The sequence below is a fragment of the Amphiura filiformis genome, chromosome 1 (genome assembly GCF_039555335.1).
Source record: "Amphiura filiformis chromosome 1, Afil_fr2py, whole genome shotgun sequence".
NCBI lineage: Eukaryota > Metazoa > Echinodermata > Ophiuroidea > Amphilepidida > Amphiuridae > Amphiura > Amphiura filiformis.
In genome coordinates, this window is record NC_092628.1 from 16,343,310 (window position 1) to 16,487,488 (window position 144,179).

Here is a 144,179-nt window from a genome sequence, read left to right on the forward strand (position 1 = left end):
TAGCACAATATAAAGGTAAGACTAATGATACCTTCTAACAAATAGATTTGGTACACAATATGGCACATATCCCGTAGCACTACATAATCCCGTAACACTACATAATATGGCACATGCCCAGTAGTGTTACCCACATATCCCGTAGTGTTACAGACAGTGTTACTTGGCACATGAAGTAACACTACACAATATGGCACATGTTCCATAGTGTTACCCACATGTCCCATAGCGTTATCCAGAGTGTACTTGGCACATGAAGTAACACTACATAATATGGCACATATCCCATAGTGTTACCCACATGTCCCGTAGCGTTACTCAAGAGTATTACTTGGCACATTAAGTAACGCTATACAATATGACACACGTCCAGTAGTGTTAATCTGAGTACATGAAGTAACACTACACAATATGGCACATGTTCCATAGTGTTACCCACATGTCCCATAGCGTTATCCAGAGTGTTACTTGGCACATGAAGTAACACTACACAATATGGCACATGTCCCGTAGTGTTACCCACATGTCCCGTAGTGTTACCCAGAGTGTTACTTGGAACATAAGTAACACTACACGATATGGCACATGTTCCATAGTGTTACCCACATGTCCCATAGCGTTATCCAGAGTATTACTTGGCACATAAAGTAACACTACACAATATGACACATGCCCGTAGTGTCATCCACATGTCCCGTAGTGTTACCGACAGTGTTAGTTGGTACAGGAAGTATAAGTTCTCTGGGACTGTGCCACTATTTCTTTGTACAGATACTCCAAAGTTACCCACATGTCCCGTAGTGTTACCCAGAGTGTTACTTGGCACATGAAGTAACACTACACAATATGGCACATGCCCCGTAGTGTTACCCACATGTCCCGTAGTGTTACCCAGAGTGTTACTTGGCACATGAAGTAACACTACACAATGTGCCCGTAGTGTTACCCACATGTCCCGTAGTGTTACCGACAGTGTTAATTGGTACAGGAAGTACAAGTTCTCTGGGACTGTGCCACTATTTCTATGCACAGATACTCCAAAGCTACAGAATTCTATGGATACTCATATGTGTGTAATGTACAACTTTGGACTGGTACCACTTAACGTATTATATAGAAGAATTTGGCTGTGGTACATGCCTCAAACAGCACTGGGAAGGTGCAGGACTATATACAGAAGTGTTTTTGTTCTGAACATATTTTTATTCCCAAGACTGTTTATCTGAACACACAATTCTATGGAAGTTATGAACTAGAAAAGCTTTTGTTCCAAGGGATCATTTGAATTTTTTTATATTCAAATAAACTTTCATACAAAAGCATGACTGGACAAACGACCCTTCCAAATACAAAAACGTTGGGACAAAAACATTTTGGTGTATCGCTCATCCCACCAAACAGCATTATTTGATGGAGTTGCTGCAAGTTATTAAGGCACTGGATGGAAATGATGCATTATGAACAAAGCTTTGTTTCTTGCTAGGATAGGTGGCAATGTCTAATGAACACAGGACATCCCATAAACTGCCTAGGGTTATGTTGCACAATCAAGTACATCACACCACAAGATGTACTTTATTCCAGATATGATGCATGACTCTAAAAAAAACACCCAATAATTCAAACAACTGTATGGAAAAATCATTTTGTCTTCATGGAACAATTTTGCAACTTATTTAACTTAGAAAATTGTGAATTTTTAATATATTTGATCTTATGGTGAAAGTTAAGTGTCTGTATACAAGTATTTTGCTGTGAAAATTACAAAGCAATTTAGGTACTTCCAACCTCGGCAGTAAAACATTCCCACACAGGAATACATTGAAAAAGACACGGTGGTATATCTACACAAAGGATGTTATGTACAATTAAGTGTATTCAATAGGTGGGGCCAAGTAGCCATGTTGGGGGACACTCTTCCCACAACCATTCGTACGATACCTACAGGCATTTTATTGGGATATACCAGTTGAGATCCGAGTCCATACACCCCTATGTAAGACACAACTTTGATCTTTCACAAAGGGATGTAGAATTCAAATGGAGCCACCCATTCAGGTAATGAAATGCTCCCTGTGTGAAAGATAAAGCTGAATTCTATAGGAGATGTGTGGATTTCAAATGGAAGAGCTCATTCTCAAGCAGATTACATTGACTTGTGCCTGTAGTTGAACTACAAGTAGTTCTATTTGAATATGTATCATGTTTGCAAATGATCTATCCACTTAAAGCAATATGATTTTTACAGCATTTTAATAAAATCTTGAAATAGCCAATCAGATTCAATCTGTGCGCTGGAATAAAATGGCAATGGTCTATTTCTGTTGAATTCCGTACACCCGCTATGGAACACATACATTTAATTTAACCTTCCACACAGGGAGTGTGAATTTCAAATATGGTAGATCCTGAATTGACAACTCCATTTGAAATTGACATACACAGTCTGGGACAGTAAAAGGACAAGTCTTCCATAGGGGGTGTATACATGCATTTAAAATGGTATAGCCCAATTTTCATTCCACCTCATTTTGTTTGGCTCAAAATTTAAAAGGGCACATATCTGATAGTGAAAAAAATATTTTGTGAAAAACAAAAAAAAATTTAGTTTTCAGAAATTTTACACTATTGCTATTAAAATTACAGGTTTACATTAAACCAGGGATATGAGACTGATTAAACAGATCCCATCATTTGCATGTAAATTTTTACAACAATATTTATGTAAATTTTTACTACAATATCTCTGTATTTGGCATTGTACAGATCACCCTGGCTATCTTTAAAACACATATTAAAGGGAACAGATAAACGAAGATGAAGAAGCAAAATAATCTATAACTTCGACTGTAAAGTGTTTGTCATCTGTCAGTACCATGCAATCATAAAAGGGCCTCAATATTATGAGCAATATTATCCCTATCCCACAATTCATGGTTCAACTCCCTTCATTCAGTAGCAGTAAAACCTTGACACTTGACCTTCTGGTGAGGCATATGAGTTATCATCTTCAGATACATATCAGGTTGTTCATCGGGCATACAGGCACATTGGGGTTCAAGAACTCTGTCCCTGGGAATTGGCATGTTTAAGATCTTATATCAGGTTTACAAAAATCTGCTTAAGAAATTCCTTTTTTATAGCTTTGTACATTCACAATTGCCTATTTAAGTGAAACTGTGTAATTTTTCTCTCTTCAAAAGACTTGAAACCATAGTAGTAGCACGCTGTTTGTTCTTGGATGATAGAAAGCATATTATTTGGCCCAAACTTCCAATACAGCTCCAGAATAGAATTTGTCTACCAAACAGAACCTTGACCAATGTAAACATTACATTATATACTGAAGCCAACTGCTGTGTGTTTTGCAGTATCAAATATCATCATTGGTTTAATTATCACACAAGGGACAGTCGCCTGTTGCATGCCAATCATACAGAATTACAGTTCGTTCGGCTTATAATTGGCGAAAAAATTATTGATACTCATAACATTGTGTATTGATAAAGAATGGCGTACACGCAGTATTAGGTAGCACTTGTGCTGGTTGCATGACTGGCGCACGCTTACATGAGCTTAAGTTGGAACTTTACTGATACGTGCAGTAACAAAAACCAAATAATTATCGCCAATTATAAACCGAACAAACTATATCATATACTTGATTTCGAATTAATAAACATACATACATTACGCGACATGTACAGGGTTTTGTGTGTGTACTAAAGAAAAATGTCATTTTTTCTTCTCTGAAAACGGGTTACTATACTATGAGCAGCTTGTAATAGGCAGGACTCGTAACGTTAACTTCATGGAGTGATATATATAGCGTGTACAGTGTACACAATATGCACAGCACCTACACAAAGTATTACATGACTGATGCATGTTTTTGTGGATTTAAAGTTAAGACTTAATTGGTGCATGCCGTAACAAAAACCAGAGTAATTTTTAACTATTAAGAGTTAAACAAAGTACATGTATACTGATTCTTAAGTACCATGACTGGCCTGTCAGTGTCATAAGTAAAGAGCAACCAATTGCTAGATTTAAAGCTTCTGCATCATGCATCCATGTGACGTGATCTAATTAATGTGCAATGATGCACCATATTGATGAAATTTATGTAGCTATAAATCATCAATTTCTAATCACAGTTGATATTCAATAAAGGATATACAATTTCTCAAATAAAATACATTATATACCAAGAGTTCAGATGCAGAACATGTTATACGGCATACTGTATTGAGTTAATTTTATTATGAATATTGCTAATTTTGCTAACATTACTTTTTAGCAGTGCGTCTTTATTTTAGTTCCATCCTGAATGGACATGTTCTCCACTGTCCCTACATGTATAAAAGACCCCTTCCATAATCAGGGATCGGAGAGGTATTGTACTACATAAAGTAACAATATTACGCTACAACCAAAATTACATTTCTGAATCTGAACTCAAAGGGGTGTAACCAAAACAACAGCCTCATCCCCCATTTTCAGAAGAAAGCTCATATTTTTCTTATTACCCTTGCAAAATTTAGCACCCGAAATATGTTTAGTTTAGATGGTGTGAACAAAAATGTGGTGAGTTATGATAACCACAAGCGGAAGTTTGTACTATCCTATGGGAAATTGTTATGCACGTTTTTTGCTTCTCATATCAAAACTGCTGGAGCGATACAACTCAAAATTTGGAATCATATTGTTTTAATGGTAGGCCTCAATTTAAGATAAAAAACAAATCATGAAAAAATTGGACCATGCCCCTTTAAATGCAAATATCAGTAAACTGGTAATTAACTGCCAACTTGTAGGGAGTTTTCGCACATGAATACCACACAGTATTCAAAAAGACAGCAGACATGACGAGCCTTATGTTGTTGTTGTTGGGAAGGGCTATCAAACTGATTATACAGTCTGACCTAACTTTATACTCAAAGACAGACAGATACTCATTTTTTTCACTGATATCCATGCCACTTTCCAGAGATATAAACACCTGCAGTCTGGACAATTAATAATTTATGAAATGCTACTGTTAAATATCATCATTAGTGTATGTTCTATACTGATTGTCTGAATCTCTACACCAGGCTATTCCAGTTGAAATCCATACACCTTCTATTCACTCGGTCGGACATCCGGGAACATTGTCCCCTTTGCACAAGTGCATAGCAACCAGCTCGAGAAAGGGGAACTGCACATGCGCACACTGGTTTTACAAGGCTATTTCCCCTTTGTGACGTCAGCCCGACCAAGAGAATGGAAAACATGGCCTTACTCTCCCACACAGGGAGTGTGAATTTTATATGGGATTACCTGAAAGGGTGACTCCATTCAAAATCTACACCCACTGTGTGGGAGGACATGTCTTCCATAGGGGGTGTACGGATTTCAACTGGAATAGCCCCATGTTACATACTTTTGATTAGACAAATATCAAGCAGTTCCATTTTTCCGGAACAATAGAGGTTAGATCAGGGTAGTCCTGAATCTGCATGACCCTGTGTGTTGGATTATTATGATGGAGACCAAACTATTGTTCTTCTGACATTTTTTTCCCAATTAAGGCTTGAAATTGGTAAGAATTTGTATTATTTTGCATGAGCATTACAAAGGCTTGCAATGCAACACTTATTACACTTAATCAGCACTATGCCTCGTTCAATACTCGTACATTGAAAATATGAGCACACATAAATCAGTTTGTCATGCAGATGGCAAAAACATGTGCAATATTTTCCTCCTTCCTCACCATGAGCAACACACAAATACAGCAGAGTTCACACTCCCCTAGTCCAACCTCCATGACCATGTATATCTGTTCACTTGACAAGTACCATGTAGGTTATTACAATGTATACTTCATCCTGGACCCATCTTTCTCTAATCACTACCCATATGAAGAGCATCAGCAGCCTGATTAGACTTTGTTTTACCTTGAGTTTGATAGTGATGTAGGTGCAGATTTCAGTGGTCGCAATATCCAATAGTGTGCTAACCTAATCTTGCAGATAGCATATCAACATGCATACAAAGGCAGTTTGCTGGCACCCCTGCAGCACAACCATGTAAAAACACTAACATCACTAGCAAACAGAAGGGGAAACAGAACTATAGTTGTCTTCGGAAGTATATCCATAACACTCAATTAGATCCACAGGAACGTACAATGTCCTTGTTTTGTTTGATATTATGAAGATAACATTGAAATATTGATCATATTCTTTGATCATATTCTTTGATAATTTAGGACCATGTTACCATGAAGCAAACATTATTGCCATTAATTTAGTTATTACGAACTTTGTGTATCCCCGCTTTTCGCAATTTTCTCTGAAATTATCAGTTTACAACTGATTGATGCAATATAGTTTTGCTTCATAACAACTTGAATGGCATCAATAATAATTCACCATTATTACCACTTATACCAATGACTCTTTTGCAGATCCACACTGGCGTTCATCTCATCACTGAATATGGTGTTCCTCAAGGATCCGATCTAGGGCCATGTAGCTCCACTATTGTAACTATATCACTGAAGTACAAAACGTTTCATGGTTTGTAGCGCTGAGGCGACATCAACAGCAGTAACATTGTATATTCTACTTGCGAAGTATGCAGTATCCACAACATGTATGCAGCAGTTCCCTTGATTCCCAGCACTGTAGTGGTTCCTTTAGCAGCAGCAATATTATTGTTTCTGGCTGATGAGGGCTAGAAGTTGGTGGTGTCCATCCAGCATGGTTATACCACAGTCCCTCCGGTTCCCAGCACTGCAGTGGCTCCTACAGCAGCAGTATTATGTTGGGCCATTCCCTGCAACCAACCAATGTGCATATAGAGACACAAAGGATTTAACTTGTAACCTGTCACCGAGAAAGAATTAAAAATAAACACAAACAGAGAGAAACAAACAAACAAGACAAACAGAGAATTAGTGCCATGCTTTGGATGAGATAAACTACAATGTACACAACAAACTGATGCAGTACCAAGCTAGTTCAACTGGCACATCCCTTTTATTTTTTGCCATCTATGTACTCCGCGTGATATGAAAATGGAACCACAAAACACTGAATCAGCCAAGAGATGTGGCTTTGCACATAAAGGTTCCTTCTGTTTTATGTTGGGTACATGATTGCATTACAAAAATTAAACGGGACCTGCTTGTTGAACTACACCAAGCCACGCTGATGATGAGTATATGAACTTATTATGGAAAGTTAAAAATAAAAACGTTCCATGAAGTTTATGGTGCTACCTACATTTATTACAAGAAGTTCCATGCGACCTGGATTCAAGCACACTCTAGTTCCCTACAGTAGCATTGAACATTCATTGCAAATACACAACTTTTTGTTCAGCTGGATGCCCACAGAACTGTGATTTAAATGCAAATGCAGATTGCTACAATGTATTTAAAAATGCATAGGATTTCTTCCAAAAAACAAGTAGAATATACTGTCTGTTCCGCGTGTATATTTCAACATGATGCCGTCCTAGTGCAAAAAACTTCCATGAATCTTATCATTCCATGTACCTTTTAAACTACTCAAGATCATTAATTAATATAACAAATGAGGACCCAGATCACTTTCAGAAAATTTGGGTTTCATTTTTCTCAGATGTGAAGCTAAATTGCTGTCTGCTTGTTCTGTTCATATTAAAACATTGTATGTTATGTAAAATGACTTCATGACTAATCTGAGAAAATTAAGAGCGGGAATTCTGAATAACTGATAGAATATTAAGAATTATGTTTATTTTATCCATGTAACAAGCCATAGCAGAAAACCAGAATTAACTGAAGCAAGCAAAATTGGATGCAACTGATATGTAATTTATAAAATATACATGAAATGAAGCAAAACACTCTTATGCAACCCCTATCCTATATGTAATCTAAAAACATAAATAAATGAACAACAAAATAATCAGTCAGTCAGTCACTAAAAACAGAACATTGTAAAGTATAAGTCACACACGCATGTATGAAAATTTCACAAAAGGAACAGATTTGCACAATTTTCAAGCATGTAAGCCCTACCTAATTTTGCTTGCAACAAGACAAAGTATAAATTGCCCAAAAAATTAATTGTGCAATAAGTGTTTTCTTACCCAACTGCAAAAGTTTCCTCATATACCTACACAATGTGTAGTACACATACCTAGACCCGATTGTGCAGTATGCCCATTTTAAATACACCCTCACTTGTAAAAGTATAACATCCTCCCTTGTAAGAGCATACAAGTCAGCATTCAAAGCAAAGAAATACCCTTTATGCTATATTTACCCCTGACCTTATCCCATCCCCTCCCTTCCCAACCCCAACAATGATTAGAAACGCTTTCTCTTTTCTCCTTGGCCCTATTAAGTAACATAGCCGAGTAAATTGAAATCTAAACAGCTCTTGTTAATTTCGAAATACACCTGTTCGGAATAATTGAGAATCTGCAGCCTTGAGACATGTGTAATGTTGGGCCATGTACAGGTACATAATAGGAAACACATTCAGATGATAACATGCTTTATCAAAATGTTGCAGTCACATCGCTCTGAATAGTGAAGAGTATGCAAGTAAACATCTCTGGGGTGGGGAAGTCAGATCCATACCATCTTCTCTACAATCTTGAGAGTTATTGTGGGTATTTTGGCACCTATGGCCCTGCAGTTTAGGGAAAATATATTGAAACCCCGATTTCATGAAGAACTGTGACACATCAGAACTCAGTCTCTAACTCAGGGGCGACGCCAGGGTTGAATGTGCCGCCCCTGCTCTTAACTGGTTGTTACCAAACACAACAGTTGTGCAGGTATGGAATGGAGAATACATTTGGCTCTTCCTATGGAAGATGTGACCTTAATCTTACACACAGGGAGTGTAGATTTCAAATGGGGTTACTTGAATGCCCCTGTGTGGGAGATTAAGGTCATGTCTTTCACAGGGGTGTATGGGTTTCAACTGAAATAACCCATTTGGGCATTTTCTTTGCACTGCAAGCCTTTGCATAATCTGTCCCAAATTAAGTCCACCAGGGCAATTTGGGGTGAGCAAATCTTGCACTTTCTCAATAATTTATTTTTCCAATCGAGCTGGATTCTCACTTTTAAGTGTGCAACTGTGCCTTTAAAAAGCATGTTGAAAGTTGGAATCACATTTCTCATAATTCGTCTGTACCCAGTCCTGCTATTTTGTGCTTTCCATAAAAAAAATTTCAACAACAAAAAAGTTAGCAATTTTTAAATTTTTTCTGCTATTAGTGAACAATGACCAGTACTTCACAAGAGCATATTTTCATCAAAATATTCAATAGGTTAATTTTAACATTAATATTTAGTAGCCATTTAAAAACCCAGACTGATCACTTTCATTTGTCACAATGTAAATACAATAAATGTTAAGCTCACAAATTTGTACAAAAATTATTTGACTTATTTTAAAATTGTAAATGAAATCTTTAAAATAATACTGAAAGAAAAATCACTAACATGTTGTTATAGTCTTTTTTTGTCAATATTAATATTTTATTTGTGCACAGCCAGACTCCTCCTGTTCAGGACTACAGGGAAACGGGTATCAGATGGTATGCACCAGAGGTACCTTCTGTGTATCCATGGAATACCCCCGTGGTGACCAAAAGCATATTGGCACTAGTGAGGATAAGATGTAAGGTGTACCATACAACACACAGTACAAACTTTGTAAGTACAAAATTAGGTACAAATAGGGTTGTTTAGTCATTGGTTAATATCGGGCATTACACCAACCATGGCACCAGGGGGTACTCCACCTTTTGGGGAGGGGTTAAGGGCTGGGGTATGAGCGTTTGGACAGTATTTATTTTGGGACATTAGAGCACATCAGACATATCGAATTGCATTCTGAATACGAAGAATGTCATTCTGATATCAAATAATTTTGATTTTTGAAATTAGCAATTTAATACACATTTTATGGCAAATCATTAAAATTGATATTTTGATATTTAACAGTACTTGAAGTAAAATTTATAAATCTGATGATTTATACTTAAAGTGTATGTAGGTGGGATGAAAAGTCGACGATCAATTGAAAATGTTGACCTTTCGTGTTGAAGATATGGATTTTTTTTCCCAAAACACCAAAAAAAAATTAGGTCTTTTGGGAAAAAAATCCATATCTTCAATATGAAAGATCAAAATTTTCAATTGACCGTCGGCTTTTCCTTCCTGCTACATACACTTTAAGAATATATCATTAGATTTACATAATTTACTTCGAGGACTGTTATATATCAAAAATTTGAAAAATATCAAATTTTTATAATTTGTCATAAAATTTGTATTATATTGTGATTTAAAAAAATGAAAATTATTTGATATCAGAAAGACATGCTTCAGATTCAGAATGCAATTCGATAGGTCTGAGGTGCTCTCATGTCCCACAAAAATACTGTCGAAACGCATAATAAACGCCTCATTTTGGATCCCTTAAAAGATCTGCTCTTTGGGAATATGTGGGGCAAAGAGACCTGCTCTCAGGAGGAAATAGGAAGGGTAAAAAGATCTATACAATATTATATAGGCCCTATATACTACAATAGAAAGCAATGAGATCAGAGATAAAATTGACAAATTCTTTCTTTTCACATGTGCAAAATTTCCAGGAAGTTTGATGTAAAGAACCTCCAAAGTTGCCAAAAATAGTACGTTCATTCATTCCAAACTATTATCGTTATCTTTATTGCTTCAGACTATCAGGCTAAAAATACCATGAATCTCTCTCATAACCGCTTATGATTATACAAAAACAATATGATCTAGACCGTGCTACGGTAACCCCATGGTGTACGGATCCCCATACAGGAGTTATCTGGCTGTGTACTAGAGTGCTATATAAAAGATAACTTACTCAATCAGATGTACAGGTAATATATTGTACCCTGCTGTTAATGGTTCAAAAATTGATTGGAAAAACAGTTAAATAAAATCAAAATCATTGAGCGTAAAAGAATTGTCAGAATGAATTACATCCAGCCCCTCACCTTCTCAAATATGAACCTCAAAATCAGATGGAGAAGATGGAATTTGATTCTGGAAGTAAAAGTAGTAATTTTTGTGCTTCATTTATTTTTTAATTCTAGGCAGCAACCACGAAAATAAAACATTCAAATATTAGTCCGCTTATGTAATTGTAAAGGTCAATATAAGGAAAGGTTTAGTATCATGAATTTCAAAAACCAGTGAAATTTGCAAAGTGTGAACAATTAATGTGCAAAAATGTCCACTGCTACACAGTACATGTACTACTAGAGATTTTCAGCATTTCTTTCTCAAAAGATGTATAAAGAGGTCTTTAGAATTTCTATGGAATACTGTAGAACAACTTTTGCCTTTGGATGTTTTTTATGGTAATTTTTATGATGATTTTTTTTTTAAACGTGTAAAAAAAAGTAAATGTTTGATTTTCATAGGTTACAAATTGATCTTACCCATTCATAAATTTGTACTGTTTGTTGATAATCATTATAAATTTTATAACTTCAAACTTCAATCTATAAAAGTGCAAAACTGTTAAATATGAAAGCTTCAATTAATAAGAAATATTAAAACAGAAACAAGCAACTACATTTGAAATTGTTGCAGTGCAAAAACCAATTCCACAAAAACTACCACTTTTACAGTGGACTCTGAAAACATGTTGAAATGAAAATTGAATGTTTTGTCATCAATCAAATTCAATAGAGAAACCCACTTAAGGTACATGTAGCATGTAACTCATCATGCAGTATATGATGATGCAGTGTTATAAACAAATGATGAGAATAACAGATGCTAGGATGAAAATCATGTGACATGCATCACCGGGTGAAACCAACTTAAAACAACAAATAACAGAGAAATAGTATCACTAAACATTTTAAAAATCTAGCAAAAATTTCATGATTTTTTGCAAATATATTTTGAAAAAAATTTGTCCAAAAAATTGTCAGTCATAATCAATACATTTTGACCAAAATATGGCTGATTTCCTAAGAATTTAGCAACATAAAATTTTTAAAAAAATTATCCCATACTGTAACATCTGGGTTGGTCGAGCCCGTAAAACGTGTTTTTTTAATTGTATAGCCAGGATTTCTTTTCGGGTATTACATGTACCATGGCCCTTCATCTCTCTCAAGGCTCAGATATATTTTCAGGGATGCCAGTGGCCTGAAGTGACTTTGACTTATGACCATGGCATAATCAAGACTCTTCTTCTTCCAACCTCTTTTGAAGTGACATGTGCAGTTACAGCAATCCATAGACAAACAAGCCTGCTAACTAGTAATGGTTTTGAGCTAAATACTGCAAATTGCACAAAGAAGCAAACCAAAAACCCATCACACAATATCGACAGCCTGCTACGCTAATTGCCTAAGTCATTTTTTGTAATTTTCAGAACAAAGAACAAAATGTGGTTCAAGCATGCATCAGTAATGTAATCACCCTGATTATTTTGGATTATTCCCTTTCATTTGTATCATTATCATTTGTTCTTGTGCAAAGTTTAAATGCATACATGTACTTAAACCATATTTTGTACTTTGTTCTCAAAATTACAAAAAAAATGACTTGGGCAATTAGCGTAGCAGGCTGACAATATAATTTAAATATCAATTTTGAACACCAGTAAGAAATGGCATTATCCTTTCATAAGTTGTCATTTAAAGTGACATTATATTCCAGAATGAACCACAATTACAGACAGACATATTTATCTAAATCCCACAATGCACTATTCTGGGGTGGGGGATAACTTTGACGCAATAACATGGATCTGTCCCTAGGCCCCTAAATTTTGCACTTTATTCCATATTCAATCAAATGATAAAGATTTAGGTGCCTGACCCATGCCCAAATTCATGCAAACAGATGAGAAAACACAATTCCCAAGAGTAGTGCATGATGGAAATAGGCAAAAACATTATTTTTGTGGTGACAATTAGGCTCAACCCATTATCGGATCAGATATCGTATCAGCCTTCAGTTTTTGGCGAATTCAGAGAACCACTGGACCTATTCTGAAGTTGGAAAACCCATGCATTTATAATATGTAATAGATGAAGAGGTAAACATTAGTTTGTGGTTTGCATATTAAGGATAACAATCTGCAATTATTTCATATTTTTTTTCCAATTTTTTTTTCAAATTAACTGTGAATGATCCTAATGATCCTAGTACTTCAGAATAGATCCAGTGGTTCTCCAAAGTCACCGAAAATTGTTTTTTCACCAATATCGGATCGGATCGGATATCGGCCGATATTATAAAATCGATATCAGATATATCAGATCAGTAGACAAATGCCATATCGGTTGAGCCCTAGTGACAAAATTGCTTAAATGTCTTGCACAAGGTAATGCTAGCCTTACTTTATCAACTTATACCAGGATAATTACCATAGAAGTTTATATATATGTAAAATTTGTAAACTTATTCTCAAATTTACAACTTTTCCCCATCTATCTAGCCTAGGTGCTTACCACTTTTCCTGGCCTAGCCCAGGTGCTGATGAACCCTTCTTGACACGCCGTTACTATACAATCTTCTCTGAACACAAGCGACGTTAGTCTCTCTTGCGCTACTTTCTTTGCCACAAGCGGCTCCAACATTAACACATCGTCTAGTCTCGGACACATAGGGGTACCTATAGATTTGGTACCTTCCTCTATGATTTTCACGTGCATCTTATTCATACTCGAATGCACGCTGCTTTTGCTGGTTACGCTGTCTTTTTTGTGCTTCTCTTTATGTCTATCCGAGAGAGAAAGCGTTGAGAATCTACTGCTTAGACTGCCGTCTGAGTGACTAGTTGCATTGCCGATTGATTTGTGATTTGACGCTACATTATTGCACTGCGAGGTTGAAGTGTTCTGTACACTGCTTCCGCCGCTAAGCGACAGCTGTGTATTTGTCCTTGTTCGTGACGGTTGATATTGCTCCAAAGAATCTTCTATGAAGTCCCATAGACAGAACAATGTGTCCTGTCCTACTGAGCCAAACCTATACGACACGGGATTCACTCCCGTCGACGCGCCACTTTTCAGGGAAGTTCTTGAGTGGCTGCTGTATGTCCTTTCGCGATTATTCGACAAATCATTGTGCGTCGCCGTGAAATCATCGTCGCTCCCGCAAAAGTCTGCGCCGTTGTTCAACACGGCAGTTGTGAACGGATCAAACCCCACTACGCTCACCCACGAATTGTGACCTTTACCCCTCGCCACAACTCTCTTATCTTCGAAAGACCACACTGAGACTAAATCATCTTCGCCTCCAACCACGAGGTATCTTCCGTCGGGGCTCCAACACACACACAATAAACCACCAAAGTAACTCTTCATTGATCCATGTAAGTCCATAGTATCATAGTTAAACACTCTAAGGAAACCGTCCTGTGAAACAGTTGCTATATACTTCGAATCGGGCGAGAAGGCAAACTCGTTACACGCCCCTTCACCTATAACCCACCTAAACACAGGGTTCCTGGTGGTTTTACTTTTACATGTATACACTGCATAGCCTTCACCTTGTTTAAGGGTCTGATAGTGGGGTGGCGTGTTTAGCGGAGTTAGTCCCTCATTGTACAAGTACATTTGTCCGCTTATGGGATGCTAGAAACATGTGTTCGGTGCCGGGAACCCATCGTAGACACATCACCTTTGTCTTGTCTATAAACCTCTGTAAAAAGAAAATGAAATAAAAAGAGTGTTATAATTTTAATTAGCTTAAAAATCAAATTACATGTACTTAGTTTTTCTTTGGAAGACTAAGAGGATGGAAATAATAATTAAGTGAGGTTTACACACATTAAATCGGAATAAGTTCATATTTTCCATATCGGTATGGATCTCAGTTGATATTGGGGTTGTATGTTTCTCTTCTTTTGGTAAATAGAGATGATTGAATAAAATTCAGCATTAGAGCAAGTGGTAAGCGAACCAGCCACTTCTGGCACCACATGCAACCACTGCACTATGTTCCAACTCAAATAATATACTTTAGTAGAGAAAATAATAATAGAAACCAACAAAACGTTTGTACAGAAGCAGCACTGACTGGTTCAACTCTCTTATTGCAACATTTGGAAGTAAAACCCTAATGCCAAGGTGGTTTTAGTGGAGGTGCCCCTAAGAGTCTTTAAGAGCCCTGTTCCATTCCACAGATGGCACCCTGTGGGATTTTGTGAGATTTGCTAAACCTAGGGTTTAAAAAATAGATTAATATTTTGGTACCAACATAAACTGGAACATATAAGAAAAAGAAAACACTTCTCTTTCAATAGAGTTGTATATCTTGTAGTTTTTGAAGAAAATATACTACAAATTTCAGATTTCTTTTTCATGATCTGTATATTTTCAAACACATTACCAATTTATGTTTCATCCAACACCCTCCTGCAAAAACTTCAGACAAATTGCATTTGGCATATGCTACATTGTAATCATATAACTGGTAAAGTGATTATTATTTTTGCTCACAATTTTTTGCGCTTTGACAATTGTGAACTACTTTGCTTTTTTAAAACATTGTCCTTTCAGGGGGTTTTCATATAGACCTATACATACATGTAAGCAAACACATTTGTGATTATTTTTGCGGTAGCTGCATTGAGCGGAGCTGCGAACATTAACGAACCACGAAAATGTCCATTTTTACAGCATACAGCAGTATTAGTATAACCTGCCAAGTAATACACCATTGATTTTATTAACCCCCATTTTGGCAAGCTTCGTATACTCAATATGACATGGCTGTCTGCCTTGTTATCAAATAATACTAGTAATCATTACAGTATGAATCGAGTTCAAAGGTTCAAAGTATGAATTTTGTCTACATTATACTTATAGGTACCATTTTTGGGTTGCTTATTAAAATGATGAAATTGAAAGGCAAAATTGGGAATTTACACCCATGAACGTTAAAAATACAGTGGAAATGAAATCAAAATCATCAATATAATCTAAAGCCTGAAGGTATTTGTAATTTTGTGCAAGCATTGGACAAAACTGTGCTAGATGCAAGTGCATTGGACACCTAACCCTAACCAAACCCATGCTTTTTTTGCTATCGGAAGGGAAAGGAGAAATGAAAAAGGGGAGAAGATGAACAAAGAAGTCACTTGGTACACCCGGAATTTTAACCTTGGACCTCTCGCATGTCAATTGCCGACCTGTAGTCACGGGGGTTACGCTGGCCCAGCCAGTAATTCCCTGGGTATATACGACTTAGGCTGATTACGTCATCATGGCATCACATGGAATGCATGCATGCGAGGTGCTTTAATAACTGCTTTAATAGTGAGACTCAGTTAGGTTAGGGTTAATATTTCCATAAGGTAGGGGTGTTTATTAGGGGAGGACACTTATTACATACTATATGTAATAAACTTCAAACTGAAAAAACTTGTGTAGGCCTATACGCGCGAGAGTTAATTGCGCGTGCTAATTCCCCAATTACGCACAGGAAAGATACACTTCATCTTGTTTTGTTTTCATTACATTTGACTATCCCTGATGAGAGGAGGCAACAGCCTCCTCGAAACAAGTTTGTAGGATATGAATAAAATTTAATGAACTAATCCATCTGTATATTAATTTATTTATTTATCGCTCCTTTACACTTAAAGTTGAGCACTCTCTGAAGAAACTTTAGTTCATTAGTTTGTATATTATATTATATATAAAGTGTATCTTGTCACACTGACTCATAAGCCATAACCAACATTTAGGCCTAATGGGGTATGACACAAAAATATTAATATCCATGAAGACAATAGACCCACAAAACAAATTCCAAAATATTAGCCAGATGTTTCCAACATTTTGTATTGTTTTATCCATGAGTACGGGCTTTACGTGCTGAGTTACCTATGCACGAGATCCTGGAACCTATGATTAATTGCAGATATCAGTAACCGTTAATACTAAATACATCGAGGTTCAGCATGTACACAGGAAGTAAGGTAGGAAGAAATTGAGAATTCACAAATTATCAACCACATGGGTCAAACACATATAAGATCCAGAATCCAGAAATATTTATTTATAAATGCTTATTTGTGACACGACCTGCTCCATGGGGGCCAAAGGAGGCATTTTTGAAAATTGAGTTACTATAATTATTACCTTATAGAAACATTTAATAGGCTATCATATACTGAAAACACCAAAGGTCTGGCATACTTGGTTCTAAAGTTCTGAAGTTTTGTGATGTGTATTTTCTTATGTATTTTATTGTTTTTACTCCATACATGTATGTTAGCCTTTATCTCAATTTCAAATTTGCTGCCTTTGGCCTTCATGGACCAGATCATGTCACTTTAGATCCAGCATTCCCCCCAAAAATAATTATTTCTAAACAATGCTTATTTGCTTTGTTATATCCATCAGTTTCCCTCGCATATTTAGAAATAAACACTTTTTTTGCCAAATATATACATACATACATACATGTATTTGATTGATTGGAGGAGTAATTGCTGTAATTCCTGGAACAGATCAATTTGTGCACCAATATAAAGTGTCTTCTCAGTTGAACATTATGATATATGTACCAGGTCCAAAGGTTCATGAATAACTGTAACAACATACATGTAATGGTTCTCGGCTAGCTTTGAAGCTATCCTGAACATTCGGAAGGATATGACTTGTGACATCATGTTACATTCATCATTTGATCCGCTTCTGGAATGCACATACATATCCTTGAGCATATTACACTTGAACTTGCTAGTGCTACTTGTTTATAGATGAGTATGTTCATTTAAAAACTATAGGAAATAGGATATAGTTTTTGTGGTTTGATTAATATTTTATTGTTTGTCCCTGAAGTTATCTGCTTGAAACATCTGTCGGTTTTTTTTTGGTCAATTTGGTTTAAAACCTCTGTGGGCTCTGGACAGGGCCGTAGCAAGTGAGAAATGTGGGGCGGCCATCAAACTGTGGAGCGGCCATCAAAATGTGGAGCGGCCATCAAAATGTGGAGCGGCCAAAATACAAATATACGCCAAAACTGGAATACAGCTATAAAGAAGAACATTAAACAAATTAAATTTCTCAAAAGGTGGGGCAGCCATAGTCTCCCCGGCCACCCTGCTTGCTATGACCCTGACTCTGGAATTGGTCATTTTGGCCATCAAACTTGATCTACTTCTGTACAGGTTTACATAATTGTTATTCAATGTCATTATTTGGTTAGTTTTTGTGCCTATGTGCATAGTGATTCTCATTACTTGCTCCAGTGATCTTTTGTAAATGTATTCCTGTTCGTCCCTGTTGTTTTTGCACTTGCTTTTAAAACAAAAAGTGTTGAAACACTTCTGTGGGCAGTGGGATTGGTCATTTTTGGCTATCAAACTTTACCTACTTCTGTGCCTACATTTGTTGTTTGTTGTCCAGTCCAAGCTGCATAACTATGTGTGTTTTACTTGTTTCCCCACATCAAGTTGGTGTACCTTGCTCTCTTTTCAGTCATATTATATTGTTTTATACAGTACTAATCACAAAAATCTTTTATGAAAAGATCTACATGTAGCTCTACAACTTGGAAAATCACTCACAAAAATCCAGGTCACTCTCCCGCAACACTGCACACGTTATGTTTACTCTCTACTGACAGCCCAGCAGCCAAAACTGAATTCAGTCAATTTTCCACCCCATGCACTCGCCATTATCTTCAACATGTCATCGTATGACAGAATATGTGAATGCAAACATCAGGGGAAAACCCTGAATGTTCTCAAAGTGAACATGAGGAGTTTAACACTGATTAACAGTAACACAAGAAAAACACCTGAAGATAAATACTGATGCATGTTCACGTGAACATAAAACCCTATGATTAAATAATCTTGGGATTTATAAGCACCTGTACTGATCTTCAGGGGGAAGGGGACCCTGGGCAGTTACTGACTAGGGGGTATCATTATTTTTTCACTATCAGGCCTTATACGATCAAATCACGTTTTGTGAATTGGGGTCAAAACACAGAAATTTGCAAAAAAAGGTAACTTTTAGTAGACTTTTACACAACAGATCACACATAAATTTGGGGCTACCCGCTAAACAGTTGAAAAGGGTTTTCTGGCTAAAAATTGTATTCTAATTATGTTTAAGGGTACGAAATCACACTTATTGAACTTGTTAAGGGTTGCATTTTCAATCCTCACAAATACTTGCTTAATGTGCTTTTTGAGACACCATGATACCCACCATTCCTGCCCCTATTGTCAATGACCAGTCCCCCCACCATGGCTGATCTTACAAAATTATATGTGACATGATCAAGGGGAATGAGTCACATGTCGGCAATTTTCAATTAAAATCATTTTCTGAGCAGTTTATGAATGCTACATTTTGATGCAAACAGCATCAAAATCGGACATCTCATCTGGTTACCGAGTTATGAGCAATTTATCAATGGCTGAAAACAATATAAAACAAAAGAATTTGAACACTGTTTTTGCCAATATCTCAAAAACAATATTAGCGACATCCGACTCATTCCTCTTGATTATGTCACATAATTTTGAATTAATTAGGGCAATGGATTATCCACCTGGTTTGGACTAAGTAGTCCATTCACACTAGATTTGTTTAATTAAGGTCCACTGTTATTGACATCATCAATCTTCATCAAGAAACTCAGTGCATGCATGTCATCTAGCTATGTTTGACAATCCTGACTGCAACTAACGCTGAACCACTGACCAAATCTACATTGTGGCTATAAAATGTGTTATTATTGTGTTAAGGGATCTGGAATAAGCGTTTTGACAGTATTTTTTGTGGGACATGGGAGCACATCAGACATATCGAATTGCATTCTGAATACGAAGAATGTCTTTCTGATATGAAATAATTTTAATTTTTTTTAATTCCCGATATAATACAAATTTTATGACAAATAACATTTACATTCCAAGTCAGAGTACAAGTTTATAAATTTGACACAAGTACAACAGAAGACATTTGAGTACAAATGTAGGTACAGTGAATGCTGCCAGCAAAATGCTATTTTTGAGTAATGTAAAAAAGTTTGATTGTTGTTGTTGTTGTTTTGGGGTGGTTTTTTTTTTGGGGGGGTCAGGGGTAATTAGGCAAACCTGCAAACACATCTTTAGACTGCTACTGAAAAATGACTACCGGTACTTTTACATTTTAATTCTTCACATTCCATTTCAATCTTCTTCAATATTAAAACTACACTAACTTGCTCTTTCACTAGCTTTTTAGTCAGCTTTAATTATTTCTAGGAAAATATGCTGCCACAAGACCTGGTTTTGAGATTTCAACTGATGTGCTCTAGAAAGTTTTCCTGGTACAGCCTACAAAATCAACAACTTGAAATAAAACTGACCTTAAATAATTATCAATCTGCTGTTCAGTGTTGCATGCAATTTAAAATACCAATAATAGACCCAATACTTTTTTACTATAAAATTACATTAATTTGACAAATTGAGGGGCTAAAAATACTACTTTAATATAATGAAGTCAAACGACGCAGTCATCAATCATTCATCATTCACTCAGCTGAGAGTAATAGATGAATTGGTTGATTATCTCCATCTGAAAGCACACCGCTAATGCAGAAAACAGCAGGATTTCCCCAATCTAAATCGTAAAGTAAATTCTAATAATCCAGCCATGTCTTTAGGTGCAGGGTGGGTTTTCAGGGTATTATAGAGGTAACCCATGAAAGTGACCATTAACAGGCTATTTTTCAATAAGCCTACAACTATTAATAAACAGGACAATTTTACTGTGAAAATAAACCTCTACCAAAACCATTCTAAATTGAAATACCGTATTGTCTATATTAAATGCTCCCCCTCTAATAAACACCCCCCCCCCCCTCATATTTTGCAACCAAAAATGTTTTAAAAATGCAGAAATGTTCATGTTTCCTCGAATAAATAAGCTTACCAATCGTGATCAGATAGCCAAAAATAGCATTTAAGTACAACCAGAGGTCACCTGGCAATATTTCTTCATTTCCAGATAAAAATACGTATGGAGTTTGCCTATGTTTTATCGTTGAAAATTTGCCTCTAATAGATGCCCCCCCCCCCTTTGGAAAAATGCAACAGGGATATTTATTAGAGACAATATGGTATATACCTAATTGACAATATCAGGACTTACATTTTGGCCAATCCAGGGTCAGAAATCCGGCGAGAATCCGAGAATCCATTCTCGCAAAGATTCTCGTCAACAAAATTGCAAGAATCTAAATGGATTCTCGTAAATATTTCAATTTATCATACAAAGTTATATGGCGAGAATCCATGGATTCTTGCAAAATTCTGCTGGGAGAATCCAAAAGGATTCTCGCACTTGGTTGTGGATTTCTGACCCTGCAATCTATCCCTTTACATGATATGATACCCAGGTCTAAAATCATTAAGCCTGGTAAATCTGATAACCCTAGCAGGACTAAAAGTTAATGAGGGTCTGATACCTCTAGCAGTCCATGGACTGCGTCCACAAATGAAGTCCCATATTTCTCTTCTTCATCTAGCACGGGTACTATCTTTATGCTCTTTCTGGGAGTCCTGTCACAGGACAGAGGTAGGACAAAGCTAGGAATTCTCCCACATGAGGAAAACATGTGTAAGGATTCCTTTCACTCCGCTGTCTGTAAACAATGGATTCCATAATAATCATCTAGGATTTACCTATGCCATGAATAAAACATTCTTGACCCAACAAGGAGCAGTTCAGACTCAGTAAGTGACATATATCCCAATCCTCCAGCTAATCCTAACCCTAACCACAAAAAATTGAACCCTAACCTGAAACTCTTCAGGTAGAATTTCTTATTCATAAGTGTTGACCAGGGTAGCTCAATCGGTCAAAGCCATGTTTGATAATAATAATTGTCTATCAAATAAATTAGCTTCAGTTTCATTTTGTGAACCAAACAAGATGCATGACATCGAACAACCAAACACCTACCAGTCTGTACCCGGCCAATACATTCACAGTGCTATCAAAATGAGGACGTCTGAAACAATGTTTAATCGACATACCCAGGACCAAAATGAAGGCTTTTTTTGTGTGTATAGCTGTGTATGATACACAGTGTGGAATTTTAAAATGCACAATTGCAGACATATATCTCTAAAATGCATTTGGCATGCAATTGCGACCTACTGCAGACCTTAGCAAACAGAGGACAGTACTCAATTGCAGGTGGATCTACAATTTAAATGTGGAAAGTCTTTTGTGCATTCTCGCTTGCAGGAAGTACACCCCCCCCACCCCACCCTCCCTCTCCAAAATATTAAATGTATTCATTAACTGTCATATTTCCACCTCTTCTAAAAAGGTCTTCTACCCTCAACCAGCAGATTACCTCACGGAACCTGATTGCCACAATCATTGTGCAAGGCTCATCTTGGCAATGATTTGACGAGGGCATGTCAGCTACTTAATGAGACTCTCCCGCTGGGATGAACATATTGAAAGCATAGCAGCTAGATCAGCAGTCCATCTGTAACATGGTATTTTGTTAACATATTTTACCATTCAAGAGAGGCTGTTTATTACTTCCTGTGTGTGTATTTATGTATTGTACATACATGTATATATATTTGTATGAATTCATAGTTTGTCTATTGATATCAAAATCAAATCAACAAACCTAATATGATGACACAATGATGTCATAACCAGACCACACCCTCACAAAATAGGGAATAGATGATGCACAAAAAGTCATATTGAACCAAATTTATTGGATAATAAAAATTCCCTAAAGAGAAAGCCGGGCTCGATTGAGAAAGAATCTTGTTAGAATTTAAACTTTAATCTTTTAACTTTTATCACTTTTCTTTCAATCAAATCAACGTGTCAAAAATCTTACCATTTAGTATCCAAAAAATTGCACTGATATTTGCATTACCCTTTTTTATAATTTAATGGCAGATGCAGGCTGTATCAAAATAATTAGTAACACCCAACAACATGTAAAACTGTGACCTGAAAATGCAATCTTAGATCCACCTTCATGTATTTTGTAGTTATAAAACGGTAAATTCTGGTCATTTCCAGAATATCCGAAGTCAAATTAGAAGAATCAGGCTTTTCAATAAACATCAAAACTGATGGGTACCATTACCAATTATCTACCTTTTGATACATCCTGTAAATTTTATAAAGTCAGAATACAGAATTGAGAGCACATCTTGAGATTACACAGGCAGCACACCATCCTGCAACCACGCATACCGGTACACATGATCCTCCAGTGCTGTGGTGAAATGTAATTGCCCCAATCAATATAGCGTTCATCATCAACTAGCAATCTCATGATGATGAGGGCATCATCTCATCAGACAATCAAAAGACTCTCTGGTCTCATCGACCTATATGTGACCCAACAACGAAAAATAAGGATAATGTCGCCAATGTTATGTTCAAGTTACATTGTACGAGTCGGTTTTAGCATGTTCTGTTTTTATTTGAGTACGGTACCCTATGTTTTCAACTTTCTTTCTTGTGTCACATTTTGATCATGCCATTTACATGTATATCAAATTAAAGCTGATAAAAAGTTTTTTATCGCGATGGAAGAAACTGAAAATTGACTTTCCACAACTTTGTCCTCACTTTGCTTAATCGGGTCAAACATGCTGGTATCATACTTACTGTTTGCTGTTTAGTACGACAGCGTGCTGCAGCAACTACATGTACATTATCTGTCACAGATTATTCATCAATTTCATTTTTGTTCATTTTACTTACATTTTTTTCTCATTAAATTGAAGTGTAACATACATGTAGAACGGAAAACCACACAATTGCAACTGGTTCAGGACATTTTTGGCCAAATTGAACATTGCTATGAAATGATTACACATTATATGCACATGCACACACCACCAATATGTACTGTACCCTACCCCCTTCCCACACACACACATATAATACACTTAGCAAACAAATCACGCTTTTCTGATGAGTACATGCATCTTTTTCAACCACCCCTCGGAAAGCAAAGAGAAATAAACAACAGATAAGAGAAATCAGCTAAAGGTTAGCTACCCAAAGCAGGTAGAAAGTACAACATATGTATATGTAGCAGCTAAAAAAACACACCAAAAAAAAAAAAAAAGTAAAATAAATATAGCAGCTAAAAAAAGTATAAAAAAACCAAAGCAAAACAAAAAGATGTGGAATAAAGTTAGAAGTTAGCTGCCCACAATAACATCTAGAAGGTACTCAGCTAAGAAATGACATTTTGATTACCTCTTCATTATATATTTTGCTGATTTCTTTGCGGATAGGATCAATGAGCTGGACCTGTCCAGCTGAAAACCCAACTAGTAAGGAGACTCCCTGAGCACTTGCGGTCAGTTGGTTAAAATCATGACATGTTGGTAGAGTACCACCTTTATACGTTCTCTTGTCTAGAGGTTTGGTTAAGTCTGCCGCCTGCAATGATAAAATGGAGAAAAACAAAAACTTTACTCAAAGGCCCTTTCAGTGATTTGCTCATCCGGACAATCGTAAAAATTGAAAAAGTGATGGTTATGATCAAAGTTGATTTAACTTTGCATTCGGTTCAAACTTAGGTAAAATGTTTAAATTTTTCACTATAGGTGACCCCGGAGTGACGTCACAAGCCGTTGACCTCGTTGACAACAAATCCGATTCAGAAGTCAAATTTGTAGTTTTCTGTGGTTTGTCCCTTTTCAAATCGGCCAAAATACTACCATTTCTATAACTTCTACATGGCGCCTCCAGCCAACAACAAAATAAAGACTCTCCTCTACATGTTCATGTGTTCAGCTTCACATAAAATGCAATTTTCGCCAAGTATTTAACCCTTATTTTACCGAAATCGGCCCGAAATATGCTTGATTCGAGGTCAAAACAAAATGTCAACAAACTGAATCAGCCTCTGTTACAAGTCTTCAACTAGTCGCACTGCTCCACGGTCTATTGTGGGTTGAAAAGCGCAAGTGTAGGCACTGTAGCGTTATGTAAAATAAGTACCCGGATGGCCGGGGTCACCTATACCCTCCAAACAAATGATATACAGAACCTAATCTGTAAGTACATGTACAATTGTACATGTATACATACATCATACATGTACTAGGTTTTAGCTTAACATTTTTAAGTGTCCCCTTTCAATGCACTTTTAGTTTTACAGAAATGAAATGAGGGGAAAATGTTAATTATTTCACATTTAAAGTTTTCTGGTTGTTAAAATGATATTAACTATTGCAGTGAGCAAGAAATTTATTCAACAGAACTTCCCTGTTTCTATAATCTGAAATGCCCAATGTGACTTTCTAAAAATGCAAATACTGTATTCATTCCATTAACTGCCCAGGGTGCTTTATTCTTTGTTTTATATACGGCCGTGCGTTTTGAGCTGAGCCCACAAATAGGTGGTATTGTTTCATGTGTGCAACAATCATGGAAATTGACAAGGGTGTATAATTTTAAATTCATGTGCTACATAGTCAAATTTGGTACCAAATTGAAGGGAATATATATGTCAGCTACTTAAAAGTCAAAAAAATGCCTGTTGTTATCTTGTTTTTGAGTAATTGCTAAGTAATTAACCCCAAATAGCCATTTTTGGCACGGTGGTAGATGAGGGGGAGCAGGATGAGGGGGAGCAGGAAATATGGGAACATTATAAGAGAGTAAGCTATAGATCACAATACCCAAGAAATATTATTTTATTGAATCATTGAGTTATTCCTTAATTATAAACCAAGGTTGAAGACTTTTTTATTCTTAATTGGTACTTAATTTAATTAATTAATTAAATTTAATTAATCATGGAAGCAATGCCATTGAAATTCTAAAAGTTGCGCGCAAGATCGTGCTGGAAAATATGGAGTGAAATATTTGTGTCCACTACAAATTTAATATGCTCTGAGTAGAATTAAATAAAGTGCAGGCCAGTAAACATGTATAAAAAATGTAGGCTTAATTACAAGATCAAACCTATAGTTTTAATGAGAAAATTGGGGGGGGGGGGTTGCAGAACGTCCAGCCAGACCGATGAAGGTCCAAATCGGTATTTTATCATATGGCATCAGATGAGGGTTTTTTATGGCTACAAATGAATCCTCACTAACTAGATTTGTATTTAATCTAGAGGTAGTGTAGGAGATTGGGGTTAGTTGGAACACTGGGTAAGTTGAAACATTGTATTTTTTTCTGACACAAAAAATTAATTTGGTAAAATACTGGCACCTAGTAATAGGTATTACTAGGGTCATCCACCAAATTAGCAACAGCACTGATGCCCCACCAGTGTTGGCTTGGGAAAGGAATATCTGTTTTTTGACTTGCTGACTAATTTTTATACCCCTCAGAAAAGATGCGTTATCTCCATGTTGTTTGAAGATTCAGGGGATTATTTTTTGAGTATCATAAGCACTAGTAGTAAGTCCCAGAATAATGTTAAATAAAAGTTTTATTGTATTTCTTATTTTGTGTAATGAACTTTGAAATGTAAAAATAGGCATCGGGGTTAGTTGAAACTTTTGAGGTGGGGTTAGTTGAAACGTGAAAATCGCATAGAAAAATATGGTTAAAAATTTGACTAAATTAAAAAATTTGTAACATGTCTACCATTTCTTCAATATTGCTTTAATATGGTTAAAAAGCAATAATACAAGCAAAAAGTGCACACAGAAAGTACATTTTATAATATTTTAGGCTTCTCATATTTTTGTCCATGGTGACACTCGTCACCACCTTGTGTCCAAAGTATTGACCAGCGCTCCCACATATTTATTTATTAATTTTTTCACACTGATTGTATGTTAAAGGGTGTTTTCAAGGGAAGTATAACCCTAACAACACAATAATAATTATTTTGAAATTTTTACAAGCCATGTTTCAACTAACTCCCACCCTATGTTTCAACTTACCCCAGGGGTGGGGTTAGTTGAAACACTTTTTTTCAAATTTTCAAATTGGATTATATGAATAATCATAAGCAGGTCCAATAAAATTTAAGGCTGTATTTGTAGCATGTATGTATATGTTTATACTGATATGGTAAGTGTTTCTTGAATGTAATCGGTTTGCGTTAAAAAGACGATTTTGTGAAAAATGTTTCAACTAACCCCAATCTCCCCCTACCTATAAGACTATAAATGCATCAGAATCAGCCAAAGAGTCCGTTCAACACTGTCATAGCCTCCACTGTAAAAGGAAAGTCCTTTAAAAGAGAAACATGCGATTTGTTTTCACATTGAGAGAGTAATTTTCATATACACTGATTACACTCTTGGCAACAGCATTGTCAGTTCTCTCACATTCACCTTTCCATCACACCCTGCTGATTCAAGAGAATGGATTCTTGTATATTTATCCATTTGTTGTCTTTTAACATCTTTCTCAACATAAAAAACCTGCATGAACCCTGGACATTGGGGTATAATTTCATCCAATTTTTATGTTCTTCTTTTATTTAATTTATTTATTTATTTATAATCTATTAAGATGAGTCTAAACTGCATTTGTCAGTAAGTTGTTTTTGTGTTTTAGCTTTAAGGTTGTAAATATTGTTTAAATTCATGAAACTGTCCCAAACTATGTTTGCAAAGTTAATTTAGATATATTGCAAATATTTTGTTGGTTGGCTGGTATTTAAGCCATGATACGATACCCACCAGCACTTCTTATTTATTTATTAGTGTCTCTTATATTTGCAAATAAGTAGTTTGAATGTTTATAAAGGTTAAAGCAAATGTACTCTTCAACTTTTGAGATTATAGTGTGTGTATCAAAATCGCTGGAAATTTGCAACTCAAATTTTATCTGAAAAAATGATCGCACAAAATTATTTTACCAAACATAACACCTATCAAGTTATATATCATTGGAAAGGTCTAACTGAGGAGAATTGAAAAATGCAGGTTAAATTTCAATAGGGTGCATGGTTGTTTATTTACTGTAAATTTTAAAATATAACATTTTTTCTATTTTTTTCAACATATTTTGATCTCTAACTCTTTATGACTACACCCTATGCTTTTTTTAATTGTATTTTTGAACTCCTGAGACAATTTCCTGTTGAAAAATGTATACTTTTATGGGTGTAGGATGTCAAACATTAATAATATACTTCATTGAACCGAAAACGGCGCGATTTTTGGAAAAACAGTCGGTGAAACAGAAATGGGCCCACCTCAAAACGCATGGCCACACATGTATCTAGTACATTTTCAGCCTTGTGCTGCAATGTGCAATTTTAAAAATATTTAAATTGAAACTTAAATTTGTAAATACCATAAAATTATTGTGCAATTTACTTGTTCCAGGTCACCGAGTAAAAAATTGACACACTATGAAAACTAAAGTTGTTTAAAATTAACTTTGACACATACCAAATAATTTCAGGATCATTCAAGTGTGTGATTAAATGAGTAATCACTAAAGTATTTCATACATGGTACACTTTTAAAAAACAACCGGAATTCTGCGTGGTATTGTAGTGTGGAATAGACAACAACAAAACAACCCGTTTTACAGGTGGACAAATATTTCAACTTCGGGTCTGTCTTAGGGTTTTTTTTTATTTGTTTTTGAAATGCAAATGACCCTAAAATTTCAGTCACTTCTCTCACATTTTTAAGACAAAATTAAGACAAAATTAATCCCCTTTTGCCAAAACAAATAAATAAAAACCTGGTTTTACACACAGCATTAAAGCCATATTGTGACATTTGCTGAGGAGCACACCCTCATTGGCGCTGAGTAGTAAATTCCAATTTTCTTTGCTTTACCTCACTTGTTCGAAAAATATCTGGGACATATCTGACAGTAAAAGCTAACATTTTATGGAAAAGAAATACTTATATAGTCTATTTTTATAGAAATGTTACAATATAGCTTTAAGAAATCCCAAAAATGCACAATCTGAGTCAGTCTTGCCCATACATGTAGAACAGACCTATTGTCATTGTTTGTCTCATCATAAGAGCGATAGAAACTTTCCTGAATTAAAGCCTACTGAGTACTTCCGGTAAACATCATGTTTGTGTGGGTGCCGGGTAGGGGTACATTGTACAAAACATATGTGTGGAAGTTGCATTACAATGTGTGTGGTTGTCTGTCGGGGTGTTGTGTTGTGTGTATGACAGTTGGTATTTTGAACATTCTTGCAGTTCCATAAAAATGTGACACATTTTGTTGGTGTGTGGGAGATGTCTATTTCTGCCGGGATTTCTGCCTTTTGAATCTATAGTCTGAAAATATCAATAGCTGTGTCGCAGTCATACAGTGTATGCCCACTATATTAATCACATGTTGCCAACGCAATTTCATCAGTTGATAATCTACCTTTGTACTTTGACCTCTTACTTACAATCACATGTACAAGTCTGATTATAAACCACCAGGCTACTAAAAGCTACACAGCTAAAATGTATTGCCAATACAGAACTTATCAATATTTGATTCGATGATTATGCATCTAAGTAAACACAAAATAGAATGGAATGGCTTTTGAATGACCTGTTTGTTGGAATATGAAAAGCAAGTAGCAATGATTAAATACAACTTATTGCGTTTCACTTTGCAATGAACAGTGATTGGCCTCTTGTGCTTTTCTTTAGTTTTGTCAAAATAAAATATTAACTTGGAAACTATTTGTATACTGGAGTTGAGAAATCTCAATGATGATACATGAACATACATGTACAGTCAAGTAATTTAAACAAACAATCAGAACATTCAGAATTCAGTCATACATGTAATGTTTATACACTTTCATACCGTAAAAAAACTCAATAGTTAGCATATGTGCTACCTATCGAGCTTTTAAAACATGCAAACATGAATAGTCCCATCCACAAAAGTGTAAAGGGTTTTGAGCATTATGGCATTTTGATGGTAAAATTCTAGAGAAAGAAGGGGTCAATGGGTATAGGGGATAATCAGGTATGACTCTTAAAAAGGAGGGGGGGGTCATTGGGTATTAGTATTAGGGACATGGGGACCTGATGACTAAAGTCGAGTGCCCTCCCCTCCGCAATATGGATTCTAATCAAAATTATTTAACTACCAGTAGAGGACACTTACACAACTTCAGCGGGCTACCACCAAACTACTCACCATGTTTTAGTTCACATGGCAAAATATATTCCAGGCCTAAAATTTCACTGGAATAGGGTTATGATACAAAATATGAACTTTCACATAATACCAAAATCTGCATTAAATTAGGGGATGAGGCTGTCAAATCTGGTGAAGCACCTTTACCCCAACCACAAAAATCTTACAAGGAAAACCACTGCAAAATGCATGCATCCCACATGATGCCATGATGCAATCAGTATCACCCTATAGCTACATTGTAAGTCATATACGCAGTTTTGTTGGCCAGGCCAGCGAAACACCTGTGGCTACTGGTCAGTGATCTTGTGCTTGAAACGCTATTAAGGGTCTTAGGTTCAAATACTGATTTCTTTCTTTATTATTTCTCCTTTTTTTGTTCCTGCTTTTCTGTCCGATAGCCAAAAACCACTGGCTGTGTTTGGGTTTTAAATACCAAATTGCTATAATAAATTATTGTGATTTCATCAAGATTACAGTGTTGCTGATTGATCATACGGATATCAGGGTTAGTTCATCACTTCCTCCCAGGAACACTAAAAGTACAATACAGTGCAAATCATATCAGTACTACACGTAGTTGGATTGTCAATTCACATCAGCAATAGTTAAAGTCTATTGTTTCCAAAATTTTTGTTTAAAATTTTGTTAATTTGTTATGAATATCTCATAACATGTTACATTATTACATATTAATTTAGTTTTAGCATCTAGGGAAAATGTGTGATTTTGGAGATCAAAATGTGCGCGGTAGTTTTCGAACATGCGCAATTTGCAGGGTTTTTTTTCCAAAATACATGAATTTTCTCCCCAAAAAGTTTGTATTTGCAATATTAAAAAAAAAATTATTTTACTCTTTTTCTTCTATAATTTCTTGCAATTTTTTGCAACGGCCTATTTTCTATATTTTTTCAACATGGATTGTGTTGCAGAGATCATTATGGATGGATTCTTTGATATTAGTGAAAACTTGTTTTGGAAATTGTGGACTTGAAAAATGAGTACGGTACTTGAAAAATGTTTTTTTTTAGGAAAATCTTAAAATTTGCAGTCGGATCTATAATGCACGATTATACCCAAAATGCGCAAATGTTGGCGCTTTTTGCGCATCACACGAAAAAAAAATAAAAGGAAGGAAACATTTGTGTCACAGACGGACGAGATAGAAATATGTTCCCCTACTTTTCGGTACTTTTTCTTGTTTGCAAACTAATCAATCCTTACCAATTCTTTCCACGACAAATAGTAGGTAAGATACCTGGATTGTTTACCTAATACACAGATACTGGAAACAAGCTTTAACTTTTGCAGGAGAATGTGAACAAATTTGTCATGGGTGGACACAAATGCTAACCAGAGAAGTGACTTAAAAAAAAAGTTTCACTTCTTTACCCCTTATTTGAAGCAGCTCTACATGTAGTAAATGCATCGGAAAAATTATCTTGCAACTCCAAACTTCAAATATCCATTTTTGTCACAGAGGGACAGTATTTTTGTTACAAATGGACAGAATTTTATCATGGATGGACATATTTTCATTATAAATTTTAGTACAGTGTCCTATGTTTAACATTAATACTAGGACTCTAAACTTAGTTTACCTACATGTATCTTTGTGGTGACCAATTGTTTTTGAGTTGATCAACAAGGGACTCTTAATTCTTCGGATAGACCCCCCCCCCCTAAACTCCATATGGCCGAAGACTGTGTAAGGTGCTAAGTGAACTAATCTTTTGGTTTATACCAGTTAATGTTAGTTACTTAGTACAGATTGGGCATTCATACACTCTAAGATAGCGGGAACCAATCAGAGCAATCGTTAGAAAAATCCAAACCATGCATTGATTGTGTACATGTATATTGTGCACTACGCGTACTACGCGCAGTGTTTCGTGCGTGTTCGCGTCAAGCGTCACGTACTGTATGATTGATTCATTTTTCGGGCGGGTTGATGCATTTACATTGGTTTCTATTTTCCGACATTTTTAGTGATAATTCGTTATAAAAATAGGTTTTATGAACACGTATTACTTGTTGCTCGAGAAATTAGACCAAATAATGCACTTGCGCTGATGTTGATGCATCTAATGCACTCCCCCCTTCAGGGCTCGTGCATTAGACGCATCAACATCAGCGCGCATGTATTATTTTGTCTAATTTCTCTCCCAAACAAGTAATACGCTGTTCATTAACCTATAATAAAGAGATTGTTCATCTTTAAAATAGACCCCCTGAAATTGCTCCAAAATGACTGTGTACCCGGTTCAAAGAACACACTAGTGGTGACCACATTTGAAGCTAATCACTAAGGCCCGCAAAAAACGCAATCTCGCTTTTCACGCCGTGATTCTCGCTATTAACCAATTATCTCGCTTTTTTAAAAAGTTTCCAAGCAGTGCACTTACTATCAAAATGTTGCTTTATGCCATAAAGTTCGCCAAATTCCATTAAAATGCAGTTCCAACTTCGCCAAAGTGCAAAATTCAACAGCATTGCAAGCACAAGGTCGAGTGAAAAAGCCATCCTTTACTCAATAAAAACTGACATTTCATTTCAAATGAGTTCAAGTTTAGGCCAAATATCATTATATTTATTGAATTACTGGAATATTTTGACTATAAAACATAAATAATTCAAGGTCAAATTTTTGTCACTTTATTCTTCGACATCGGCCGGCCATCGGCAGGTTTGTTATTTACATCTAAACATTGTTGAACAATAGAGGGCAGCAAATTTTTTTTTTTTTTTTTTGATCTTTTTTTTTTTCGATCTAATCACAAACATGACATCAGTAAAAAACGATGTTGAAGTAATCGGCAGGGAGGATCATTTCTGGAACAGAAAGATCAGGGAAGCTATAGAGATAAAGACACTAAAACCTACACTCAAAAGGGACGCCGGATATGACCTGCCCGCCATCTACAATGATCTGCTGACACTTGACCACCTATCGGGTGGTCAGGTGACCAGAGGATTGTAAACACTTCGCTGAATGAAGACGCCGTGATGGTGTCGCAAGCTACGTCCTTGCTAACCACTTAGACTCTGAAAAGGGTAACTTTTTAAGCAAATTTTGACATCGGCCGATATTATACAATCGATATCAGATATCTGATCGGTAGACAAATGCCATCGGTTGAGCCCTAATCAAGATCCAAGAACTTTTGTCGCGTTTGGGTCACAGATTTTGCCGACGATTAGCCGTGAGTGAGTCTAAACGCGGCAGAAACGTCACTATACCTTACGTATCTGGACTGTCGGAGAAACTTCGCAGAATTTTCAAAGATCAAGGAATTCCAGTGTCGTTCAAACCAAAGAATACCTTGCGGCAAGCGCTGGGCCATCCCAAGGAAAACAACCAAAGGACAAGCAAAGCAACATTGTGTATGCAATTCAGTGCAAGGACAGTGGATGCGATGACCTTTACATAGGGGAGACCAAACAGACTCGAGCGAAGCGCATGTACCAGCATAGGAGAGCTAGCACTGGTTGCGGAGACTCTGCGATAAATACTTGCACTTAGACAGCACTAATCATTCATTTGACAACAAGGATGTCAAGATATTAGATCGTGAAAGCAGATGGTTTGAGAGAGGAGTCAAGGAAGCGATTTATGTCAAACGGGAGGAGCCTTCACTTAATAAGGGAGGCGGGCTACGGCACAACTTGGTAGGGGCCTATTGTTCAGCAATAAAGGAGATCCCTCAGAGGTTTGGCTCATCTTCAACCTGTGACGCAACATCCTCTTCACAGGTCAACAAACTTTTGCCGCTTTAACATCAGTTGGCCTGATGATGCATCTGAAATAGGATGTGTTATTGCCACTCACAAAAAAGTAAGTCCAGTAGATCAGATTATAACTCTAATTTCATAGTTATTTATACCTGGATGAATGATAATCTTCACAATTGTTGGTGATATTTACCAATTCTGCCACATTTTTGAAGGAAATTTTGGATGGTTGAACATTGGAAATGGAATATAAACTTTCAACAATGGTAATATGTAAAGCAACAGTTAATGATTCCCAAGGTTTTAACATTTCAAAATGTTCTGGCGTAATCTCAGCAGCTAACACACTGTACAGTATACACCCATTTTTTTACTTTTTTCATTTAATATCGGCAACTCTGATATATCGATTTTCTTCAGAAAGTGATATCGATATTATTGGATAGTCATTTTTTTAAATTATTATTGATACATCGACGGTCCTTATGCCTGAAGGATGATATCCATCACTCCAAATTTAAATTAACTTGATTATCATTACAATTTCTGGCAGAGAAGAACAGTGCTCAGCTCATTTTGAGAGCTTGCACAGCCTAAACAAGGAAATGGGGTTCTGATTGTAGACATAAGAAAAGGCAAACCTTTAGTTAGTCAGCCAAATTGGCCCAATCACAATACATATATTTTACATAGAAAATTCAAAGTAAAAAATAGTCAAGGGAAACCTACATTGTATGTTGGCTATTAACCCTAATCCTACTAAGATGAACAAAACCCAACAACCAGTCAATTTGTTCTGTTTTGTTCCTTTGAGAAGGACATCAACCTTATATGAAATTGTTCTGTTTTGAACCTATCAGAAGTTTACAGTCAAATTGGGTCTGTTCCTTTTTGATAGATTTAGAAGGTTAGCTATAATTGACAATCTAGGTCACTGTTCTTTTTTATTGAGTTTAGTAACTCTCTTGGGTTGGAACCTGTCATGGTTTGTTGTGTTCAGTAGATGTCTTGGCCAATTGCCCAAACTGTTCTGATCTATAGATCAGAACAGATCAAATGGTATCAAATGTCATGTTTGGCCAATCATAGACCCACTAGGGTCTGGGGAGGGTGGGGTGGGGGTGGGGTGGGGGTGGTCAATACACTGTTTGAAACAATTTATTCCACTTTCTCTCAACAAATTCAGTGTGCAAAAAGTAATTGATCATAGACTAAAGCTATTTCTATGAGTCTCTGGCCTTACCCAGGGTGTGCGTTATTTTCCTTACCCACAAGTTTATGGTATCATTATGCTCTCCATGGCATTGAACTTTATGTGTATCTTTCTCAAAAGTAAGAGGGTTGAATGACAATTTAATTGATCATTGATTATTGAACACTAAAAAGGTCATCCAACATGTCTCATTTTTGAGTGCTCAAAGATCACGAAATTCATTGTCCTTTTGAGCATATTTCTAGGTTTTTATTCTTAGCTTTTATCAATACAGATTATTGATATAGATATAGATATAGATTTAGATATTATTACTGGTGATCATAGCTTGACATTGAACTTCAAACCAAACTTCTTATTGCTGGGGAATCAACTGGTGTGAAGAGAAGGAATTTAGAGGACATACCTGGCTTGTTTCAAGGCACTGACCTAGTTCCAAAGAGAGGAGCTGCCAAGATTTTCTAGTGAGCAGGGACTGCTTAAAAGTAAGTTCAAAATTGAGGTCATGGTCTTTCAGTTGTCAAATTGTATCAAAAAATAGAATGGACTGTGCCATTTTACTTGGGATATTTAAAACAGTTCATGTAAATAATTACATAACATTTAAATAAGTACATGATGTTATCACTGAATTATGACATTTAAAATGAAGTTTCTGGATTATTTTCATGTATTGCAAAATTGTTAGGTATAATTTTGTTGGCTTTCAACTTGTACCTCTTACACAGCATTTCAACTTTTTGTATCTTACCCCGATGTAGTAAATATGACTACCGTGAAGTCCAGGCACTGCTAGTAGGCCTGCATAAGGATGAAAGGGCTGTGTTGACTGGAGAAGGGAGGAGAAGTACAGTGCAAGAAAGTATGGGAAAGAACAAAGGAAGTAAAAAGATGGATAGCAATGGGGAAGAAGAGAAACCGACTCCATCGGATATCGGTGTTAGTAAGAGCAAAGAGAAGACCAAGAAAAAGACTGAAATGGAGAGTGCTAAGAAAACAAAGAGTAGCCACAAAAAGAAGCGTAAGGATGACATGCCTGATCATGAGACACCACCAGCTAAGAAACCAAAGAAGAGTAGGCACAAGAAGAAAGATAAAGATGAGAAGCATGATGAGACTCAAGCCAAGAAGAAAAAACTGCAAGAAAGTATGGGAAAGAATAAAGGAAGTGATAAGATTAAGATAGATAGCAGTAGTGAAGAGACGCCTACAAAATGCACTACATCAATAATTGATGAAGTCATTAGGAAGAGCAAAGAGAAGAGAAAGGAGAGTGTACCACCAGCTAAGAAAACAAAGACTACTGAGAAGCAGCATAAAGACACAAAGAGTGGTGAGAAGCCTAAGGCCAAGAAAGAGAAAAAGAAGATCTTGTCTGATAGTGAAGATCATGAGAAGCCTGGCACCTCAGCAAAGAAAGAGAAAAAGAAGATCTTGTCTGATAGCGAAGATCATGAGAAGCCTGGCACCTCTGCCAAGAAAGAGAAAAAGAAGAAAAAGATGTTGTCTGATAGTGAAGATCATGAGAAGCCTGGCACCTCAGCCAAGAAAGAGAAAAAGATGATCTTGAGTGGTAGTGAAGATGATGCTAAGAAGAGAGTAAGTGGCAAGAAAAAGAAAGGAAAGAGGAATATGTCCAAGAGCGATCTGTTCAAACAGCATCAGAGAGATGAAGAATTGCGGGATCTCCAGGAAGCTGTGCGGAGATCGATGGCCGACATGAAGCGGCAACAGAAAGCTTTGAGGAAATTGAGAAAGGAGAGGTTTGGCGTCTCATCCAGCGAAAGCAGTGATGACTACGACACTCCCGACGCACACCTGACAGGGGATGAGAGCGATGAGGTTAGTAATGATGAATATGTTGAATCTGCACCAAGCACACACCAGTATTTGTTGGGGTAGAGGTTGAAACCTTAAGTAAAAGGAAACCGTTTATCCCAACCTTGGACATATCGACTACTGACGCACGAAAGGGGATGATGAAGGTGATGATGCTGGAGAAGAGCTGGTGCAGAAGAAGAAAAAGAAGAGGACAAAGAAGAGGGGTCCAAACCCACCTCACCCCCCGGATTCGGATGACGATCCTGAGCCGGGAAGGGCTTATCCACCAGATAGGTTTGGCTGGACCAGGTCAGTGAGCTCCGTGAAGAAGGAGAAATTTGATGGGCCGCAGCCATCGGGTCCAATCTTTGACCCCCCGACACCAACACTGACTGTGATTCGTCCGATCATAGCCCTCTTTTATTTCCTTCAATTTTTTTCTCAGCGGTTGTTTGCTCTTATAACAACATGGACAAATGTAAATCTCAGGGGAGCAGACAAAAAAGAGACAACAGTGGAGGAAATAAAGGCATGGTTCGGCATACGAGTGTTGATGGGTTTGGTCAGGCTGCCATGTACTGAGCACTACTGGTCTTCGCAGCCTGGGTTCAACAACGAACTTGTGTGTAGGACCATGACCAAGAACAGATTTGACGCAATCAGTCAACACATTGCTTGCGCAAATCCTGCAGATGACCCAGATCATATCAAAGAAGAGAAACACCGATATCTACACATGCGAGCTCATCCCCTGTACGCTCTGCAAGAGTTGTGGGATTCTGTGGTGAGGCGCTGCCAGAGAAAATACAACCTCAAGCAGCACCTCGCCATAGATGAAGCTATGATAAAGTACAAGGGGTTTAAGGCGTGCGTCAAGAAATTCTTCCTACCAATGAAGCCTATAAGATCTGGTTTTAAAATCTACGCAATGGCTGAGAGCAACACAGGCTACATGTGCAACTTCCTGGTGCACCAGTACGTTGAAGGGGTGTGAAGATGAAAGATATCACATTGCAAGTAGCCCAGCCATTCCTAGATCGGTATCACCATATATATACAGACAAACTGTACACCAGCATTCCCCTGGCTAAAGAACTCCTGGCTAAAAGGACATACTTAACTGGAGCCATCAAGACTGTCAGCAAAGAATGGCCGGTTGACCTGTCAGGCACCATTGCAAAGAACCCACATGGGTATGAGAAGATTAAGAAGATGCCAAAAACCCCAAGAGGTACCATGTACATAAGACAGAATGCTGATTTAACAGCTGTCCTCTGGAAGGATTCCAGGGTTGTCAGCATTCTGTCTTCTGCACATGATGGCTTCAGAGACAAGAGAACAGATAGAGTAACAAGAAAGGTCAAAGAAGAGGGGTCAAAGGTGGCGAAAGAAGAGGATATACCAGCGCCTACTCAAGTGATAGATTATATAAAGAATATGGGAGGAGTAGATAGAGCGGATCAACTGAGGGCTTACTACTCATGCTCCAGAAAGTCCCAGAAATGGTGGAGGAAGATCTTGTATTTCTTGGTGGACATTGCACGAGTCAATGCATGGATTTGTTTTAAACATCACTACATGCAAAAGGCTAAGGAGAGTAAGACAGATGAAGAGAGTGACGATCTGCCTACCCTTGTTGACTACGAGGATTCGGATTCCTCCAGTGAGGAAAGTGTGGAGAAGAAGACAAAAGGCCCAGAACATTCAGCCTTCACAATGGCACTGGCAGAGGGCTTGATCGGCGGCTACACCAAAGGAAAACCAAGGAAGCACTTGTTGGCTACTACAACACCTGTGCTGAAACAAAATGCACCAGACCATAGGTCTATCCGCATGGACGTAGTTCAGGCAAGGCAGTGCATGTGGTGCAGGAGAGAGGGGATAACAACGCCAAAGGGTTATGCTGTCCAGACAAGATATGGATGCGAGACATGTGATGTCTCCCTCTGCCGTGGAAGGTGCTTCATCAGGTACATGTAACTGCTGCCTTGGATCATGTGGTGAAGTGTTGCACTTTGTACAAGTGTTGCACCTCAATGCACATAACCATTAACAAAAAGTCACATTTACCACATCATAATATGCCTAATGTTTTGAATGCCATGTTTTAAAAACATTACTTCCCACTTTGTTTTCATACAGATTCCACAGCGATGCTGGCTTCGAGGTGGAAGACAGCGCCGAAGAAGACTAATGTGCTCGCTGCGATCTGCTGAGACTAAACCTTACTGATCTGAGGGATTTGCCTGCAACGGACGGGCGAATCTCCAGTGTTTGCGTGCTTGAGCAAAAAGAAAAATGAAAATGGAAAAAAAAGTATATACAAGTTGATGAAGAGATGTGAAAAGAAAAAAGAAAATGAAAAAAAAAAAGTATATACTAGTTGATGACAGAAAGAGATGTGAAAAGAAAAATGAAAATGAAAAAAAAAATATATATATGTACTAGTTGATGAAAGAAAGAGATGTGAAAAGAAAAATTAAAAAATGTGTACCCTGGTATACAAGAAAAAAACCAAAAAAAAAAAACAAAAAAAAAAAAAAAAAAAAAAAAAAAAAAAAAAAAAAAAAAAAAAAAAAAAAAAAAAAAGAAAGAAAAGAAAAAGAAAAAAAAAAAAAAGAAAAGAAAAGAGAAGAAAAGAAAAGAAAATGGCTATGATGAAAATCTTGGCAGATATTGTATACTATGAAGCCAATGAGATATTCTGAGCCATCACAAATAACACATCATATGTGTACAAACACCCCTACATGTAGGCCTACACACATACACCGACACACCCCGATACACATCCCTCACTACACATAACATGTGTATAAACATATAAAAAAACACATGCATGTACAAACACACATTTTAAACATGTAGGCCTAACACCCCGGCAACACACACACCCATAGTCATAGTTTTAAAGTCTCACTAAACTATAGTTTTGTTTATAATTTGGCATAAAAAATTGAACCTTTTTGACAGGTGCAGTTGTTGACAAACAAAACAAGTTTGTTGGGTTTTGTTCAGTTCAGAAGGTAACAACACATAAACCATGCCCTGTTTTATTGGGGGTAGTAGGTTACTGGGCCAATGAACCCTGAACCATTTTGTTAGGTTCAACCGCTACCATATGTTTGTAGTGAACAAGTCCTTTACAAGAAACCTACTAACATGAACAAAACAGATTGTACAGTTTTGTTCATCTTGGTGACTTGTTAGTTTGCACTTTGTTCAGGGTTGTTCAATGCAGTAGATGTTTACCAAAATGCAGAACCAGGGTTAGGGTTAATATACATGTACTTCACTTGGACCCAGTCCCGTACATGTATTAATTCAGTGCCGTACTATTACGCTGACTTTCGTATTCGGCGAGGAGGACGATTTCGACCTCCTGGTTTGTTTACAAACAGAGAGGTAGACAAAAGACCGCTCCGCTTGTCCAAACACTCAAGTATCAGAAGGATGGTCCACAATAGCGTGATTCACGTAACATGAATAGGGATTAAAAAGCTGTCACGTAGAACCATGTGCTTCTATTGTCCAATTTGCCATCAAGATTTCATATGGAAACAGTTCAGACCCAGTACACGATCATGTCAGAAATTAATATTTTGTTCTGGGTCTGATTATTCGGACTAGTATTAATTAAGGTTAGCATTCCAATTTTAAACTGTTGCAATTTGGTAGTTCGCAGCATCTTGCGAACGGTAGTGAGCTTTGGAAAAATTAACATTGGCCATTTCATAACGATTAGCGAGTGTGTAGAAGAATTCAAATATCACATAACACTTTTGAATGCAATTGTGGTTCTTTGAGTTATGTTGTAAAGAGGGCTGAAACAACAACACTTTTGTAAAACTTACATAAACAACAATAAATCAAGCAAGTTTTCAAAGTATATGATTTGTACAATGAACTTTTGCAAAACATCAAAGTGTTATTTTTCAACAATATATTGAGTTTGATAATGAAAATCAACTGATTGCTTCGGCCAACAATACATCGTGTACCCTTAAAGGTTTGGATATGGATTGTCTTTAAACTTACATGCATGAAATATCGTCCCCTTACATGCAGTGTTCGAAATAAGCACTTATCCTCTTGTCATCTTGTCCAAAAATCTCTGGGGACAACCATATATTGAAATATGTACTTATCCTCTGGACAACCACTATATTTTACCTCTTAAATATGACACATTTCGGGGACAACCAAAATGTTTTGAGGACAAGCAGAATTTATGCTTTAGTTGTCCTCGGGATAACCTCCATATTTTCCTTATTTCGGACACTGCTTACATGTACACTGTACATGTACATGTAGGCTTTATGCAGCTTTGTGAAAAACGCAAGTAGTGTCACTGTCAGCATAAATGTAGACAAATATAGCAAAATTCACAATCCAATACCTTGGTACAAGTGAATTGCATTCTGGGCAGGCAAACAACAACATATGCGGCCGTAATTCATGTTGTTGTGCATGTGCTTTAAGGGTACACGATGTATTGTTGGTCGAAGCAATCAGTTGATTTTCATTATCAAACTCAATATGGTTACATGGTTGCACTGACAACCAGTTTACCCCACTAGGTTTGCTCGAGAAGTCTAGCCAAGAATTTGCTCACCGATAGCTTCACATTCTAGGCTAGAGACCATTGCATTCAAAATCTAGTTGGATTCGCTAAAGCATGACACTGTGTAAAGCAATGGAAGTTCAGAAGTAAAAACAGCCAATCACGACAGGCGATTGCATCAAAAATGTTGCTAAAATTACACTTCAGCAAAATTTTAGACAGTCCAAAATAGGCACATCTTGCTCAAAAGATACAGTTGACTCATCAAAATAACTTTCATCCAAATTTCAACACAGAATAAACAACCTCCGGTGCAAAAAAATTGCACTGCTGTCCGACCGAAAAACCATAGCAAAGTACTCTCGCATCGAATGCGTAACTATCATGTGCAAATTCGAAGCTAGAGTTCTCGAGTAACACTGCATTTTGTACACGATGTTCATCATACTGCAAAAGTGGTAATTTTTGTGTGTGTAATTTTCCGCTTGGTCGATTTTGAACTACATGTTGTTTTTAATTTTCGCGATTTTGAGTTTCCTTACATAGACCTACATTTAAAAAAAGAACATAATTGCATCTTTTTATTTTCGCGGTAGGTAGCTGTGTTGCACGCAAAAAGCGGGAAAACTAATGTACAGCAAAAATTTCCACTTTTACAGTACCATACCGTACTAAGTTCAAGTTGTGACATTTTATACCACTCGTCCACTCCCCACAACCAGTTTTGAAGGGGTGTCATAACCAGGGAAGTGCCACTACATGTAGGTGTCATAACTGTGGCATTTTCCATATTCCTCTTTTGATAGATTTTTGTGTACATGTATCAATAGCTAAATGCCAATATTGAAAGCAAAACAGATGCCCTGTGATGATAGGCCTATGCTGCAATGTCCGTACCATGAAAAAAAAATGTTTTTCCAAGCTGTCTTTTTAGCTCTTTTTTGCACTCATGCTGTAACGATTCAGAAAAAAAGCAAACAAAATAAATTTTCCCTTCCAATATAAAAATTATGTTTCAAATGAAATTAAAAAGGTTTAGGTTAAAAATGGATCTATAGGAAAAAAACCCTACATGTACCACCGTCTGGGATTGAACCTAGTTCCAGTAACTGTAACTCGTCGTACCTAGAGTTACAGGGCACTCTATTCTTATCTTTTGCACAAATAAGAAACATCACAATATGTGGGCTCCTTTTGGGCTCTAAGGATGTAGCTGAGGAACTCTCTCAAGGACAGTTTGAGCATGCACTGATGATTTTAATCCCATTGTACCAGGGTTTGGGCGTGCCTGGATGATTTTAATCCAACTGTACTAGTCTATACTCACAAAGTTGAGGTGATTGATCTACATTGATCTCATCTTTTGGGTGAATTCAAAGTTGGCAAAACCTGCAATCTTCATGGGAGTAATTTACTTAGTGCAAAAGTGGTCAAAATATTGCTCTGAAAAATGTCTTGATTTTCATGATTTGGATTTATCATATTGAGCAGCATTCTACTTGTGATGTTTCTACACTGTGTAGAGAGGGTCTACAGCATCTCTGAGGTAAAACTGACAAATACAAGGTATATTTCTTGATGCTTGAAGTTTGGATTTCTTAAACGTACAGTGCATCCCTATGTACCGCTGCAAGACTTCAGGTCCGTATATGTCATTATGTTTATGATAAAGACTGAAGTCTTGCTGGCAGGACTAGGATTGAACCCGGACCTACATGTAGCGTTCAATACCGCAGCGCGCTAATTTAATCAATTGCGCCATGAAGTCAACTGTATTCACATCGGGAATCGGGAAGTCTCTTCAACAGTTAATGGTTCGCTCTTTCCACACAAACAATGTTTGTGTCAATGACGCGAAACTAGTTGTTGAGGAGACTGATTCATTGCCATTTCATTCATAATTAATTGACTGCCCAGAAGTCCGAAGTATTTATTAAGTGGTATACCACTATAGTGCAGTTTTGGCATGAATTCTCCAGAAATACATAGACTTGGAGCACTTAAATTTCAGGATAGTAATGAAAAAAATATGATCTATTATTCAATGTGTGATACCAAATAGTATACTCATCGAAAAAAAAAAAAAAAAATCGGGGGGATGATGTTGTCTATCGGGTTTCACCCAGAACACAATCATGTCAGTAAATGAATATTTATTTGTTCCATGGAGTGATTGGACCAAAGATATTATTTATTCTTGTGATGATGTGAGAATCGCATATTTTAGGGATTTTAAAACTGTAGTTCCATTGAAAAGCTGATCTAAGACTATGCTGTTTTGTTTTGCAAATTGGTACATCAAAACTTGATTGAACGTTTTACAAAGACGAAAGTCAATCTTTTACAATGTCAGTCAGATGAAAAGTTTTTTAAGGGCTTTAATTTGATATATAATAATGATGCGGTTTGATGACAATTTTAATTTGCCTTTTACAAATGTACACATGTATACATGTACTGTCCTGAACATGCTGAGTGATTGGCCAATTCAATCGTCTGACAATCGTAATAGAGCAATAACGATCTGATAGTGATTGGCCAATATATGCGTCAAGTTAAAATGTTGCTGCCGCCCAGAAACAGTTAACAGTGCTGTTGAAGGGGAACACAAAGCCTCCACGAATGTCGCTCATTAACAGGGCACTCGCATTTAAATCTGAGGCTGAGCAAGGGGACTGTTGTTCTAGCTGCAGAACATGCTGAACAGAAAGTGAAACCGAGCATGCCGAGACGGCGAGAGAGAGTAGCTAAGTTACGCCAACTCTAACTCACTTCATGAATGAAAACAACTAAATGTTGCATATCTTTCATAGCTAGTACTTATCAAATACCAATAATAAATATCAAAATTATTGAATTAAATTGAGTCAACTCAAACAGAGACATTTCCGTACCTTTCGTACACCCTTGTACGGGTAGAAATACAATTCTCGACCAACGTTGAAACATATCTTTTCGTTACACCCCGAACCGTCGTTTATACTAGTAAATGACACTTTGACAGGATGACAGCATTGTACATTATAAGGTACTCTAGTTGGTCGTGAATATTCTGACAGAGTCATGAGTTTATATGTGCCTTCTCGAGTGGTAAACTGTGTCTTCACTTCGTCCTTTCCTCCGCCTTCAGCGGCCGCCATGTTGGGAGTGAGTGACATGATTCCCCGGATGTGTGAACGCCGGGAATTCTTGGCTTAAAAAGCCAATAAAACAGCTCCAAATGAAATCGTTATATGTTCCACATTTACTCTATCCATGTAGAATTCTAGCCAAATCAATTTCAAAACGATTTATTGGCTGTATTCCATGACAGAAGCTTTGGAAAATGGACCAAAATTGGACTACTTCCGGAAGTGACATGAGTTACGCCCTTTGACCTATGACCCATGTAAACAGACAGACAGCGCCAACACATGTACACATGCATGCATGGTTGTTTACAAATTGAAAGTCAAGTTGCAGCCTTGCAGGTGTACCACAGAAACTGTGCACAGTGAAAGTACTGAATTTGCCTGTACCTGAGCATTTTTGTGAGTGGTTTTGTTTAATGTGATTAAATTTGTACGGTAATAGATTAAATACTAGCCATGACAGCAGTAGACAAAAAAAGCAAAATGTAAACTTTTATTTAAAAAAAATTATAAGCTTGCCTAAATTATTCAGATTTCCTTTTACAAATTAAGCGCACTGCTAGCCGTCCAGCGCGTATTATTTTGCACATGGTCCAATGCACACGCTTGATGTCGCGCACGTATACGCGATGGTTAATTTGTAAGGAAATCTGAATAATACTTTCTATTTAATTTTTAAACTATAATTGCCCAAGTATAAAGGGATTCCAATTGAATGAACGCAGCTTTCAATAGCGTGAAGATTTTTTGCATACACTGCGTGATGAGTAACACGGAAGTGAACCCGACCATGCCAACGCACTTGTGATTGGTTTAACATTGTATCCAAGGTTGTGCGTTCGCATTGTAGTAATGAAGTACACAATATATGATCGCGGTTGGATCGAGTACAGCTGTTGTGTTGAAAACTGTGTTCATTCAATTGGAATTTCTACTATAGTTAATCTTAATAAACTTAGTAATTAAGAATTTAACGAGCTTTTAATTAATGCAGCGGAATGTGTGTCATGCAATACAATGGGCTTTAAATTTTTCATTCATGAAAAAAGGAATGAAAATAAATTTCATCTGCCGTAAAAATAGATCTTTTAAATTGAATGTCTGAGTGGAAGAATTAAAGGGCCCAACTCCATTTTTTACAAAAATGAGTTAGACCCAGCATTTTATTGCCAGCAGATTGTTCTTCCTTGTGTGTGCATTGTGCAAGATGAGCCAAAATCCACTCTCTAAATAATCTTCCACATACACTTAATCATGGTTTTCATGGAAAGGCCCAACTCCATGGAGTTGGGCCCTTCTTCCACCAATATTGGGTTAAAGAGACATTTTGTTCTCCATGAAATCTGCTTTCCACTACAATAAACTTTCTTGCCAACATATCACATGCTTCTATTTGTGTAATTAATGGATAATTACCAAATTTCTGTATATATTTATAACACATCTGCTTATGGAACTGGCACTTGCAGTATATTAGTGGAAGAAGAGCCCAACTCCAGCTCGTATTAAGACCTGTACTGTTGCCATGGAAACATCATATATATATTCGAATGTATGTAATATTGTATGTTCATGTATTAAAGGTCCCCTGAAGATGAAAACATTATGACTATAACACTTTTCCAAATATTAAGTTTTTTCTTAATATCTCGAAAACAGTTTTGATGGAGTTGGGCCCTTCTTCCACTCAGGTATTCAATTGTTTTATCTTTGAAATATCTATAAAATAAATATGGGAATTGGATATTTAAATGTGATTTTATAGCAACTCTTTAAACTATTTTGAATACATTTTCCAAATTTATGCTACAATTAATGACACTTAAGGAAATATTACATTAAATTAAACAATTTAAAATACAACTTTTTTCACAAAGTGTATAAAACAATGGGCTTAACAAATATAGTGCAATCTATATATTTAATGAAAGGACTAATTGTGTACATTGCAGAGTCTTAGCCAGAAATCAGAAACCACCCGTCCAAGCAGATACCAAAATTTGACCCTCAAATCTAAAACAACTTGTCTATACCCATAGGGTCACTGGGGTCAAATATGTCCTGATTTGACCTTTACATGTCACTCTGAATTAGCCTCAAGTTCATATAACCTTAAAATCATCTGTTTTAGAGCTATCACATCTGTAAAATTCATTAAATCCACCCGTCTAAAATTAGATTAGCCCGTCTTAAAGGGGGATCCAGTTGACCAGGCAAACTTTCAAGGACAACCCAATTAAGTAGGCTTAAAATATAATCAAGTCAATGTTCACCTCTATACCACCAAACTTTGTACAGCTCCCAACTTAATGTGTTTTCCAGATATTTATAGCGGCCTTTAAAGACAGGTGGACGCATGGCTGGCTAAGACCTTGGTACATTGCAAATATCAAGTTCATTTTCCAATTTAATATATACTATACATTGTATATAGAAATATTGGAGTGGTAAAGAAATGTAATGTTTTAGGTATTTTTCAGTGGAATCACCCTGTTTATTTTTTGGCACTCCCAGTATATCCACTCAAACTTTACAGATTTGCAATCCTGACAATATAATGCTTTCTAAAAATGCATACTTTTACATAGTTTGGGTGAAAACTTTTTGAAATATAATCAGAAATACAAAAAAGGAGTTGATTTTTGACAAATTGCAAGATGTGTCACAATTGGGTCCCACCTCAAAAAAGATGACCATTCAATCTATGATTGCAGACATAGGTGATGAGTGCAACTTGCTTGTAGTGCAGAGCAATATTATTCAAAAATTGTATTCATCTATTGCTATGGTAGTTAATCCTGTTACATTGTCACTTCTATGGCGAATAAATTCATCAAAATGAATAATCAGCAAATAAATTGTAAGGCCTAAACTTTAAAAAAATATGATTTTCCAACTTTATTTTCTTTACTTTATTTTCTTACAATCATCACAGTGACGTTACAATCTCAGATTCATCAGGGTCCTCATGCAAACTTGATTATGTCATCACCACATTCAAGATGACAGAGGTTACCACAACGCAACTAACTCCAGAATGGTTTGAAGTGAGGAAACAAGTGCAGCTGACAGCATCTAAATTTGGAGAAGCTCTTGGTGTGGGCAAAGGAAGACCATATGATTTCTTTCTTTCTCTCTTATCTGATGAACCACCAGAACAGGTAAGGGGCTGTGTAATAACGCCAAAAACATTTGTTGTGTTGTCCTCAGCGACCGACCCTAAATCCTGAAAAATCAGGGTAGCAATTTTATTACTTTTTTTGAATGACGATTTGTACAGATATGTTCATAATCTCAATGTTTTCCATGAAAAAAATGAATGTTTTATTGAAAGGCTAGTCTTAAATTGATTATCTAACGATTATCTAACAGTCAAAATTGACAAATGTCCCTCATGGAAGAAGCGTTATTTAATATTTTGATGATTTTTAAAAACTGAAGGTTTAAAAAAAATTGAACAATTGACCCAACCTTCCCATTTTTCCCACTTGATGGCAACATCTTTTTTTTTGGCCTAATTATGTGTACCCTGGGTAAATTCTCAAAATTGTCCACCAAAATTTGCCTGCCCCTTCCTTTCCACATGCCAAAAAATCTTTGCCCCCCCCCCCTCTTTTTCATATGCACCTGGAATGACTAAAAATGGTTACAATTTCAACATCAATTTGGATGCGTATACTGAGGCCTGATGGGTATGACAATATACTACATTATTTGATCAGCATTATTGATTATTTTGTTTTGTTTAAATGCTGTTCTTTAATCAGAGTAATGCATTGATGCAGCACGGGGTCGCCATGGAACCAGTCATCAATGAAGCATACCAACTTCTCACTGGAAACAAAGTGTTACCGACTGGCTTCTGGAAACCTGAGAAAGACAGTGCACTGGATGGTTTGTGTGGGGCTTCACCAGATGGCAAGGTATGTGTGAGATTAGTAGATTGCTTTAATCATGTTAATGGGCTATTCTAGTTGAAATCCATATACCCCCTAATGGAAGACATGAATTACTCTCCCACACAGGGTGTGTTACGTAGATATCAAATGGAGTCACCCATTCAAGTAGCCCGATTTGAAATTCACACTCCCTGTGTGGAAGATTACTGGTCATGTATTCCATAGGTGGTGTATTGATTTCAAGTGGAATATTAGCACAATCTAGCTGTATGTGAAAGTGCATGGCCCATAGCTGGTTAGGCAATTTGTCCTCCACCGCCCGCTCATGAAAGATCTTAGTATTTAGCTCTAGCTAGGTCCAGAGATACTCCAAGTCTGAACAAAAAATTGAATTTTACTTATTTTTATTTTTAAAAAAATTGAAAAAAAAAATATTGGTCAGGACTTGATCTGAGGAGCGGGCAGTGGAGGACAAACAAACAACTTTTTTTTTTTGGCCTTAGGCCGGTGTACCTTGTAAATAATGTTGTTAGGGGATGACAAACTGCATACAAACATGATATCAAATAGCACAAAACATGGTTAGAAGTTCGATGTGAACCTGCCAATTGATTCTCGCCACAATTCTTATAAATAAGTTTTTGGTGAATCAAAGTTGATTCTCATACATTCTCAGAGGTTACACACTAGATATTTGTTTGTGAGAATCAAAACAAAAGATTACATCAAATTCAATTTAAAGAATCTATTGGTTCTTGTACACACATCAACCAATGAAATCACACCAGTTGCATAGTTTCCTTCATTATTATCAGCTGTCTCTGATAGATGAAGGGAAATGGGTAGATGTAGATGGATAATCTAAGTGTTACTTACCAGTTTCGGTAACCAATATTATGTTCTCAACTTTATAATGTATGATTTACCTGGCCCTTAGTGGACTTGCCTACCCGATGACCCCTACCACACCAAGTACATGGACCTTCTGTCCCAGTCAGTGTGGTCTTTATCAAAATCCTTGAGGGTCAAGTATTTTTTCAGTGGCATATCAGGGTAATAGTTGTCTGAGGGGGCAAAGACAAAAATGTTCTCAGTGGGCATCAGTTTGGTCCAGTGTTACTGTGATAATTGGGCACGAAGCGGAAAAGTTTCTTCAATTGTGCACTATTTTTAGCCCAATATTAAAGTGAAATTAAAGTGTTTACCAGGCAAATTTTCAATTTTACATTATTTTTGCCCAAAATAAAGACAAAATGTTGTGTTTACCATACCAGTTTTTAATTTTACACTATGTGGAGGGGGTTAGGGTTGAAATTTTCTTTTGGGGTTGGTTTAAGGAGGATTAGATTTTTCTTGAGGGTTTGAGTTTGCAAACCAATTCATGGGGTGGTTCAGCCCCCTGCAAAGACTATACTGGTCCCAGTTAAGAAGGGACACAATCATTAAAAACCAAAGTATGTATAGAGTGTATGCAATAAACCAACCGGAACAGTATAACAATTAAAATGGCAGCCATGCTGGAGGACAGTTGTAAGATAACTTAAGATGACAGAGGGGCAGGTCTCTAGATCGATTCCACAACCATTCATACCTACAGGGTGTCCAAAAAAAAGAGGCCCCTCATTGCGCCCTCTTTTTCTCCTATTTCTGAAAAGTTGGTTAAATATATTTTGGTATGTAAGGAAACCTTTCATCGTTAGCTTTAATAAACCAAAACAATTATTTCAATGGGCTCACAACTTTTGAAGATATACCCTTTTAAATAAAAGGACCTGTTTTTCACTCTGTCCACGGATAGCAAACAGAGTGGTTGGGATGGCTCATGCTGTGGAGTGGCCTGCACGATCACCAGACCTCACACCACTTGATGTTTTTCCTTTGTGGCAAAATCCAAGATCTTCGCAAACGTATTACTGAATGCCTTTGCAAGTATCCGGCGCACAAGGATGGTACGCAATGCAATTGATGCAATGAGGACCAGTGCTGAAACCTGTATTCGCCAAGGAGGCAACCAGGTAGAGGGCAGAGCAGCACAGTAAACTCACTTCAGACGAACCAAAGACAAACCAAACAGCATTTTAGGGCTACCTTTTATCCTAATAAGAGAAATGACTTATGTTGTAAATAAAAAAGAAAGCAAGAAAGTAAGAAACATAATAAAACAAAAAGGCATAAATAACTAAGAAAAAAGTAAGTAATTGCAAGTAAAGCAAAAGAATTCCCATTCGGCATCCATTTTACCCACAAATTAATGACACTATTAACACAATTTATTGCCCATAAACCCACCGGTAAAGCCCATTCCATAAATAAAGTTATTTTATAAAGTTATCATTGAGGAATGTTTGATATTCATGCATGGTATGTGTACTCCTTTTCAATCTTTGAAGTAGCTTCTCCATGGACAGAGTGAAAAACGGGTACATTTCTGTAAAAGAGCATATCTTCAAAAGTTGTGAGCCGATTGATATAATTGTTTTGGTTTATTAAAGCTAACGACTCAAGGTTTCTTTACCTACCAAAATATATTTGATCAACCTTTCAGAAATTGGAGAAAAAGAGGGCGCAATGAGGGGCCTCTTTTTTGGGACACCCTGTATCACACGTTTTTATTGTATTATCATGCAAATTTTCCCGTGGTACCTTATGGAGGACAGAATTTAAATGAGGATGACTCTGTTATGAGTGACGTCATATTGCATACCCTCTATAGGAGTTTACATGTTATTACTATCATTCTATTATTTTTGACTACAGATTATGGAGGAATACAATCCAACCAAAGTAGTTGGTTTTGTGGAATACAAGGCTCCTGTGTATCTGATATACACCAAGGAAAGATTCCCACCCCATGGGATACCAAGATATTATATGGCACAGGTAGGAGGCATTTAAGTATTAATTGGTTTTGTGGAATACAAGGCTCCTGTGTATCTGATATACACCAAGGAAAGATTCCCACCACATGGGATACCAAGATATTATATGGCACAGGTAGGAGGCATTTAAGTATTAATTGGTTTTGTGGAATACAAGGCTCCTGTGTATCTGATATACACTAAGGAAAGATTCCCACCACATGGGATACCAAGATATTATATGGCACAGGTAGGAGGCATTTAAGTATTAGTTGGTTTTGTGGAATACAAGGCTCCTGTGTATCTGATATACACCAAGGAAAGATTCCCACCCCATGGGATACCAAGATATTATATGGCACAGGTAGGAGGCATTTAAGTATTAGTTGGTTTTGTGGAATACAAGGCTCCTGTGTATCTGATATACACTAAGGAAAGATTCCCACCACATGGGATACCAAGATATTATATGGCACAGGTAGGAGGCATTTAAGTATTAGTTGGTTTTGTAGAATACAAGGCTCCTGTGTATCTGATATACACCAAGGAAAGATTCCCACCCCATGGGATACCAAGATATTATATGGCACAGGTAGGAGGCATTTAAGTATTAATTGGTTTTGTGGAATACAAGTCTCCTGTGTATCTGATATACACCAAGGAAAGATTCCCACCACATGGGATACCAAGATATTATATGGCACAGGTAGGAGGCATTTAAGTATTAGTTGGTTTTGTGGAATACAAGGCTCCTGTGTATCTGATATACACTAAGGAAAGATTCCCACCACATGGGATACCAAGATATTATATGGCACAGGTAGGAGGCATTTAAGTATTAGTTGGTTTTGTGGAATACAAGGCTCCTGTGTATCTGATATACACCAAGGAAAGATTCCCACCCCATGGGATACCAAGATATTATATGGCACAGGTAGGAGGCATTTAAGTATTAGTTGGTTTTGTGGAATACAAGGCTCCTGTGTATCTGATATACACCAAGGAAAGATTCCCACCACATGGGATACCAAGATAATATATGGCACAGGTAGGAGGCATTTAAGTATTAGTTGGGTTTTGTGGAATACAAGACTCCTGTGTATCTGATATACACAAAGGAAAGATTCCCACCCCATGGGATTACAAGATATTATATGGCACAGGTAGGAGGCATTTAAGTATTAGTTGGTTTTGTGGAATACAAGGCTCCTGTGTATCTGATATACACCAAGGAAAGATTCCCACCCCATGGGATTACAAGATATTATATGGCACAGGTAGGAGGCATTTAAGTATTAGTTGGTTTTGTGGAATACAAGGCTCCTGTGTATCTGATATACACCAAGGAAAGATTCCCACCACATGGGATACCAAGATAATATATGGCACAGGTAGGAGGCATTTAAGTATTAGTTGGTTTTGTGGAATACAAGGCTCCTGTGTATCTGATATACACCAAGGAAAGATTCCCACCCCATGGGATACCAAGATATTATATGGCACAGGTAGGAGGCATTTAAGTATTAGTTGGTTTTATGGAATACAAGTCTCCTGTGTATCTGATATACACCAAGGAAAGATTCCCACCCCATGGGATACCAAGATATTATATGGCACAGGTAGGAGGCATTTAAGTATTAGTTGGTTTTGTGGAATACAAGGCTCCTGTGTATCTGATATACACCAAGGAAAGATTCCCACCCCATGGGATACCAAGATATTATATGGCACAGGTAGGAGGCATTTAAGTATTAGTTGGTTTTGTGGAATACAAGGCTCCTGTGTATCTGATATACACCAAGGAAAGATTCCCACCACATGGGATACCAAGATATTATATGGCACAGGTAGGAGGCATTTAAGTATTAGTTGGTTTTGTGGAATACAAGGCTCCTGTGTATCTGATATACACCAAGGAAAGATTCCCACCCCATGGGATACCAAGATATTATATGGCACAGGTAGGAGGCATTTAAGTATTAGTTGGTTTTATGGAATACAAGTCTCCTGTGTATCTGATATACACCAAGGAAAGATTCCCACCCCATGGGATACCAAGATATTATATGGCACAGGTAGGAGGCATTTAAGTATTAGTTGGTTTTGTGGAATACAAGGCTCCTGTGTATCTGATATACACCAAGGAAAGATTCCCACCACATGGGATACCAAGATATTATATGGCACAGGTAGGAGGCATTTAAGTATTAGTTGGTTTTATGGAATACAAGTCTCCTGTGTATCTGATATACACCAAGGAAAGATTCCCACCACATGGGATACCAAGATATTATATGGCACAGGTAGGAGGCATTTAAGTATTAGTTGGTTTTGTGGAATACAAGGCTCCTGTGTATCTGATATACACCAAGGGAAGATTCCCACCCCATGGGATACCAAGATATTATATGGCACAGGTAGGAGGCATTTAAGTATCAGTTGGTTTTGTGAAATACAAGGCTCCTGTGTATCTGATATACACCAAGGTTTGCAATATGCTGGTAGGTAGATGGAACCATGGACCTCCTTGGTCGCTGTTTTTTTCCGGGTGTGCATCCTCCATTTGCAGATCTTTACAAACACACCCCTCCCATCCCACACACCCACACAGTTTTTGTTCAATTTCATTTTAAATATTGGGTAAATATTTTAATCTGAAAAAGGACACTTGAACTGAAATGTAATCAGTTAAAAGAAAATTGATGCTTAATCATCAGTATGCATATGCATGTTAGAAAAGTTCTCAAGGGGCGCTGATTAAGTTTGTTTAGTTTATAAGTGGTTAAATTAAATGACTCATATTATCGTATATTGATTTAGACTGCCATGCATGCAGTTACGCGAGTGTGAATTGGGACCCTGTTGATGAGCGGCAATTTGAGCGCAGTAACAAAATCAACTAATTTTTACCAATTATAAGCTGAACAGACTATAGGGAAGGGCACCTAATGTATAATACAGTATTGTTGTAGTAACACAGTTTGCCATAATTATTCTCAATGTCAGATCCAAGGTCAGCTTGGTATTGCAGGAATTCCATGGTGCGACTTCATGGCAGTGTGTACAAAAACCAGAGAAATCATGCTGCACAGAGTCTATGCACAGTCAACATACTGGAAACATCTCTCACTCAAATTAGCCGACTTCTGCTTGACACTCAAAGATGCTAAATTAAACAAGATGCAAGGAAGGCCTATTGACACCATTGAAGGTTAGCAATGAATATGATACATTAACTTAGATAAACTAAAAATTTTGAACACAACTGACTTTAAAATAACTTGCCCGGTCTGGTACTTTCGTGATTTAATGATGATTACTACACAGGAGTGTAGCTATAGGGTTTGTCGTGCCCCAGTCAAGAATAGGGAACGGTACCCCTTCTCAAAAAGGAAACAGGTTACATGTATGTCCCTATAATGACTTAAACAAATCAAACAGAGCATGTGGAAATTTGTACACAAATATTAATAATTTGGATATAATCAAGGTGCCTTTCATCCTTTAAATGGAATCGCATATTAATCAACTATTTTGATAAAATTTGTGTAAAACCTGTGAATTATTTTTTACTTTTGCCATTTGGAGGAGGTACAGCTCAACTTACCGTACTTTGCCTAACCAGACAGTCCATGCCAAAATTGTTACTACACCTTTACATTTCATCGAATCTCTTTTTGATGTCTGTCATTTTGAACATCACACTTGAAAGATGTATGCTATGTAGAAACTTTATTTTGCAATTTCATAATTTGCATATTATTAGCATATTTGCAAGAAAAAACATGAAAATCAATAAATACCTATATTTTTCACAATTTCAATATTTTATTAGAAATTAAGCATGTAGGCCGTTTGTTATGACTTGATGAATGAAGCTGTTAAAACAGATTTTGATATTTTTGCTTATTTTTCCTTTCTTGCCCCAAAATGTGTAAAAATCAACATTTTTGGATGACCTATATTTTCTTTGAATATTTATCAAATTTCTTAATTTAGGTATAATACAGTGCAGAAAAAGATGTCAAAAAAATCTGTTAAAACAGATTTCCAATTAATTGTTCCATTTTCCATTTTGGGTTAAATACTCAATTTTCATGCTGGGGATATTTGAAACATAAAATGAAAACATGTCCATTGCACTTTTTCCTCGAGATGTACTATAATATCAAGGTTACGGATATATTATAATCCTTCTTATCTTCACTGATCCATCAGATACCTATTGTTATGAATGATCAATGAAAAGGTTCAGAACTGGGCTACTAATGGTCCGTCAAGTATCTATAGTTATTTTCATGACTGTGTCAACTCAAAAATCATGCAAGGTCGAATGTAGGAAAAGTATGATCAGTTGAGCTGTACTGAATGGCACCATGGGCATGTGTCCCCCTAGCCACACCCCTGCACACCGTCATCATCCCTATATCTTCGTGTTAAAAATTGCCGTGGTAGTACGATGAATCCTCACGTTTTTCAACAACTACACATGGTGATTTTGTTCGAGATAGGCCGTGCGACTCAGGCTATGCATACAATTTGAGATTTTGAGAGCCGGCCACACTGTTTCTATTCTATGTTTTACGATTTTCGCATGATCAGTATATGGCTGGCGTAACCGCCACAACGTGGAGCTGAATGCACGTAGCTTACTTTTCGCTTCGCTGAGCTAAATTGACCAATCATGTTAGATCTTTTCATTACGCTGGAGCCAGTTGATGCATCATCGTTCCAGAGAGAAAAACTCTTGCCAAAATTAATGTTTACTATGTGGATTTTAAATGAATCGAATGTAAATAAACCACAAACAGTTGTACAGGATCAATACCATTGTTTGATTAGTGTATAGTCAATGTTACCTTGCATGCATGTGTCATGTGTGTGGCGTGTTTGTTTGTTTGTCTACTGTGTCAGGCCAGGACCACTGACACCCACGGTACTGATACTGTCATACTATCACGGTGATCATATTGTTGAATGTTGTTGACTTTAAAATAATCATGATGCAGTCATGTCTACAGTAGAATTCACCACGACCTTTGAAGGACTTAAACCCCATTAAAAGCTATTAAACCAAGATAACACTCAATGAAAACAGCTCAACTATATGTTACATCAGACACACTGCACTTGTGTCTGTTTACCTGTGCAATGAACAATGAGCTGGTATTATAGTTTCAGTTGGGTGAATGATTATAAAGCGAACGCAAGGTAACAATACTGTCTGGGCTTTTGTTTACGAAATGAGACAATAGTCTGCTTATTGTTAACCAGCGTTCTTGAAAATGAGAAGCATAATGGTTTGCAGACTTAACACGGTTTAGAAATAATTTGTTCATTTTTTGGTGTTATCTGTCGCTTACATATCCTTCCTAAAACACAAAAGTACCAATATTTCCAAACACCTAAATTAGCTAAAAATTTAGGAAATGTTACAAAACTATATTTTCTAGAATTTCAGAGAATACTTTAAATATTGGCTGGTTATTTTTTACACAGTGACGCTCATATAGGCAATGGCATAATACTTCTAACATACACTAGGTCACGCGTCAATGGTGAGCGCACTGAGTATTGTGTATAGGAAAAGCGGGCAGTACCGTAACTACAGTATGTATGGCCTACTACTAGTATATAAAGTAAATCCGAACTGGTTTGCTGAAGGTCGAATTCCGCAGGCCACGCCAAGAAGATGTACAAATCAGCTCCCGGCGATACACTGCAGATCGCAGAATTGTGTGCATGGTTTACCACCACTCTGCCTAGCTATATAGTTGTGTACAATACTGTATGACTTTCTTGTGAGTGCATGTCCATCTTAATAATAAGTCGGTTCTTTCTTTTCATAAATTACTTTTTGAATCATAACTATCGTGACCGAGGATATCTTGCAACTACGTGAAGCTCGTCTGGCAAATTCTTAATGACTAAATTCGCTTCACGTAATGAGTAAGTCGTACTTGATTGGTCAGTTTTACCTCCGAGTAATGAAAAACTCTAACATGATTGGTCAATTTGGCTCCACGGAGCAAAAAGTCAGCTACGCGTAGCAGCTCCACGTTGTGGCGGTTGCGGCCTACCATATCAGTATCCCATATGATATTTCTATTGTAAGAAAATTTTATTTGTTGCAGGTTTCGTTTAAATTAACTACCTGGAAATAAATTAACTAATTAGTGAGGACCGGTATTTTGCTGTGGATATGTTTAACTGCAATTTTGATGTAAAACATTTGAAATCCGCTGTAAAAATTTTGATAATATTCAACTCTTTGAGAAAATTATTTTATAAAGGAATGCTGGTAAAACCAGGTGCAATACAATGTACATTATTGACACACTATCACTCTCTTTATCTTCGTCAATAATAGAATAATCGATTTCAATCGAATTGAATACATGAGTTTGTAGTTGACTACTGAGCGACCTAAGCGATCGATTGCTAGCCAATCAGATAGAACTCCTTTTCTTGCGTTCAGTGAAATACCACTCGCCTGTCGCTCACTACCACTCGCCCGTCGCTCACCAACGGAGTATTAAATTTATATTTATCGTATAGGACGTCGACACTGTGCCCTGTTACTACTGAAAGTAGCAAACTTTGATAGAGCTCACACATGAGTGAAGAAGATAATCTCTATACACTTAATATCTTTAAAATACAAAGAAAAGCACCATATTGAGACCAAGTACATCTGTCATCACCCACAAACACCATTTTGTTAATTCAAAACCTCTTTCTTCTTTAAATTCAGGTGTTCAAAGACTCAAAAGTCAGCCCATGATGAAAGATTTACTTCCAGGTGAAGCAGACATAGTGGTAGAAAACAAATTAGAGGTAAGCTCAAATTAAAAATGGAAATGATTGAAAATTTTTTCAAATTATTCATGACTTATGATATTTGCTGGAATCACATTTTAACCCCATGTGTACGCACTACTGTCTTTCTTGGGTGCCTCCGAATGGTTAATTACATGATATAATCACCTTCAGCCCTACTGACTATTCGTACCAAATCTGTGATTGGCTCCATACATGATTTGCCCCTCTTTATAACCAATCAAAATGGTTTTTAGAGGCTGATAATTTGGCTGGTAGTTTCCATTGGGTTAATCTCAGGGAGCTAATCCTGAAACTGACCTTTAGTGAAAAAAGCTGAAAAATGGTGTTAAATTGAGCTCAAATCAGGCTGAGAAAACGGGTACATTTGATCAAGAAAAAAAGCTGAATCCGCTAAATAGCTGAAAAGTTTCGGGTCTGTATTTTAAGGTTATAGCATCTGAATAGAGCTACATTCCTTACTGATACTAGACTACTCCGTAGTCCACTTGCCCATTGTCATGATTGTGCATACTCTGGATATTGCATTTAAGCTTAAAACTCAGATTTAATTAATTTGTGCACAATTGATAGATTTTCACAACTGATCATCTTTTCAGTCACTGTACTCCCTCTGTACGTTAGCTTTCCAAGTGGGCTACTGACTTTGGATTGCGGTTAACATTTTTAACATGGGACTCTATGGAGAGTTAGGCCAATTTCTGGCCTAACTAAAATTGGTCATGATGTAATGCATCTTTAAATGAATCTGGCTTGTGATTGGTCGCCCAGATCTCGTTATTGTTTAAATCCTCCCGACACGTACCATTACCATTAACTATACATGCATGGTACACATCTATCTTTGAATGCGGCGCTTTTGTGCTGGCGCCGAAAGTTGGTGGATGAACGTGCGCATCTAGCGCGTGATTGTACCACCATGCGTCTTTGTAGTTAGATTTGATTGATAAACAAGTATGATTGACAGTGTGTTTTAGAGAACGAAATCCCTGGGTAAAGTTATGCTTAAAAGTGAAAGTCCATAGTCGATTTTTAACTCGTAATAAACTGGCAGATTCTAAAATTAGAATTGTTCAGTATTGAAGTGCCATTATAGTTATGCCATTATGATATGTTGCATTCAATAATATAAGCCTCACGTATACTTTACTTTTACTGTCACAAATATAATTATATAAACTTTTTCATAACCATTTTATACTAGTATTTTGATGTAATAAATATCAGTATAATTTCGAGTTCAACTGAATGCGTTCATCATGATTAATAACGTATTTTTATCTATCAAAAATCGACTATGGAATAGTCTATACTGATGCTAAATAACTTATGGAGTGTCTAACCCACAAGATTTGTATTCTGGGAAATGAAACTCTCTTTATGATTACACTTTGTAAATCTGAACCAAAAATACATCACCCTGTGACACCAACCTGACCCCCACCCCAAGTATGGCCTAGATAAACCATCCCACTGTGATGCAATTTAGCTAAATTTTCACATTTCTAACTTTTATTTTTCAGGTTGATGCACATAATCAATACAAGTCCACAGCAGGTCACTGGTTAGAGTATGACTTCCTTATGGGAAACCCTGTGTCAGATTCAATGAGGTTACCGGATCAGAAATACCAGCATCTGCTGCGTAAATTGGACATTGCAATAGGACTTAGGTGGTGCTGAATTCTGCAGCCTGAATGAAACTTACATGCACACTACATTTAGAAGCCAGTGGTTAGACTATGATTTTAATCTGGAGAACCAGGTTTTGGTTAATGCTCTAGGCTTCAACATAAGTTTTTCTCAAAATATCGAGAGCTATCTCAAGAACCACTGCATTTTTCAAACTGATTCCAAATATGGGTATGAACATGTATAATTTTGAAATTTTTAAGAAAAAGCTTGTCGTCTGCAGTCGACAACCATGTGGAGAGTTATGTAACTTGGGGTCCATTTCACTAAACTTTACAAAGCTTTGTAAATCTCAAAATTATTCGCAACTTATGATGAGTCGTAAGTTCCATTTCACTAAACTTACTTACGAACTGTACCCTTCATAAGTATTGGGGATTTACTACAAGGACCCTTTGTAAAGTTACGTCTAGTATTGGGTATTCGTAACTTTACGAACAGTTACTTGAGTTACGAAGGGTTAAAAGTTTAGTGAAATGGACCCAAGGTTTGGATCAGAGCACATTGGGAAACTTATGATGAAAATCCAGTACAAGTGCTGTGTGCAGACTACCTCCTTGTAAAGAACTATATTAGCAGTAATTTATTACTGCAAAAGTGGACATTTTCACGTAATTAATTTTTTGTTCGTAGCCCACTTTTAACTGTTTTCCTTGTTTTTGTATTTGCAATTTTAAGTTTCCTTACATTGACATACACAAAAGGAATATATTTGTGTGTTGTTATTTTCGCAGTAAACGCTTGGAGTGCAAAAAGCGCAAAAATAAATGTAGCGGAAAATGTCCACTTTTACTGTATTCAAAACTTGAGTGGACAATATTGTTCACTGAAATTACACTTGTGCCTTACATGAGCAGTTTATTTTCAGGACTATTTGCTTCTGGAGAATCCAAGTGCTGATTCTATCAAGTTTCAAAATCAAAAATTAGCTGGCTGCAGAAATAAATATTGCTAATGAATTCTGCAGCCTGAAAATGACAAGTGACTCGTTCCAGTACAGATTAGTTTATTTATTTCAAGAAATTAAAGTACTGATTTATTGAAAGAGACTCAAACAAGCTTTAGAAGTGCCTTGTTTTTGAAATTTAAAGTTTCATTGTTGAAGATATACTAAGTGAATTCACCACAATTTTCTCATTATTATTTGTAAATATGGTTTATGGTATTTTTTATGTCACAGAGTATGTATGACAGCGAAACAGGTCATATAATGCAGTACATGTTTAAATGGTTTGACACTTGTGATGATGGAGCTGCTTTTCCATGCCAAATGCTTTAAGTTGCCAAAAGCATTTCAGTCTGAAAATACTACCGCTGTGGATTCTGTCACCTAGAAAACTAATTTCCAGGTCTACAACTGATCAGTTGACCATGATTAATGATTCAATAAATTTAGGTAAACTCCAAGGTCTGTATGGAGGTGTATACCAAAAGTTCCTTCTCCACAGAACTAATTTCCCTAGTCAGGTCTAAAGTTATACCTGGTCTAAGTTGTTGTGCATATGGACCCAAGAATTTGCTGCAGAAAATTCACTTTGCAATCAGACTGAAATTGGGCTGAATTCACAGAAAGTGATACCAAAACATTTCATTCCAACACTTCATTTCTCAATCTCTTTTTTTCTTCATTTGTGTGAACAAATTTGCAAGAAGCAAACCAGGCTTCCAAATTGTAGGTATGGTGTTTAACCTTTATTTTTTACTCATTATTAATATTATTAGAGGGTTTCATGATTTAGAAGTGAGAAAACAGATTTACACACATCCATTAGGTGGGTGGTCCAATTGTAACACATTGTGTTTTCCACAAATTGACCCATCACCCAAACATTCTTATTCCAAGTTTTGACTTAAATATTGCTTTAGCATTTTGGATTCGAGAAGCAGCAAAATATGTATCGCAGTGGCTCGTAGAACAATTCAATTCAATTCAATATTCAATTTATTTCCATCAAAAATACAAAGAATACTTAATTAACACCAAAATAATTAAAAAACACAAGATGGAGGAAATGCAACAAAAGGCAAATGCCTGCAAAAGTGTTGCACCACCTTACAACAAAATTAAACACACATCAGTACACAACTTCCCAGGTGGTAACCACTAACTACCATGTTTTTGTTCATACTGCCTAAATGACACATATTTCAGGACTAGAATTTTATTGGGATTATGGGGAAAATATCAGCTTTCAGCTAATACTAAAATCTGCATTTGGATGGGTTGTTATTTTGGTTCAGAATTTGTGACAATTTCTGTTTATTTTCTACTTTATTTTCCACAAATGATAGGCCAAAACTAAAGCTTTTACCATTTCTCCCTCCAGGAAAAGTGTTGTGTGTTGGCCGGGGTGTTGGCTTTATTTTTCTCAATATTTGAGCACAAATACTGCTAGCTAAGGTACCGCTCCAAGTCCAACCCACCTTTACGGTTTTAAATCCATAGCAGGAACATGAAAACAGGATTTCAAGCTTCCTTCTATTTTGTTTGATTTCACATTTTGAATTTATGTCTAGAGATATTTCATCAAATCATACATTTTACCTTCAAAATATTGTGTCCCAGTGAAGATTCAACTGGTGGCCCAAATCCATATGCTGCTCTTTTGTATTTGGCTTCCAAAATAGTGGCACTGAATATGTAGATCCTGGATTTCTCAATTGGAAGTCAGTTTGACTGAAATTACCCCATCATTTTGTATCCTTGAACAACTTGTAGCATATATGTTGCACAGGAACCCGGGGGAGGAGGTCACTCTTACACATAAGTGCTACCCACCCACATACAGTACATAAAAAGCGTCGTAAAGGGTAGGTTTTTTGACATATGATGTCGTCGAGGTCTTTAGCAAAAGGGTAATTTTTCACTGCTAATCACACTTTAGGGGTGCCATAATGAGTCGAGCTCTTTGCTGTTTAGGGCTGAAAACTGGGGTTAATCACTTAAGACTATCTGCAAGAGTAACTTGCCCTAGAGAAGCTGTACATTGTAAGACATTTCATTCTATGTTTATGCAAAATTGTCAAAAAGACATGATATATGTGCTTTGTCTGAAATAAAGAGAATGAAATGTGAGACATCATCTTCTCCGTTTCATTTTCGGAGAAAAGCTTCAAAAGCTAATTGAGTTAATGCAGATACCAAACACCATTTAGGGTATCAGATGTGGCACCATTTACATAAATACGCCTTTAAGGGTAGGTTTCTTGTTAATGACACCATTTACATTTGTAGGGGTGCAAAATTTGCTGGTGTGCGCTATGCCATTATGTGTAAGAGCGACACTTCCGACGGGAAAGCGTACTGTTAGCTTTGCTGATCACATGTGCGGTACAACACATATTGTATTGTGGGAAGGAATTAAATCAAACTGACTTCCAGTGAGAAACCTAGGATCCATGTTTTGGCTTTTCTCTATTTTTTGTTTCTATTATATAAATTTATCAGTAGTATCACAAACTTCTTTATCACCATATTGTAGCTATAATTTTCATTCTCTGTCCTAGATGTTACCTTTTTTAGAATTAGTAATATTGCATTGCAAAAAGATCACTTGAAGCCCTGTACAGTCCTGTCCAACGTCTTTTATCCAGCCATGATGGGGACCAAGCATTGGCTGGATAAGCATGGCAAGTTAAAAATCCTGATAGGTGAATGTGTAATACTGCAGTTTGTTTGAAGTACTCAAATTAAGACAACAAAGAATTACACAATATTATTAGTTACCCCCTGTTTGTTCCAAAATACAGGAAAATATCTACGGTCTGGTGCCACGTTCCATGAAGCCGAAGGCTGAATGGAATACTGTACCAGACTGTCAATATTTTCCTGCGAGAACAAACGGGGTAACAATTTTATTCTTCAGTGAATATGAATTTGATTATTTTCCACAAACGCGCGAGTGTTAGGGCTACACAGGTAATACAGGAAATATTTCCTGCTTGTATCTTAATGAGGAGTACGCAGGTAATATGTATTTTTATCCAAGTGGTGTTTGACCAATGAGATTGCAGAATTCTTTATCAACTAAAGGATAAGGAGTAGGTTCCAAATGCTGCAGAGCATGAAATTAAGTTGTCAATCATCAAAACATGTTTCCTATATGTGACCATCCACCACAACTGAGCCCGGATGTCGCCAGTGCCACTATTGAGATATGCTCCATTGAACTTAACAATAAACAATAGGAAACAAAGGATTTATTGACTGTTTTATTGATTTTCACTACTTAAATGTCAAGTACTATAGACATGATATACATCATTTTAAAGCTAATTTCAAGCAGAATATTTTGGTTGAATATCTCAAAAATGATGATTGGCGACTTCAGGGCTCAGTTGTGCTGGATGGTCGGTCACATATGAAGTTCAAATAAAGTAACGGAGAGGTCCGGATACAGGAGGCTGGACTGCAGTAAACTTAGTTGAAAACAATTATTATGTTACCATGTCATTAAAAGAATATTAAGCACAACATGGAAATCTGGTATACATTTATTTTAATTTTATTTACAGTACACAAATTTTAGCTACTGCCATCAATGTGTAGAGTTCTTTTTATACAATGTAAAGAAATACATTATTTACATTTTGTCATTACAAATTTGTTGTAATAATTGAGAATAAAATACTTAAAAGTATAACTTCAAGTTGATCGTATGTTCATTTGATTGGAACTTCATGCGTTTGTTTTTTATTATGAAATTAAAAATGCAAATAAATTGCAAACAAAACCACTGGGAAAGGCACATTTCTTATCCTACTTTGAGCATAGACCTTGGAGCAGTCACCAAATAGGGTGGAACTTTACTAGTCTTATTACAAGACTGCCCTACCCAACCCTAAACTCCATAAACGAGGACTGGACTCAAGTCTAGCAAGCGTTTGAAATAGGGCCGGTCAGTCAGCCATTGGCATGTAACTTTTTGGCCTGACCGGTAACTTTTCTGACTGGCAACTATAGTTGCCGGCCCGGCTGGCCGGTAACTTTTTAAGGTCAAGCCCGGCTGGCCTGTAACTTTTTGAGGCATATTTCGAATACTGAGTCTAGCTAGTTGCAACCTATTTGGTAATTGTACCTAGACCTTTTCATTCGGATATCATCAGAAATTGCTTAAAAATGAGATGTGGACTTTGAGCAACCAATCACGTATGAGCACATCCGATGTAGTAGTCACTTCAAAATATGTAAACAAACCACCTCCAATTTAAAGGCCAGTTCTGCTGTTGCTTCAAGAAATGTGAGAGAGATATATTCACATACTGTTGACCCAAAGAGCTTTGAAAAACATTCTTTGGAAGATTTATTTATTTTTAAACTTCAATGTCTTTCATCGTCTATTGTATGAAAGTACCTCTCACATCCACAATTGACCTTGCGAAAGTTCATCATGGTTATGATGCCTGTTACACATTAGAATTTCGCACTGTACATGATGCTGAAAAGTGCATTTGGGGAAATTATTTCATGCTTCTGGTTTAATTGCAAAGAATCATTAAAAGTCAGTTTGGAAAGGTCCATTGGGGTAGCCTACAAACTGGAATTATAGATAGTCATAATGATGCAAGCAAAGTTGCAAATCACAAATTATTGTTACTGTGTACGACAATACCCTGCCGATGCAAAAAAAATATTTGTTTGGTTGTCCTCAAATACCCTGTGGAAGATGTGGTCTGTTCGTAGAACTTGTTTTAAATTTATTTTTAAGGTCGTTTTAAATGCAAATTAAAGATCTATGGATCGTTTTCATCTTTGGCACATAAGATAATAATTTTTAAAAATTTTCGGCAGTGTTTTCAGCACCCTACCTACTCTGATTATTGCTCTCCAGGGACCGAGAAATTTCAGACCTGGATACTGCCCTCATACGGTTGAAATTGGACATGTCCAAATAAATATTGGAATGGTGTCAAATCGTTCAAGAACATCACAAATGACCTCTGCTGATTTTACCGTAAAAAGTTTGTAAGTAATATGGAATCTGTGGCCAAAAAACGAAAATTTCACTTTGACCCCCCCCCCCCCGAGGGAATTCCACTGGGATTTTTTTACAAGAAAATCAGTGGAAGTGTGCAGGAACATGATTCAACATGTGAGTATACTTTTATTGGGACAAATGAAGTGATTTGCGAAAAAACCAACTTTCAATGTGATTGGTCAGAAGCCAATAGCGACTGCTTGGTTACCATGGCAACAGTTTTATTACCTTCATAACATGGCCAACATATCCCTACATAAGTGCAAACTCACTTGAGATTGTATCATGAAAGGTTTTGGAGATATTTGCAAAAATGTTGGAATTCATGATTTCCCTTTAACACCACCTTAACTTCTCAACATGTAACTGCCATTCATTAAACTACGATCCGTTTGAACTATATACTCCCTGTGAGCAAGATTAACCTCAAGTCTTCCATAGGTGGTGTGTGGATTCAAATGGAATTGCCCAATACACTCGAATTGATAAATAGCCGAGGCAGACCTTGCTCAACATGGTTGAGATGTTAGCAATTGAATACCTGAGTGGAAGAAGGGCCCAACTCCATCAAAACTGTTTTTGAGATATTAAGAAAAACTTAATATTTGGAAAAGTTTAATAGACAGAATGTTGTCTTCGTCAAGGGATACAGTATTACATACATTCAAAATTATATATGATATTTCCATGGCACCGGTACAGGTCTTGATACAAGCTGGAGTTGGGCCCTTCTTCCACTAATATACTGCAAGTGCCAGTTCCGTAAGCAGATGTGTTATAAATAGCTACAGATATTTGGTAATTATCCATTAATTGCAGAAGTAGAAGCATCATTCAAGCATGTAATATGTTAGCAAGAAAGTTTATTGTAGTGCAAAGCAGATTTCATAGATGAACAAAATTTCTCTTTATTCCAATATTTGTGGAAGAAGGGCCCAACTCCATGGAGTTGGGCCTTTCTTCCATGAAAACCAAGATTAAGTGGATGTGGAAGACTATATAGAGAGTGGATTTTGGTTCATCTTTCACACACAAGGAAGAACAGTCTGCTGGCAATAAAATGCTGGGTCTAACTCATTTTTGTAAAAAATTGGAGTTTGGCCCTTCTTCCACTTAGGTATTCAATTGATAATTGAATTGCTTCCTATCTAGTCACACATCAAATTCACTCTAACTGATCATTATGTAGACGCAATTGTTTTACCATCTTTCGGTACACAATTTATAACAAGTTCATCATAGTTGGTATTTGGGTCCATTTGTCTAAAAAATTGAAATTCTGGCATGTTACCAATAATGATTTCAGCTGTTGTGAACACCTCCATATTTCCTAATACATGACCTCCAACAACCTGTGATGAAATGAACAAAGTAGAATATTTTACTATCCAAGCGGATAACATTAAAAGTTACACTGGGTCCAGTTTGCAGCCTCTTTGAAACATACTTTAAAAGCTTTGAATTGGTGTTGTTCAGCCTCATTTGGTATCGGCCATTGAGAGCTTCCAAGAGAGCTGTGCAGCTTCCTTGGTAAACATTCTTTGAAAGATCTGAAGGATGTTGTTCAGCTCCCTTTGGTAACATTCAAAGGAAGCTTTCCAAGAGTATTCTTAGGGACTGTGCAGCTTTCTTTGAAAGTTTGAAGGATGTTCATCTTTCTTTGGGAGCATTCATTGGAAGCTTTTAAGAAACTTGTACAGCTTCTGTTGTAAGCATTCTTTGAAAGCTTCCATGAGAGTCACATATAATAAAGTAGATAAATAGAAAAAGTGATCCCCCCTTGGAAACCAACACAGGACCTCAGGTTTACAAGACCTGTGTCTTAACAACTTGGCCACAGGAGCTTCATGATTAGACAGGTTGAAATTCTAACCTTTAAGCATTCACTAAATCTTATCTCCCCCTGCAAATAATGGGAAAATTCAATGGTTTGAAACCCTTTGATGGGGTCATGCTGCTTCATTTGGGAGCATATTCCTTGATATCTTTGAATGACGCTGTTCTGCTCACAACTCACCTGTCCTGTTTCATCAGACAAACTAGCATGTAGATGTCCACCAGCAGACAGAGTCCCCGTCAATGAGACAATCTCATGGTTGCTGTCTAATTCTAAAACCTGCAATGAAAATGGAAATAATTGGAATTTACACTAAATTCAAAATTCTTACATATTTGCAAAGACACACTGCTCCATTCGGCGTGCAGTTTACTGCGTAAATATGATACATGCAATATATGTAATGTAACCATGGTAACTTGTGTTTTTAGATCTTTGAGAAGTTCTACCATGCCGGGTTATGCCTTGGTATTGATGCCACAACAAATACCGTAGACAAACTATAGTAAGAATTCCAATTGAATGAATGCAGCTTTTAACAGCTGCACTTGATCCAACCGCGATCGTATATTGCGTATTTCAAACTACAACGCGAACGCACAACCTTGGATACAATGCTATCCAATCACGAGTGCGTTGGCATGGTTGGATTTACTTCGCGTTACTCACACACAGTCGCTGCACGCTGGCGTACATCGCGCAGTGTACGCAAAAATTTGTCACGCTATTGAAAGCTGCGTTCATTCAATTGGAATTCCCACTATAATAGAACATCATGACACCAAACTACTGGAGTGGAAAAGGACTCTTGAAAAGCAAATGTTTCAAGGTTTGTACAAAAATATGATAAATGTAGTAAGAAATTGCGCCGTCTTATGGGGGGGTGGAACTTGGTGTCTTTGGGCCGCGAATCACCAGATGGTTAACACTCTGGTTAAAAACAATTGTGTCAACAATTGTAAATTTGGTGTATAGCGCTACTAAGTTTGCAAAATTTGCGATGTATGTCTTCCGTTTTGTCTGTTTGTATTTAAATGAACCAAATGTGCCCATCTTCAAGCATTGAAATACTAGTAATATACCTTAAATATGTGGTTTGATATTTTTGTCATTAATTTTATTCATTTCAAATAAGGCAATGAAGAGGATGCAACTCACGACGCGACACCGACAGAAGGGATAGCAGTGGACATGGACGATGACATTGAGGAATCTGCCATCGAATGCTTGGCTTCAATGTTTGGAAGACATTCCAAAGAAGGTAAGGCAAATTATGTCTAAACTATTTCATTGACATGGTTGTTATGTGTTATTTATTAATATTGGCTATCTTTTTGTCTTTGGTATTTTAAAGTAGATTTCTTGTATTTATACTAAACTTTATTAATCACGCAATGCTCTTGTGCATTGTGCAATACACAATCTGGGTTTTAAAAAAGTCTACATGTTCGCATTAATTATGTTAATGGATACATGTTTCTTTGTAGAATCTGATGAGGATGAACGTGATGATAATAATGAACATGATGAAGTAAGCTCTGCCCCTTCCGAGGAGGAAGTCAGCCCGTTGTCTTCCGATGAAGAGAGCCTCGCCTCACATGCAGAAAGCATAACAGGTATGTATGGGTATGGGTGCACATGGCTGCAATCATATCTTAGATGCTATTATTGAGAGACAAAGCTAAATTCGGAAATATTTTCACCAACAGCCTACCATTTGTAACATTGCATACTAATCCAAATTTCAAAATAAGTAATATTTGAAAACCGTCTTTAAAACTTCTGTTACCGTCTGCAAGAAAATGGATATATTTGAGGGAGTTATTTCGTAATATGTGTATATTTGAGCCGCAGGTATGTGTATACTGCAATCAAACAAAATGAGCAATGGCCCCTAAATCATTGTAGCTGCGGGGTCTGCCATAAATGGCAACCCAATAATCATGATCATAATTAGTCGATGTCCGGTCCTCACGATATTTATTATATTAATTTGTACAGTTATTTATCGCTTTGTTTTTACTTTACTGTTACATCTCTCATCAACAGAACCACTGGCATACACATTTTGTTTCGACAATATTAACCAACGGTCTCATGCTCGCCATCATTTGCGGCAAAACACAAACAAAACCTTAAACATGATAAATGCCTACGCCACCAAGTCGCGAAATCCTCTGCCAGCAACAGAATCATCAACCCGGCCCGGGGCAGAAGCCATTCGCCAAGTTCCATTAAGCACAGTTCTTCCCTCCAATGAAGACGAAGCAGAATTGGCACGCGAGATGTCACTCATCATGCAACGACTTTTAGTCAAGCACTTCAAATGCTTCACGTCACAACAAAGCATGGTTGAGGAACACATTGCTCACCAATATAGCAAAGAATCGGCACAGAAATCAGAAATAGTAAGCATGTCTGAACATTATTTGACAGTCATTTGAAGGAAATTACTGAAAGTCTCACACCAGTATTGACAAATATGTACCGCTTCCCCCTTCCATTCAAAATAACCCCTCCTACATGCATAAAATGAACTTAAGCGTTAAACAGATGACTTAATTTTGGTTTCTAATTATATCAGACCTTGTTGTAGGAATTATTTTAATAGCAACTCTGTACCATCATGTGCATCCAGGTGATGGAAAAACTACTCTAATATAGCAACCTTGTACTATTTAATGGGCATCCATACGATGGAAAAACTACTCTAATAGCAACCTTGTCGTAATGGCATCCAGGTTTTGGACAAAGTACTGTAACAGGAAATTTGTCCTGGCCTGGTGGTCCTTGAATAGTTTTATTCTTTTTCAATTGTGATCACGTCATTATTTTACAGGAAAAAGTCAATTATCCTTCAAATGGATACAGTTTATCTGTAGAGTTGGGCGACTAAGGTGCCAATAGTCGTTAGTCGCGACTATTACTGATAGTCGCGACTACGACTATTGAAAACCAAAAGTCGACTAATGCAAGTATATTTTGTGTTAAAAATTACTTTAAAAGTGCCAGTTATTCGCACCAAAACCAACCAAATACTAACATATAAACTACGAAAAATATGAGAAAATGTTAGTCATTGTCTTACCAATAGTAACACTAACCAACAAGTAATCATAAAGTCCATAAATCATCATTAAATTGGTGTTATTGACTTGTTGTCGAACTACTTTCCCACAAGATAAAAGCTGTCAAAAAACTCAAATTACTTAGAACTGTCGAACATCTCATTATGATTATAATTTATGCAGCGATAACAGGTGTAGCAGCATCCCGGGAGCAGCATCATAGCGTGCATGTACAGACCCAGGTTGGGTGTTTGTACCAACTACTGAAGGTATGAGATTATTTTAACTTTGGAAAGAAACAGCGAGAACTTCCAAGAAGTGTTTTCCAAAAGGGAAAATTTAGGAAAATATTATTAGATTAGAAGTACTTTTCACGTAATTTCAAAAAGCTATGCTTATTGTGGTAACAGAATATTTAGAAAGCAACAGGAAAATAAACAAATTAGCTGACAAACAGTCGTAATGCACGATGCAACACGTTCATGAGCATACCATGGAAAATATGCACTGCCGTACCGGCATGTTTACATATTTTCATGCACAGCAAAACATGGAAACGAACGAAGATCGCTATTGGAATATTGAAGGTTTGAAAAATTATATGAAGTTTCTTGTGCTGTTGCTGGAAAGTGGCAAGTGAATTTAATTGAACAGAAAAGTTAGGCCTATATTACAGCATTTTACAGTCAAATATTTGTATCGCAAACGTGCGATACAGTGTAGCAATTTGTATCGCAACAGTGCTGGTTTGTGTAGCAAACTGTGATGCGATGCCGGCAATCACGGGTCCTGTAATCATGCATTATAAATACTAAATTGCCACCAATCTTTCACCCGATTTTTCAGTCCAATTTTAACCACAGATAGTCGCGACTATAGTCGTAGTCGCGACTATTTGCTGTCGACTAGGAAAAAAGTGATAGTCGCCCAACTCTATTTATCTGTTCATGTTTGTTTCAATTCCATTGTTGGCAAACGTGATATTAATCAAACTTCAAAAATACCACAAAGAAATCATTAAAGACAATGTCAAATATAAGCAATTGTGTATAGAATAGGCGTATAGATGCCGGGGGAATAAATATTATTTTGATCGGGTGGTCCATTCAATTGGCCCATTCACATGTTGACACCTGTATGTGGGTTTCGTAAAATTTACCTCATATTTGGCCACTTTGCCGAAAAAGTGTTGATATTTTGTCAACTTTTCAACCATATTTTACCAGTTCAATATAACAAAATTGTTAGTAGCTTTTACAGCTTAATACTGTGGGCAAACGGGGTCGGCAAAAGGTGATGAATTCAGTATACTTCGAGACCTCTTGTCCAACCGCCTCACAACCCCACTCGCATGTCAAAAAGAAATGTACACCACTGGTGTATAGTTGTCCTTGTATTTGATTACTTTAACAAATGTTAACTAAAGTTAATAACAATTTGTTTGCAGGTTCCTCTTGGAGTCAGAAAATTGGACGAGAATGTTACTGGTGATTTAATCCGAATGATTGAAGTGTTGCAATACTACGTGCCCCATGATAAGTTGGGCGAGGCCCTACAGGCCCTTGGGTTTGGGGATGGGATGACCGTAGAGCGGATTTTAACAGCTCAACGGGGACGTAAAAGTGAAGCGGGCATGATTGCGATGCTCTTGGGACTGGTGGCGGCACCACAAGATTGGCACAAACGAGTATTACTCTTACAGGTTTGTTCACTGAAATACTCCCGGAAATACTATATCACTTCATGGGTCAAGTGAGTGTTGAGAGACGGGGGCGAGGGGAGCTAGAGGCCTATAGGCGCCAAACTCAATAGGAATAAGGAGCCATATACACGATTTATTTGAGAGCGTTGAGGGTGTCCTTAACTTGATTAAAAAGAGATACATGTTCCATATCATCCACATATGATAGGCGGAATGAGGCGGCACGGACAGAGCCCGGAGAGGGTTCTCCCTGGTTGAAGGTGTACGAGGATGTGCCACGGTTTTGGGGTACCTTTTCAGCAATTTAGGTATATCGATGGGTGGGTTTTCAGAGGAGACCAATGCGCCCAATTGGGTGCATTTGGGCAAAAATGCCCCTAAAAGCGCCCAATTAGGGCAAATTTTGGTGCTTTTTGGGTGTATTTTGTGAAAAATTGGTATACTGATGGGTGGCAAAAACAGCAAAAAGTAGGTATAGAGAAAGTCAGTATCCGAAAGTCTGCGTGGCACCTCCCCGTAGGGTTTTATTTCGAACACCCCCCCCCCCCCCGGACAGAGAGGGGAGACAATGAGGGAGAGAGAGAGAGGGAGAGAGAGAGGGGGGGAGAGAGGGAGTGTGGGAGAGAGCATGGAGAGAGAAAGGACATAGCGCACTTAAATAAACTCAACCCAGAAAGTATCGAAACAATTATAGATGGTCAGCTATATCGGGAAATGAAATATATAGCAAAAACTTATTTAACACCATGTTAAATGTATATAACGCGCAGCGTTCTCCTGCGTATTTTGATACCTCGGTTGTTGCTCTACGATATCATTTGGTCGAGTAATGGCGCTTGAGGTGGCTTCAAGTCAGAGTAGATACCAAAAGCAGCTACTACATGAAATACAGTCAGGAATTGGTGGACGACACGGACCTTACAGAAGGCGATGACGAACTTGACGACAATATCGACGACGTGACGGATGACGACGATCCAGACTACTACGAGTACTGTATATGCAAGACTGGCGACGAAGGACCCATGATCTATTGTAATAACAGATACTGTTCGTTAGGCAGTTGGTTTCATTATGACTGCATTGGCATTGATCCAACATCAGTTCCTCGGGATTATGGTTTTGCTCGGCCGCCTGTGAGAAAGACTCTGGAGCACCTAAAAAAAAAAGTTGCCGAAGAAGAAGTCATATCTCGCAGTTGATGGCAAATTACAATACGCCCGGGCAACTATCCAAGCTGGCTTGAGCGCCATTTGCCGGAGAGACGCCATACATGAAAATGACGGAGAGAGGATCATGCGGCACCGCAAAATAAAATACCATGCAAAAACTGCCCCCAATCGTACATTGGCGATACAAAAGACAGTTCGGTGTCCGCATGAATGAACACAAAAGGGAAGCGGAGAAAGCTAGCCAACTTAAATACACACGATCCAAGAGGAAGGAATCGCTCACCGAAATTAACAAATCAGCCATCACAGATCACGTGTCAAGGGATAACCATTTAATAGACTGGGACAGCTCATCAATCCTTGATAGGGAAGAAAACCGCAGGGCACGATGGGTCAAGGAATCAGTATGGATTCGCAAGAGAGGAGACAACACCATGAACAGAGACGAGGGGACAATCTTTCTGAGCCACATCTTTGATCCTCTGCTCAAGACCAACGTTGGAGACAGGAGTACTTCTGGTAAAACAATAACATCCGGCCGGGATTCCCGCTCCAAGCAGATGGATCAATAACAACATCAATCGCTTTGAGAAAGCCAGAAGGTTTCTGGCGAAACTGTCAGCAGAAAAACGTAAGTTTTTCCTTTGGTCTTGGCAAAGAACTTTAATTAGCTGATTAATCAACAGACCTGATGAACCTCTTCAGTCCCCTGAGCACTACCTATCGATCAAACATTGCCACTGATTGCTCAATTGCATGATATCTTCATTTTAATCACCAATCAGAATGGAGCTTTGCAAATAAAGTTTTTGCATGGTGAAATTATTCTAACAATGTTGCTGATTGGTCCAATTGATAATGAAAACTTCTTTTTGTTTTGGCCAATCAGCAGGTAGTTCTCATGGGGTTAACTTACCGATTCTGAATCAGCCATTCTTAACTTGCACTTTCTCACACTTCCAACGCAACTCAAAATAAATGCAGACTTCAGTTCATTACTTTTTACAAACGCCTGTAATGTGCTTTTGATCTCCGCCCTGGGTGTAGACGCAACGGGTAGCACAATAGTGAACTCGGTTTAGCCTTTTGGATCTGTTCTTGCTTATTACATGTAGCAGTAGTGGATTTCTGCTGAATACATGTAGCAGTAGTAGGCTTTGGTGTTAGCGGCGACGGCTCCCTATTTGTTTTGGTTTTGCGTGTGTAAGGCTTCTCTTTCTGTGCAAAATACAAGTTAAAATAATACATAAATAACAAACAGCTTGGTAAATAATGTGGTGCGCAAAACCCCACACAATCAGATCAGAAAAGGCAAATTTTGTGATGCATGAACATATTGTAACAAGCATAGCAAGTAAAGCCCTTGGATGTTTTAATCCTGAAAAAAAGAACACATAATGTCATCACACATATATCAATGTACCTAAGTCCCATTAGCCTTTTCGAAGTATGGCGTACACAAAAGGAGGGCAGTCTTCAATATGGGTAAAACCCGGCAAATTCAAAAGACTTTACCCACTTCGTCCAGCGCCATCCTATTGTGTCCGCCATATCTCGAAAAGGCTAATGGAAAAATCAATATATATCGTTAATATATCACTAAGTCCCTTGTCGTCAAAGTCCTATCAAAGCATATGGAATAAATCAACAAAAGAAGCCAAGGGTTAACATTTTTTTGCCACAGGTTAACAATTTTTGCACACACAAACATGCATCATATACACAGACACCCCCACACCCATACACAAAGCTCATTTCAAAGTGTATACGTTCCCCTTTTCTAACTTGGCAAACTTTTTACATTGAAGTCTATGGACAGCATGCAGAGCATTAATATTTCACTACCAGTCTCAATCTCTCCTGGTGCTGTTTGAATATTCCCAATACAAATATGATTTGCAGCAAAGTACTCTATTGACCTTTTCAGTAAATCCCATAGTTCCTTGCAGTTAGACCTAAGATGTCATCAAGTCGGCAATACGCAGTAGCGATGTTCGAAAACCTAATCGATGTGCGCATCGGCATGACATCAAATGACAACATCTGAGGATGGGATCTAATTCAAGGAATTATGGGATTTACCGAAAAGGTCAATTGGAAATGAACTGATTCTGAAATCACTTCAAAAACAACAGTGCCATGAGTGTTGTTTCAAGGGTTGTGCTCCATAAATGTTAACTATTATCTGCTATTTCAGTTGACAATACACCCCCTATGGAAGAAATATCCTTATTCTTCCACAGAAGGAGTGTGAGTTTCAAATGGGGTTAACTAAATGGGTGAGTCCATTTGAAATCCACACCCCCTGTGTGGGAGATAAATATCATGTCTTCCATATGGATTTCAACTGGAATTAGCCCAACAAATCACTACGAATCACTCTCCCTCTCCAAGTGGAGGGACAGTCTCTCCTCTATCGCCATGAGATTGTGTAATCAATCTTACCATTCTTTTTTGGCACACTTCACAATTCCTCACATAGTTGTCTATTCTGTCATAACACACATCTGCATATAAATCCATGATCTATGGAACAAAGGATAAATCACGGTTAACAAAAAAACATGCATGCCCTTTTAAAACCCACCGCAATGACAAATGGGAATTTTTTTATCTAGCAAACATAAATAGCCCTATTTTGCCTCACTGTAGCCAACATTTTTGGTCAAAATGGGCTATTCCATTCAAAATCCACACTACCCCTGTGGAAAATTTTGGAAATATCTGCCACAGGGGGAGTATGAATTTCAAATGGATTGGGCACATTAGGCAGCTCCATTTGAATTTCATACACCCTCTGAGAAAGATTCAACTTCCCCAAATGCAGCTGGATATGTTAATTCCATTTGAAATTCATACTCCCCCTGTGGAAGGTATTTCCAAAATCTTCCACAGGGGTAGTGTGGATTTTAAATGGAATAGCCCAATATCAGTTGCTTGTTGCTCAATGCAGGTTTACACAAACAAAATCCTAAGTACACTACTGACCTTTGACCTAAGCAAGATCATTCCAGGATGATTATCCTCATCATGAAATTGAAACAAAATATCCTGGTACTCCATCTCTCGTAGAACTCTCTTTCCGTTCTTCATCAGATGCTTCTCATCTTCTGACAGTTCAAATTTATTTGCCATAGACTTTAAGGACTGCCTCCACGATGAGGATGATTCTAGAGAGTTTTTACTATTGCAGTGTCTACTTAATACTTCACTGTAGTTTACAAAGACTGGGTCCTCACCCCAGAGAGGATGCTCTTCACTTCCAGACTTGGTGATTATGAGATAGCGCACCCAAGCATTGTATTTGAAGGTCGGATATAGAGGCATGGTGAGTATGATCTATTTTATCAGGTACTTTGATGAGTGTTTACTTTTGCTGAAAAATTAAAATAAAAGACAACAAACGATCATTCATTAAATAAGCATTTAAAGCCTGGGCTATGGGATCATCAGCAGGGACTGTCTTTTGGAGCCTTAAAGGAGAGCCATTTATTAGAGCATTTACAATAGAATGTAAGGAGAGAATGGTCAAATAAGGTGAGCTGAAATCACTCTCCTTAGTCTCATATATCAGATTTAAGGAGAGCAGTTAGAGAGTGCTTGCTCTCACTCTCCTAAAAAGAAGAATTGAGATGCATCAAAATGGTTCCACATGTATGCCTGCCACATTCCTCTCCATATCACAGAGGTTATGGGTTACTCGAGAACTCTAGCTTTGAATTTGCACACGATAGTTACGCATTCGATGCTAGAGTGCTTTCCTGTCGTTTTTTTGTCTGTCAGCGGTGTAATTTTTGCACCGGACGTTATTTATTCTGTTAATGTTGAAATTTGGATAAGAGTTATTTTGATGAATCAACTGTATCTTTTGAGCAAGATTTGCCTATTTTGGACAGTCTAAAATTTTTCTGAAGTTTAGCAACATTTTTGACGTAATCGCCTGTCGTGATCGGCTGTGTTTACTTCTGAACTTCCATTGCTTTACGCAGTGTCATGCTTCAGCGAATCCAAGTAGATTTTTAATGCAATGGTCTCTAGCCTAGAATGTGAAGCTATCGGTGAGCAAATTCTTGGTTAGACTTTTTAAGCAAGTTATGGGGGCTGAATACCTGTCAAATCATGGGAGACTTCACAGTTATGCCAAAGTAGGCAGTTTTGTCTTGGGTTATACTGTACCATAACTCTTACCTTTGTTTCAGCATGAGCCTCAAGCATGGTACATATTAAGAGACTGGGTATATGTCCAGTAGTATAGAGCTATGCAGAGCTTACTCGAGAACTCTAGCTTTGAATTTGCACACGATAGTTACGCATTCGATGCTAAAGTGCTTTGCTATCGTTTTTCGGTCGGACAGCGGTGCAGCTTTTTGCACCGGAGGTTATTTATGCTGTTATTGAAATTTGGATGAAAGTTATTTCAATGAGTCAAATGTATCTTTTGAGCAAGATTTGCCTATTTTGGACAGTCTAAAATTTTGCTGAAGTGTAATTTTAGCAACATTTTTGATGCAATCACCTGTCGCGATCGGCTGTGTTTACTTCTGAATTTCCGTTGCTTTAAACGGTGTCATGCCTCAGCAAATGCGACTAGATTTTGAATGCAATGGTCTCTAGCTTAGAATGTGAAGCTATCGGTGAGCAAATTCTTCGCTAGACTTCTCGAGCAATGCAGAGCTGGATATAGTGTACATGTTTGCTCCACTTAATGTCATTACTGAAGACTTTCACTCAGCCTATTAGTCTAACTTATCGGTTCATTATTACATGCTTAGTGTAGGTATGCCAGGTGAATTCAAATTTGCCATCAAACTGCATCATTTTATATATCAAATTAAAGCCCTTGATTAAAGAAAGTCAAAACTGAAAAACTTTTTGTCATATTCCGTAGCAAAGTTACATCTTGTCAAAGATTGACTTTCATCAAAAAGATTCAGCTAACAAAACAGCATTTCGGTGGTGTTTATTGTAGACACCTATAGGTTTCATTATCATTGAGGTATAGGACTTTTTAATTTTTCGGAGAAGAGCAGGTAAGGCAACTACTTGATTATATTTCTACATGTTCATACTACATACTCTGAAAATTTTAGAAAATTCATGACGAGTCCGCTTTTTTTAAATCACATTTTGTTCCTAAAATTAGGGTTATAGCGCCTCAACGGGCAGTCGGCACTCTCTCCATAGGGCTACATGTAAAGACCTGTCATAGACAAATGGCCCTAAAATAAAACGGACTCGTGCGAATTTCCTCAAATTTTGCATATGATGTAGATTTAACATCTGGAATGTAATGCAAGTGATGTCGTTGCTGCTCTTCTAAATTCATTTTTAAAATGTCCGCCCCAGACCAAGGTCTTATGATCTTAGACTTAGTCTCATGTTGATGATAGCAGCTTTTCTATGTGGAACTGCTATCAAAATCCCTCTAAAATTCCATGTGCGAGTGTCTCATCACCATAAAAATCATATATTTGGGTCAAGTGAAGTATAGACAACATATTTATGTAGGTTTCCTTGACCTACCTGTTCTTTTTAATTAAATTTCTATGTAAATATGTATTGTGTTCTAGGCGAATTTGGCCGACTAGCAAATGTGTTAATTAAGGTTTGCCTGGCATACCTACTTAGTGTGAATCAGTAGAGAGTGAGAGTGTTATCTGTGTTAAAATGAAATTTCCCAGAGCTGTCAACTCTCACGCATTGGCCGTGAGTCTCACGCATTGGGTCACTTTCTCACGGTCTCACGCCAAGGTAGTATAATCTCACGCCTAGGTAGTAAATCTCACGCAAAAAGCTGAAAAATGAGTAAAATCTCACGCATCGTCATGAATAATTTGTTGCCCCTACCCCCCCCCCCCCACCCCCGCTTTTCACATTCCCGAGCTCAAATAATCATGGTACAAAATGAACACTGGAGTCGGCAAATCCCGGTACGCCCCTGTCTCACGCCAAGCAATTCCAAAAAGTTGACAGCCCTCGTAATTTCCATCGTCATTATTATTGTCATTGCCATTGTTTGTCTTGAACACATTGAATTGATTCTCTATATTAAGATCATGGATTTTTTTGCTTGTATTTTGTAACATGCATAGCGTACATTGGTGTACCACTTATCTGTGTTAAAATGAAATTTCCATCGTCATTATTATTGTCATTGCCATTGTTTGACAAATTGAACACATTGATTCTCTCAATACAGACACAGCACTTTGACAGTGTCAGTGTTAAGCTTAAGCTACTAAATATATGAACTAACGTTTCAATTTGAACGGAAATTGTGTTCGATGGAACGTTTTTTTAAGTCTTTGTAAAATAAATACCTGTTTTACTGCGATCCTGAAGTAATTATAGAGTACTATTGTTGTGAAAACAAGCTTCGACATCGAAAATTCTCCGCTTCCGGCAGCTAAATACAGCCTGTCGCCAATCTAGGGATGAGCGGTACTAAGAGCGGTACCAAATTTCGCAAATAAATTTTCGGACTCGAATAGGCCGCCGGGTGTTCAGCCGGGCGAATTATATAAGGCCTCAAGATCATAATATCATTTTGTTGGTGATAGCCCATTCATCATTAAAAAAAAAAGATTAGGAAAACGTTTGAAACACGTTCAAATATGCAAAATTATAAGACAATTTAACAATAAGGTTTTAAAGGCCCATTCAGTGATTTGCTCATTCGGACGATTGTAAAAATCATCAAAATTCAGATTTTGGTACCATGGCATAGGCTAGATGTAGTTCACCACGTAAACTTATGGCTCAAAATTCGGACTGCTCGCCAATACGTAAACTTATGGCTCAAAATTCGGACTGCTCGCCAATAAGTTTACTGGTTTCTGTGTTTTGAAATTTGTTGACGTTTTCACGATCCCTGATTCCCGGTCGCTTATTTTCGCTGTGTCACGTCACATGCATGACGCTGGTGGGTACCAACCAAACTTTAAAAAAAAAAAAAACCTCGATCGCCGATAACGATGTGATATGGGACTTACATAGGATTACACAGAGATATTTTGCCAAAATTTGACCCTTTCCATTTAGCTTGGCCCTACTTTGTCTGCGCTATATGAAAAAGGACAGTCTTAAGTAAGTAAATGTACAATGATTTTGATGTTTTGATGTTTTGGGAGACTGGGAGGGATCAGAACCAAAAAATGATGGAGCCTATTCTTGACTGTGTAATATTCCTTCACCACATTTTCGTACGGTAAGAGGCTTATACGATGGACAGATAGTATCAGTTTGTGAATAAGGACATCGTATAAGTTCCTTGTACTAGGCTAGATGCCCGGGCATAGATGTGCTATTTTATAACATATAGATCGACAGAAAGCCCGGGGTCACTCGAATATGAAATTGACGTAGGCCTACCTGTGCCCACCAGCGTACGAAACTAGGGGTCTGTCGGTGTAGAAATTTTCAGAAAAAAGGGGGCCAGTGTTGGAAATGTCAAAAATGGGGTAGGCCTACTTTTGTATGGGAGCGCCCAAAATTTCACATCATTGACAATTAAAAATAGCGTTCATCCAATTTTACAGTAGTGCGAAGCGCGCCGAAATTTCAATTTTGAGGACTAGGCCTAATTCCCGGGCCTAATTGTTCAAGAAAGGGGGTCATTTCAGTGCGGTTTCAGTGTAGGCTACTGAAAAAATGGGTTGAGTGTAGGATTTGCCAAAAATAACGGGGTCACAGTCTTTTCATGGGCACATGATGTCAGTGCCCCCCCCACCCTCGGGACAGAACGCCGTGTATGAAAGACAAAATAAGACATTTTACACGAATCTGCAATTATGATATTGATTATACTGACAGTAGGCCTATATTAAAAGGGCATTTCGTGATCCACAGCCTCATCCCCCCACTTTTTTTTTAAAAAAGTTGAGATTTTTTTATCACTGGAAACCTCTGGCTACATAGGCCTAATGTTTATGCACCAAAAATTTCTTGCAGATTATGTCGTTTAGCACAAATATCGTCAAATTTGAATTTCTTTCTGGTATACCAGAACGAAATTACAACAGTGGCCTATGGAGCAGTGTAACACATAGGCCTAATCATGCGTAACTCGCAGGCAAACGCAAAATCGGAATCAACTGAAATTTTGGGAATAAGCTTTTTTCATGGATATCTACTGAAAAATGTCATAAAAAAAAGGATGCTAGGATCATGAAATCCTCCATGTATTTCAATGGGGCTTCAACTTTGTCAATATTATTGCTGTTTCCATGGGTTTTTTGCCCAAATTTTTCATTTCAGAATGATTTATCGACTTATCCTTATCAATTTTAAGAGCTATATACATTTTAATTTTTTTTTCATACTTTCGCTGGGATCACTGAGGGGGACTTTAAATTTCGGTTCCCAATCTTGCATAGCCCTAGGGGGTCAAAGAGTTTTGACACGTCAAAAGCTTGGACAAAGATTTTTCGGCACGGCCAAAGGAGGGCAAGGAATTTTTGGCAGACCATATTGAGCCCCACGGGGTACACATAAGGCACAATCATGCACTTCTGCGATTTTCTGATTTGGCCATTTTACTGCCAAGCACAAATTTTTGCTCTCTTCGCGCAAATTTGTTCCACGTAGGCCTACTTTTACATTATATTTCATCACATATTTAACTCCAATATAGCAATATTTCCCGCAATATTTGTATTCATCGTGCAGCGGCGAATTGTTTCTTTCTAGTACCGTAGGCCTACATCAGTCCCGATCCGAAAGCGATATTAGGCCTATAGGCCTATATAATTATACTCATCACGTTCCGCCCCTATGTTTCTGGTTGTTGTTTTTTCTTTCTTCCTTCCTTTTTTTCCCTTTTTTTTAATACTTAGCTCGGCATTAGGGTTTTTTTTTTAATGCGGGCAGAGCGAACGAGTGCTTGTAAAGTCTTATAATAGGTAGGCCTAGGCCCTATATTTTGATTTTTGTTACCGTGTGTTCTACTGAAGATATTAAACATTTCACATCTCATCCCGATTCATCATCTCTTTCTACTCTAGAAGCCATGTTTTACATTATTTTTTCTATATTTTTATTCATCATGTAGCGGCAAATTATTTCTTTCTGGTAAATCAGTCCCGATCAGACATTTTTATGTAATATGTTTTTGCCCCTATCTAGCAGCCATTTTGGATTTATGCAAATCAAGCACTGTTCCATTTTCGGGGACTTTGATGTGTTGTAAAGTGTGCTTTTCTGAAATGATTGGTGGTTATAATTTAAAAATAGATTCTTTTGCATTATTAGTGGTGGGTGATTTTGTACTTTGACTAGCCTATAATAATTCAATCCTGCTTCCAATATAGACTTTAGGTTTACGGATCTCCTTGCACAATTTAGCAACTATAAGTCCATACACATTCATTGCATGCCCATTAGGCCGTATAAAATTAATGTTTTGGTTCTCGTCCAGAGGATTTTCATGAATTGATGAGGGAGGGAGGTGTTTTTTTTTTTTTTTTTTTTTCCAATGTAAAATTAGCATTGTCAGTAGTTTTCGGTCTTCTCCGACAGTGCTCGAGGAAACGATGAGGCCCTTTTTTTTTTTTTCAAATGTGAGATTCTGAGGGATAAACCCCTAGAGTACCACAAAAAGACTTGGAAGTGATGCTTGTTCTCTAATAAACTTATTTATATGTATGAAGATTTCATAAATCATTCCAAAGTCTAAAAAATTGAAAAATCTAAAAAAAAAAAAAAAATCTGACAAATCCCAGAAATTGAGGAGGAGGGACGAGAACCAAAATATTAATTTTACACGGCCTTATTTCCGAGAATCACACCCCTCAGTGGCGTACCGTTCCCCAACAGCCCGAAAAGGCCGGGTCGACCCAATTTTTTTCCGGTGGTTTGAAAACAAAAGAAAAGAGCAAAAAAAGAAAAAAGGATTTTAGGCGCTAGCGCCCTAAAAGCAACACAGTTTGATGTATAGTAGGGCCTACCATTTTTTTTTAATTTTTTATACTTTTTCAAATTTTTCCGCCCTTTTTTACTTACTTATTCTTTTTGCCGCCCCTTTGTTTTTGCCGCCCCTTCTTCTTACGCCACCCCTTCTTCTTACGCCGCCCCTTCGTTTTGGCCGCCCCCTGCTTTTACCCCGGGGGGCTCGCGCACCCAAAGCCCCCCCCCAAAAAAATAATACTCGCATGCCCCTCCACCACACACGCCCACATACACATCTCATTGAATTATTATTATTAGACAGTTTAATTTGGGATTGTGAGATGCTAAAGGAATATAGGCCTACTAGTATGTGGTGAAAGGGGGTGATGGGGTATGTGTCGGGGGTGCGTGTGGGGATGTGAGTAAGGGTGTAAATCATTGGCATGCGTTGTGTAATATGGGTGTGTAAATGAAAGGTAGGCCTATATAGAGAGTTTGGTTATGTTATCTGTACATTGATATCGACGGGCCTTATAACATCGCGGATTAATATCAATATGTTTTATTTCGAGAATTGCCTTGTGACATCTCGCCAGAAGTATCACAAACTATTAATTCAAGCCCTATACTTTGTCTACTTTATTTAACATGCACAATAATAGACCAGGCAGGTCAACTAATCACTCTAAACGTGGGTCTACTTTTCGGCGTAGTGGTAAAAGCCTAACAATTCCCGCCGATTAAGAGCTGAAGTACGGTATACATTTATATTGTGGCGTATATTTATCAGGAGCGAAGTAGAGTTACATGGGCCGACTCGCATCAAAGCCTTCATTCAATAATTTTAATGACATTTCTTGCAGCACGAATCGCAACTACCGCACAATCAGGCGATTCGTAATAATTATTATGACGTAACACTTTTAGCGTCGCGTATATACGCACGCGTCTCGCTTTAAGAGCTTGTGCGCGACACGGGTGCGCGACAGGTATCCATGGATTCAGTAAACAAAACAGGCGCGAAATTCACCCATACCTTGTTGCGGCTTTCCTCAGGTTAGTCGAATTAGGTAGGCTCTTGTGCCGTTATTTCACTTTGATATCTTGATTTTGATAGATGTTTTGTTTGTCAGACACTATGCAGCGACCAGCTATCGATCGTAGATACCCTTTTGGGTATCCTGACTACGTTTGCATCCTGGATTGGCCTAAGATGACTTTGAAAAGTCTTCCTTGGACTGATAAGGATAATTCCGTCTCGGACTCTGACGAGTTTGAAAGTGTTCGTTCTACATCACCGGCACCCGATCGAAATGAGATTGTTTTCGATCCTAAGTCTCCGGTTCGATTCCAGGATGAGTGGATTGATTGCAACGTTCATCCCCAGAAGAATTTGTCTTCCGATTCGAATAGCAGTGATGTGTCTTCGTCTCCAAGCAGTCAAACTCAAAGAGTCATCACAGTGAGTGATTGTCGACGGATCGTAAAGAATCGCTCTGCAGCTACTCAGAAACGAAAGAAGTTTTCTTACCACCAAACTTCTCTTCTGCCTCAGAAACGTCGACGAGTTGGTGCGTCCAACGAATGGGTAAAGTTGATATCTGGTACCGTTAATATTCCGTTTCGTTTTGATTTATATCAGGGGACTTACAATTAGATAGATAATTATAGGCCTACTATGCGACCTATCTATGCAGCAAAGAGATTACGATTAGACCTAGGTTTAAGGTTCAGGCATGATTAAGGTTAGAATTTAGTGTTAGGTTTTCGGAGTAAGGATTAGATTTCGGAATGGGGATAGGGATGAGTCTAGAAAGGACATTATTTGGCAATCCGCTTTCGTTAAATCCTATTTTAGGGTTAGGTTAGGATTAGGCCTAGGGTTAGATTTGGAGTTAGGTTCGGGGAGGTAAGTAAGCCTAAGTAAATTCATCTTTCCCAATCAATGCCGATGCCCACCCTGCAGTAAATTATTTTGACCACAAAAATTGGGCATCATAATATTAAGTTATCATAAAACTAAAACAGCTCTTGAAATCAACTGTTAATTGCTATATATTTTCATAACATTTGCCAATCATTCAGTTTCAAATTCGGAACAAAATAAATATCACAAAATACAATTATAGTTCTAGTTCATCCACTTCATTACTATCAGAGATGTAGGCCTACTACTTAATTCACAATGTAATCAGAGGCAGTTCAACTTCATCCTCAGTGCTATCAGCGGTAGTTTTACGTCATCCACGATGCTATCAGGGGAAGTTTTACTTCATCAACAGTGCTAATGTTCAGGTAGTTTTACTTCATTCGCAGTACTATCAAAAGTAGTTTTACTTCATCCAGAGTGCTATCAGAGGTAGATTTACTTCATCCACAGTGCTTTCAGGGATAGTTTACTTCATCCACAGTGCTATCAGATGTATTTCAACTTCACCCTCAGTGCTATCGGCGGTAGTTTTACTTCATCCACGATGATATCAGGGGTAGTTTTACTTCATCAACAGTGATATCCAGGTAGTTTTACTTCATCCACAGTGCTATCAGGGGTAGTTTTTCTTCATCCACAATGCTATCAGGGGTAGTTTTACTTCATCAACAGTGATATCCAGGTAGTTTTACTTCATCCACAGTGCTATCAGGGGTAGTTTTACTTCATAAACAGTGCTATCAGGGGTAGTTTTACTTCATCCACAATGCTATCAGGGGCAGTTTTACTTCATCAACAGTGATATCAGGGGCAGTTTTACTTCATTCACAGTGCTATCAGGGGTAGTTTTACTTCATCCACAGTGCTATCCGGGGTAGTTTTACTTCATCAACAGTGCTATCAGGGGTAGTTTTACTTCATCAACAGTGCTATCAGGGGTAGTTTTGCTTCATTCACAGTGATATCAAAGGTAGTTTTACTTCATCAACAGTGCTATCAGGGGTAGTTTTACTTCATCCACAGTGATATCAAGGGTAGTTTTACTTCATCCACAGCGCTATCAGGGGTAGTTTTTCTTCATCCACAATGCTATCAGGGGTAGTTTTACTTCATCAACAGTGATATCCAGGTAGTTTTTCTTCATCCACAGTGCTATCAGGGGTAGTTTTACTTCATCCACAGTGATATCCAGGTAGTTTTACTTCATTCACACTACTATCAGGGGTAGTTTTACTTCATCCACAGTGCTATCAGGGGTAGTTTTACTTCATCAACAGTGCTATCAGGGGTAGTTTTACTTCATAAACAGTGCTATCAGGGGTAGTTTTACTTCATTCACAATGCTATCAAGGGTAGTTTTACTTCATCCACAGTGCTATCAGGGGTAGTTTTACTCGGTTCATCCACAATGCTATCAAGGGTAGTTTTACTTCATCCACAGTGCTATCAGGGGTAGTTTTACTTCATCAACAGTGATATCCAAGTAGTTTTACTTCACCCACAGTGCTATCAGGGGCAGTTTTACTTCATCCACAATGCTATCAAGGGTAGTTTTACTTCATCCACAGTGCTATCAGGGGTAGTTTTACTTCATCCACAGTGATATCCAGGTAGTTTTACTTCATAAACAATGCTATCAGGGGTAGTTTTACTTCATTCACAGTACTATCAGGGGTAGTTTTACTTCATCCACAGTGCTATCAGGGGTAGTTTTACTTCATAAACAGTGCTATCAGGGCTAGTTTTACTTCATTCACAGTGCTATCAAGGGTAGTTTTACTTCATCCACAGTGCTATCAGGGGTAGTTTTACTTCATCAACAGTGATCCAGGTATTTTTACTTCATCCACAGTGCTATCAAGGGTAGTTTTACTTCATCAACAGTGCTATCAGAGGTAGTTCTACTTCATCCACAGTGCTTTTTTTTAAAGATGTAGTTTGTAATAGGTTATCTTTTTAAAAGCGTACTTTTAAGCTTGTATTTCATTCTGATATTAATTGTGCATGTTTGTAATTTGATTTTGCTTTGATGTATTTTATTGTACAGCGCTTAGGGGCCTCTGGGCATCAAGCGCTTTATCAAATGCTTTTTATTATTATTATTATATTATTATTATTAGAGGTAGTTCTACTTCATCCACAGTGCTATCAGGGTAGTTTTACGTCATCAACAGTGCTATCTAGGTAGTTTTACTTCATCCACAGTTCTACTTCATCCACAGTGCTATCAGGGGTAGTTTTACGTCATCAACAGTGCTATCTAGGTAGTTTTACTTCATCCACAGTGCTATCAGAGGTAGTTCTACTTCATCCAGAGTGCTATCAGCGGTAATTCTACTTCATCAACAGTGCTATCAGGGGTAGTTTTACTTCATCCACAATGTTATCAGAGGTAGTTCTACTTCATCCTCAGTGCTATCAGAGGTAGTTATACTTTATCCACAATGCAATCAGGGGTAGTTTTACTCCATCAACAGTGCTATCCATATGATCCAGGTAGTTTTACTTCATCCACGGTGCTATCCAGATAGCCCTATCTCATCCACAGTGCTATCAAGGGTAATTTTAATTCATCAACGGTGCTATCAGGCGTAGTTTTGCTTCATCCACAATGCTATCAAGGGTAATTTTAATTCATCAACGGTGCTATCAGGGGTAGTTTTACTTCATCAACAGTACTATCAGAGGTAATTTTACTTCATCCACAGTGCTATCAGAGGTAGTTCTACTTCATCCAGAGTGCTATCAGGGGTAGTTTTACTTCATCCACAATGTTATCAGAGGTAGGTTTACTTCATCCCCAGTGCTATCAGAGGTAGGTATACTTTATGCACAATGCAATCAGGGGTAGTTTTACTTCATCAACAGTGCTATCCACATGATCCAGGTAGTTTTACTTCATCCACGGTGCTATCAAAGTAGTTATACTTCATCCACAGTGCTATCAGGGGTAGTCTTACTTCATCCACAACGCTTTTAAAAGGCAGTTTCACTTCATCAACAGTGCTATCCAGGTAGGTTTACTTCATCGAAAGTGCTATCAGGGGTATTTTTTATTTCATCCACGCTGATATCCAGATAGCCAGATAGTTCTATCTCATCCACAGTGCTATCAGGGGTAGTTTTACTTCATCCACAATGTTATCAGAGGTACCGGTACCGGTAGTTTCGCTTCATCCACAGTGCAATCAGAGGTATCTCTACTTCATCCGCAGTACTATCAGGTACAGTTCTACTTCATCCACAGTGCTATTACGATTAGACCTAGGTTTAAGGTTCAGGCATGATTAAGGTTAGAATTTAGTGTTAGGTTTTCGGAGTAAGGATTAGATTTCGGAATGGGGATAGGGATGAGTCTAGAAAGGACATTATTTGGCAATCCGCTTCGTTAAATCCTATTTTAGGGTTAGGTTAGGATTAGGCCTAGGGTTAGATTTGGAGTTAGGTTCGGGGAGGTAAGTAAGCCTAAGTAAATTCATCTTTCCCAATCAATGCCGATGCCCACCCTGCAGTAAATTATTTTGACCACAAAAATTGGGCATCATAATATTAAGTTATCATAAAACTAAAACAGCTCTTGAAATCAACTGTTAATTGCTATATATTTTCATAACATTTGCCAATCATTCAGTTTCAAATTCGGAACAAAAATAAATATCACAAAATACAATTATAGTTCTAGTTCATCCACTTCATTACTATCAGAGATGTAGGCCTACTACTTAATTCACAATGTAATCAGAGGCAGTTCAACTTCATCCTCAGTGCTATCAGCGGTAGTTTTACGTCATCCACGATGCTATCAGGGGAAGTTTTACTTCATCAACAGTGCTAATGTTCAGGTAGTTTTACTTCATTCGCAGTACTATCAAAAGTAGTTTTACTTCATCCAGAGTGCTATCAGAGGTAGATTTACTTCATCCACAGTGCTTTCAGGGATAGTTTACTTCATCCACAGTGCTATCAGATGTATTTCAACTTCACCCTCAGTGCTATCGGCGGTAGTTTTACTTCATCCACGATGATATCAGGGGTAGTTTTACTTCATCAACAGTGATATCCAGGTAGTTTTACTTCATCCACAGTGCTATCAGGGGTAGTTTTTCTTCATCCACAATGCTATCAGGGGTAGTTTTACTTCATCAACAGTGATATCCAGGTAGTTTTACTTCATCCACAGTGCTATCAGGGGTAGTTTTACTTCATAAACAGTGCTATCAGGGGTAGTTTTACTTCATCCACAATGCTATCAGGGGCAGTTTTACTTCATCAACAGTGATATCAGGGGTAGTTTTGCTTCATTCACAGTGCTATCAGGGGTAGTTTTACTTCATCCACAGTGCTATCCGGGGTAGTTTTACTTCATCAACAGTGCTATCAGGGGTAGTTTTACTTCATCAACAGTGCTATCAGGGGTAGTTTTGCTTCATTCACAGTGATATCAAAGGTAGTTTTACTTCATCAACAGTGCTATCAGGGGTAGTTTTACTTCATCCACAGTGATATCAAGGGTAGTTTTACTTCATCCACAGCGCTATCAGGGGTAGTTTTACTTCATCCACAATGCTATCAGGGGTAGTTTTACTTCATCAACAGTGATATCCAGGTAGTTTTTCTTCATCCACAGTGCTATCAGGGGTAGTTTTACTTCATCCACAGTGATATCCAGGTAGTTTTACTTCATTCACACTACTATCAGGGGTAGTTTTACTTCATCCACAGTGCTATCAGGGGTAGTTTTACTTCATCAACAGTGCTATCAGGGGTAGTTTTACTTCATAAACAGTGCTATCAGGGGTAGTTTTACTTCATTCACAATGCTATCAAGGGTAGTTTTACTTCATCCACAGTGCTATCAGGGGTAGTTTTACTCGGTTCATCCACAATGCTATCAAGGGTAGTTTTACTTCATCCACAGTGCTATCAGGGGTAGTTTTACTTCATCAACAGTGATATCCAAGTAGTTTTACTTCACCCACAGTGCTATCAGGGGCAGTTTTACTTCATCCACAATGCTATCAAGGGTAGTTTTACTTCATCCACAGTGCTATCAGGGGTAGTTTTACTTCATCCACAGTGATATCCAGGTAGTTTTACTTCATAAACAATGCTATCAGGGGTAGTTTTACTTCATTCACAGTACTATCAGGGGTAGTTTTACTTCATCCACAGTGCTATCAGGGGTAGTTTTACTTCATAAACAGTGCTATCAGGGCTAGTTTTACTTCATTCACAGTGCTATCAAGGGTAGTTTTACTTCATCCACAGTGCTATCAGGGGTAGTTTTACTTCATCAACAGTGATCCAGGTATTTTTACTTCATCCACAGTGCTATCAAGGGTAGTTTTACTTCATCAACAGTGCTATCAGAGGTAGTTCTACTTCATCCACAGTGCTTTTTTTTAAAGATGTAGTTTGTAATAGGTTATCTTTTTAAAAGCGTACTTTTAAGCTTGTATTTCATTCTGATATTAATTGTGCATGTTTGTAATTTGATTTTGCTTTGATGTATTTTATTGTACAGCGCTTAGGGGCCTCTGGGCATCAAGCGCTTTATCAAATGCTGCTTTATTATTATTATTATATTATTATTATTAGAGGTAGTTCTACTTCATCCACAGTGCTATCAGGGGTAGTTTTACGTCATCAACAGTGCTATCTAGGTAGTTTTACTTCATCCACAGTTCTACTTCATCCACAGTGCTATCAGGGGTAGTTTTACGTCATCAACAGTGCTATCTAGGTAGTTTTACTTCATCCACAGTGCTATCAGAGGTAGTTCTACTTCATCCAGAGTGCTATCAGCGGTAATTCTACTTCATCAACAGTGCTATCAGGGGTAGTTTTACTTCATCCACAATGTTATCAGAGGTAGTTCTACTTCATCCTCAGTGCTATCAGAGGTAGTTATACTTTATCCACAATGCAATCAGGGGTAGTTTTACTCCATCAACAGTGCTATCCATATGATCCAGGTAGTTTTACTTCATCCACGGTGCTATCCAGATAGCCCTATCTCATCCACAGTGCTATCAAGGGTAATTTTAATTCATCAACGGTGCTATCAGGCGTAGTTTTGCTTCATCCACAATGCTATCAAGGGTAATTTTAATTCATCAACGGTGCTATCAGGGGTAGTTTTACTTCATCAACAGTACTATCAGAGGTAATTTTACTTCATCCACAGTGCTATCAGAGGTAGTTCTACTTCATCCAGAGTGCTATCAGGGGTAGTTTTACTTCATCCACAATGTTATCAGAGGTAGGTTTACTTCATCCCCAGTGCTATCAGAGGTAGGTATACTTTATGCACAATGCAATCAGGGGTAGTTTTACTTCATCAACAGTGCTATCCACATGATCCAGGTAGTTTTACTTCATCCACGGTGCTATCAAAGTAGTTATACTTCATCCACAGTGCTATCAGGGGTAGTCTTACTTCATCCACAACGCTTTTAAAAGGCAGTTTCACTTCATCAACAGTGCTATCCAGGTAGGTTTACTTCATCGAAAGTGCTATCAGGGGTATTTTTTATTTCATCCACGCTGATATCCAGATAGCCAGATAGTTCTATCTCATCCACAGTGCTATCAGGGGTAGTTTTACTTCATCCACAATGTTATCAGAGGTACCGGTACCGGTAGTTTCGCTTCATCCACAGTGCAATCAGAGGTATCTCTACTTCATCCGCAGTACTATCAGGTACAGTTCTACTTCATCCACAGTGCTATCCAGATAGTCTATGCGAGCAGAGCGAGCGCGTGCTAGGAAAGTTTCAGGGTATATTTTGATATTTGCTGAAGAAAGCATTTCATATCTCATCCCGATTCATTATCTCTTTCTACTTGTTTTACATACTTTTTTCTATATTTTTATTTCATCATGTAGCGGCAATATTTTTCTTTCTGGTACATCAGTCCCGATCAGCCATTTTAATGCGATATTGCAGACTCATCACGTCCGCACCTACATGTTTCTCTTTTTTTTAATAGCCCAGTATCTCACGTCTCATCCCGATTCATCATCTCTTTCTACTCTAGAAGCCCTGTTTTACATTATTTTCTCTATATTTTTATTTCATCATGTAGCGGCGAAGTTTTTCTTGTTTGTATATCAGTCCTGATCAGACATTTTAGCGATATTACAGACTCATCACGTTCCGCACCTACATGTTTCTCTGTTTTTTACCTTTTTTTTAATAGCCTGGCATAAGGTCGAATTACGATTGTTTAACGCGGCTGTGTACTCTAGCCATTGTTTCTTTCTCAAAATTGAGTTTTTATGATATGTTTGTACCTTGTTATGTTTTTATAAATACAAGGAATGAAAATCCAGATTTGTAAACTCCAACTGCAATATTTTAAGGATTTTATTTCACTATTCCACTCGTGTTTGAAATTGAAAAGGAAAGAAAATCTTTGTTGTACCAGCAAGGTACACGCGCGCAACAACTCATCGCGTTGCGTATCGCGCAATTTGTTAACGCACAAATACGCGACGCATACGCGACGCTTATCTGCATGCGCGGCGCATCTTATGGAAACACTACGGAAGCACTGATTTCACAAAAACCTAGTGGTCAAATGGCTCCGTTTTAGCTGATAAAATGTGGGTTTTTTTCAAGTTCTTTCCCCCGATTTAAATATCAAGTTATGAATGGATTTCGCTCAAACTTCTCAAGGGGCTGTGGATTTACCCGATGTTCACGTAATATAAGTTACAAAAACGAAAACTGTCGCATTCTCCTGTGAGATTCGATGAAAGTGCAAAATGTGACCACTTTAAACTTCAACGGCCATTATTTCAATGTTCATTTTCTCGGTAAAATGACGATTTAGGTACACGATAACTCAATAAATACAGCATCTATTAGGCCGTATAAAATTAATGTTTTGGTTCTCGTCCCCTCCCTCCTCAATTTCTGGGATTTATCAGATTTTTTTTTTTTTTTTTTAGATTTTTAATTATTTTAGACTTTGGAATGATTTATGAATTTTTCATACATATAAATAAGTTTATTAGAGAACAAGGATCACTTCCAAGTCTTTTTGTGGTACTCTAGGGGTTTATCCTCAGAATCTCACATTTGAAAAAAAAAAAAAAAAAGTGCCTCATCGTTTCCTCGAGCACTGTTGGAAAAGACCGAAAACTACTGACAATGCTGATTTTACATTGAAAAAAAAAAAAAAAAAAAACACCTCCTCCCTCATCAATTCATGAAAATCCTCTGGACGAGAACCAAAATATTAATTTTATATGGCCTTATATAGGTAAGCAAATATGATCATCGTAAAAAGCATGATCGACTCAAGAAACGGTTTTCTCATTTTTTTATATTTTGGTCTATTTCCGATTTTGGGCATCATTTTGTGCAAATAGGCGTTTTTGAATTTTAAAAAGTTCATTTTGATGCCTTTTATGGTCAATATCTCAAAAAATAAGGCCAATATCAAAAAATAAAAAACCGTTTTTGGAATGGAGCCTCAAGATTGAGCTAAAAACAAAATAAAATATTTTGGAAAGAGTGTTTTTTGTTATGATGTACCTAACAAATATTGCCAAAAATTCACTTTTTTGTGATTTTCTTCAAAATTGTTGTTTTTACCCCAAATCTGTATTTATATTAAGATTTATTGATGTCTTGCCTTCATAAAAATGTATACTTTTATATGTTTTGCGCGAATAATTACAAAGTTATTGCACTTTTACTACATGCATGTCTGAGAGTACACAGCCACCTTAATTTGCGCAGATCGAGCGTGTACTAAGAAAGTCTTTGGGTCATACTGCAGTTACTGTCCGTTTTCCTATACACAATACACAGTGCTCTCACCATTGTCGCGTGACCTCTACAAATGATGTATGTTGGGAGAATGGACACTTGCCTAGTTAACATCACTGTGTGAAAAATAACCAGCCAATATTTTATTTATTCTCCAAAACTTCTAGCAAATATATTTCTCTAACATGACCTAAAATTACAGCTAGGTTAGATGTTCAGAAATGGTCGCACTTTTGTAAAATATGAGTGAGGGCAAGGCATAGCTAGCCAACTCCCCGTGTTAATTGAATGGAGATTTGACCGAAAATATTGGTATCGGACCGCTCACTTCTGAAGGATGCCACAAAAAACGGTAAAAGCTACATTTAAATTATTCTAAATAGGTTCTAGAAAATAAAGTTTTGTAACATGTCCTAAATTTTTAGATAATTTAGATGTTTGGAGAGGGTCGCACTTTTGTGTTTTAGGAAGGATATGTAAACGACAGATAACACCAAAAATATGAAGAAATTATTTCCAAACTGTGTTAAGTCAACAATCATTATGTTGCTCATTTTGAAGAATGCTGGTTAACAAAAAGCAGGTCTTTGTCTCATTTCGTGAACAAAAGTACACATACCATTGTTTCCTTTCGTTTCCTTTATAATCGGTTACCCAACTGAAGCTATAATACGCAAACTTTATTGCGATATCGCACATGAAAACAGTCACATGTGCACAGCCAGAGAAGATCCGATTTAATCAGTTGAGCTGTTTCAATGAGTGTTATCTTGGTTTAATAGCTTTTAATGGGGTTAAGTCCTGCAAAGGTCGAGATGAATTCTACTGTATAGACATGACTGCATCATGTATACTTGTACTTTGATTTTTGTCATGTTTTTGCCGCTATCTACTGAAGATAGCATTTCACATCTCATCCCGATTCATCATCTCTTTCTACTCTAGAAGCCTTGTTTTACATTATTTTCTCTATATTTTTATTTCATCATGTAGAGGCGAAGTTTTTCTTGTTAGTACATCAGTCCCGATTAGACATTTTAAAGCGATATTACAGAATTATCACGAGTTCCGCACCTACATGTTTCTCTTTTTGACTTTTTTTTAATAGCTCGGCATTAGGCGGAATTTTTTTATGCGAGTAGATAATTTGTGCTATAGTCAAAACGTTCCAGTTTAGTTAGCGTATCAATAAGTCAAGACTTATAAGATGTTTCAAAATGATTGGTACACATCAATTTTGATGTTAATTGAACAGCCTGTATCTTCCAAATCTAACATTGGATACTTTTGAAATGTCCAAAATATAGTTTATGACTTTACAAATTATGTGGATCATGTGTTGAAATTGTATGTGTCTGACTCGTCCATTATCAATGGAAACTAATGGGTACCAACCATTTTGATCAAGCTCGTAGAAACTGATATGGAGCTGAACTGATATGAAAATCCACTCGCCAGTTATTTGGTTATAGAAATTAACCAGATACATGGCCAATGGATCTCACAGTTAGACGGGGAAAGTAAATAATCGAACAGAAATATGCGGATAACAAAATATAACTTCACAAATAAACTTTAATTCCGCATCAACAAAGTGATCACAACATAATATAGATGATTGAATACGTTTGCGACCTCCTCCCACAGTAACTGGCTCTCGACTACACCACATTTCGCCATAATACATTCTAGAAACGCTTGCTGTTAGAATAAGAAAATTTTTAATGCTAATTTATTGCACATTCTAGGGAAGTGTGGTTACCTTTTTAAAATAACCGAGTGAGAGGGTTTTCAAGAAAATATTTTTCCTGTCAAAACTGAAGCATCCTCTGTATAAAAGAAAATATGAATATTAACTGCACATCATATATAACGATTCGTGATACCCAATTGTGGCACATTTGATGTCGTTTAAGAGGCAGAGAATTTTATGTCAATTTTATATACGCCAAAAAATGCTTTTTATTTGAGCAAGAATAACGATAGAAAAAACGTTGAAAATCTTATGTGAATATTACATTAGACCCAACCAAAGATTACTGTTTCGTTTTTATGGTAATCTAATCTTTTATTTCCTGAAAAAACATTTTGTGTCTAATGTCGAATATTCACATACTTGATCAAAACATCGAACGTGTATACAAGAAAATGGTAGGTTTTCCTCTATAATATTTTACTGACCATGGACATGTACTGAGACACAAGCACGTGTCAAAATCGATATAATGTATTGTCCATATAGACGCCCAGTTATCATGTTTATTGTTGGATTTTTTTTTGTATAAAACACGCAGTTAACAATAATTGAGCGCTAATAATACACATAAATGTTTTTAGGCAAATAAAATTCCAAAATATGGTACGTTTTCTGCCTTTGCTTGTCACGTGGTAGGCCTATGTTGAAGTTGCGATTATATGTTCAAATAAGTTTCAAATGAATTCCAACAAGACAAGTGGCCGAGTGGTCTAAGGCGCTGGGTTCATAGTGTGTTCAAAGCAGTCCGCCGCCGTGAGTTCGAACCCCGCCTCCGCCAAACTTTAATGAATTAAAATTAAAATTTTACTTTAAAAAATTTCATATTGGGGAAATGTGACTGGCAGAATTTATGTATGGCGTGGAGTGGTGTGGCTCTCGACTATCGATGATAATAGGCGAGGGTAATTGATGAGAGGATGCCGCGGAGCGATATATTTAAATGAGGAAATTATAGAAAGAAAATAGCGTCATAACAAAACCATACCCGAACTTTCAATTGAATACATGAATACAAAAGCCACCTAAGTCCATGCGAAGTTATTTTGAGAGAAAAACCCGTGTATCATTTTAATTCCTTCAGTTAGATTTACCTGGTCAATATGGTAAGTTTTACGTGCAAATGAGTGGATTAACCTTTATTAGGTATGACGATTAGCATTTCAGGGACTTCGTGGGGTTTATTTTAAATTTTGGACTTAGGTGGTTTTTTGAATCATATACAAAGACAACAATGTTAGAATGAGATTACCACTAGTAAGATTATACAAAATAAAGCACACAGGTATGTATAATGTTGATAAGCATTCTGCCATGTAATATAAACCACACACTTTCCTTTATTAAACCCATTTTTTGTTCAAAAGTCATTCTCTAGCAATGAATGTGTTACAAGTGGACTTTTATACATACTGGATTTCAATCAATGTGTTACAAGACTCAAATCATGGAATTGGGTGATTCTTTCATACATGCTATTTTTCACATGCCCACTAGACACAGAGAATGAATTTGAGTTGTTCTTTCATGCATATGACAGGCCTATGTATAGCAACAATTTCCCATGCTTAACTCAATTTGGCCAAAGTATAGACTTAGGTGGCTTTTGTATTCATATATTCAATTACTAGCGGGATACCCGCGCTTCGCGCGGGTCCCCGCTAGATGAGTAAATGGGAGCGATCACTAAAACAGGAGGAATTACTGAAAATGTAGAATCATTGAAAGGTAAATTTTATTTTCTAAACCTGTCCCTTCTTGCATTGCCATTTTCTTTTCAGGTTCTTCTGCACGGGCCTAGTTTGTTTCCATTAAAACAAAATGCTATTTAGCTTGTGATTTTCCGTTCCATGTTATTTATCTATCTAGGCCTAACCCCATTCCCATTATTTTCTAAATCTATCCGTTTTTATAAGTTTCCGTTTATAGCTTCATTTTTTTATTAGCTGCTTAGCTTGTGATTTCCCGTTTCCTTCAGTTGTTATTTATTTTTCTAATTTTTCCTGATTAGTTTCTAATTTTAACTTCTTTTTTCCCCTTAATTTTCCTGATTAGTTTCTTTCCCTCTTTAGTTTGTTCCCGTTTCATTTAGTTATACTGTAACCATAACCCGTATAATATAGGCCTACCCGTACCTTTTTTTTTTTTTATTCATTTAGCTCCTTTCTTTCTCTTCGGTTTCTTTTGCATAGGTCTATTTTGTTCCCATGCTGCTTAGCTTGTGATTTCCGTTTCCATGTTATTCATTTATTGAGCCCCGTTCCCATGCATTATTTTATAAATCTACCATTTCTTACATTTCTCCTTTTAGTTTTGGCTTTTTTCTACATTTTATTCCCATTTTTCTTTTTTTTTGCTTAGCTTGTGATTTCCCGTTTGAATTTTATCTATTTAATTCTGTTCTCATTATAGTTTTTTTACATGAGTTAGTTAGTTAGTTAGTTAGTTAGTTAGTTAGTTAGTTAGTTAGTCTTTCATTTTTAGCTTCCTTCTTTCCTCTCGTATCCTCACGATTTTTTATCAGCTTGGCAGGTAATCTCTTAACCGAATCCAGTACCATGCATATAATCCACAACCCGACCCATCCATAGGCCTACCTTTTCAGTTTTGTCTTTTCTTTTTTTTTCTATTTCTCTGGCACGGAAAGTTGGTCTGTGCATATTATGCACCCCGTACGTGCGCGTCACATTGCTCAGTAAGCTGGCGTACTAACGCCAACGCGCTGCTGCCAGTTAGTTACGGTACGCGCTATACCACTGAGTTTTGACAACAAAAAATCCCGGGAAAAACCCCGGTTTTAACCATATTTTCACTGATTTTGAGGCCAATTCTTGGTCTTGACCGTTTTCAACCAAATAAAGTGCAATGCGTTCCCCGTATATTCCTCAATCTCCCGTATGAATTTGGCTGTAAAACTAAACGACGATTCATAGGCCTAGAATCTTAAAATAATAAATTCACGCGATGTAGCCTTAATCTCTTGGCTGCCAACTTCGGTGCAGTGGCGGAAAATGGGGTGCGTAGCTCTGCGTACGCGTAGGGGCGAAAAGCTCGTAAGATCATAGTTAAAGTACGCGATGTTGTGCATCTAGATAGCCTGAATCATTTCTTGGCCACCTCGCAGTTGGCAGAAAACAGTGCAATTTTGCTCTGCGTATGGTTTTTAAATGGAAATATTATTACGCGGGTCACACTGTCCTTATTACCCACAATGCCACTGCGATCGATTTTGCATAGCAACACGACAGTTTTTTATGTTATTCTCTTAGTTACCACCAATTTTTGCAAAAACGAATGTCCGATGGAAAAATTGCAATATGTACCTGATCAATATACCACTAAATCAAAGCCGAAAGTCTAGGCAATTCGGAGAACACTCGCGCACAAGATGGGCAACCTTCCTTTTATTTATATAGATATAGTTTTGGTTAATTCTAGAATAACATGTGTTTTGAACTTTTGAATTGTTTGAACTAATTGTTTAAAGATACCTTTTGTAACAGAAGTTTGAAGTAAGTTGTAACATGATGAGAAGAATTTATTTGATTTGATCAATATTGAACGATTTTAATCAATTTAAGCGCAAGTCGGGGAAAACTTATGGGCACATCGAATCCAATCAACTCTTATTTAGAAGGTTCCGAACCTTCGAGTTGAGAGTGTCCTCCTTGAGAGAGCCATCACATTTGAACACTCAATAAAGTTGCTGAAAATTGACGAGTCCTTTTGAGAACCATTACAAGTTTTGCTGCCTCACGACTGAAGTATCAAGAATTATCAATTCAAGACCTACACTTTGTCTTTAGGGCTCTAGTATGAACGTTTCGACAGTATATTTTGTGGGACATGAGAGCACATCAGACATTGTTGAACCCTGAATACGAGGAATGTCCTTCTGATATCAAATAATTTCGATTTTTTGACATTCGCGATATAATACCGATTTTATGACAAATTAAAATTTGATATTTTTTAATTTTTGATATTTAACACCAACAAAATTAGCTCCTTTTTTGGCATACGAAAGGTTACAATTTTCAGTTGATCGTCGCATACATATAAGTACATATCAATAGATTTCTAAAGTTTACTTTGAGGACTGTTAAATATTTAAAATATCACTTTTTAATCATTTGCCATAAAATGTATTTTAAATCTCGAATTTCACAAACTCAAAAATTATTTGATATCAGGACATTCTCCGTATTCAGAATGCAAATCGTAATATCTGATGTGCTCCCATGTTCAACAAAATATACTGTCCAAACGTTCATACCGCATCCCTTGGCGGGATTTTTGGTCTAAAAGGTGATTTTTGGTCAAAAGGTGATTTTTGGTCAAAAAGGTGATTTTTGGTCAAAAAGGTGATTTTTGGTCAAAAACGTGATTTTTGGTCAAAAACGTGATTTTTGGTCAAAAACGTGAGTTTTGGTCAAAAGCATGACCGCCGCGCACGGCCCACCGATTCCGCACTCGGTTGCCTCCCGCATTGCGGTGCCGACTGCACTAGTCCTCTGCACCGACAACGACGAATGCCCCACTGCACGCGACCCACCGACACCACACCCGGTTGACTCCCACGAATAGATGCCGATTGTACCGACCCTCTGCACCGACAACGACGGCGATACCAGTAACCAGAGGCCATACCAGGCATAGCCTATAAGGGACCGATCGTTATTTACGGCAGGGGGGAATGGGTGTTTTGGCAAAAATATCAACAAAAAATTTCGTGTTCCCCCCTCGCGTCCGCTCAAAATTTTCGCGTTCCCCTTGTTTTCCCAATTTTCTCCATTTAAAATTTAACAATCCCCCTCTTGGTTCAACTAAAAATTTCCGGTTCCCCCCTCTAAACCACACGACAATTTCGGGGTCCCCCTAAATTTACCCATTCCCCCCCTGCCATAAATAACGATCGCTCCCTAATCATGATAATATTCTCCCAGAGGTGAGGCTCAACACGAGTACTGCGTATAAATTTATAACTATAGGCCTATAATATTTATATTTGAATAAACCAGGTTAAAATCGGATTGAATTCAGGTTGAAATTAGGTTGAAATTAGGTTGAAATTTCGACGTCAATACAACGTGGAATTCAGGTTGAAATTAGGTTGAAATTACGACGTTAATACAACGTGGAATTCAGGTTGAAATTAGGTTGAAATCTCGACGTTGAAACAACGTTGAAATCGGATTGAAATCAGGTTAAAGTCGATTTGTAAATACAACGTGATTTCAACCTGATTTCGACGTCGAAATTTCAACCTGATTTAACGTGATTTCAACGTCGGGTGTGCCCATTGGAAGATATGAATGCATTCGGAATGCATTCTGAATGCAATAATTGCATTCGGGATTGGTCTGGTATAGGGTTGTGATGACAGTAGAATTAGACACAATATTTATAGGCTTACCATAATAGGGAAAACTTGCCGTCCACGAAAGACTACATGGACTGCTCATTTCACAAATGTTCGGTTTTTTTAAACTAAAATTTTACACATTAATATTGCCAAAATGATCCACCAAATTGCTTCAATTATATAGGTCTTCATTTTGCAAAAGTTTCTTACTTCTCAGGGAGCATTTTTAAATATTATTATTTTCTTCTAAAATTTTCCCCACCCCCTTCTGACTGCTCTAGATCCGCCACTGCTCCAAACAGTAGCGTAGATTTCTTTTTGGAAAAAAATGTGTGGTGAATCCAGCACCTTTTGGAGAAAGAATAAGTTTATGGTACAAAATATTTTGCTATTTTGAAGCTAAACTGTTGAAATATGGTGCAAAAGTGGAATAAATTCGCGCGAAGCGTACAAAAATCTGCACTTTTGAAACCCACATACAGGCGTCAACATTGGGGAATGATTGTAAGGACCATCCCCCTGGCAAAAATATTGGGGGAGATTTCCCCGCCCCTCCGGATCTACGCCTATGGCTCCAAAAACACACATATTGTTAAAAATGTCTTCAAAAATAATATTATAAAAATACCCCTTGGGCAATGTTTTTGACTACTTCAGAGGAAAAATTCACAATTGAAACAGTGTTCTCATAAGTGAATTTGATCACTTCCTTACGAATATTGTTGAGGACGATCAGAAAAGACTCGTTCGATAACACAGAATGTGTCGTCAACATAGCGTTTCCAAGATTATGAATGTTTTGAGTCATCCAGTAGTATAAAAAAGACAAAAATATGAATCAAATTTTGGACTCACCAACGAATTTTCTAGTAACGTTGCGACCCGTTCGCCGGGTCTTCATCAGACTGCGCAGAGACTTGACTGATGGTTTGGTGAACGGGTCGCAATGTTACTAGAAAATTCGTTGATGAGTCCTGAATTTGATTCATATTTTTGTCTATAGCGTTTCCAAATTCGAGGTGGATTAGGAGCAGTCAGTAGCGCTTCCAGTTAAGACTCCGTGAACAGGTAAGGTCGGTCACTGACGGGGAGATGGAAAACTCCATCGTCACACCATCAATTTATAGGTTCTCTTCTAACATGAAGTAAGCATTGAACAAACTAAACTCAAACATACGTCTATTGCCATGACTTGTGTAGTGAAGTCCTGTCAACTAAGTTGGGTCGTCTTCAGTCGCTCCATGGTGATGCCACTGGCACCCTGCATTGGAATAGATGTGAGTATCGAAAGATACTAGCAAAGATACTATAGCAAAGTAAAATCGCTTATTCATCCAAATGTAACGCATTATGGAATACTTAGATAAAGTCAAAGAATGAAGATCAACATTCAAATTTATGACGCATGACTTCCACAGGAGGGATATAATGATCATATCAAGCTTAATAAATTTGTCACATAATTAAGGGCAAATACGTACATAAATTTAGGGTGAGGCATTTGTAGCTGATGGATTGCTCACCAAAGTGACAAGCTCGAAGGTCTGTGAATCCTAGGCACATAATTGGTATTATGGTGTATTCCTAGACTGGATCCTTCAGTCTTTCAACATCTACGCACGGTCATCGGGTTGTGCTGTTGAGGCAACGTGAGGGATTGTGGGTAAAAAAAGGCGCCGCCATTAGAGGCCAGAAGGATTCAGGCTAGTGTATTCCCGGGGGTGTATTGGAGAATGACCTTTTGTGACAGACCAGGTACGTTGGATCCCCATGAGGAGGTAAACTGGGATGGGGAAAACAATTTTGGCAAGCCAAAAGGAGGAGGCAACCAATGATCATTTTGGTCGGTCAAACAAAACTGAGTTGGTAGTTCAGACTGAGGAGGGACAAGAATTTTTTTTTGGCACAGCGATACGGGGAACACAACTGTTTGCCACGCCATTTGGAAGTGTATCCTCCTCTCGACAATAGAAAGATTGCGATTTCCAAACGTATGTATCGAACGTACATGGAATCTATTCAAAACCACTCTCCTGTGACGGGATTTTTAATAGATTCCACGTACGTTTGATGCTACGTTTGGAAATCGCAATCTCTCTTAAGATACCAAGTACGCGTACTTCAATAATAAAGTTGTTTTAGCCTCTGAGCTGAGCTGGTCATATGAAACCTGTAAGTTAATGTGTTATTTTCTCCCAGTCCACTGCTTCATGTACATATCACCTTCTAGTCTCATCTGAGTCAGGAAATACGCCTCAAAATTAATTATCGTAACTTTTATTGTATTTTTTCACCATATTTTTAATGCCCTTTTGTTTCTTCGGTAATTGCAAGTGATGTAAGACGTAATTCAGTTTATTGCATAATGTATAAGGTAAAGGTAAAGGAGACGATCCTGTATAAACAGTGATCGGAGTGCCCATCTCTCTTTTCACAGAGGAGGTAAACTGGGATGGGGAAAACAATTTTGGCAAGCCAAAAGGAGGAGGCAACCAATGATGATTTGGGGCGGTCAAATTGGACTATTGGGCAAACAAAACTAAGTTGGTAGTTCAGACTGAGGAGGGACAAGAATTTTTTTTTGGCACAGCGATACGAGGAACACAACTGTTTGCCACGCCATTTGGAAGTGTATCCTCCCCTCGACAATAGAAAGATTGCGATTTCCAAACGTATGTATCGAACGTACATGGAATCTATTCAAAACCACTCTCCTGTGACGGGATTTTTAATAGATTCCACGTACGTTTGATGCTACGTTTGGAAATCGCAATCTCTCTTAAGATGTCAAGTACGCGTACTTCAATAATAAAGTTGTTTTAGCCTCTGAGCTGAGCTGGTCATATGAAACCTGTAAGTTGTATGCGTTATTTTTTATTAGTCCACTGCTTCATGTACATTTCACCTTCTAGTCTCATCTGAGTCAGGAAATACGCCTCAAAATTAATTATCGTTACTTTTATTGTATTTGTTTTACCATATTTTTAATGCCCTTTTGTTTCTTTGGTAATTACAAGTGATGCAAGACGTAATACAGTTTATTGTATAATGTATGCAGCGGTCTATAAATCTGGGTAAAAACCACTGCCGATCGTACAGGTGTGTACGCGAGGTAGAAGCAGAAGTGATCCGCCTTCTTCAGTTGGTTACAGTCGCCTCACGTCGCCTTATCTTGTGACATATTCTGGTCTTTATGAGCATTGATGTGCTGTCAACCTATACTTCCTTGCGTAACGCTTAGGGCAAAGATCGCACTTAAAAGGCTTCTCCTTCAAATGCGCAATGCGGACGTGGCGCTTAAGATTCTCTTTCAACGTGAATGTATAGTGACAAATTTCACACTGATTCGGCGCTTTGTTGTAATTCGTTACTTGTACCTTACAAGGTTCCTTTTCCGTGAACCCTTTCTTACACGTCTGGTGTGATTGTTTTTTCGCATGCTGTTTGGAGTGAAGCGTAAGGGAGTATCGATATGTGTAGCGTTTACCACAAACGTCACAGCGGTATGGTTTCTCTTTTGTATGTGTGCGAATATGTCTTGCAAGGGAGCAACTATTGACAAACGATCTCTGACAAAACTCACATTTAAATGGTTTTTCTTTCGTATGAATTCGAAGGTGGATTTTGAAATTGCTACTTTGTGTGAATCGCTTCTGACAATATTCACATTGATATGGTTTTTCTAAAGTGTGAATACGTACGTGGCTCTTCAGATTGCTGCTGATAGAAAACCGTTTGCTGCAGAACTCACACGGATAGGGTTGTTCGTGAGTGTGAACCCGCATGTGTATCTTGAGATGACTGCGACCTACGAACCGCTTTTGGCAGGTTTCGCATTCGTACGGACGTTCCCGGTCGTGAGTTCGAATATGAGCTCGGTACTTTCCGCGTAGGGTGAATTGTTTGTCACAGACGGTGCATGAAAAGCGCGTTTGACTTGGAAGACTTTCAGTTTGGACACTTTCATGTTGTTTAACGTATGGTTGTTCGGGTAGATTTGGTTGGCTCTCCTCATTAGAGCTTGTGCGTGACGAATGCTGATTATGTTTCTCTCGTTGGGCTGGTCGCAAATAGATGATAAAACTTCTTGTTGCATCATAAGCTTGCTTCAAACTGTCAGATGTATCCTGGGTTGTCTGAATAATAGACGTGATCTGTTTCACATTACCAAGTTCTTTCGCTATAAACTTAAAGCGTTTCATGTGTCTTGCAATATGCCGCCTTTGTGCCTTGAGTGAGTGAGAAGAATGTCCGCAAATGTAACACCGAAATGCCTTCAGCATCTCCTTGATGCTCGTGGCTATACCTTGGGCCATACGTGGCGCAACATGTTTGTCTATTTTAGTTGCACTATTATCATCATTCACTGTTAGAGGAATTTCGTCAGTGACTTGTTCTTCTGCTGTGGTCAGCGTTTTTGGATATATCTCCTGTACAGAACTCTCCACATTGATATACGGGTTTAACGATTGAGGGCTTGTCAGGGGCATCTTGTCAGAATCTTTGCCGTTTACCATCCGTTCTGGAGGATAGTGGTTGACATTTAAACCACCCAAGTTGGTATACTTATTGTACTGAGCATCACTTGAAGGTGGCGTATAATTATTGTTGATCCTTTCCTTGCCATCATAAGTTTCTGTTTCGGAATAGTGAGCGTGAGAACCATCCACGTGAGTTCTTTGTGCGAATGATATGCTGTTGCTTACACCTCGGGATGATTGGCTGTTACTCTGTATTTCTGCTGTGCTCAGCGTATGTGGATTTAACAATTGGGAGCTTGTCATGGAAATGTTGTCAGAATCGTTCCCGTTTACCATCAGTTCTGGATGATAGTGGTTGACATTGAATCCACCCAAGTTTGTACAATAATTATTGTATTGCGCATCACGTGAAGGTGGCGTATGATTGTTGATCCTTTCCTTGCCGTAAGTGTCTGTTTTGGGATAGAGAGTGCGAGAACCATCCACGTGAGTTCTTTGTTCAGATGATATGATGATGCTTGCTAAATGTCGCGATGGTCGACTGTAACTCTCTATTTCTGCTGTGCTCAGCGTTTGTGGATTTGACGATTGGGAGCTTTTCAGGGGAATCTTGTCAGAATCTTTCCCGTTTACCATCCATTCTGGAGGATAGTGGTTGACATTGAAACCATCCAAGTTGGTATAATTATTGTATTGAACATCACTTGAAGGTGGCGTATAATTATTGTTGATCCTTTCATTGCCGTAAGTTTCTATTTTAGGATAGAGGGTGTGAGAACCATCCACATGAGTTCTTTGTTCAGTTGATATGCTGTTGCTCGCTAAACGTCGCAATGATTGGCTGGAACTGTCAATTTCTGCTGTGTTCAGCGTTTGTGGATATATCTCCTGCACAGAACTCTCCACATTGCTATCATATGGGTTTAACGATTCAGGGGGGCTTGTCAGGGGAATGATCTTGTCAGAATCTTTTCCACTCACCATCAGTTCTGGAGGATAGTGGTTGACATTAAAACCATCCAGGTCGGTATAATTATTGTATTGCGCATCACGTGAAGGTAACGTATAATTATTGATCCTTTCCTTGCCGTAAATTTCTGTTTCGGGAGAACCATCTACTTGAGTTCTTTGTGCGAATATGTGGTTGTTCGCTAAGCGACGCGATGATTGACTATAACTCTCGAGATCTATTTCGGGGTCGGGATAATTTTCTGAACTAGTTCTTTGTGCGAGTAGTTGATCGGAAACTGTGCTTAGATTGACATGATTGAGGTTACAACGTAATATGTCGCTATAGCCATGATAACCATATTGTCCAAGAAATGATGTTTGGACACCATTCGCATTAGTTATTCGTGCGACAACGTCGTGAGCTGGATTTAGATTGGAGTAGCATTGTTCTTCTCCACAAGAGCACGACTTAGGAATTCGTAAAGAAAAGAGTTGGGCGAGTATCCCTGGTCCGTTTCGCGCGCTTTCGTTTAGAATGAACTGCTTACCACCATTGTCCGTAGTATGGTAATGATATTCGCTTGGAGGTTGTCTCAGTTGATATGTTTCAGTAGTAAGGTCCTTTTTTGTTTTCCTTAGATCCAGAGGATACGTCTGTTCCCCCGTCTGTTCACCAAAGCTATCCATCCGATTCCAGTTGTAGCTAGCTGTTCTGGTAACTAGACGCTCAAAGTATCTTCGATAATCGGGAGGTTCCCAAATAATAACTATTCCGATGTTATTGCTTGAGATTGCCCGGTTTGTGTTTGCAGAAGTTTGAGCATCCCCATATAATCTGTAATATGAAAGTAAAATAAACACCCATTACAAAAGTGACCAGATCTGATACAATCAGGCTAAAGTCGGCAACAATGAAACTGAGATATAGGAAAAAGAGAGGGGAAAAACAACAAAAAACATAAGAAAATGGACATATAAAAGGTTCATAACTTTGCTATCAAGTATTCAAGAGACCTTGAGATTCAACATCAGTAAGTATAGGTACTGAGCAAGTTAGTCATGGTAGTAACTCACTTGTCAACATTTCCGACTTTGGCCAGAGTGGATCAGATGAGGTCACAATTGCAAGTTTATGAATATCAGTGTATACGTTAAAACTTCAAAAAGTTTAAAAAGTGCATGTCCGATCGAACCACGATTTTACCAAGCATATTCGTTCAAATCGTATAGATTTTTTAAGAGAAGTCAAACAGAAATGCCAACTTACATAACTTAAGGGCTTTCAATACTTCTACATTTTTTTGTATCAGTAGATATAGATCCGTCCTTCGGTCGGTATAGAGTCGCACCTAGAGCCGTATACCATGGTTTATGTCCAGGGTCAAAGTAAGAATCTAATGTTATTTTATTTACAGTGCTAAAAGATGATAAAGTGCTTCAATGATTTCAACGCACTGACAAACGTCAACATAATGTAAGGTCATTTACTTATATGGGTGATCTCATATAGCATTGTCAAGGCTACGGCAAATTAAAACATATCAGAATAATTATTCTTGTATAACTTGTATGGGCAGTTTCAGTTGAAATCTACGCCCCCTATGGAAGACATGACCTTAATCTTCCACACAATTTCTAATGTGACTACTACCTCATTTGAAATTCACACTCCATGCATGCATGTATGGGTATGTCTTCCATAGGGGTGTATGGATATAAACTAGAATTGCCCATTCATAGCCAATCAATTGTCATAATGTCCTCTTTTGGAGGTTGTTGAGCATATAGCCATAATCACGGACAAAGATTTTCTGCATGGTTCATTGACAAGGAGCTACAAGGCAAACGATTCTGGGAAAGACCTGGATCGAGTCCCGGGATAGAGTTGTTTGCAGGTCACGAAAAATGTGCCGCTGAACAAAATGTGCATCACATTGGAGTCTTCATTTTTTGGAGACACTAATTTTGAAGAGCCCAATTCATTGCATAAAACAATATTAGCTGTTGTTTAACGGTATCATTGACTTTGTAAATTAATGTCCAAACGTCTTGTTACTATACTTATGTGTTATGTCAAACATTTTATAAAATTCTATTAGTGTGTTCTGCTAAATAACACTATTAACCCCTTACTCTGCAGAGTGAATAAACTTATGCACAGGCGGTTGGGGACGGGGGGAACGTCCCTAAAATTTTCCTAAAATCAGACAAAAATTCGTTTCGCGTACGGACGAACGTATTTTCATTCATAAGGCGACAAAAAATCCTGTTCTACGGGCGGGTCGTCGGTCGGGCTTTTTGTGTGGGTGGGGGTGGGTGGGGGTGTGTGTGTGTGTGTGTGTCAAAATCTGACAAAAATCAGAAGATTTTTTCAAAAATATTTCCTAAAAATGTTCAGCCAAAGTTAATAAATAAAACGACTGATTTGATTTTACATGATTTTAGTAAACAAAAGTAACAACAAATATCCAACACGCAAATTCTGGGTCGGTCGGGCCCGAAGAACAGGTTTTTTTCACCGGCTGATAGATCCGAATCAACTTGGAATTCAAAGGGGTTATGTAAGCAAATTTTGTTGCGTTTAAGGAATCGGATAGCAACGTTTGTACAGTATTTTTTTGTGGGACGTGAGAGCACATCAGACATATCGATATACTATAAATTTTATTGCAAATTATTAAACTTTGATATTTTTAATATTTTTGATATTTAACAGTCCTCGAATAAAACTTTAAAAATCTAATGATATGTACTAAAAGTGTGTGTACCTGGGATGAAAAGCCAACCATCAATTGAACATTTTGACATTTCATAGGCCTATTGAAGATATAGATTTTTTTGCCAAAAAGACCTTTATTTTTTGGTGTCTATATCCTCGAAATTTTCATATGATGGACGGCTTTTCATCCCATCTACATATCATTAGATTTATACAATTTACTTTGATGACTGTTAAATTTCACAAATATAAATAGTTTTAATCATTTGCCATAAAATGTGTATTATATCGTGAATTAAAAAAAATCAAAATTATTTGATATCAGAACATTCCTCGTATTCAAGCTTATTCAGAATACAATTCGATACAGTTTGTCAGTTGTGCTCTCATGATCCACAAATAAAAAAACCCCGTAAAAACGTCGCTATCCGAGCCCTTAAAAGGAACTTACATAAGCAAATGTTGTTATTGTGTTTAAAGGGCTCGGTTAAGCAGCCGGGCTTAACGTGTTCATTATTTTTTATTTATTTTTCTGGTTCATTTACCTGGGTTATATTTGTCTGTTATACTGATGTTGTGCACTATCATGACTATGAGCACCAAGTTCATTCCAAATTAGGTCGGCTTGCAAATCGGCTTACATTTATTATTCGAGTTTTTTTTTCAATGTTTTCATTTAATTTTAAATTATTTACCCCAAAACATGACGCTGTTCACACTGCTGACATGGGTGGCAGTGGCATAGCGTGAGTCATCTATAGGGGGCACCGATCATGGTGGGTGCACCGTGCCCGATGGGGCCGGTACAAACCGTTTTCTGGCAAAGTTCCTATGGGCAGTGGGGTAGCGACGGGGGGGGTTGCACGTGCTATGAGCGCCACCTTAGTACGTGGATCACAAAATTCATCAAAATTTGTACCTTTGTTTTTGTACCTTAGTCTCATGCATGTATTGACATCGCCTGCACTGGTTAAGCCGAGAAAGCCATGATTAAAGACAAGGACATTTTTCACGAAACTAATTTAGCTGCATGTATATATTTAAATGGGGTTTCAACTGCGTCAATAGTACGTTTTCCTCCTTGTTTTTGCCATTATTTTAAAAATACTTAATTACAATTTCACTGGAATCACTGAATAAGCCGTTAATTAAGGGGACTCGATCTTTTGTGCGTAATTATAGAGGGCCAGGGGATTCACGCTAATAAATAAAAAAAATTATTTGAAGAAGTCAAAGAGTAGTGCAATTAACACCAGATACAATTTCTTTATACGACAAAAAATAATTTTTTGTAATCGATCAACAAAACAAACGTTTTATATCAATTTTAAATTTAGCCTGAATCCGTAAATATGATCCCTTTCGCCCTTTTTTTTAGGTCAAGGCTATTTTTACCATTATGCAGCGAATCATTGTTGAAGATATTTCACATACATGTACAAAACATTCTAGAGAAAGAATGAGGACATATATTGTTGAAATATCTTTTGTTGATTTCGAATGATAATGTCATGAAGACGTGATTTTTAAGGTCAAATTCCTAAAACCAAAACAAAACATTGCGACGCAGATAATTCCCGACTTAACGCAATTTCATCATCACACCAGTGTCTTTATTATTTGTTTGAAACCTTTCCCAAACGTTCGTGCTATTTATGCATAAAACGGCTAATCTATCTTTACAAAATAGTCCGGTGGCAGAGCAAAGTTAGATGGTTTTGCCAGTTAAAGTAGTTTTCTTTGCTGATTATTACTCTTTCAGTGGTACAAAATAAGATTTTGGGGGATGTAAACTGGTAACCCTTGGGCAATTAGAAATATTAAAGATGGCCGCTATGGATACTAAAATTAAGCTGGGTTATTCACTAGCGGTAGCCTACCATAATATAAATGATAACTTAAAGTATTTTGTGTAAATCATTTTCCTTTTGGATGCTTTAAAATATAAACTATATACAGTTTCAAACATGACACTCTCGCAATTCAAAATGGCCGCTGTTAAACGTCATAAGCAAAAATCATTAGTTTCAAGGTAAAGTTCTTTTGCCAGATTTTGTTTCTTACAATAATTAATGTACACCCTAGAATTAAGCAGATCCAGTTGGACATTTTACTTCTTTACAATCGCATAAAAATTCAAAGATGGCCACCTCCGAAATGAATGGTAGAAATATAACACATTTTGGAAGATTTTTTGCAGGGAGTGTATTGAGTGACAGCTCGGGGTAAACAGCTTTCCATTTGGTGATATCTGAACTGATATCTGTATCGAAATTATCTGCCCAACTTGTACCAATCCTTCCTGAGCTGAGCGCCTTCAATTCCTTGACGACTAATATCAACAGCGCCTGCAACTGTAGCCGAAATTCTTGAAGTGTAGGACCGATCATTATAGCAACATGTAACCCGGTAGTCGAACAGATGGTTAATAAGCATCTTTGAATCTCTGAGTAAGACACCCAATGCCACTTTAAGATCCATTGCTTAATTGCTTTTGCACAGGACTTTGTTGCCTATCAGTAAAGCTGACAAGGACTTCTTCAAGAAGTCAAAGAGTAGTGCAATTAACACCAGATACAATTTCTTTATACGACAAAAATAAATTTTTGTAATCGATCAAAAAACAAACGTTTTATATCAATTTTAAATTTAGCCTGAATCCGTAAATATGATCCCTTTCGCCCTTTTTTAGGTCAAGGCTATTTTTACCATTATGCAGCGAATCATTGTTGAAGATATTTCACATACATGTACAAAACATTCTAGAGAAAGAATGAGGACATATATTGTTGAAATATCTTTTGTTGATTTCGAATGATAATGTCATGAAGGCGTGATTTTTAAGGTCAAATTCCTAAAACCAAAACAAAACATTGCGACGCAGATAATTCCCGACTTAACGCAATTTCATCATCACACCAGTGTCTTTATTATTTGTTTGAAACCTTTCCCAAACGTTCGTGCTATTTATGCATAAAACGGCTAATCTATCTTTACAAAATAGTCCGGTGGCAGAGCAAAGTTAGATGGTTTTGCCAGTTAAAGTAGTTTTCTTTGCTGATTATTACTCTTTCAGTGGTACAAAATAAGATTTTGGGGGATGTAAACTGGTAACCCTTGGGCAATTAGAAATATTAAAGATGGCCGCTATGGATACTAAAATTAAGCTGGGTTATTCACTAGCGGTACCATAATATAAATGATAACTTAAAGTATTTTGTGTAAATCATTTTCCTTTTGGATGCTTTAAAATATAAACTATATACAGTTTCAAACATGACACTCTCGCAATTCAAAATGGCCGCTGTTAAACGTCATAAGCAAAAATCATTAGTTTCAAGGTAAAGTTCTTTTGCCAGATTTTGTTTCTTACAATAATTAATGTACACCCTAGAATTAAGCAGATCCAGTTGGACATTTTACTTCTTTACAATCGCATAAAAATTCAAAGATGGCCACCTCCGAAATGAATGGTAGAAATATAACACATTTTGGAAGATTTTTTGCAGGGAGTGTATTGAGTGACAGCTCGGGGTAAACAGCTTTCCATTTGGTGATATCTGAACTGATATCTGTATCGAAATTATCTGCCCAACTTGTACCAATCCTTCCTGAGCTGAGCGCCTTCAATTCCTTGACGACTAATATCAACAGCGCCTGCAACTGTAGCCGAAATTCTTGAAGTGTAGGACCGATCATTATAGCAACATGTAACCCGGTAGTCGAACAGATGGTTAATAAGCATCTTTGAATCTCTGAGTAAGACACCCAATGCCACTTTAAGATCCATTGCTTAATTGCTTTTGCACAGGACTTTGTTGCCTATCAGTAAAGCTGACAAGGACTTCTTCAACTTCGACGAGGAAATTGCAGCATGTCCTCGTCGATAGGGACATTGTAGTGTGACTTTACAATACGAATGTCTTTGCTCTCTCGTACTACCTGTTTGGCTACTCTTTGGATGCTACTGCCTATAACAGTTTCATTAAAACTTCACATTTCACGTGCGTTAAAGTTGCAACGGAATACGATAATACTAGAATAACTTTGTGATGACAGAACTAGAAGCTCTCGGTAAAGTTTGTTTGCAGTTCTTCATTGAGTCACCTACGATCAGCACGAATTAATGTGATTTCCAAATGTGTGCAGCATTCCTGATACAATTCAGCAGGTTTCCAAATGTGACTCTTATCACCAGATAGGACATCTACAGCATGTTTTAGGAATTCATCAGTTGCATCTTCTTCATATGCTGCAACATCACAGCGTGTATTGCTTTTGTCACTAAAAACAGTAAAATAGTAGAGTTTGTTTGCTTGTTTTATTTCTTCTTTAACCTGGAAGACTCACTGAATTGAAAACACAATCATCTGTTCTTCCTTGAGGCACAGGATCTCTGTGATGCCTAATTCCCATCGCCTGAAGATCACTCACAGAGATTTCTAAACGTTCTCTGATTTCATTTGCCTAGCTATCACCACGTGCGCGCATTTTGCTATCAGATACTGATATTTTGGCATAACGTTCATGTGTAGATATGTACATAATATGCAAGCTTCCATCTGTCTGGATGCTTTGAATCTTTTTAAGTTCACACAGTTCCCCACATTAGTATTCCTGGAAGTCAAAGTGGGGGGGGGGGGATCAACGTAGTCGTTTGGCGGACTGGGTAGAACCATCTTCTACATAATTGCCAATATTAGTTTTGCGTGTGTATTTACAATTTTTTTGATAGTTAATCTTAAGAAACGATATCATTTTTCAGGCTGACATAAGCTGACATACAAATCATACTCATGGCCCATTGTTCAGAGAGCAACGATGAGCATTATCACGTATCGGTATGTGAAGATAAATTGAAACAAATACATACTGTTTCAATTTTTTTTTAAATGACTGAAGAAAATATGCTGTATTTTTTCTCGCTGTATAATATAGGCCAGTTTGTCATTTTCAAAACCCAACCTTAGTCCATAAGCTTTCATACAAATGTGGGCTATTACTCAAATTACTCCCTTGGAACAGTAATCATTATATCTTCACACAGTGTATTTTCAAGGAGTGTCATACAATTATAGCTACAATTCTCAGGTATTTGTGTTTACATATTTCATGATGACAATATATACACATGTAATGATTTTTAATTCAATCTAATTGGTGTATTCTATTGCTAAAATGGTCTGAAAGACAGGTAAAACTTTATGCAAATGGTTAAGAATGATTAAATTAAATAACAAGAAACGTATGAGTATGATATGTTATGCAAACCATTCAATATGTTAAGAAAAGACAGTTACCTATTATGAGCATACATTACACAACTCACGGGACGCCATCATGGCAATTTGGGATCACTGAAGCGTGTCAATTCATAATCTTATCCTACACCACTCAAAGATCATTTATCAGCAAAAAAAGTAACTTTAACTGCCCAAAACACTATAATTATTTGGTATGATACCATTTGTCACTAAAACACCATTTGAATACTATTTCAGAGTTACGAATCGGCCATTTTGAATATCTCGGATTGCCCAAGGGTGACAATTTTACACCCCTTAGAATCTTATTCTACACCACTCAAAGATTATTTATCAGCAAAAAAAATAAACTTTAACTGCCCAGAACAGTATTTGGTATGATACCTTTTGTCAATAACACACCATTTGAATGCTATTTCAGAGATACGTGGCGGCCATCTTGAATATCTTGGATTGCCCAAGGGTGATAATTTCACACCCCTTAGAATCTTATTCTACACCACTCAAAGATCATTTATCAGCAAAAAACAAACTTTAACTGCCCAAAACACTATAATTATTTGGTATGATACCTTTTGTCACTAAAACACCATTTGAATGTTATTTCAAAGTTACGTGGCGGCCATCTTGAATATCTCGGATTGCCCAAGGGTGACGATTTTACATCCCACGGAATCTTTTTCTACACCACTCAAAGATCAATAACCAGCAAAAAAACAAACTTTAACTGGCAAAACCATCTAACCCCCAAAATATGGTGTTTGCAGCCGGACTAAAACACGTCTTTTTTAAGTAAACAAAAGGCTAAAGATGGCATTATGAGATTTATCTTTTATCATCACACTTATCCTCTCAACTGCCACGGTGGCCGAGCGGTAAACCGCTAGACGCGTAATCGAAGGGAGTTTAGAATCGCTGGTTCGAGACCCAACGAAGCCTGTGGAAACTTTTTTTTTTCAAAATTCATGATCGCATTCCAAAATGAGTCACTTGTCGGTAAATCATGTATCATATCCTTAAATAGAGCAACGAATGCTTGAGGACAGCGCGTTGAGTTTTCTAAGATGTTTTTGTGAGGAGGATCGGATCAAGGAAAGTCTACATTACTGATATGTGTTGGATATAAGTTTTCCTTGTTTTTTCCATTTTTTCCATTTCAAAAATACCCAATGACAATATTGTTATATCCTTTACTTTCAAGTAATTTATACACACTTTCAATTTTTTTTAATTATTAAATTATAGAGTCATAGTGCTACACCCAAATTGTAAAGTGTGCACATTTTGTTGATTTGAACCTTGAGAGTACACAATTGAATTGGAATGTGCAATTTTTTTTATCCCCCTATAAGGACTGAATTGTTTTTGATCCCCCTTTTAGGACCCCAAATTTTTTGATCCCTCCCCATATTTTCCACCCCCCCACCAAAGTATTTATGAACACTCCCTTATGAGACCACTTTTGGACCATAATGCACATTATGGACTAGTGATTACACTTATAAAATTTCATTGTAAGTCCTTCATTTCTGGTTGATTTCAAAAACTTTTTGATACCCCCTCGGCCTATCATGTGTTTTGTTAAAGAGGCTGTACAATGTAATGTAACTTGTTTACCTTCAAAAAAGGGACTTTATTATAATACGAAAATGTATTATTTTACTTCCGAGCGCAGTTACTCCGACAGTGGATGTTCTGCGCCCGAGCGCAGAAATGATCCACCGTTACATATAAGGGACTGCACCCGGGCGCATCAACTCCGACAGTGGATTCTCTGCGCCCTCGAGCGCAGAACATCCACTACCGGAAGTTCTGCGGAGGGGCGCAGGAGCTCCACTGGTGGATGACGTACATACATGGAAATGCCCTTAATGTTTACCCATGCACACTGGCACTTGTTGGATACACACAAAATCCTTAAAATGTTTAATATTTTAATTTTCGTATTATTTATGAAGTAGGCCTACATGCATTACTTATATACATAACTTTTAGCCATAGCGGTGATTCATGCAGACCCTCTTCTGGTGCATCCCGCACATAATCCGTTGTTAATTGGGTTCTTTTGTACGTTCTTTTGTGATAAAAAGATGAGTCTGATATATGTTGCCTTTCACTATTTTTGTGCCTTCCTACCAATTGCGTCACTATTTGGCGGGGCCTAGCCTACAATTCCGTTATCAAGAACATTCCAAAGAAGTTTGGCTCGATATCTACGGCCTCTGGCAACACCATTTCGCCATTGGTCAGTGACCAATTGCCGACAGACCAACAGACGGTCTGAGGCTGAAGATGCACCTAGGATATTGTTCTGAAACCGTTGCCTCTCAAAACCATGAGTCCCGCTCCAGTTGAATAGTTTAAAGAATCTAATTTTAGGTTCTTTTGTGTTTATGCACGAATGATTTGTCAATGGCAATAAAATAGTAAATAGTAATAAAAAGTAAATTATAGAATGCATATAATTAAATTATGACAATGAAAAGTTGTGTCCCGGATGTCAGACTGAACTTTTCATATTTGTTATAATCGAAATCTTTGTGTGTTCAATGTATGGCGATAGAGAAGATATCAGCTGATATCTTACCCTTCCCAGAATCCTTGGTAACATGATACTGTACATCGCCTCATTTCAATAAATGACAGTCCCATTACACACCGACATCGCCCGGTTAATAATTACACTATACAGCAAGAGACACTGAAATGAATACACGGGATCGATACACGTGGATGTGCTATGCACGATTGATATTCAGACGATAAATCTTTGGATACCGGGTTTGAAAATGATGAATATCTCCCGTAAATGATTTCGTATAAAGAAACCAGATGTGGTTCTTTGCACTTGAATATATATTTTTAACAGATATGATAGTCGTTAGCTTGCGCTTTGAGATACTAGCTTGCGTCTTAGTCAAAAACTGACAATAATTTTGATTTATAGGCCTATGTGCCGAGTTATATAGCGCAGTGTATAGGCCAATCGTGAAGGTAGTCTAAAACCATATGACCTATGGTGTACCATGCTTAAAATTGACTAAAACACAGCGAGGACAGTAACCGGGCTAATCGGGGCTTTTGTCAGTAGCCTTAGTCAGATGTCCTTCGGCTCTTATGCGACACAAAACTATTAAACAGGTCAATATAAAATGGCTATGCGTGGCGGTGGATTCAACCTACCATGGCGATTTCTGCCATGAGAATATCGGGGCGATGACCGTGTGCATTACTTTGAAGGCCTACACTTTCCCTTTGTTTTCAGTTTGAATGACTGTTTAACAGGGGTCGATAGTCAATAAATAAGCATAGTTTGCAAGATCTGGATGTGTGCTCTGCATTGTCCCACATTGCTATTTATTTTAGATAGCAAATCAGTACAGGAAATTAAAATGGAAGAATTGCATTATGGGAATTGTAAGAGATCTTCTCTGATCTGGTGACTATACTTTTTTTTTTTAAAGCATTAGGCTGCGATCACATAGAAGTATACTATTCGGGTATAAATCAAAACTTAGCCGTGAAAATGGGCTATTCAAATTGAAACCCATACACCCCCTATGGAAATCATGACCTTAATCTCCCACATAGGGGGTGTAGATTTCAAATGCAGTCGCCCATTCAAGTAAGTGCATTTGAAATTCACACTCCATGTGTAGAAGATTATGGTCATGTCTTCCATAGGGGTATATGGATTTCAACTGGATTATAGCCCTATACACCCCGAATCTTACCGTAAGGTATTGAAGGAAGGTGATGTAATAATATATTTGGAATTGAAATCAAATTTCTTAATTTACTGAATCCACACAAAAACATTACAAACGTTAAGGGATGGGGTATGAACGTTTGGACAGTATTTATTGTGGGACATAATAGAGCACATCAGACATATCGAATTGCATTCTGAATACGAAGAATGTCCTGATGATATCAAATAATTTTAATTTTTTGAAATTCGCAATGTAATACACATTTTATGGCAAATGTTTAAAAATTGATATTTTTGATATTTAACAGTACTCGAAGTAAACTTTATAAATCTGATGATTTATACTTAAAGTGTATGTAGGTGGGATTTGACCTTTCGTATTGAAGATATGGATTTTTTTCCCAAAACTCCACAAAAAAAATCGGTCTTTTGTGGGAAAAATTCCATATCTTCAATATGAAAGGTCAACATTTTCAATTGATCGTCGGCTTTTCCTCCCAGCTACATACGTACACTTTAAGAATATATCGTTAGATTTATAAAATTTACTTCGAGGACTGTTATATATCAAAAATGTGAAAAATATCAAATTTTGAAAATCTTGACGGTCATAAAATTTGTATTATATCGTGAATTTCAAAAAATGAAAATTATTTGATATCAGAAAGACATTCTTTGTATATTCAGAATGTAATTCGATATGTCTAATGTGCTCTCATGTCCCACACAAAATACTGTCGAAACGCTCAAAACGTTCATTCCAGATCCCTTAAAGAAGCACCAAATTAAAAGAGCCTTCTGACAGATCGCTCAGTATTCACGGAAATAAAAGTATCTCAATGATCATGATGATCATAAACACTGATTTTGCCCAAAAAAATATGGTCTTTAGTAATTCTTTACTATTGGCCAAAAATCTTATTGCACTTCTCAGGATTTCATAGGAACACAGCAACTTGAAGAGTATTTTAATCCTATACATTACAAGCTATTACCAGTTAAGATTCTCATCTTCTCTGCTATTACACACTCAACATTTTGATAAAACGTGGAGAAATTCAAGTGTTTTCATTTTTACAGAATAGAAAATTATGAGAGGGGGAATCTTTACACATGCAGGGTCTGATTTAAGTAGCATTTACCAAAATAAATATGAGCAGAAGCTAGAGCAGAAGGCCCTGAAAATGCAAGTGAATAACTACTGTCATGTTCAGTGTTGTATAATTTTTGTATTATTGCGTCAGTCGTCAGTAAAGCTGAAAAAAAACTCCGCATTTTTATTACGAAGCGATAATTTTGCGTGAAAAGGTAAGAATTACGTACTTCATATTGTAACAAGCTCCCCTTTTCATATAGTTTTTTAAATAATTTTAATTAGCCTACTCCTTGGTAACATCTCCTTGGTCCAGCTCGTTGGAATAAAAGAAATACCACGTTGGTCCCGCGTAGGCACGCTATATAACCTATCCAATCCATAATCATATGATGACATTACGAGTATCCATTTTGTAAGCTCTTTCAGAAAGCACCGTTTTATACTGTAAACAGGCCAATCACCAATCCCATTGAAACAATGTCTCAGTACCGATTGCACCAATTCTTATTCCTTATTTTGCGCAAATATACCAACCACAGCTATGTAGAAGATAGAACCAAATATTGTGAAAGGGTATAGGCCCACTATTAATGCTATCTTCAGTATAGATAGTGCAGATTAAGCGAAAATGTACCAATGTTGTCCGATATCTTCATCTTCAGACGACAGCAGAAATCCATGTAAATTGCGAAAATGTGCAATATATCTTTATGCAGAAGATATAGCCCGTCACTCCTGGAAAAAAGGTTCCATGTAGAACCTAAGAAGTTCTTAAGTGTCCTAATAAATGAGTCTGATCCCGATTAAAATCAAAATTCAGTTTTCAGTTTCATTGCATCGGCCATTTTAAGAGCTTTATTTTGCTGAAAACCCCATCATAATAATATACATAGGGTTCTAGAGTAATGGTAATTTTAGTGTTGCTTAGAACAATAAAATACGGAGGAATTTGAATACTATTATTGGCCATTTCTCAAAATCAATATTTCCGATATCCGACTCCTTTTGCTTGATCACATCACCTAGAACCTTAAATAGTTATACAAAGAACTAAAAAGGTTCTGCAAAAGCCAGAAAGGACCATTTTAGACATGCATGAGTGTGCGTATTGTGAGAACATAATAATCCGTGCATATTGAGAAAATATACCATCTTCAGTAGATAGCACCACAGTCCGTGTATATTTTGAAAATGTGCTTATCTTCAGTAGATAGCACCACGGTCCGTGTATATTTTGAAAATGTGCTTATCTTCAGTAGATAGCACAGGTCCGTGTATATTTTGAAAATGTGCTTATCTTCAGTAGATAGCACCGGTCCGTGCATACGAGATAATTTCCATATACACTCTCAAAGAAATAGACTATGCCCATAGTCGAATTTTAATAAATAAAATATGTTATTATAATATTATTAAAGGAGGATTTCGTGATCCTAGCATCCTCTTTTTATGACATTTTTCAGTAGATATCCACGAAAAAGCTTATTTCCAAAATTTCAGTTGATTCCGATTTTGCGTTTGCGAGTTATGCATGATTATGTGTATTACACTGCTCCATAGACAATGTGTTGTAATTTCGTTCTGGTGCACCAGAACGAAATTCAAATTTGGCGATATTTTTGCTAAACGAATTAATCTGCAAGAAATATTTGGTACATAAACATTATGTAGCCAGAGGTATCCAGTGGTGTAAAAATCTCAACTTTTTAAAGAAAAGTGGGGGATGAGGCTGTGGATCACGAAATGCCCCTTTAATCATGATGAACGCATTCCGGTGAACTCAAATTTTACTGATCTTTATTAAAATTAAAATGTTCAATAGTGGTTGATGGTGTTGAAAAAGATCGATGAGGTCCTACTGAAGATAGCATTTGGACCTATACAGACATGTGTTGGAAAAGTCTTTTGGTATATTTTGATGTTTAATGTATGTTTCTTTGTATTCCCTATTTTTTATTGAAGATATCATTTACGGTGTGGTGGGTCCATAAAATAAATAGCATTAGTAGCGTTTTTATCGGCCAAATTATAGCCAGCCCTGTTACGACCTGCATATTCATCTCTAGAACACGTGTTAGAAAAGTCCTTTGGTATACATATAGTTGATTTTTTCGCTATCAGGGCAAATAAATACAGAAAATAATTCATACATTTAGCCGAACGCGTCTTGGGAGTCTTATGGTACATTGCAAAAACAGTGTTCAGTGCAGCATGTAAACAAACGTTTAAAATTCTCCAATGAAACTGTAACTACATCTGTTGCATTGTTCCACTTTTCCCTTTAAATCATGCAGGAATACTTTCAACAATGATGTTATGGACATTCACAAGGAGTATTATATTTTACTATGTTTACTGTAAGTATTGTGACGAATGTCTTCATGTGAGAATTAAGTATAAAATGAAATCAAATTACGATATTTGCTTGGAACAAGCTTCCTCCCGATCTTCGTATCAATTTTAATTCAATGAGTTTGGGTGAATTTAAAAATGCAATTGGTCTGTAAATTTTGTATAATAATCTGAGCTATCCCTATTGTTTTGTATCATGTTTAATTCCTTCATTTTGTAAAATATATATTTCTTATATTCTTATTATCATGTTTATGTATATAAATCCGAGATTTTGAATAAAACGATGGAACCGGCGTTTTATTATTACGATGGAAATATTAGTCGAACACGTACGTATGCACATCCCGTGCGGGATACACATACGCACGCACACACCCCGAGGATCGTACCGCATTACAACCGCGGGAGTAACATGCATGGGCGCTATATTCCAACTTTCTATGCTTTACCTCACTTGTTCGGCTCAAAATTAAAAGGGGATATAGTGACAGTAAAAGCTAACATTTTATGGAAAATTACTAATCTATTTTTACAGAAATGTTATAATATATGGCTTTAAGAACCAACGATTATTATAACATTTACTGATGGTGCTAACGCTAAATATCTGAATATCCCTTGACCTAATTCTACTTTTCAGTCATTTCTGCAGGACCTATGAGTGTCGAGTCGGTAAGTTGCTACGTATGTGACGGTATCACACGGAATGACCAGTGTAGTGATACAGGATTTAATCCAGATCATAGAGGAGTCACAACCCAATATTGCGACCAAGAAGACGATGAATATTGTGTGGTAGGTTCACTTCAGCTCAGTTCATTTTTACATTTGGTATCTAATCCTCATAATAAGAAGTACAAAAGATTTATTTAAAAAGCAGTGCAAGTATATGATCAAAGGTATAGGCCTATACAGTCAATAATATTGAAATAGGCCCTACATAGGAATATGATCTTTACAGAATAGCTTAGAACTCTTTGGTAAAAGAATCCTCACTGTGAGTTTTATTATGATGGTTCTTGGACAACTCAGAGAGTTCGAGTAGAAGAGTTCTTGCTCTATAAAACCTGAAGTGAAATGCTTTTATATACAGACTTGACATTTAGTATGCAATATTTTTCCGCAAAATTTCAAGACTGGTCTGGAAGGGATCTGCATAAATTGTTTGACAGAAAATGTGCTTTCCATTAGTTTACATTATTGCGCTCATATTAATGTAGTGAATTAGCCTAATGGGAAAGGAGACGCAAATGACCTAGTGAAATCTAAAACTTGGCAACTTGTGTGCACATGCCTTCCTCACGGTGCGTATGGGGCCTCAAAATTTTGGCCTGGCCCAGGGCCCCCAAAAAGGTAAATCCGGCCCTGCCAGGGCCCCCAAAATTGCCTTGTGCAGTGTACATCTTCCATTTTAGCCGAAAAACACCATGTTTTGGAACAAAATCGGGTACAAAATTACTCAATTTTTCGCGCTTCGCGCGTACCGGCCTGTTTGTACAGCAAATTTGAGCTAATAGTCTAAAGTCCTAGTGAAATCTAAAACTTGGCAACTTGTGTGCACATATGCCTTCCTCACGGTGCGTTTGGGGCCTCAAAATTTTGGCCTGGCCCAGGGCCCCCAAAAAGGTAAATCCGGCCCTGCCAATAAGTGTTCTTCAGAACTGAAATGCAGTTTCTAATCTACCAGTTTTGAAAGTGTGAGGGGCTTTAAAATATATGGCCCTTTAAAGTGGTACGCAATCGGAAAGTTTGAATGGCTCCCTGGGGCCAAATGTTATAAACTTACTGTACACAAAGAAACAGCCGAGTTCATTGGACAATCAGGAAAATCCACGCAGTTGTTTTTTTACCGTATGTTTATAACATTTGACCCCAGGAGGCCATCCAAACTTTCTGAGTACGTACCACTTTTAAGAGCCATATTTTAAACTCCTCATGTTCAAAAAATTGGTGCATTGCATTTCAACTGTGATGAATGCCAATTGCTGACGAAGTTTACGAAATATCACCTCAAACCCCTAGAAATTTGATAATAATAGAACAATGTTGCATAAAGTCCGACATTGTGTCCCCCACAAAGCTCAAGTTCAGCCTCCCTAAATCCGTCATTAAGCAAATTCGCTACTTTAAATATGAGCAATTGAGCACCATAATGTAAAATTATGGAAAGCACATTTTCTACCAAACAATTATTTGACAGTCTCCCGACACACCCCAATTGTTATTTAGCAGACTCCATCCTGGAATTTTATTCCATACTAAATGTCAAGTATGTAATCAAAAAGAGTTCTTTGGAGCTCAAATAACCTGTTTTGGTTCTTGATTTTAAAACCATTTTGAGTGAGAGCTCATGACAAAATGTTCTTTAATATGTATACGAGAATGAAGAGTCAACGACAATTCGGTCCAATGCACTACAAGTTCTTCTCTTTTGAAAATTTCAATACGTACAGGTGACTTACTATCCAATACCAGGATTCTTCGTGCGTGAGTGTAGTGGAGATATGGAGGATTTTGATTGCCCTGTACTGGCAGAACAAGAGGGCACGTCGTCACCAGACGTCTTTTGCGTTACCTTGCGATACAACTTGTTTGGCATTGCAGTTGACCAGAACTTGTGCTGCTGCAAAGGTAATCTTTGCAATAACGCGTCTTTGGCCGAGTATCGCCTCGCCACCATGGCCACTAAGACTGCCACTAGCATCGCAACAACACCATCTGTTATTAAAAGTACAAGAATCCCAACAACACCATCTTTTATTACAAGTACAGCATTGTATACGTCCATGATTACGGTAAGCGAAGAAAACTCATCATTATCTACTGCAACATCAGATGGCAAGACGACTGCTGGAGCTTCAACATTAAGCTCAAACTGGACATGCTGGACTATACATCTCATCATATTTTTGCATTATATTATATGCGTAGGCTTATAATTCATGTGAAACAATCAGCCTGTGTAAACCATGATAAAATACGAAATTGCACAAGGCATGCAACTTTGCTTGCTACACTTGATTACAATGTATTTTTATGTCAGAACAATTAACTCTTATTTCAAGGGATTCATTGCTGTACGAGTGTGCAATCCTATAGATTTAAAGATAATGTATATAGGCCTACAGGCCTGATGGATTCGAATTGTAAATCTTTTAGAACAGTAAACAGCAACCAAAATACTAAACACCATTCTGCGCGAAGTAACTACCTTGATGGAAAGTTTGCATATTTGCTATTAAAACCAACCCAAGACATTGAAACCTAGATATGAATGATATAAAAATTTCATTCCAAGATCTTATACATGCCGAACTACACCACCACACACCACAAGTCCCGTGGGTGACATGCATATCAAAAAGAAGCTGGTGATGCAGGGATCTGGGCCCGGGATTGATGCACTCCATTACTTTTCCTTGAGAATTCGGGAGAGTGGGGAAAGGCAGTGCCAGTGATAACACATATCTATTTTAAAACCAACCCTAACCCTAACCCTTGACTGTAACAACCAGACAACTACATGGGGATAATATTGCTTTCACATGCAGGACAAATTACTACATAGATCTATCATTTAACAAACATAAAGTTTTAAAATCATACGTCACTTACATGCTGTATTGCGTTAATTTAGTTTGGGTTATGAATCTTATTAAAGAATATTATTAATTTCAGTTTAACTTTAAAAAGTACACTGAATAAAAAAGACTGACTGTATTATCTGAATAATCGAGAATTATTCAATTGTTCATTTAAATATTGACATTTTTATATTAAAAATTAAGAAAATCATAAAAAAAATTCATTTCCAATTTACGGACACAACGTAGCAAAGTGAGATGCCATATTTTTCCATATTTGATGTAATAAGCAAGTGTTATTCAATTTTGAATCAAAAGAGCACCTATTACTGGTAAGACCAGGCAAACTGCTTGTGTATGTTTGGGAGTGCATGAACATTATGTGTTATAAATTGGGTGCTAATTAGGTTGAATAAGGTAGCTGATTTTGTCTTTCCCTAAAAGTGTCTGCTTGTCAACCTATACATGTATATGTGACTGTACACCACGAATGAGCCGTAAATGTCCTGAATTGTATTCTGAGTTAGTGTAAAAATGTGCATGAAGGTCGTATTCATAGGTACCTCAAGTTGGTGCAACATGTATCTCATTTTAAACCAATCAATAATCATATTGTTGAAGAGGATAATAAGCTTCTATCTTAGATGTCTATAGAATTCTTAATAGCTCTGGTCTTTGTTTGCTTTGGCTAAATCCTGTTCAAGTGGGTGGGTTACAAAGCATTGTATTTTGTCTAGGTACATGTATGTATAACCAACAATTAACAATGAGAGGACATTCCTGAACCTTGTTGACTTAGGGATGATTTGAAATGACCACCAATTATGATTGTTTGATATTTATTACCAGTAATGTGGAAAAAGAGACACATGTAGAAACAAAAAAAAGGTACCATTTTGTCGAAGGAGCAAAGTTCAACAAACCATAACCCCGCTTCTGGATATCATTTTAAGTCAAATGATATATCATTTTAAAGCTTATTATATATTTTCTAAACACAAAATAAAACAAAATTGACTGGGGAGGAATTTACGGCTCATTCGTGATGTACAGTCACATAAAAATATTCCGGTGTATGCATTTACACAATCAGAAACAATACGACAGAAATTTTCATAAACTTGTCATCTCTTTACAGTCAATATACATATAATTCATACATAGGCTGTGCTGATCATCACAGTCTCTAAATTCCTAAGATTAAAAAGTTAGCATATTCGATTGCGATGAGGGACAAACAGCTTAGATTAAAATATTTTTAATCTAAAAGATTAAAATTTGGCTACTCAGGGAATGATTCTTACAGGTTTCTTTGCAAGAATCAAACAATTCCTTAAAAAAATCCTTTGCAAGAATCAAAGGATTCCTACAGGTTTTGTTGCAAGAATCAAATGATTCCTACAAGTTTCTTTGTAAGAATTAAATGATTCCTACAGGTTTCTTTGTGAAGGATTCCTACCAAATTCCTTTGTAAGAATCAAATGATTCCTACAGGTTTCTTTGTAAGAACCAAATGATTCCTACTGTGCAAAATTCCTTAACAAGGATGAAATGACTATATACTTCCTACAGTGAGCTCACATTAATAATTAAATAATAATGATAAATAAGCATTTTTAATGCGCCATTTATCTAGAAAATTAAATCTAATCCAAGGCATTAGGTAAGACTCATAACATACATTACATTGACATTACATTGTAGTGGATTGATGGAACCAATGTACACCCAGTTGGGCCCAGCCAGCACCTACACAATAACCCCTCTCCATCTGGGTGTTCAAAATTTCAGAATTGTACATTTTCAAGACCATATTTGAAATTAGCATGAAAAATACATTTAAATGAATACAAACAAGTCTAGTATTGGTTCAGTGGTTCTTGAGATAGATTGATATCTTAATACAATATCTGAAAACTTGGACTCTTTATGTTGAAGCCTATGGCCAGCATGCAGGGCATTACTGATGGGCCTTTATTAAAAACAAAACAAAACAAAAAAAACAAAAAACAAATAAGTTTTACCTAAATTATGAGTTGAACCAAGTATAATGCAGACATTTAACATTTACTTCTGGATTTCAATGACCATACCAAAAATTTCATGGCTAACATGTAATTGTACGTTTTAAAAGAGTATTTTGTGCGGGATTTTGTGATCCTGTCATCCTCTTTTTATGACATTTTTCAGTAGATATCCACAAAAAAAGCTTATTCCCAAAATTTCAGTTGATTCTGATTTTACATTTACATGTATGAGTTATGCATGTCTATGTGTACAAATGTATTACACTGCTCCATAGACAATGTGTTGTAAGTTCAGTCTGGTGTACAGTAATTCAAATTTCATGATATTTTTGCTGAACTAATTAATCTGCAAGAAATATTTTTTACATAAACATTATGTAGCTTCAGGTTTCCAGTGGTATAAAAATCTCAATTTTTTTGGAGAAAAGTGGGGGGGAGATGATGCTGTGGATGGATCACGAAATGCCGTTTTAATATATTCCAATAATTTTCCAGACATCGTATGATTGTAGCAAGTACTAACAACTATGAGCACCCCATCCTACAGGTCTTCTGAATGCCTCCTTGTGACCCTGGACATTGTATGATACTCACGTTGATTCCTCATGGGTCTTGACATGATTTTTATACACATTACGGTGAGCAAAACGTTCTGGACAGATAGGACACTCGTACGGTTTCTCACCTGTGTGTGTCCGCATGTGCATCTTTAAAGAGCTTTTTTGCGCAAAATTCCTACCGCACTGCTCGCACGTGAATGGCTTCTCACGTGTGTGAACCCGAACGTGATACTGAAGGCAACTTAGGTACAGGAATGTTTTCGGACAATATTCACACTTGAAAGGCAAATTGTCTTTGAGGTGAGTCCTCATGTGGTCTTTGAGATGAGTCTCGGTGGCAAAGCGTTTCCGACACTCTTGGCATTCGTGCGGCTTTTCCGTAGAGTGAGCTTTCAGAATGTGTTGTGTGAGGTGAGATTTGGTGGTGTAGGATTTTGGACAATGCTGACATTCATAAGGCTTCACGCCGGTATGTGTTCTGATATGGTCTTGTAAATGCACGTTGTGAACAAAACATTTCTGACATAAGTGACACTGGAATAGCTTCGGCTTGTTGTGATGGTTGATGTGAAGTCGAAGGTGTTCTTCGGCAGCAAACCGACTCTGGCATAACTCGCACTTAAATGGTTTCTCCATACTGTGAACTCTCAGAATATGATCTTTAAGACCTTCGCTACGCGCAAACTGTTTTGGACACACCTGACAGTGAAAAGGCTTTTCCTTTGTGTGAACTCTGCGGTGACATGCTAGCTGTTGACTTTGTAGGAAACGCTTCCCACAAAATTCACATTGATGCGGAAGTTCCTCAAGATGTTCTCTATTAATGTGACTCTTCACTCCTTGTCCGTCCCTAAAACATTTCTCGCAATACTTGCACTTGTAAGATTTGATTTTTTCATGAGTTAACACATGACGCCTAAACTGTCTCTTATTATCAAAAACCTTTTCGCACTCTTTGCATTTGTATGGTTCCTGTGCGTGATTTCGCTCCATATGCTCATGGAGGGCGCTTCGGTAGATGAAATAATCTTCACAGTGATCGCAAGGAAATGGTGACCGGAAAGATTTCACTTTGATTTTGGTGTGAGTTAAGATATGACGCTTGAGGCTTTTCTTATTACCAAAAACCTTTTCACACTGTTTACACTTGAATTGTTCCTGTGCGTGCTTTGTTTGCACATGCTTCAGGAGAGCACAGCGGTGGGTGAAAGAGTTCTCACAATGTTCACAAGGAAATGGTGACCCATTGAAATATATTTTTTTGTGAGTTACAAGACTTGTTACGTGCTTAAACACTGCCTGGCAGTATTCACACTGAACTGGTTCCGATACACCATGAGTTGTCTTTATGTGATTTCTAAGTTTCACAAGATGCGAGAAGTGTTCCACGCAAAGCCCACAGCGAAACGGTTTGGTGTGAACAATTTCAACATGGCTACTCCTTGCCTTCTTAGTCACAAAACATTGTTGGCAATGTTTGCACCGGTATAGCGATTTTGGCTCCAGACTGTAAATGTGCTCTTTTAGAGATGTAGTATTACAAGTATCTTGTTTAACACTATGTATCCTATCCAGATGGTCTCTAAGTCCACTGCGGTATTCAAAACATTCTTCACAATAATGACACGGAAACTTGGTCCCTCCTTCATGGATCATCATATGCTTTTTCAATGAATTTTCTGCAAAGTACGCCTTCCTACAAATCCCACACTCAAATGGTTTTGTACTTGTGTGCGTCATGAGGTGGCGCTCTAGATTCGAATGTTGCGAGAAGCGCTTCCTGCAGTGAATGCATTGGTATGCAGTGAATGTTCTTTCACCTTCTGTCAGTGGTTCTCTTGAGGGTACAGAGGATGATTGCAAAGGGGCAACACTAGCAATACATTCCTTACTGTGCTCTATCAGAGTATTGAGCTGTGAGTAATACTTTTTACAATTTTGGCATTGGTAAAGACTCAACTTTGTTCCATCATATACAAAGTTCTGGGGGTGTTCTATCCTCAAAATATCCTGGGCTATCTGTGGTTTATGAACCTTCCATCTGAGCTTATGTCTGCGAGCATGACGCATCAGTCTGTCAAAAGAGTGTGTGGAAAATAAACAAGCATTGCAGGATAAAGGTTTCACTTCTCTTATTGTTGGTAAAGTTGACAATGGGTTCGTTTCTACTACTAGTACCATTTTCTTCTTTAAAATTCTCAAGATGCGAACAAAATATCTGAAAAACAAAAAGAATGTACAACAAATAGTTACAATCAATTCTTGAAGAAATTCATCAGGACTGTTCATAATTAATTATTTTGGTTTTATAATTTATATTACTAGTCAATAAAGTGGATTTTAAAGTGATTGTAAATATTTGTGCAAGAAATAAATCACTAATTCTGATATCAATGGCAATATAAATACAGTTAAACATGGTCTAATATGTTGCTCTGGCCCTTGAATGCTAAAAAGTGCAAAAAGTACCATATTTTTCCCTCAGTCCGAACTTCTTTGGAGCCTGTTTTATAACTTTGAAACGCGACTATCGATAACAAGAAATAACACTTTATTTAAAGGAGTATTTCGTGATCCTAGCATCCTCTTTTTATGACATTTTTCCGTAGATATCCACGAAAAATGCTTATTCCCAAAATTTCAGTTGATTCCGATTTTGCGTTTGCGAGTTATGCATGATTATGTGTATTACACTGCTCCATAGACAACTAAACAAATTAATCTGAAAGAAATTTTTTGTACACAAACATTATGTAGCCAGAGGTTTTCAGTGATATAAAAATCTCAACTTTTTTTGTGAAAAGTGGGGGGGATGATGCTGTGGATCACAAAATGCCCTTTTAAGACATCATGACATGGAAAGATCAAAATATTAAAAATATTGTTACATTTAGTGGTGTGCGCCCTATTGTTTAGTTATCAATAACTTCCTTCACCCAATGAAATTAGGGGAGCTGACCAGATAATTGGTGCGGATAGGTTTGTGCCAGGTTCGGTTGCAACCAGCCCAAGTTGTTATGATTTGATTGTGATGATAAGCCAAATCGGCATTGGAAGTTTGCAATGCATTGTGGTGCAGTTTTGGGACACTTTGGCCTCTGACCTATTGGGAAAATTCAGAAAAAATTTTGTGTGTACAAAATATAAATCTACAGTCCAACCTTGGCAACCTACATGTAATATCCGGACCTCTTTTATATGGATCTCTCTGTTATCCGGCTGTGAAATCTTCTGTGACACCTTAATTTCATGCTCTGAATGCTTAGCATGACATATCTGTGTTGCATAAAGCACTCTAAAGCCATCTTTTAGTGTTAGGCCAAGAAAAAAAATTGTTTGCTTGCCCTCAAATGAATTTTAACAATTGGGTCGGTCTGTCAGGATTTCGTTCTTTTTTTTTTTTTTTTTTTTAATTAAGTACTAGCAAACTCTACTGTTTGTATTAAGGGGTACTACACCCTTGGTCAATTTTGTGCCTATTTTTGCATTTTTCTCAAAAATTATAGCACATTGGTGACAGGTAAGATATGTATATTATAGGGGCAAAGACTACAACTACTGTACTGAAAATTCAGCAACTCAAAGCAAGTAGTTATTGATTTATTGATCAAATATTGGTTTTCCTCATTTTTGACTGTAACTCCACTACTGTTGTCTGTGCTGAAATAAAATTTCCAGTGCAGTAGTTGTAGTCCTTGCCCCTATAATATAGGGGAGATTGGGGTTAGTTGAAACATTTTTTCACAAAATCGTCTTTTTAACGCAAACCGATTACTTTCAAGAAACACTAACCATATCAGTATAAACATATACATACATGCTACAAATACAGCCTTAAATTTTATTGGACCTGCTTATGATTATTCATATAATCCAATTTGAAAATTTGAAAAAAAGTGTTTCAGCTAACCCCACCCCTGGGGTAAGTTGAAACATAGGGTGGGGTTAGTTGAAACATGGCTTGTAAAAATTTCAAAATAATTATTATTGTGTTGTTAGGGTTATACTTCCCTTGAAGGCACCCTTTAACATACAATCAGTGTGAAAAATGAATAAATAAATATGTGGGAGCGCTGGTCAATACTTTGGACACAAGGTGACGAGTGTCACCATGGACAAAAATATGAGAAGCCTAAAATATTATAAAATGTACTTTCTGTGTGCACTTTTTGCTTGTATTATTGCTTTTAACCATATTAAAGCAATATTGAAGAAATGGTAAACATGTTACAAATTTTTAAAAGTCAAATTTTTAACCATATTTTTCTATGCGATTTTCACGTGCCAACTAACCCCACCTCAAAAGTTTCAACTAACCCCGATGCTTATTTTTACATTTCAAAGTTCATTACACAAAATAAGAAATACAATAAAACTTTTATTTAACATTATTCTGGGACTTACTACTAGTGCTTATAATACTCAAAAAATAATCCCCTGAATCTTCAAACAACATGGAGATAACGCATCTTTTCTGAGGGGTATAAAAATTAGTCAGCAAGTCAAAAAACAGATATTCCTTTCCCAAGCCAACACTGGTGGGGCATCAGTGCTGTTGCTAATTTGGTGGATGACCCTTACTAATACCTATTACTAGGTGCCAGTATTTTACCAAATTATTTTTTTGTGTCAAAAAAAATACAATGTTTCAACTTACCCAGTGTTCCAACTAACCCCAATCTCCCCTACATATCTTACTTGTCCCCATGCGCTATACTTTTTGAGAAAAATGCAAAAATAGGCACAAAATCGAGCAGGGGTGTAGTACCCCCTTAATTAAGGCTCAAATTATAAAAAAATCAGACAATTTTGGTGTCAAAATGAATCAACTAACATTTAAATACAAAACAACTAAAATGTTGAACACAATAAGCTCTAAAATACATTTTTTTTACATATTCAGAATGCAAACATTTGAAAAGAAAAAAAACTTTTTCAGGAATTTCTAAAAATAGGGTCAGTATTCTTTTGTACAGTAAATAGAAAAAAAACCCTTTTTTTCTGATTTCCAAAATTAGGGTTAGTCGGTTGAGGGCAAGCAAACATCTTTTTTTTTGGCCTTACGTTAAAACAATATTTGTTGTCACAATTTCAGTACTTGGGCCAGTCAATGCAGAATTACATGCAATTCACTTATGCAGACTTTTCACTTTGCTTGGTCCCATCATGGCCGGATAAGAGAGGTTGGACTGTATCTACATGTAAAATTTTTTACAAGAATAAAAACAGCCCCCCCCCCCCAAATATTATTATTTTAATAAATTAATTATTTAAATATTTTTTACGATAACATATATGACGTTATTCGCAATTCACCAGCGCGTACCACGGAAGTAATAAAAAATTAACTTTATAATAGTACTTCTACTGCCATGACTAGGCCTGTGCCGGGGCCTGTACAATCATAAACAATGTCATGACACAATGACAAACAATCCATGAATCACAATGTAGCTTTGGACATTGTATTTCGGATATGATTTCCTGTACTAGCATGTCCAGGTCAAGCAATTTACCATACAGGTATAATCTTATACTCACCAATAATCACATAAAGAGGACAGAATTCCAGCTTTTGTCTTAAATGACTCGAAAACATGTAAAATTTGCATTCCATTTTCTCGTTTCCAATCAATTAGCTAAACGTAGCCCGTGTGTCATGTGGTGATGGGCGTGTAGATAAGTTTATTTGTAGTGTAATATTTTTTATAGACTATGCCATCGTCGATTTTTGATAAATAAAACATGTCATGGGGCCTAATCATGATGAAAGGATTCAGTTGAACTCGAAATTATACTGATATTTATTACATCAAAATACTAGTATAAAATTGTTATGAAAACGTTGATACACTTATATTAGTGACAGTAAACTAGTAGGCCTAAAGTATACGTAGGCGAAGTTATATTATTGAATGCAACATTATCATATCATAATTAGGCCTATATATTGGCACTTCAATACTGAACAGTTCTGATTTTAGAATCTACCAGTTGGTCCGGGTTAAAAATCGACTATGTACTTTGAATTTTAAACGGGACTTTGAACGGGCAAAATCTCTAACACACACACTGTCAATCATAGGGACCTACTTGTTTATCCATCCAATTTAACCGCACACACAAAGCTTGGAAGTAGGCTTACAAGCATGGTACAACACGCGCTCATGCACCTAGTGGGAGACTGGGAGTCATGTTCCCGCCAACACAAAAGCCGCATAGTTGTGTACCATGTAGTTAATTATGGTAATGGCAGGTGCCCGGACGATTTAAACCATAACGAGATACCGGGTACTGGGCGACCAAGCCAGATCCATTTAAAGATGCATTACATCAGTGGCGTACCGTGGCCGCCCCAACCCCGGGGGGCATTGGCGTAGGCCTACGCAGGGGGGGGGGGTGTTACGTGTGTGAAACACCCCCCTTGGAACAGTCCAAAAAAAATGGGGGAAAAGAAAAGACAAAGAAAGAGAGAGAGGAGAGAGAAGAAGGGAGGGGGAGGGAGAGGGGGAGATGAGCAACGCATAGGGGACATATTATCACAATCATAGGCCTATAGATAGATGCTTTAACGCGGCTGTGTACTCAAGACATTGTTTCTTTCGCGAAATTGAGCTTTTTTGAAATGTATTTACTTTGTTATGTTTTTATAAATACAAGGAAAGAAAATCCAGATTTGTTAACTCCAACTGCTCTATTTTATGGATTTTATTTCACTATTTCACTCGTTTCCGCAATTTAAAAGGAAAGAAAATCTGTGTTGTACCATCGGGGTATACGCGCGCAACAACGCATCGCGTTTTGTAGACGCGCAATTTGTTAACGCACAGATACGCTACGCATACGCAACGCTTAGCTGCATGCGCCGCGCATCTTATGGAAGCACCGCGGAAGCACTGATTTCATTAAAACCTAGCGGTCAAATGGCTCCGTTTTAGCTGATAAAATGTGAATTTTTTCAAGTTCTTTCCCCGATTTAAACATCAAGATATGAATAGATTTCGCCCAAACTTCTCAAAGGGCTGTGGGTTTACCCGATGTTCACGTAATGTAAGGTAGAAAAACGAGAACTGCCGCATTCTCCTGTGAGCTTCGATCAAAGTGCAAAATATGACCACTTTAAACTTCAACGGCCTTTATTTCAATGTTCATTTTCTCGGTAAAATGACGATTTAGGTACACGATAACTCAATAAATACAGCATCTATAGGTAAGCAATTATGCTCATCATAAAAAGCATGATCGACTTAAGAAACGGTTTTCTCATTTTTTTATATTTTGGTCTATTTCCGATTTTAGGCATCATTTTGTGCAAATAGGCGTTTGTGAATTTAAAAAAGTTCATTTTGATGCCTTATATGGTCAATATCTCAAAAAATAAGGCCAATATCAAAAAACTAAAAAAAAACGTTTTTGGAATGGTGTCTCAAGATTAAGAAAAAACAAAACAAAACATTTTGGAAAGAGTGTTTTTTTGTTATGATGTACCGAACAAAAATTTTTCTTCATAATTGTTGTTTTTACACCAAATCTGTATTTATATTAAGATTCATTGATGTCTTGCCTTTATAAAAATGTATACTTTTATATGTCTTGCGTTAATAATTACAAAGTTATGGCACTTTTACTACATGCATGTCTGAGAGTACACAGCTGCCTTAACAACTCCCACACAACTTATCTCACTCCTATACCCGGTGTTGGCCGGCAACATACGTAAATGTGTTAATTGTTAATACATGTCAACACCCCCACACCCTCCCCACATCATCACACCCCCTGGCAACATTGGTAAAGGTTTTAATTGTTAATTTACATAGATATACATGTTTACACCAACACCCATGCACCCCCATGCACATCATCACACCCTTACCCCAGCAACGTACTTGTCAACCCCATCATCACGCTTAAAAAACTGCATCTCTTACACCGCATTGCTCCATGTTATCAGCTGAAAACCGTTTGCAATTTTTTTCTGTCAAAACACGGTGCAAGTACGGAAGCATATGTACTTCAGATGATTTTTACTTTGTAATCCAAATCTAATCGCTTTTCAAAAGAATATGTTAAAATTAAGCATAATTAGACAGTTTTTTGCATTGAAATAGCGTAAAAATTATGCACAAAATGGCTTCAATTGCATTTTGCAAAATTTCTGAGAAGGGAAAACCTTCATAGACCGTCATTTCATAAGTTTTCGGCATTTTGAAACTATAAAATTTTACACACTATGTGACACTAATAGTGCCAAAATGGTCCAGCAAATCGCTTCAATTAGGTTTTCATTTTGCAAAAGTTTCATACTTATGAGGGGGGGCACATCCCCCCTCAGATACCCCCCTACATAGTGGATAAACAAGTTGCCATTTTGCTTTAACACAATTTATAGGCCTACAATTAACATGATTAAGGGGGTACTACACCCCTGCCCAATTTTGTGCCTATTTTTGCATTTTTCTCAAAAAATATAGCGCATTGGTGACAAGTAAGATATGCATATTATAGGGGCAAAGACTACAACTACTGCACTGGAAATTTTACTTCAACACAGACAACAGTTGTGGCGTTACAGTCAAAAATGAGGGAAAACCAATATTTGATCAATAAATCAATAACTACTTAATTGCCTTGAGGGAAAACTTGTTCACGAAAGACTTCATGGTCCGACATTTCACAAATTTTCGGCTTTTCAGACTAAATTTTACACACTAATAGTGCCAAAATGGTCCACCAAATCTCTTCAATTAGGTATTCATTTTGCACAAGTTTCTTACTTCTGAGGGGGGCACATCACCCCTCAGACACCACCCTGACGTCGCGCAAGCGTGACGCGATGTCCGCTACGCGGTCATTTTAAACATTTTATTAGTTTTTTATCATCACACCCCCCTTGAAAAATTCCTGCGTACGCTACTGCCGGGGGGCTGAAGAAAATTCAATTTTGCCGCCCCTTCCTCAACAGCCCGAAAAGGTTGACCTAATTTTTTCTCGGTCGTTTGAAAAAGTGAAGAGCAAAAAAAAAAAAGGTGTTTCAGGCGCTAGCGCCCTAAAAGTACCATTTTTTCCGCCCTTTTTTATTTACTAATTCTTTTTGCCGCCCCTTCGTTTTTGCCGCCCCTGTTTTTGCCGCCCCTTCTTCTTCCGCCGCACCTTCATTTTGGCCGCCCCCCTCCTTTGACCCCGTTGGGCTGGCGCCCCCAAAGCCCCCCAAAAAAAAAAAATACGCGCATCGGATCATGGCCATTTTTAGTAGGCCAGAAATCCGACAATCTCATCCATAGACATGATAGACAGCCGTGTTAAGCATGCAAACCGCAATCCAAAGTCAGTACACCGGTAGTCCACTTGGGAAGCTAAAAAACAGAGGGGGTACGGTGACTGAAAAGATCATTTGTGAAAATCTATCAATTGTGCACAAATTAATTAAATCAGAGTTTTAAGCTTAAATGCAATAACCAGAGTAGGTCTATGCACAATGGACAAGTGGACTACGGAGTATAGTCTATGTAATATTAGGAGTATTAGACATAGGCCTATATTATTTATAGTAACAACTATCAAGGAAACTCGTAGGCCTAAATGGCTCAGCTCACAAAAATTCTCTTATAGTTTCATCTCATTTGTAGGCCTAATGGTGGTATTAAACTGCCGGGATGTTGTATCCATGGACTAAATAGAGTTTAATCTTTCCCCGAAGCAGCCACCCGAGCAGCCAGCGTATAGGAAGGTTAAAAAAAACCAAAAACTAAAAAACAAACAAAACCAGGGCATCTGGCCTGAATCGAACCGGCGACCTAGCGCAAGTCATTGTTCTGTGAAAGCTTGTGAATGCAACCGTATGGGCAAAACAGGCGAAAATAGTAACTTTTCGCACAAGATTTGCAATTTGAAGTTGGCCATTGCTCATTGTCCTCTAACTCTATCCAACAGTACTCTAACGCAACTCTATAAGTTGTAACTCTAACTCCGTGACGGGGGGGGCTCACTTATCTGGCTCAGCCTCATAGAACCCTACTTTCAAAGTAGGCCTCAGGACATTCGCGGTGTCGGAGAATAGGCCCTAAAGTAAGAAAACGTCACATGGGGTCACTGCATGGGTGAGAGCATGATTTTTGGCATTCAGTGAGAGAGCCTGTTAGGGCTATGGGGTCGGCTGAGACAGTGGCGTAGCATCATGGGGGGGGCTATGATTTTCTTCGGAAGTGGGAGGTCCCAAATTTACAAAAAGTTGGCGTCAATAAATTTGCGACCCCCCATTTCGGCAACAAAAATTTTATGACACGCCACCACACACCTACATCGCCTGGCTAATAATTATTTGGTGCATCAGAGACACTAAAATGAATACACGGGATCGATACACGTGAATTGCTATGCACGATTTTGATATCAGACGAAAATCTTCGGATACCGGGTTAGAAAATGATGAATATCTCCCGTAAATGATTTTTTCTCAAGAAACCAGATGTGGTCTCATACACTTGAAAATACGTGTTGAACAGATATGAAAGTCGTTAGTTTGCGCTTTGACAAACGGCCATGCGTCTTGAACTCAAAATCTGACCAAAATTCTAATTTTATATTGCGTTGGTCCTGTATGGACTACAGCGTGTAGTACAGCTGCACTCACTACTAGGCAGTATAAAAGTCGATGACCATTGACCTCAATGGGGTATACAAGCTTATTCACGCACAACCAAGATCAATTACCCGGCTATTGTGAGTAGCCTTATAGTCATGTCCCTCGACTAATTATTCGTCTCAAAGAGCTTCAAAGGTCTGAACCAAATGGCCAATCGTGGCTGTGGATTCAACCTACCATGGCGATTTCTGCCATGAAGATATAGGGTCGATGACACTGTGCACCACCACTGCGAGGCGATACACCTGCACCTTACCCCCTAGGCCTAACTTTGTATTGAAATCAGTCTTTGGAAATCTGTGGTCATTTTGTGACTCCGTACATTTTGGTCATCAAACATTTTATGAACCCCCCCCCCCCCCCTATTTTTCTTTTTAAAAACTGCATGAACCCCGCCCCGGCCTCGTAGGCCTATATTTGGGCTCCCCCTTCCAAAAAAATGATAGCCCCCTAGGACACGTGCCCCCACCAAAAAAAAAAAATTTTTTTAGAAAATCACATGAGAAAATTGCCAAAAAACGCCCCCCCCCCCTTGATGCTTGATGCTTGATGTCTTAAATCCTAGAAAGTTTCCACTTGTCCAAGGAGACGGACGAAATCGTGCTGTGCAGATGTGCGGGTGCGACGAAAAGAAGACTAGAAGTGCAAGTAGGAAAAAACATCCTCATCTTTAAAGCTGATGATGGGTGGTGGTTGGCTGCATTGCTCTCACCGATGGAAGGGCTGCTGCCTGGAATGCTGCGACTGATGGTGCTATCACTGCTTCCAACGGGAGTCTGTTCCAAAGTGGAATGGTGCGGATGAAGAAGGAGAACTTATATGTGTCACGAGAAGCTTGTATATTGGATGATAACGGAGGTGATGGCTTGATCTGACTGGTAGTGGGTGAAGCTGAACACAAGGTGGAAAACTGACATTGATGAGGTTGTAGTGGAACTTGAAGAACATGGTGCATTGGTGGAGTATTCGCCGGGTAACTAGTTGATCAAGATCAAGTTGTTGTAGAAGAGGTGAGATACTGGCTTTACGGTCATAGACACCACATATATAACGCACAGCCTGGCGCTGGACCGCCTCCAGAGAGTAGATGTTTTTTGCAGTGTGTGGACTCCATGCTGCCGCCGCGTACTCCAGCTGGGGACGAACCAGGGTTTGGTATGCTTTCAGCTTGATGTTTTGTGAGCATGGTCCCATGTTTCTTCTGATGATTCCTAGAGTACTGCAGGCCTTTGATCTAATTTTGGCAATATGCTGGTTCCACGTTAAGTCACTGGAGATGGTGACACCGAGGTACTTATGGTTAGATGTTCTTTCTATGTCTTGTTGCGCAACGTTGTAATTGAAAAGGCTGGGTTTGGTCTTACGAGTTATGGTGAGAAGTTGGCATTTGGAGGCGTTGAAGCTCATCTGCCAGGTATCTGCCCATTTGAACACTGTATTGAGATCTTGTTGTAATATATCATGATCAGCATCTCCTTTAATTTCTCTATACAAAACGCTGTCATCAGCAAACAGTCTGATGTTAGACTTCACTTCATCTGCTATGTCATTGATGTACACAAGGAAAAGTGTCGGTCCCAATACTGACCCTTGTGGAACGCCTGATTTTACTGGCGACCATGGTGAATGCACACCGTTGACACTAACACACTGCTCCCGATTATTAAGGAAGGCTTGAATCCACCTCAGTGTATTTCCTCGAATTCCATAGTGATGAAGCTTAAGCGCCAACCTCTGGTGTGGTACTTTGTCGAACGCTTTACTGAAGTCCAACAACAGAACGTCCGTTTGGCTACTCCTATTGAGGCACTCTGACCAATCATGAACTGCTTCAAGCAACTGCGTTTCGCATGATCTTTTTTCACGAAAGCCGTGCTGATGATCAACGATGACATTATTTGCAGAAAAATGTTTGGAAATGTGCGAAAGGACGATATGCTCCATAATTTTGCAAGCAATACAGGTCAAGCTAACAGGACGATAGTTCTCTGGAGATGATTTAGAACCTTTTTTGTAAATGGATGTAACAAGTGCTTTCCTCCACACCTCAGGTAGTAAACCAGATTGGTAAGATTGACAAAAAATGAAATGAAGTACGGGTGCCAAATCTTCTGCGTAGTCATGTAGTATCCGTGCAGGTATGGAATCTGGGCCACCTGCTTTACTGGTGTCAAGTTGCTGTAGCTGTTTTAGCACACCTTCTACGCTGATGTCCAGATCACTGATGGATTGGAACTCTGAAGCACCCTTGCTGCATGTAGGCAGTGAAGCCAAGTCTTCATCAGTAAAGACTGAAGCAAATTGATGGTTTAACACATCAGCTTTTTCTTTATCTGTTGAACTATTTTTTCCGTTGACTGTCAGAGTTGGAATTCCCACTGCCTCACGTCTCTGGGAGCGAATGAAGGACCAGAATTGCTTAGGATTGGACTCTAAGCTTGGTCCAAGTACCTCTTCCATATATGTGTGGTAAGACTGTTTTAGTAACTTGGTAACATAGTTACGTTGCTTTCTATAGCAACTCCATAGTCTCTGAGAATTTGATCTTTTAGCACTAGCATACAGCTTATCTCTTTTTCTCATTTGCCTAATAATTTCTTTGTCAATCCACGGATGGCTTTGCTTATTTTTAGACATACGATGTGGAATGTACTTTTCCATTGCTTCAAGTGTGTACTTCCTAAAAGCTCCCAGTTGTCATCAACTGATCTTGAATCAGGGTTGCTTTGGAAGAACTCTTCACAGTTTTGGTTGAGGCAGGCTTTCAAGTTTTCATTTTCAGCCCTTTTGTAGATGTAGACTTTGTGTGGTGGTTTGTTTTGCCTTTTTGGTTTTAGGTTTATGTCAAATAGGAGGATATCATGGTCACTTACTCCAGTATGCGTTCTAATATTACTGACAATATTTGGATTTGATGTGCAGATTAGGTCAAGAACATTTTGCGATCTCTGCCTAGTCACCAACGTATTTAGCTGGACAAGACCACACTCAGCAAGTAAGTTGAGAAAGTCATCATGAAGCTTTTTACGAGGACTGTCTGCTTTTGTTTGGCCACTGTCCCAGTTTATGTCCGGAAAGTTGAAGTCACCACATAACAATATGTTGGTGTGTTTCTTGGTATTCCCATAATCTTGACTACACTGTCAAACACCTGGTTTGCAGGCTCTATACCAGACTTAGGGGGGCGATAAAAACTCCCTATGTAGGGCCTACAGCTTGCCAGCCCCAGCAAACTCTATGTAGTTCCAGATAGCCTCACATGGAGTATCCATGTCTGGTAAATCTACCGACACAAATGATAGCCATGAATACTCCCCACCTGATTTAGTTCTATCTTTACGAATCATTGTAGTCCTCCGGAAAAATTGAATAGGTAGGAATAGCAGACTCAAGTTTAGATTCGCACCCAATAACAATATCAGGAGTGTGTTGAGCAATTGCCGCCTGAAAATCAAGTCTACTTTTCTGCCCTTTCAACCCATCACAGTTGATTACCATTGCTTTTACACGTGGTAATTTGCCTTTCTTATTTACGGAAAGCCATATCGGATATGTTGAAGGATGATGTGGAACAGTGAAAAATTGTATGTATGATGATGAAGACGTTGAATGATGAAAATAAAATGTTGTATAATGAAGAATCCACGGACGTCATATCCGAAATTGCTTTCCGTAAAACGGTGTATGATGAAACACCTTTGATTTCATGAAGAATGATGAATGGTCACGTTGTGCGTCGACGTACGTTGTGGATTGTGGCGACGTATAACGAAGAGTGAGTGTACGCACGACGTGGAAATTGGTGTGGTGCGATGCGAGATGCTTCGCCGCATGATGATGAAGAGTGTACGTACGACGTGAAAAAAATCAACGTATGATGAGAAAACGATGTATGTATGACGATACTACACTCCACATCGTACATCAGAAAGCCATTTCGGATATGTTGAAGAATGATGTGAGACATGAAAAATTGTATGTATGATGAGGAAGGCGCTGAATGATTGAAGAGAAAGCCAAAAAGCATTCATCTTGGATACGTTAATAGTAATTTTCGTTATGAAAATGTTTTAGTTGATTATGGCCACCCTCCCAGCAAACACAAAAACGTTTTTAAAACATTATATTTTGGGTTTTGGTTTAGGTAAAAACGTTTTAATAACATTAAAATGTCGGGTTATATAAAGGTCATGAAATCGTTAACGTTTTGTATGAAAACACACTACAACAATAGTTTTAAAATGTTTTCGAAATGTCATTGTAAATTATTTTTGCAAACATTTTTGGCCAAATATTTTGTCAACACTTATATAACATTATGTTAAAATATTTGCACCCAGCAAACACAGTAATGTTCTTAAAATGTTTTTTACCAAACGTTTTAATAACATTTAAATGTCGGGTTATATAAAGGTCGTGAAAACATTTTTAAAACGTTATTGTAAACATTTTTTGCAAAATATTTTTTCAACCCCAAAATAACATTCTGTTTATAAGGGTCGTGAAAACATTTTAAAAACGTTATTGTAAACATTTTTTGCAAAATATTTTTTCAACCCCAAAATAACATTCTGTTTAGAATGATTTGTACCAAGTTTTTAAAAATGTTTTTGGGATGTTATTAAAACGTTTTTATACCAATTACCAACAAATGTTATTTAATGTTATGAAAACGTTTTATACCATTAATGTACCCTTTATATAACCCGACATTTAAACGTTTTCTGACAACCTTTTATAACCTTTTGCGAATGATGTCGAAAACGTTTTGTGTTTGCTGGGATGTCTGGGTTTTTTTCAGGCGATTTTCAACCAAAAAGCTAAGAAAGACCTTGATTTAGACTGTTCGCAGCTCCAAAAGACCCCCTTTTACCGGTACGCCGTCAGCTCCCAAAGACCCACCACCTCAAAATACCGGGGAACATACCCACCAAAATGTTTGATGAGCCCCCAGCAGCCCCCCGGGTACAGACTATGATCACTATTTCACATGGTGCAAGATAACGAATCGCGAAAGTCTAGTGACTTGGGCCCGATCTTAGGTCATGTCCCTGTCTGCTTGAAATGTCCATCAACAGATAAATTTTAAAGCCCCCCCCCACGTCACATCATCCATTGTGAGGTGTTGGGTCTTTGGGAGCTGACGGCGTACCGAAAAAGGGGTAAAAATCAAGGGTCTTTCTTGGTTTCTGGAAAAGACCAGAAATGTGAGGAATGGGCAATTTTGAAGGTATTTAAGGCAGCTGTGTAGGCCTACTCACAGACATGCACATGAGGTGACGGTTGGAAAAGGGTAGCTATGAGTGGCGTAGCGTGGGTCATCCGATTGGGGGGGGGGGGGGGACCGACCATAATTGAGTGGCACCGGGTCTGATTGGGGGGGCACAAGTCGTTTTTGGCCATTTTCTTATGGGATTTTCTAAAATTTGCA

General features: G+C 37.5%; 5 protein-coding genes across 6 annotated transcripts; 2 read left to right on the forward strand and 3 right to left on the reverse strand.

Moving 5' to 3' along the window:
- Positions 1-2,681: 2,681 nt before the first annotated feature.
- Positions 2,682-44,908, reverse strand: LOC140159851 (WD repeat-containing protein 20-like). Its single transcript, XM_072183220.1, is given in 5 exon segments — positions 2,682-6,825; positions 13,516-14,635; positions 14,637-14,710; positions 24,286-24,471; positions 44,357-44,908. Coding segments are annotated over 5 exon segments (1,716 nt in total). The 5' UTR covers positions 44,621-44,908; the 3' UTR covers positions 2,682-6,753.
- Positions 34,613-39,388, forward strand: LOC140159984 (uncharacterized). 2 transcript variants are annotated; one of them, XR_011859920.1, is made up of 2 exons: positions 34,613-35,562; positions 39,041-39,388. XR_011859920.1 is itself a non-coding variant. In XM_072183274.1 (2 exons), the coding sequence occupies exons 1-2, from the start codon at positions 35,942-35,944 to the stop codon at positions 39,128-39,130; spliced, it is 1,068 nt and encodes a 355-aa protein (XP_072039375.1). In that variant the 5' UTR covers positions 35,572-35,941; the 3' UTR covers positions 39,131-39,382. The 2 variants fall into 2 exon arrangements, 1 of the variants encoding a protein (XP_072039375.1); XM_072183274.1 differs by lacking the exon at positions 34,613-35,562 and adding an exon at positions 35,572-36,919 and having other exon boundaries at positions 39,041-39,382.
- A 31-nt stretch (positions 44,909-44,939) lies between the features above and the next one.
- On the forward strand, positions 44,940-59,985 carry LOC140160073 (uncharacterized). Its single transcript, XM_072183371.1, has 7 exons — positions 44,940-44,992; positions 47,529-47,754; positions 48,361-48,516; positions 51,250-51,372; positions 54,357-54,561; positions 58,105-58,187; positions 59,714-59,985. The coding sequence occupies exons 2-7, from the start codon at positions 47,596-47,598 to the stop codon at positions 59,870-59,872; spliced, it is 885 nt and encodes a 294-aa protein (XP_072039472.1). The 5' UTR covers positions 44,940-44,992; positions 47,529-47,595; the 3' UTR covers positions 59,873-59,985.
- A 5,944-nt stretch (positions 59,986-65,929) lies between these two features.
- LOC140160149 (uncharacterized) lies at positions 65,930-80,060 on the reverse strand. The gene is given in 7 exon segments (XM_072183452.1): positions 65,930-67,211; positions 67,877-67,975; positions 74,555-74,673; positions 74,676-74,856; positions 76,084-76,164; positions 76,627-77,014; positions 79,959-80,060. Coding segments are annotated over 6 exon segments (990 nt in total). The 5' UTR covers positions 76,966-77,014; positions 79,959-80,060; the 3' UTR covers positions 65,930-67,040.
- Positions 80,061-104,521: 24,461 nt separating this feature from the next.
- LOC140156383 (uncharacterized) lies at positions 104,522-136,005 on the reverse strand. Its single transcript, XM_072179347.1, has 3 exons — positions 135,980-136,005; positions 128,138-130,321; positions 104,522-107,621 (listed from the first exon to the last, which is right to left on the reverse strand). The coding sequence occupies exons 1-3, from the start codon at positions 136,003-136,005 to the stop codon at positions 104,546-104,548; spliced, it is 5,286 nt and encodes a 1,761-aa protein (XP_072035448.1). The 3' UTR covers positions 104,522-104,545.
- Between the last annotated feature and the right edge of the window lie 8,174 nt (positions 136,006-144,179).

Coding starts and splice junctions, on each gene's coding strand:
- LOC140156383 (XM_072179347.1), bottom strand. CDS start 136,005: ATGGGGTTGACAAGTACGTTGCTGGG. Junction 130,322..135,979: donor TTGACAAGTACGTTGCTGGG/GTAAGGGTGTGA, acceptor TTTGTTTTTCAG/ATATTTTGTTCGCATCTTGA. Junction 107,622..128,137: donor AAGACCCATGAGGAATCAAC/GTGAGTATCATA, acceptor TTCATATTACAG/ATTATATGGGGATGCTCAAA.
- LOC140160073 (XM_072183371.1), top strand. CDS start 47,596: ATGACAGAGGTTACCACAACGCAACTAACTCCAGAATGGTTTGAAGTG. Junction 47,755..48,360: donor CTGATGAACCACCAGAACAG/GTAAGGGGCTGT, acceptor TTCTTTAATCAG/AGTAATGCATTGATGCAGCA. Junction 48,517..51,249: donor GGGCTTCACCAGATGGCAAG/GTATGTGTGAGA, acceptor TTTTGACTACAG/ATTATGGAGGAATACAATCC.
- LOC140159984 (XM_072183274.1), top strand. CDS start 35,942: ATGGGAAAGAACAAAGGAAGTAAAAAGATGGATAGCAATGGGGAAGAA. Junction 36,920..39,040: donor CAGGGGATGAGAGCGATGAG/GTTAGTAATGAT, acceptor GTTTTCATACAG/ATTCCACAGCGATGCTGGCT.